Source organism: Megascapheus bottae, chromosome 6 (genome assembly GCF_031878675.1).
Source record: "Megascapheus bottae isolate mThoBot1 chromosome 6, mThoBot2.hap1, whole genome shotgun sequence".
Lineage (NCBI taxonomy): Eukaryota > Metazoa > Chordata > Mammalia > Rodentia > Geomyidae > Megascapheus > Megascapheus bottae.
Genome location: NC_143514.1, coordinates 74,051,867 through 74,192,081, shown reverse-complemented (window position 1 = coordinate 74,192,081; position 140,215 = coordinate 74,051,867). Strand labels below are relative to the sequence as shown.

Here is a 140,215-nt window from a genome sequence, read left to right as displayed (position 1 = left end):
TGAGCTCAGGGCCTGAGCACTGTCCTTGGACTTTCTCAAGGCTAGAGCTCTACCACTTGAGCCTCAGCACCATTTCTGGCTTTTACTATATATGTGGTACTGAGGAATTGAACCCGGGTCTTTGTGCATGCTAGGCAAGCACTGTACCACTAGGCCAAACTCTGGCCCTGTTTTTTTGTTTTTTTTTTTTTTTTTTTTTTTTTTTTGGTACTGGGATTTAAACTTTAAGTCTCAGGCTCACTTAGCTTGTTTACCCAGATTGCATTCTGCCTCATGAGCCATGCTCCTAGCCTTGCTTTTTGCTGGCTATTATAGAGATGGAGTCTCAGCCTTTTCTACTTGGGCTGGCTTTGATCTGTGATCTTCCAGATCTCATTCTCCTGAGTGGGGAAGATTACAATTGTGAGTCTCCAGGCCCCAGTCCTTGCTTGTTTTGTTTTTAAGAGGTTTTATTTTGTGGTTCAGGCTGGTCTGGAACACACACTCCTACAGCCTTAGTCTCTAAGTGCTGGGATTTCAGATTTGTAAAAGCTTCATCTTTTTTTTTTTTTTTTTTTTTGCCAGGCCTGGGCTTGGACTCAGGGCTTGAGCTCTGTCCTTGGACTTTCTCAAGGCTAGCACTCTACCACTTGAGCCTCAGCACCACTTCCAGCTTTTTGCTATGTATGTGAGGTACCGAGAAATCAAACCTGGGTCTTCGTGCATGCTAGGCAAGCACTCTACCACTAGGCCAAACCCCTGGCCCAAGCTTCATCTTTTTTTTTTTTTTTAACTTTTCCTTTAACATCATGGACCAGTGACCTGTGCTCACTGCTCCTCTCAAATAAATTTAAGGGATTTCTGTCTCAGACAACTGAATTCTTGATTCAGGATGGAGTCCTCAGTGGAAATTTCCTTCTCCAGGAAGCCTCTCTGGAATGCCCAGTTTGCTCAGGTGTTTTCCATCATTTTTGTGCAGTGATATTCTCCTTTTCATAAACAACCCCGTAGCAGGAGCCTCTCGGGACATAGATGAGGTTCACTGTTAAAACTCCCCCTCCCCCTGCCTGGCCAGGTGAAGCTTGGTCTGGGTTAGCCAGAGTCCTCTTGGTTCTTCTCACTGCCCCAGCAGAGGGCACCCCAGCACCATGTTTCTGTCTCCATGTTTCTGTCACCATGGTCCTGTCTCCAGGGAAGGGGAAGCTAGCCCTCCCCCGGGGAGGCCCTGGACAAAGATGGCCTCCTCTGCTCTTCTAGACCCAGTGAGTACCCCAGACTTGAACCCAGAGACCAGAGCACTCAGTTGTGTGATCTTACACATGGCACCTTTCCTTCTGATCTTTGTGTTTTCTTCTGAGGAGTTTGTGAACTTTTAACACAGTGACAGAGGAAGTACTTTAATGCAAAACCTGGTCAGGAGCAAGGGTATACTCACTACTTGCTAGCCTGGTGACTGCCCTGTGCCTCAGTTTACTCCCCTGTAAAGTGGTGATGATTTCTACTACCTTCCAGCACTGTGGTAAGAAGCAATATAAGCAAAGTTAGTGACTCATGTCTGTAATCCTGGCTACTCAGGAGGCTGAGATCTGAGGATCTCAAAGACAGCCAGGCCAGGAAAGTCCATGAGACTCTTATCTCCAATTAATCACCAAAAATCCGGAAATGGAGCTGTGGCTTAATTGCCACAGTGTTAGATTTGAGCAGAAATGCATAGAGACAGTATTTAGTCCCTAAATTCAAGCCCCACTACTGCCACAATGAAAAAGGAAAATAAAAAATAATTCAGTTTTGTGCCTATGGGGCCAGTGGGAGGCCCAATGCTGGGTGGGGCGGGCCTGGATTTCATGTCCTTTACTATATCACTCATGGACAATGCTGGTGACGAGTTCTTTCCACTCTTCCCCTGTCACAGGGCGGCTGCTGGCCACTCTGGATGAGTCCTTGGTACGCTGGTGCCCAGAACTATTGTTCCTGGTGGGTTGTGGTCAGCGGACAGCTTTCTTCACCCCAAGCCAGATGGTGGCTGGGACCTGGCTCCTGAACACAGTGAGCGGTCAGGGTGTCCTTGACTCTCCCCACACATGCCAGATGGTCATATGAGCTGACCCTAGGCCCAGGGGTGAGGGAAGAGAGGAGTTGGGCCAGCCTACTGCCAAACTGGGAATGATGGAGGGGAGATTGGGTGGATTGAGAAACAACTACTTCTTGCCTTCCACCGTGGGGCCTGTGATGAGAGATGGCAGAGCCATGGCCCCATCCAGTGGGAATTAAAGCATGAGTGGCAGCCGGACCACTGGCTTTGTCCCTGGCTTCCCCTCCTGCAGGCTGTGCCATACTGGACAAATGACACCAGTCTCTGAAGCTGTTTCCTCACACGATGCTGGAGAATTGGAAATGAAACGTGTTTCTGCACGTGCTTGTGTGTTTGACTCTGTGCTTGTTATTAATTAATCCTAGCAACCATGTGGGTTTCGGTGTCCTCTTCACTTGTCACAAGATTATATTATCCAAGGCCACTCGAGCTTCAGACTTCTTAATGGCCCTGTTCCTTTCTCTACAGAGGCAGAGCCAGTGTCTCATTCTGAACCAGAGAGAAAGCTGCTCAGGGACACTGTGGGTGACTTGCCCTTGTTTTAGAGAGGGGGAAGGGGAAGGGGGAGGGGGAGGGAGAGGAAGGGGGAGAGGGAGAGGGAGGGGGAGAGGGAGGGGGAGAGGGAGAGGGAGAGAGAGAGAGAGGGAGAGGGCTAGGGAGAAAGAGAGAGGGAGAGAGAGAGAGAGAGAGAGAGAGAGAGAGAGAGAGAGAGAGAGAGAGAGAGAGAGAGAGAGAGAGAGAGAGAGAGGGGGAGGGAGATTTTGGTCCTGGCTTGAACTCAGGGACTGGGCACTTGTCCCTCAGCTCTTCTGCTCAAAGCTAGTGCTCTGCCACTTGAGTCACAGCTCCACTTCTGGCCTTTTTGGGGGGGTAGTTCATTGGAAATGAGTGTCATAACTGGGTAGTGGTGGCTCAAGCCTGTAGTCCTAGCTACTCAAGAGGCTGAATTCTGAGGATCGCGGTTTAAAGCCAACCCAGGCACAGAATGTCTGTGAAACTCTTATTTTTAACCACCAGAAAAACCAGAAGTGGCAATGTAGCTCAAGTAGAATGCTAGCCTTGGGCTGAGGAGCTCCCCTGAGCTCCAGGCCCAGAGTTCAAGCCCCACAATGGACAAAAAAGTAAAAGAAAAAAAAAAGTGCTTCATAGACTTTTCCTATCCAGGCTGGCTTTAAATTGCAACCCTCAGATCTCAGCCCCTGAGTAGCTAGGATGACATGTGTGAGCCACCAGTGCCCAGCTGACACCTACCCTTTTCTCATGAGATGTCCTATATTCCTTCTAGCTATGGCTACAGGCTGGGTCCTGCTCCCAGGAAGGAAACCGAGGCTCTAGGAGGGTGAACAGCTTGTTCAATGTCTCCTCCTGTAGCCAGGTGTGGTGATCCACACCTCTTATGCCCCTCATTCTGGCTCTTGGGTGGAACTTGGCATTCTGGAATCCTGTTAGAGCTGTGTCTCCAGCTGTGTCTCTTGGTGACGAGCAGAGGGCCGCTGACTCCCCGCAGCTGTAGCAAAGGGAGCTGAGTGCCCAGACACAGGTGGCTTCCACAGCCCAGCTGGGGAGTCTCAAAGGGCTCTGGCTGTGCCACATTGTGAGGCTCCCCACAAATACCACAACGAGGCGTTGATGCCTCTTCCTGTGTCTCCCTAGTTGTACCCCACAGGGGACTGGAACGGAGTGGGGATGGTGTGGATGGTTGAATGCTGTCAGGAAAATACCAGGTCCCAATCTATAAAAAATGGATAGACAGCCTGGGGCCCCAGCCCTTGACCCCTTGGCTGGGCAGTGTGGCTCCATGTTAGATTTAGGCGGCCATGGGGTGCAAGCGCACCAGAGGCCTGTGAGCCAGGAGAAAGGCAGTGGCCCCAAGCCACCTGCGAAAGCAGCAGTGCCCCCTGGAAATGAGGATGGACTGAGTCCTTCGGGCACCTCTGTTCCAGGGGATTGATCACAGGATCCTCAACTCCGGCCCTCAGATGGGAAGCTGATACCAGGCGGCTCTCTGAAGCTCCCGCCTGCCTTCCCCGGATTGCACACATGGGACCAGTCCATGCTGGGGTTCCCGGGAGCCTGTCCCTTCTTCTTTGCCTCCCTAGCACTCAGCCCATGGCTACCACCTCTACCCCTGCTTTCCAGCCACTTTTCCTAGCCCAGCTCCCCTACCCATAGGCCCTGCCTGCCCCCAGGGAGCAAGGGCTTCTGGGGACATCCCTGGCTGGCTGCCATTTGTCTGGAGAGTGGGGGCTGGGCTGTTGTCATGGCAATAGAAAACAGTGATGTTTGAAGAAATGCCCCTCTTCCCAGATTGGTGCTCCTGAGGTGCTTCCAAACAGGAAGTCTTTGTAGGCGCTGCAGTCACTGGAAAGCACAGCCTGTCCGGTCCTCCATGGCCCCATAGACTGCACCGCACTGGAGGGCATAGCAAGAGGGCTTGGGGAAGGGTCTGTTTCTCAGAAAATCTGCCTCCTTGCTGGCTGAGCACCACACCCTAGGCCATGCACCCCCTATGCACAGGGCTGCCTCCATTTCCCTGTCCCGGACTCTGCTACCCTGACTCACAAGAGGAAAAGCTCATATTTTTCCTTTCTAGTCCCAGGAAGCTACAGAGACTCCAAGTTGTTGCATCATCAGCCCCCCGCCCCACCCCTTCTGACACTCACCACGATCCAGATGAGATCCTGCTGAGACCCCCAGCACCCAGGCTGGGATGGAGCTCTGATGGGTGGATGCCTCCCCCACCCCATCCAGAGAGAACAGAAGCTTCTAATCTGCTCTTGTCTTTTTTCTCTGTGTGTTCACCAGCAAACATGATATTATCTCTCTGAGCCTCATTTTCCTCATCGAAACAAGGAGCAACATTTTTTAAATCGATGATAAATGCGTGGCGGTGAGTCTTGGAGGCAGGGGGTGGGGTGGGGCAGGTGCAGGGAAATGGCAGCTGTTACATTGTCCTCCTCCAGACTGCTATCCTGGAGGGTTCCCAGCCTCTCTCCCCCACCTCTGCCCCAGGACCCCTGCCCCTCGACTCAGTAGGGTCCGGTGAACACAGCACACAGAGAGAGTCTGATCCTGACTGCAATTTATTTTTTTGTTTTGTATTGTTCTTTTTGTTTATTTGCTTTTGTTTTTCCAGTACTGAGCTCAGATTCAAGGCCTCACATATGCTAGGCGAGTGACCACTGAAGTAGCCCTAGGCATCTCTCCTACACTTTCTAGTTTTTCTTTTCACTATGTAATCCAGGCTGGCGCAGGACTTCCGACACTCAGGGTTGGGATGACAGATTTATGCCACCACCTCTGCCATCACGCCCAGTTTCTCTTTCTTTCTTTCTTTCTTTTCTTTCTTTCTTTCTTTCTTTCTTTGTTCCTTCCTTCCTTCCTTCTCTCCTTTCTTCCTTCCTTCCCTCCTTTCTTTCTTTCTTTCTTTCTTTCTTTCTTTCTTTCTTTCTTTCTTTCTTTCTTTCTTTCTTTCTTTCTTTCTTTTTTCTTGCCAGTCCTGGGGTTGGACTCAGGGCCTGAGCACTGTCCTTGGTCTTTTTCTCAAGGTTAGAGCTCTACCACTTGAGCTTCAGCATCATTTCTGGCTTTTTTCTATGTATGTGGTACTGAGGAATGGAACCCGGGTCTTCATGCATGCTAGGCAAGCACTCTAGGCCAAACTCCCGGCCCCCATCACGCCCAGTTTCCTTTGCACATGTTTGATAAACAGGCTTGGCATAGCAAAAGAGTCAAATGACAGGTGACGTGGGCTCGGGAGGTTGAGATCTGAGGGTCACAGTTTCATGTCAGCCTGGGCAGAAAAGCCTAGGAGACTCATCACCAACAAATCAGCAGAGATGTTGGGAGTAGAGGTGTGGCTCAAGTGGTAGAGAGCTAGGCTCGAGGGAGAAAAGTTAGCAAGAGCAAGGGGCCCAGTACTAGCCCCCAACAAACAAGAAGAATCATTTGCTATTAGCTTGCCTTTAGGAACAGAAACCTCGCCTTCATTCACAATGACTTTCTCAGCTCAGGCGCACACATTTATTTGTTCAGTGTTTATTAGCTGTCTGCATGTGTGCGGAGTACTGGGTTTGGCAGTGGAAACTCCAGGCTTGCAGGCGCTGTAATGGAGTTCAGGGCCCACAGATGCAATCTAAGCAAATGCCCAGATAGGCTACATAATTACAAATTGCAACAAATGCTTTGCAGGGAACACACTAATTTGCTTGTTAGAAACTGTTAAATGATAAAAACTCAGTCCTCAGCCTCCTGTCTGCAGGTTTTTCTGGGACAAGAGAAGAAGAGATGAACCCATTCCCCACCCCCAACCCCCATCCTCCCAGAGTGAAGGGTGGGCGGAGACTGCGTCTCTAGCGCTTTTATGTGAATGAGTCCATTGACTCTTTTATAAGAGTCTTCTCAGTTCAGAGTCTTCAGAACCATTTTATAGATGGGTATATGGAGGCTAAGGGGTCAAATGGTTTGTCTGGGGTCACATAGCTTTCAATGAAGCTGGATTCAAACTTGGGTTTGTTTGATGCATCTCAGGGGTAATTACAGACAGAGCTGACGACTGAACTCAGGGCCTTGCACTTGTCAGGCAAGTGCTCTTCCACTGAGCTAAATCCCCAGCCCCTTTTACAGACCTTCTGGGTCCTTGCCACCATATTTATCAAACTGCAGGGTTGGAGAGAGACAGAGAGCTGACATGGAGGCCTTCCCTAGTGGAGCAGGAGGAGGGGACAGCCCGACCCAGAGCCTTGGCTGGTCCAGTCCTGCTGCCTGCCCTGTGGTAAATGGGACCCGAGCATCTGTCTCGAAGACACACTGGCAGGCTGCCCGGAAAAAGGCCTCTGGCCTCATCTTGTATTTGCCAAAGCTGGGGAAGCTGATGGGGTGGGGGTGGGATACCCACAGCACCCATGCAGCACCCATCTGGCCTGGCATGCTCGCAGATGGGGCTCTGTACACACTCAAGGCTGAGAGCAGGTGGCTTAGGAGCTTGAGGGCCCATTGGAAGAACTCTGGCTGAGAACTGGGACTCCCTGCCCCATACCACCTGCAGCTGACAACTCTGTGTGTGCGCGCGCACCAGTGCTGAGGCTTGAACTCAGAGCCTGGGTGCTCTCCCTTAGCTTTTCCACTCAAGTCTAATGCTATACCACTTGAACCATAGCTCCACTTCCGGCTTTTGTTGGTTTGTTGGAAGGTCTCACAGACTTCCCTTCCCTGGGCTGGCTTTGAGCTGCCACCCTCAAATCTCAGCCTCCTGAGTGGCTAGGATTACAGGTGTGAGTCATGGGTGCTCGGTGGATCGGTGGCCTTCGTCCTGTTCTTTCCATGAGATTGAGATTTAAAGAGCTAGAGTTGAAACCAGCTCTGCTGCATACAAGGGATGTGGCTTTTGGCAGTTTACTTAATCTCTCAGATACTCAGTTTCCCCCACCTCCCAAAGGGCCATCCAGCTGTCTCCCAGGCTGTTGGGGGGTTGATGGTCTTGTGTGGGAGGAGTGGGCTGCGTTCTGATAACTGGGGGCTCTGCTGGCGGCAGGGAAGGCAATCCCATTCTTTCAGGAGCTCAGGGAGTTGGCCGGCTCTCCCCTGCTGACTTGGCCAGGCTTCAAGACTGAGCTGGCAGCCCACAGACCTCTGTTTTGTTCTTACCACGAGAATGCTCACCCACGTGAGAGGTCCTCGTCCCTTCCTGGGCACCTTGTGGAGGCTCTGCAATTCCCCCGAGGCGGCCCATCTGACCCATGAGCTCCTGGAACTTTTGGAAGTGTTGTCAGAGCCTAAGCTCACACGTGCTCTGAGGACAGGGGTAGGATTTGGCATTAGGGAGGGGTCTCTAGGCACCAGGACTGCTGACTTTGGGTTTGAACTGGGTAGACTGACAAGGAGAAATGAAAATAAAAGACTGCATCAAGGATCTGGAGGCATGGCTCAAGTAGTAGAGCATCAGACCTGCTTGAAAACGCTGAGTGGAGCAGGGCACAGTGGCTCATGCCCGACATCCCAGCTACTCAGGAGGCAGAGATCTGAGGATCACGGTTCAAACCCAGCCCGGGCAGGAAAGTCCATAAGACACTTATTTCCAATTAACCGCCAGAAGATTGGAAGTAGAGTTGTGATTCAAAGTGGTAGAGCGTTAGCCTTGAGTAAAAGCGCTCAGGGACAGCACCCAGGCCCTCAGTTCAAGCCCATGACTGACAAAGAGAAAAAGCAAGAACATGAAGTTTTGAGTTCAAGCCTTGGTTTCTCTCTCTCTCTCTCTCTCTCTCTCTCTCTCTCTCTCTCTCTCTCTCTCTCTCTCTGTACACACACACATACACACACACAAATGGCATAAAAAACATTTCCTGCCACCGAGGGCCAAGGCTTTACCTTACACAGACTGAATATTGATGTGCAGATGATTCTGTTATTGAGAAAGCGAGACTTGAGTTATCAAGATTTGGGCCCAGGTGGGGACTGTGGCCTGCTCATAGAGTGCTTGCTAACATGCATGAAGCCCTGGGTTCAATTCCTCGGTACTACATACACAGAAAATGCTGGGAATGGTGGTATGGATCAAGTGGTAGAGCTCTAGACTTGAGAAAGCTCAAGGAAGGTGCCAAGTCCTGAGTTCAAGCCCCAGGACTGGCAAAAAAAAAATAGATTTGGTCCAGGGGTCACAGCAGGTTCTATCCATTGCAAGGGACAGGGCACTGACTTAGGGCGGGGCCAAAGAGATGCCAGGGGCTTCCAGGTGTCGTGGGGGCCCAAGGGCAGTTCCATCCTCAGGAAAAGCAGAACCAGGAACTGGACGAGGTTGGCCCTGCCTGCCTGCCTACCTCTGTGTTAAAAAAATTATAGCAACATATACATAATGTTTATTACTGCAGTCATCTCTTCGAGACAGGATCTCACTAAGTAGCCCAGGCTGACCTCAAATTTACTATGTAGCCAATGTTGACCTCCAACTTGTGGTCTTCCTGTGTCAGCCTCTGGAATGCTGAGATTGCAGATGTAATCCATATCTAGGTATTATAGCAACTGGTTGTGTGTGTGTGTATGGGTATGTTGGTACTGGTGCTTGAACTCAGGGCTTGGGTGCTGTCCATTAGCTTTTTCACTCAAGGCTGGCCCTCTACTACTTGAGGCTCTTCCAGCTTTGTCTGTGGCTCATTGGCGATAAGAGTCTCATAGACTTACCTGCCTAGACTGGCCTTGAACCATGAAGCTCAGCTCTTAGCTTCCTGAGTAGCTAGGATCAGAGGCGGGAGCCACTGATGCCTGGTTGATTTTCGTCAGGCCAGGCCTGCTGCTGAGCGTAGGGCCTTGTGGTCCCAGAGAGGAGTCCTGTGACCTGAGCCACCACCCTGGTCCCCACTCCCTTCCTCCACGGCCTCAGTTCTCTTGTCAGGTGGAAATAATCACTATTGCTGCAGCTTAATAAGCTGATAACGGAGGCTCAGAGACCCCAGATCACCTGCAGGAAAGCACACAGCGGCCCTAGGAAGGATTTAAATGTAGCTCTTTCCTTTCACAAAACAAAAATGAATTTTGTTTGTGCCTATCCTGGGGCTTGAACTCAGGACTTAGACTAAGGACTTTGTTTTTTTTTCTCTAGGTTGGTGTTCTACCACTGGAGCCCCAACTCTACTTCTGGCTTATTTTTTAAAAGTAATTTATTTTTTGCTGGCTATTTAGAGATAAGAGTCTTATGGACTTTCCTGCCTGCCTTTGCTTGCTTTGAACCATGATCATTGGAGCTCAGCTTTCTGATTTGCTAGGATTACAGGCATGAGCTACCAGCGACCGGCTAAAACTTGGATCTTTGCAAGTGCAATGGCGACCCAGACTCCTGGCCTTCTTGCCTTCTTGCCTTCTCCTGTATCCTGAGCCCCATTCTGGCCAGTGGGCACTGGGTATCTCTGCTGCTCAGCATTCACTTTAGAATCCCGCCTTCATCCATGCTTTCCCTCTCCACCTTGGCCTGCTTTCTGACTGATGGCTGAGTCCAGCCTGGCCCCACTGGGCCTGACTCAGTCTTGGCTTCCTCATGGCAGCCAGGGCCCCCTCCTATCCTCCAGCTTCCCGCCCTCTGCCTGCTAGGCAGGTCTGGCCAGTGAGTGACTCACAAACCTGAGTCTTTGTACACCTGGCCCAGCCCGGCAGGGAGCCAGAATATCGACTCTGGGCTCCTGCCCGCCTCTGCCAGCTGCTCTGCTCTAGAGGACCCTTGCTGCCACTGGTGGGACCGGGTCCCCCGACCTGTGTCTCCCCCTTTCCCGAGGACTGCCATCAGACTGCAAATCAAATTCAGAAGCCAGGTCAGGTGTCTTTTGTTGTTGTTTTAAACCCTTTCTGTCCCAGCTGTGTTGCAGGAAGATCTTTTGGTCCTCAATGGTGGTGGTGGCAGGGTCTCTGTGGTATTGGTATCCTTGGGGACTGGGCCAGGTGTATGTGTGTGTTGGGGGGGGGAACCCTGCTCCCTTGTGTGACTCTGGGACTCCCTGGCTAGGCTAGCTAGTGGGGTGGGTCAGAGCAGCATGGGCAGAAGGAGGCAGAGGGGCCTGGAGGGGCACAGGTGTGGTAGAGAATTGCTTATTTTTTTCTTATGGTCATAGAGTTGGGGGAGGGGTGGATATGGCTTGATAGAGTCGGTAGGATTGTACAACTGGGAAAAACGAGGTTCTGAAGACTGCGAGTCTCTCAAGGTCATTAGGGGTGAGTTGATGGCAGAATGGGGGACTGGAAACCAACCGGTGGGTATGCTAACCTGCTCCACACTCCTACCTTGCTCCTCTGCTTCTGCAGTTTGGTGGCTCACAATTGGTTGGCTTGTGTTTGTGTGTGTTGGTGTTTGTACTTGACTTGAACTTAGGGCCTCATGCTCTTGCTTGGCTTTTTCCTCTCAAGTGTGGCATTCTACCACTTGCGCCATACGTCTGGGTTTTTGGTAGTTAACTGGAGATTAAGCATCTCACAGACTTTCCTGTCCAGACCGGCTTTGAACTGTGGTTCTCACATCTCAGCTTCCAGAATAGCTAGGATTACTAATATTCAGTATCGGATGGCATTTTAAAGGTGGCTCAGGTCCCGGGTGTGAGTCCTGACAGGTGGTTACAAGCCACAGCTTTCGCCCCTCCTCTGACAGCTAGCTCAGTACCTTTGGAGGCAGCGTTTTCCATTTTTGTGACAGACACTCAGTGGATGAGATTTAGTATTTGCTGGGCTCTTACACTGGGTTAAGCATTTTTTTTTTTTTTTTGCTAAGAAAGCATAGTATGTGGAGGAACTTAGTCCCCTGACACCTCCATAAAATATTGTTTAGATTATTCTTATTTTGTAGCAGAGGAAACAGGCACAGACAGATTGACTTGCTCAAGATTTCACATCTTAGAAAGAAACAACAATTAGTTTGAAGAGTTGAACAATCTGAGACCACCTGGGTTTCACTGGGCGAGAGAGACAGAGACAGAGACAGAGACAGAGATGCATTTCACAGTTTAAGAAAGTAGATTGAGAACTGTAATTCAAAGCCAACTGGGAAAAGAAAGTCTGTAAGACGTTTATTTCCAGTTAATCACCAAAAAAGCTGACAGTGGTAGGGCACCAGCCTTGAGAAAAAAAAAAAAAAAGAAAGAAAAAAGAAGAGCTCAGGGACAGTGTGCAAGCCCTGAGGTTACAGCCTAGTAAGCACACACACACACACACACACACACACACACACACACACACACACACAGCAGAGCTGGGATTTCTTACTTTTATTTTTGCCAGTCCTGAGGCTTGAACTCAGGGCACTGTCCCTGAACTTCTTTTGCTCAAAGGCTAGCTACTCTACCACTTGAGCCACATCACCTCTTCCAGATTTTTCTGTGTCTGTGGTCCTGAGGAATCAAACCCAGGGCTTCATGCAAACGAGGCAAACACTCTACCACTAGGCCATTCCAGCCCAGGAGCTGGGATCTGATTGCAGGCAGACCTGCATCTAGGACCTGAATAGCCTCTGTCCCCATGAACCTGCAGCTGGCAGAGCCTGGGCAGGAGACTAGGGCTGGGCTGGTGGGCCAAGGGTTGAGGGAAAGTGGAAGACAGTGGCCTTGGGGTCTCATGCATGCTGTCAGGGTTTCAAGAGTCCCTTGGGCACAGAAGGTGGGGAAGTAGGGTGTGATGACTCTACCTTTCTTTTTTTTTTTTTTTGCCAGTCCTGGGCTTGAGCTCAGGGCCTGAGCACTGTCCTTGGACTTTCTCAAGGCTAGAGCTCTACCACTTGAGCCTCAGCACCACTTCTGGCTTTTTTCTATATGTGGTACCGAGGAATCGAACCTGGGTCTTCATGCATGCTAGGCAAGCACTTTAACCACTAGGCCAAACTCCCGGCCCCTGACTCTACCTTTCTCTACCCATCTATGAAGGCTACTGGTGACCCTTGTGGCCAGGGCTTCATCACTTTACAGTTTACAAAGCAGGCCAATTGGCTGTCCTGGGGAGCTGGACAGGGCAGGAGCGGCCATGCCTAAAGCTCTCTGCCTGAGGCCACACGGCTGGGAGGGGGCATGGAGTCAGACCATCCTCCTGGCTCCTCCTCCGGGTTGAGGCAGCGGGAAGAGTCTGGAGCCCCTAGACCGGGGTCTCCTGAGGCAGGCTGGGGGCCACTACTGGTGAGCTTATTCCTCTGAGCAGGATTCTGCAGGCTGGGTCTCTTCAGTGGGGGGATGTAGGGATTTTCGAGGGATGGCTGGTCTGGCCCTGCTCACATCCTTGCAGCTGGGAGGTAGCAGAGCCCCCCACTCCTCTGCAGGACAGTGGTGGGCAGGAGGGGTCTGGGGTGGGCCTGATGTCCCCTCTCAGCCATAGTGCATTCACTGTAACACAGCAACAACAGCATTCTGAGATGGTGGGCCAGCCCCGCCGCTGAGGCCTGCTTTCCATTTCCTGGCATCCCCATATACCATGAGTGGGGCCTTCAATCTTCCCAACAACTCCCTTTTCACCAATGAGGAAGATGAGGCCCAGAGAGGCTACGGCTCTTATCCAGGGTCACACAGCTGGCTGGCAACACTGGAGTCATCGGTCAGGAAGGTGAAAGCTTCCCTGCCCAAGGTCACCACTCAAGGTCATGTTCACAACCAAGACCAAGGTCCCAGCTTATTTACTTACATTTTTGTTTGTTTATTTAACAAGCCCAGCACTAGGGCTTAAACTCAGGGCCTGAGCACCGTTCCTTAGGTTTCATTTTTGCTCAAGACTAGTGCTCTACCCCTTGTGCCAGGGCTCTACTTCTGGCCAGTCTGGGCTGTCTTTGAATGGCAATCCTCCAATCTCAGCCTCCTGAGTGGCTAGGGTTACCGATGTGAGCCATGGGTGTGTAGGTTTAACTTCTGAGTTACTCGGCGCTTCTGGGCTCATCTATGCTGTGGTGGCAGGGGAGAAGCCGTGTTCTGATCTTGTTTCTGCCACTCTACTTGGAATCTGGGCAGGCTGCTTAGCTTTCTGGGGCCTCCTACTCCCCTCACCCTCCTCCCCCATTGGGCAGGAGCTGGGGTCTGAGTGCTGAGGATGTTGTGTGCCACTTGTATGGGGGGAGCTGGTCCCCCAGGCCCTTGGGTCCTCAGACATGTGTGCCCGTGGTCTAAAACCTGTCACCATGGGAACACAGGCTGGGCCAGTGCAGGGGAGGCAGAGACTGAACTCAGTCAAGGTCACAGGGCCAGAATGTGGAAGTAGGGTATTCACGCTGATCTGCTGGCCTCCCAGGGTCAAGGCCCCAGTACAATGAAGCCTCACCAGGGAGCTGAGGACCTGCAGCCCTGGTATTCTGGGATGCCAGACTCGGGAACAGGTGGATTTGAGGCAGGTGTCTTGGCACAGCCAACGAGAGTCCTGGGCTTGCTGCCCAGACTCCTCCCTCTTTATCCTTTAACTGATTGGGGGGAGCCCCCTCCCCTCATCCTTCCTCCTCTCAGGAACAGGCTAGCCCTTGTTCCCAGGGGATCAGAAACACAGGGCGCTCTGCTTGTGTTACACGGATCGCTGTCCTCCGCCTGTCCCTCCTTCTGTTCCCCCCCTGTGGCCGCCCCCTTGGCTTAGTCCAGCACAGCTGAGCCTTGTGCTAGGGCATGCAACTCCCCACTGGAGGGAGGGAGGCACTGGGGCCAGAGAGCTCCTGTGTGTCCCTTTCTACCGTCATACCCTGGCGTGTCTGTCCCCCAGATAAATCAGATCTGATAAGCATTTGTTCTAGCTGATAAAAAGAATTTCTAACATCATGACATTTTGGGGGTAAAGCTGCAGTGTGGGGTGGGGGGAACCAGGGCCTCTAGCCAGGCATCTGGCTCTGCTCCCTGTCCCACTCTTCTTGACTCTTATGACCTTGAACAAATCCTGCTGGCTCCTCAGAGGCCTCAGTTTCCCCTTCTGAGAAAGGAAGGGATTGGCTGGGATGGGGCCGAGGGGCCCATTCCAGCTCTTCAGTGGTTGGGTGCCCTTTGGCACCCTGCCAGCTCCCCCTTGCATGGCCATAAAATCCAGGAAGGAGAGAATTGGACTTCTAGTTGGCCAGGGACGGGCCAACACTGGAGTCGTTAGCTCATCAGCTGCTTCAAGTCTGCCAAGTTTAGGAACAGAGCCAGATGCCAGCCTGTGGGGGAGGAGGCCTCCCAAGCCCTTCCTGCCTTGTCTGTGCAAAGAAAGGATGGACATTGTGGTCGGGTCTGGGTTCAAGTCCCGGCTCCATGACTTCAGCTGTGTGAACTGGGGGAGTCACTTGTCTCTGTTGAGGCACTGCAGGGGAAGTGATGGCTTTGGCCACTGAGCCTGCCACGTAGGAAGTTTCTAGAAAAACCTGGGCATGCTGCAGCCCCAGTGCCCACTCTGTGCCCTGTTTCTGGACAAGGGGCAACGTCAGGATGGCAGGTCACAGAATAGTGCTGTCATGGCTCGTTAGTGATTGGACAGGTGGACAGGCGGACAGGTGGCTATTGCTAAGGAGGTAGGGACGTCATGGTACTTTGTAGTCTTTGTGTGCGTGTGTGTACACTCATGCACATGTATGTCCACGTGTATACTGAACTCAGGGCTTCTCACTGTGGCTTAGCTTCCCAGCTCAGAGCAGGCGCTCTACCACTCCAGCCTCCCATCCCCACACATCTGACCTTTTGGTGATTAATTAGAGATAGAGTCTTACTGGACATTTCTGCCTGGGCTGGCTTTGAACTGAGATCCTCAGATCTCAGCCTCCTGAGTAGTGAGGATTAGAAGCGTGAACCACCGACGCCCATACTTTCCAGTCTTTTCTTTTTCCTCTCTTTCTTAAACTTGTTCTGGAGACTCTGAACTCAGTGCCTGCTCTTCTGTGCCTGCCATGTGTGTCACTCCTAGCTCTTGTCTCATCCACAGGAAACTGGAACATTCTGGCCTGCTTGGGGATGGGTGACAGAGCCCATTTCATACATACACAACCAGAATCCTAGCAGGGTGCCAAAGCCACAGCTGAGAATTCATGGAGGACTTGGGGGTTAGTGGAGGAACCCTCCCAGGGTGCTCTAGGGGCCAGAAAGCCAAATCCCCAGCCTTAACCAAATCCCCAGTTCTGTGCCCACAGTTGGCATGGAGCATGGGTTTGAACCAATAAAGTCCTGGGCAAAGTGGGGGTATATGGAAGAAGAAAGATGCTGAATCAGACTCTATGTGCTCTCCTCTCATCCAGTTGTCTTCAAGATCCTCACCTACAGGGTGCTTTTTTGTCATCTTGTTCCTAGAAAACTAGCATACTTCCCTCTGCCTTCTCTGGAGTAAGGGGCTTTTGCACTCAGAAGGGATGATCCAGACTCTTCCTTCTTTACCAGGAGTAAAATGTGGGAGCTTCAGTGTGTGTGTGTGTGTGTGTGTGTGTGTGTGTGTGTGTGTGTGTGTGTGGTGGGGGCTACAACCTACTGGATCTTCTCTTTCAATGCTATTCATTCACCTACAATCCTTCTTTCTGTCTACTCTTCCTTCCATCCATCTTCCACTCATCTATCTATCGTCTATTATCCAGGTTTCATCTACCTACTCGGTCATCTTCTACATACCTATCCCTCCTTCCCTCCCTCCTCCTCCCATCGTCCTTCCATCCACCTGTCTCCTGTCCATCCACCTAACCATCTATCCATGCATGCATGCATCCATGAATGCATGCATGTTTTCTGTGGCTGTTTTGTGCAAATCACTATATCCTGCAGGCAGGACTGTGAAACACAGTCAGAATCCTGCCCTCAGAGCACCACGGGGTCTTAGCTAATGAAGCAGATAACTACAGTCAGTCCCCTACACCGTGGCCTCTTCACCTGCAGCAAGGGATGACCTTAGCCCCTACCTCTTGAGGTTGCTGTGAGTGGATGCAATAATAGTGCAGGAAAGGGTTAATGTGGTGCCTGACCTATGGCAAATGCTTGGCATGTGTTGGCAAGGAGGAAGAGGGGGAAGTGGAGGAAGAAAGAGGAGTGGAGGAGGAGGAGAATAGGGAGGAGGAGCAGGAGCAGGGATTGACTCTAAGTAACCAGTACACGAGTTGCCCTGAATGGCTGCTTGTCCTTGGCAGAGACAGAGATAGATAATAGGGCAGTGACAGGACAGGCCCCAAGCCAGCTTCTCAGGGTGGAGCTCTTATGAGCAGATCGTCTCCTCAAAGGGTGCTGCCTCAGCCAGTGGCTGGGGCGTGTGGGTCTCATGGCTGCCGATAGCTACACCAACACTGATGTGTGTTTGCCAGTCAGGAGAAGAGGTGTTTTAGGGCTTTGAGGAATCATGAGGTGGGACCCGCCGATAGACATTTTTTCCTTCTTGTTTTTGGTATTTTGACCACAGTCTTGCCCTGTAGTCTAGGCTGGCCTCAAACTCATCTTCCTGTCTCTGACTCTCAAGAGCTGGACTTACACGCATGCACCAGCACATCTGGCTTCTTGCTGTATGTGCAGGCCCTAGGCGGGACATCAGAAGGCTCCCAGAAGTCAAAGGGAGACAGTATGCAGGGCAAGGCTATGGATGGAACTCTATGGGGAGCAGACAGAGGGCCAGGATGTCCCTGGGGGCCCCTCCAAGATAAGTGGGGCGTGTGTGTGTGTGTGTGTGTCTGTGTCTGTGTCCTAGTAATGGGGCTTGGACCCAGGGCCTAGGTGCTCTGTCTTAGCTTTTCTGCTCAAGGCTGGTGCTCTACCACTTGAGACACACTTCCACTTCTGACTTTTTTTTTTGCCAGTCCTGGGGCTTGAACTCAGGGCCTGAGCACTGTCCTGGGGCTTTCTTCAAGACTAGTACTCTACCACTTGAGCCCCAGCACTGCTTCTGGCTTATTCTGTGTATGTGGTAAGGAAGAATTGAGCCTAGGGCTTCAAGCATGCTAGGCAAGCACTCTACTACTAGGCCAAATTCCCGGCCCTCCACTTCTGACTTTTGTTGTTGTTGTTGTTGTTTTGTTTTTGCCAGTCATGGGGCTTGAACTCAGGGCCTGAGCACTGTTCTTGGTCTTTTCTCAAGGCTAGAGCTCTACCACTTGAACCACTGCACCACTTCCAGCTTTTTTCTACGCATTTGGTACTGAGGAATCAAACCTGGGCCTTTGTGCATGCTAGGCAAGCACTCTACCACTAGGCCAAACTCCCGGCCCCTCTACTTCTGACTTTTTGATGGTTAACTGAAGATAGGAGTCTCACAGACTTTCCTGTTTAAGGTGGCTTCCAGCTGTTCTCCTTAGATCTCAGGCTCCTAAGTAGCTAGGATTACACGTGTGAGCCACTGGTGTCCAGCAAACATGCCAGGCTTTTGCACGGCTGTACTTCTAGTCCTAGGAGGGTACTGAGCACTCTACACACCTGAGCAGTCACTTAAGTATGCAGGTATGGACGGGAGGTTGGGTTTTCTTGCTGTCTTACCTGGGAAGGAGGAAGTAGATTCACCCCAGGCACCCGACTCACCAGCTACTCAGTACTGATGCTGAGGGCTGCTGGGTATGTGGAGAAGGTGAGGACTTCAATTGTAGAAGTTTCCATTGAAGAATGACTGCGGCATCTCACACCTGTAACCCCAGCGCCTCAGGAGGCTGAGATCCGAGGATCATGGTTCAAAGTCAGCCTGGAAAGGGAAGTGCACGAGGCTCTTATTTTCAATGAACTACAAAAAGTCAGAAGTGGCAGGGAGGCACAAGTAGTAGCACACCAACCAGCCTGAAGTAAAAAAGCTCAGTGTGAGACCCTAAGTTCCAGCCCCAGCCCTGGCATACACATAGAGAAAATGACACTGGGGGTTTCGACCTAGGCCTGGGGGCTGGTGGAGTGCCAGGCAAACCTCACACTGTGATAGACCTGGATCTTGTGGCTTACTTGCTGTGTGGCTTGAGGCAGGCTCCATCCTGGTCTCAGCCCTATTTCCTTGTACGGGGAGGGGGGGGAGGGTCTCAGAAATGATGGTTCTACAGGGTTTTTACAAGAGGAAATGGGATTGGGCATGGACAGCATAGGGCAGAAGGGTCTGGCAGTGGGAGACCAGCACGTTTTGTTGCTGTTTCTCTTTGGTGACATTGGGGGTTGGGCTCCAGGCCTTGAGCTTGGCAAGTGTTTTACTGCTGGAGCCACGCCCCTTAGTCCCAGGGCGGCTGACCTTGGGGCTTTGTGGGGTGAGGTGGGGTGAGGGGAGTGTGTGAATATGAGGACCAGTGTGGGGCATTCTGCTTCATCAAGGGGAAGTAGGGCCACCTTTCTGAAGAGACCACCCCCAGAGGTCACCACCTGATGACTATTCTGCTCATCAGATGGTAGCTCTGAGGTCACAGAGGTAGCCATTTCCAAAAGCTTTCCCTCTGTGTTCCACAGGGAAACTCTAGGTTCACCTTAGCCAGAGGCTTGTATATTTGCTGTGTGACCTTGGGCTAGTCACCTAACCTCACTGGACCTGTACTTCTTTATTCCTAGAGCAAGATGTAGGCAGGGCTGCCTGGGGTCCTCCCACAGTGGGCCTCTGTCACTGGGAGGCTGCTGAGCAGAGAAAAGATGTTAATGAGCGCTGGGGCTGGTCCAAAGCGCCAGTGTGTAACCTCCTGCCCCCAGCTTCGGCAGGGCCCCAGATGGGAGTCTATGCAAAGGACACAGCCACAGAAGGGCCTATTGTGCCCATTGGGGATGGTTTCATGACTCTTAGAAAGCTTCTTTCATCTGGGAACGGGGAGCCCTGGGCGGTGAAACCCAGGGACCATGGAGGTTTCTGGGGTTTGTGCCAGGCCATCCTGCTACAGCCCCAGCAGGCAAGGAGGGGGAGGGGAGGGCAGATCCCTCCCCTCCCACTATCACTGGGCTGGCAGCTGTGGGGTCATCTTCCTCAGCCCGGGCCTTTCCCTTTTGGAGACTTGTCCAGCTCCCATCCTCTGCCTGACCAGCTGGGCAAGGCTGGTCACTCACTGTGACCCCAGGCTCCAGCCCCCCCTTGTCTGTTTCAGCAGCCAATGCCACCTCCTCTCCATCACTGGGCAACTTTGAGAACAGGCCCAGGGCTGTGTCTGTGGTCAGCTGACTCGTGGCTCTCATGCTGGGGAGGGGAGCCTGGACTCTGAGCTCTGAGTCTGGGCAGTAACCTGATGCCAGGAAGCAGAGACCTTGTCTCCCATCCTTCCTGGCTCTAGGCCCAGGCCCAGGCTGGGTAATCCAACTTCTGGGCTCAGCAAACACCCTTGTATTTTGTTTCTTTATGGCTAGGAACCACAGATGCCTCTTTTGGGGTGTGTATGTGTATGTGTATACACGTGTACTGTGCCGAACTCAGGGCCTGGGTATTGTCCTTGAACGTGGTCGGTCCACTCTAGCACTCTGTCACTTGAGCCATCTCTCAATTTCTGGCTCTTTGCTAGTTATTTGGAGAGAAGAGTCTTTCAGACTTATTTTCCCTGGCTGGCTTTGAATCATGATCCTTAGATCTCAGCCCCCTGAGTAGCTAGGATTATGGCATACAGCCTCAGCTTTGTCTTGACATTTGTGGCCTAGATGTGGTGGAGGGATACTCAGTGTCACGTGACCGGCTTTGGACTCCATGATGATGTGTCTGGGGTGAGCACATGGCGACGTCATTCTCAGGTCTCCTGGCCATGCCTGAGGCTCATCCTCTGCACTGTGGGCATGTTCTCTGCTGTGGGGTTGCTTTTCCCTGCTTTGTGGTAAATCTGCAACTTTTTGCTTTGCTTTTTCGTGGGTCATGGGGCTTGAACTCAGCCTGGGTGCTGTCCCTAAGCTCTTCAGTTCAAGGCTACTGCCCTACCCTTGAGCCAAACCCCACTTCCCCTCTTCTAGAGATTAATTGGAGATAAGAGTCTCAGGTCCTTTTGTGCTGGAACTGGCTTGGAACTTTGAGCCTCAGATCTCAGCTTCCTGAGTAGCTAGGATAATAGGCGTGAGCCACTGTGCCCTGCTGAATCTGCATTTTTGTGGCATTTGAGATGATGTCATCAGTGGCTCCTTACCTTTCTTTTACTTGCAGTGTCCTGCTATAGCCAGTGGGACATACACTGTGAAGCTGTGATTTATTCTGATGTTCAAATTGTCCTTGGAGGACATTTGCTAGCGGGAGCCTGTCTGAGTTGGCTTCTGTGTCTCCATGACTCTGAGCAGATGGAAACTTCTGGCACAAGATGTTTTAGGCTGAACTTGGCCTTCCCTAGGAATCAGCCACTTCCCCACAGAGCCCTGGTTCCATTCCATGGAGAATGGTACTTAGAAACCTCAACTGCTGTTGGGTGTCCCTGCTGTGACCCCTCTTGGTAGCCTGAGCTAGAAGCTCGGGTAAATATGTCCAGCCCCACAGGGGTTGGTCTGGTTTCCTGTCTCATCCCTGTCTGCAATGCCCTTCCCCAAAGTACGACAGATCCCAGACTTAATCACTGCTATAGGAAGTTGCTTCTTATAAATAATAGTTATGATTGTTTGACAATACAGTAACAAATAATGTGCTTATTTAATTTGCCAAGGAGATGTTGAACAACAGGTGATCCAGGAAAGGCAAGCGTGCTTCCTTGCCTCAGTCCACAGGGCAGGTCACCTGTGACCACACCCACCGAAGACCACACCCACAAGCAAACCACGCCCACCCACACCCATGCTTTAGACAGCAACTCCCTTCCCATAAAGCCTGTAACTGCAGGTCCTGGGCTGAGAAGAACCTGGGGTCTAGGGCTGCTCAGTGCCTCTCAGTTCCCCTCAAAATTCCTGTCCCTCTGGACAGGGCAGGGGGATTCTGGGATGGGGGATGGTTTCATCTTGGTCAGATAGACTCATAGCTAGCAATCAAAATGAGACCCAGCCTCTTTAAAAAATGCCTGTATAAGGGTAGTCTCTAGGCTTAGGAGGTCTCTTCTACTGTCTACGCACTATCCTTGATCAGGCTGGACTCAGATTTCCTCCCTAAAAGTGCTGAGATTACAGGTATATACTGTCATGGGTATATACCTAGCTTACCCATTTCCTTTTTATTTTGCACATGGATGGCCAGTTTCCCTTTTTGGTCTACTGTAGGGCTGGCCTGATAGGCAGGAATCAGAACAGGAGGCAGAAGTGGGAGCTGGGTTCCCTGAACAACCTCAGGGCAAGTCACTCAGCCAGCTCTGGTCAATGAAAACCTCCAGCCTTGCTCTTGTTCCTGCCTCTTTCAGACTCAGTGGTGGAGAGGTCTGGGCTGGCTTTAAACTCCAGTTTGATAATAGATTTCTGAGTCCCATCCACAGGGGTTACATCACTCATGATGATGCTTCCACAATAAATCCTGCTTTCTCCAGAGTGCTCAGCCAGCAGGCAATTCTGGTTCATTGAATGTTCTGGAACATGGATACATTCCCAGAAATCCCATCCCTTTCATTCCTTTTGTGGCTATTGAAGCCCATAAACACATCTGCCTATTCAATTCTGTAGATATTTGTTTCCACTGAGGCAGGTGTGTGTGTGTGTGTGAGAGAGAGAGAGCACGTGCGTATACTTCATGCTTTGGGGCTTGAACTCAGGACCTAGGCTCTGAGCTTTTGCTTTTTAATGGTTAAATGGGGATAAAAGTCTTAAGGACTATCCTGCCTGGGCTGGCTTTGAACTTCAGTCCTCAGATCTTAGCCTCCTTGGTAGCTAGCTAGGATTATAGACATAAGCCATTGGCACCTGGCTGGGATAGGATTCTTTATTGCAAAAGCAGAGAGCAGAGGGGAGCAAGGAAAATACAAGCCAGTGGAGGAGTCTTAAGTCAGGGGTGGGAGGAAATGTGACAGTGGAGGGCACATTGGTGCCAAAGGCATCCCTGGGCCTGGGGATCGTGCGCCTAGCATTACCAGAGAGCCAGCAGTCAGGCTTTTTATGGGCAAAGTCACAGTGATCAAACACTGGAGACTAATGAACAAGGACAAAGCTACTAAAGAGAATGCGTTTGTAGGCTGTTTATGAGTTGGTGGTTTCTTTCCTAACCCAGAGAGTTCTACAGATGAGGGATTGAGGGAGTTTGCTCAGAGTTCATTATGATTCTCTAGTCTTGGCATCTCTACCTCTGGGATGGCCTCTAGGGAACACTGGGGGAGTCTGGGTATGACCCCTAACCTCAAGCTTGGATCACAGCTACACAAACATGTAGAGCAGCTGGACGCTAGCGGGGAAGACTGAAGTGTGAAGCCAGCCCAGGCTAAAGAGAAGATTCCCTCTCCAATTAAGCAGCAAAAAGTCAGACTAGAGGCATGACTCGAGTGGTAAAGAACCAGCTGAGCAAGTAAACTGAGCAGAACGAAAGGTTCTGAATCGAAACAAGCAAACACAACAAGTTATAGAGCCTATAAGAACAGAGGCCACGGGTCGGGAGTTTGGCCTAGTGGTTAAAGTGCTTGCCTAGCATGCATGAAGACCCGGGTTCGATTCCCCGGTACCACATACATAGATAAAAGCCAGAAGTGGTGCTGACGCTCAAGTGGTAGAGCTCTAGCCTTGAGAAAGTCCAAGGACAGTGCTCAAGCCCTAAGCTCAAGCCCAGGACTGGCAAAAAAAAAAAAAAAAAAAAAAGAACAGAGGCCACGGCCAGGAGTTTGGCCTAGTGGTTAAAGTGCTTGCCTAGCATGCACGAAGACCCGGGTTCAATTCCTCCAAACCACATCCTCCAAACCACATACATAGAAAAAAGCCAGAAATGGTGCTGAGGCTCAAGCGGTAGAGCTCTAGCCTTGAGAAAGTCCAAGGACAGTGCTCAGGCCCTGAGCTCAAGCCCAGGACTGGCAAAAAAAAAAAAAAAAAAAAAGAACAGAGGCCACATAGAATGGCTTCCTGGGGCCCTTGGGCCTCAAGATAGTTCTGAGAAGGGAAGAAAAGTTGTGGCACAATCTAGGGAAAATGTGGACAATCCCAGGCTGCAAGACTGAAGAGGGTTCAGGCCCAAGAGGGAATAAGATGACCGAAGAGGAGGCTGGAGCAGACTCTGAAAGACTGTAATGCAGGGTGGAGACTTGTCCTCCCCACAAACCTACTATCTGGCTGAAAACTGGTGGAAGTCTTTCCGGCTTTCTCAGCTTTTCTCTCTCCCTCTCTTGGGCACTGTATATTCACCCTGGTGTGGAAGCTGTGCCTGGGGAGGGCCAGTTCTAGGAAGTACTTAACAAGCACTCCCTCCCTCCCCACTGCCAGTTGTGCCTAGGCCTGGGGCTTGGCACAACTCTTAGGACAGGATCTCTAGTGCTTATGTTCTTGTGTAGACAATAAACTTTTAGCTTAGTAAAAGTGACTGATTTGCATTCAGTAGATAAAGGTGCTTAAACCCAAGAAATCAATGAATAAGATGATTTTAGAGAGTGGAGGCTGTGCATTGCTGCTCTCTCTGGTCTATGTGTTTGCATCAACTCCTAGCCTAAGAGCCAGGCGTGTAGGGCCGGGGGGCTGGCTCTCCCTTGTTTTTTTTTTTTTGTTTGTTTTTGTCTTTTGAATTCGTATAGCTGGGGCCTGACAAGGAGGAGGGATGGGCGGGGGAGGGAGAGAGAGCGCCAGTGCCAGTTGTAGGACTTGAACTCAGGGCCTGGGCACTATCTCTGAGCTTCTTTTACTCAAAGTTAGGACTTGAGCTATAGCTCTACTCCTGGCTTTTTGGTGATTACTTAGAAATAAGAGTTTCAGACTCTACTGCTGACTTTGAACCACGATCGTCACATTTCAGTCTCCAGTGTGGCTAAGTTTGCAAGGTGTGAGCCACTGGTGCCAGGCTGGGAGTAATTTTTTTTTTGCCAGTCTTGGGGCACGAACTCAGGGCCTGAACACTGTTCTGGGGCTTTTTTCCTTAAGGCTAGTGCTCTACCATTTGAGCCACAGTACCAACTTCCTCGCTTTTCTATGTATGTGGTACTGAGGACTTGAACCCAGGTCTTTGTGCATGCTGGGCAACCGTTCCACCATTAGGTCAAACTTCTGGCCCAGGCTGGGAGTGGTTTTAAAACAACTTTTTGCTGGTGGTATCCAAATGAGCCTACTCAGACCAACTGATTTCAATTTAGATATACCTGAACCCTCCCCAAGCTGCAAAGCTCTTTAGAATCTGCCCATGAGTAAAAGCGCCAAAGGCGGGATGTGAATTTCCCTGCACACAGAGATGAAGCCGGGGAATATTTAATAACAACAGGGATAATCTTAATTAGTGACCTGATAAGTGTAATTAATTGCATCATATCCAGAGGCCCCTTTGGAGTTCCCGGCAGGGGTGGGTGGAGAGAGCTAGGTTTTTCAGCTTTGCGGCTGGAAGAAAGGGTGCCAGGAGCTGACTTTCCTTGCTCGGGGGAGGGGGCAGTGGTTGGCAAAATGATTCCCAGCCTTGGGCCTCAGTCTACCCACTGGAAAGAATGGGAACTGTCCTCAGGGTTGTGGCTAGTTTACTGCTTCGCAAGCTTGGGGTGCTGAGATGTGGGCTGTCTGGGAGACCCCGAGTGGAGAGGAACACACGTGTGGGTCTGCCCTGGGCAGGGGAGACGCGGGCGGGGTCCCCCCATGGCTCAGCAGGCCTCGCGGGGCCCAGCCCTCCACGGCGCCCAGTGTCGGGGAGATGTGGGTGGGAGAAGCCGGTTAGGGGTGGCCCCGGACCCGCTCCCCGCCCGAGCGGGCCTCAGTTTCCCCGCGCCGGTGGGCGGGCTGGCGGGCGGGCTGGAGCCCCGCCCCTCGGTGGGGCCGCGGAGTGGGGGAGCGGGGAGGGGGCGCGGCGGCGCGGCCCGGCCACCAGGGGTTAAGCGGTGACCTCAGCCGCGGCGCCCCGGGACCGGGCGGGTGGGGGCGGCGCCGAGCGCGCGGTGCGCGGCGGCGGCTGCGGATGGGACCAGGCCGCTCCGGGCGCGGGGCGCGGCGGACCGGCGCCTCCCGGGCCATGGGCGCCCGCGGCGGCCGGCGGAGCGGGCGGCGGGGCGGCGGCGGCGGCGGCCACCCGGCGCCTTTGTGAGCCGCGCGGAGGACGGAGCGGCCCGCGGCGGCGGCGGCGGACGGTCGGTGAGTCCGGGCCCGGCTCCGCCCGGCTTTGTGCGCCCGGGGCCTCGGGAGTCGGTGGCCCCGTGCGCGGTGGCGGCCGCCGGGTGTCTCCGCGCCTCCCGCGGCCCCTCGGCGCGGTCCCCTCTGGTGTCGCCCCCTGTCCCCTCCCTGAGGTCCCCGGCGTCCCCCTGCCTCGCGGCCTTTGTGCCCGGGCCTCCCCCCCCTCCCTCCTCCCCTCCTTCCCTCGCCCTGTGCGCGCCCGCGACCTCCAGCCCTGCTCGGGGACCGTGTGGCAATCTCCGTCCCACCCCGAGCCTCACCGACCCCCGGCGTCGCTGTCCCCCCCTTGGGTGGGAGGGCTCCGGGGCCGCGGGGGTCCGGGCCGGCTCCCCCGCCGACCTTACCGAGCGCGCACGGAGCTGCTCGGGGTCAGCGCCCTCCGTCGCCCCGGGTGGGTCACGGGGTGGAGGGACCCGCCGAGGACTCGGGGCGCCGGGCTGGCCTCCCCGGGGAGGGGCTCGGGTCTGGACTCTTTCCTGGGCCTCCCAGGCGGGAGGCAGTGCGGGGGTCCCCGGCTCCCAGGGCTCCCGGTGGGGGAGCCGAGCCCGGCCCCCCGCCCGGGCCCCATCTGCCGCCCCTGCGAGCCGGGGGAGGGCGGGCTGCTGGGCTCGTTGATATGCAAGCCGCCCCTGCCCCTCCGCGTCCAGGCCTCCACCACACGGAGGAGGAGGAGGAGGAGGAAGGGGCCACCGTCCAAGCTCACTGCCCTCCTGGTACCCCAAGTCCTGGAGGCTCCCTGCTCTCATCCCTCCATCAGAAACCCTCGGCCCTCGTCCAGAAGTGGGTTCCATCCTTTACGCCTTTCTGATCTCCTGTTCTCCCTAGGGCCCCAGAGAGGGGTGTTGGGGGGTCTGACACCTCCTCTTGGAAAGCTCGGCGGGCTCCTGAGTGGTGGCATCAGGCAGACAGTGGCCCCATTACATCTCTCTGTAGACCGTATGCCCTTGGTCTCCAGGCCACCAGTGCTCCACACTTGGATGCTCAGTTAGTATTGGTGAGAACTGGTGGTTCCTGAATCCTACTGTGTCAGCCTTAGCCTGGGTAGAAGTTCAGATTACCGCAAAGGGAACACCCAAGCCAGGCGCTAGTGGCTCATGCCTGTAAATCTTAGCTACTCAGGAGGCCGAGATCAGAGAATCTCAAATGGAAGCCAGCCTAGAGAGGGAGGTATATGGGATTCAGAACTCTCTTTAACCAGACATGGAGATGTGGCTCGAGCTTAGGTAAAGGACCAACCTTGAGCGGAACAAGTTAAGAGCTAACACCAAGGCCCTGAGTTCAAACCCCAATCCTGGCACGAAATGTGTTCATTAACAGACACTGGTAGTACCTATTGGGGCCAGAAGCTGCCTGGTGCTGCACTGACCCAACATTAAACGGGACAAGAATGTGCAGAGTAGGAAGAATCTAATCTCCTTTGATAGCTTTCAAAAGATAAAGTGGTGATAGGTGCTGTGATGTTTATACATACCTGATGATAATAGTTTATATTCCCCATTGCTATCTCTATTTGAACAACCTTGATAATTGAGAATTTGTGTGCGTGCACGTGTGCTCGAGAGCGTGTGCACCTATACTGAGGCTTGAACTAAGGGCCCAGGTGTTGTCCCTTAGCTTTTACACTACCACTTGAGTTACAGCTCCACTTCTGTCCTTTTGCTGGTTAATTGCAGATAAGGGTCTCTGCCTTGGTTAGCTTCAAAGTGAGGTGTTCAGATCTCCACCTCCAGGGTAGTTAGGATGACAGGAATGAGCCACTGATGACCAGCTCAGGCTCATTTTAAAAAGGAAGAGAATCCCTGAATGAGAGACTGCCTGAGGCCCCAGCTGGCCAGTGAGGATCTGGACTCGCTTGGGTCTCTCCAGAGGCTCCCTCCTCCCTGGTTTCTGCATTTGTGTCCAGTCCCTCTGGGCCAGGGCCTGAGCCACACTGGCTGAAGGTCCAAAGTCCACACAGTCAAAATCACAAACAGGGCCTTGTGCTGAAGTCCTTTCTCTTCCTTCCTTTTTTTTTTTTTTTTTTTTTGCCAGTCCTGGGGCTTGAACTCAGGGCCTGAGCACTGTCCTTGGCTTTTTCCTCAAGGCTAGCACTCTACCACTTGAGCCACAGCACCACTTCTGGCTTTTTTTTTTTTTTTTTTTTTTTGCCAGTTATGGGCTTGAACTCAGGGCCTGAGCACTGTCCTTGGACTTTCTCAAGGTTAGAGCTCTACCACTTGAGCCTCAGCACCACTTCAAGCTTTTTTCTATGTATGTGGTACCGAGGAATTGAACCTGGGTCTTTGTGCATGCTAGGCAAGCACTCTACCACTAGGCCAAACTCCCGGCCCCCACTTCTGGCTTTTTTCTATGTGTGTAGTACCGAGGAATCAAGCCTGGGTCTTCATGCATACTAGGCAAACACTCTACCACTAGGCCAAACTTCTGGCCTCCTGAAGTCCTTTTTCTACTCCACCACCCCCCTGGGGTTCAGCTCACTCCTGTCCTCTGGTCCTTATGTGCCTGTGCAAAGGTCTGGGCTGAAAGTAGGGGTGGGCATTAGTTTTTCTTGATCCAGGTACCTTCAGAACCCAGTATTGAATTTTAGGAATTTTTTTTAAAGGTGGCTGTTATGTTGGTCATTATGATTATTTTATTTATTTATTTATTTATTTATTTATTCATGTTTTGTTCATTGTGGGACTTGAACTCCGGGCTGGGCAGCTCAAGGCTATTGCCCTACCCCTTGAGCCACAGTGCCACTTCTGGTTTTCTGGTGGTTAATTGGAGTGTCTCATGGATTTTCGTGCCCAGCCTGGTTTTAAATCTCGATCCTCAGATCTCAGTTTCCTGAGTAGCTAGGACTATAGGGGTGAGTCACTGGTGCCCAGCTTAAACACCGTCATTAAAAAAATTAGCATGATACAAATTTATAATTAAATGAATTATACTAAAAACAAAGGTAAAAAGTACAACCATTTCCTAATTATATTTTACTTTATTCTGTTTTCCTAGTAGGTATGCATTTGTTGCAGGTGACTTTGTGTGACCATGTATATTTATTGTGTGTGTGTGTGAGTGCACACTTGTTTTTTGTTGTTGTTGGTCATGGGGCTTGAACTCTGGGACTGGGCACTGTCCCTGAGCTCTTCAGCTACCGCCCTACCCCTGGAGGCACAGCTCCACTTCCGGTTTTCTAGTGATTAACTGGAGATAAGATTCTCAAGGCGACTTCAGTGCCCGGGCTGGCTTTGAACCACAAGCTCAGATGTCAGCCTCCTGAGTAGCTAGGATTACAGGTGTGAGCCACTGCACTGAGCAGTGCACATTTCTTTCCAGTTTAATTCAGAGATGCTACGTTGGCAGCTTGGAACTGGCTGGAACTGGCTGAAGTGAGAGTGGTCGCACCACAGGAATTGGGAGGCACTGTCCCTTAGCTTTTTAACTCAAGGCTGGTTCTCCACTAGTTGAACCTCAGTTCCACTTCCGACCTTTTGCTGGGCAATTGGAGATAAGAGGTTTTTGGATTTATCTGCCGCAGGAATTTGCTAGCTGCTGGACTGGGCCCACTGTACTGGAGGTGTAGATACGTTATGTCATCCCAGATCAAAGGAGCTTTCACTGCAGCAAGAAGAAGGGAAAGGGGTGGGGAAGAGACTCCAGGTGTCATGCCGTGGTTCGAACTCAGGGCCTTGTGCTCCTTCAGCTGATGCCCTACCACTTGAACTACATTTTCAGCCCTGCTTTTTACTGATGATTTTGGAGATGCTAACTTGACTTTTCTGCCCTGCTTGGCCTCAAGATACAATCCTCTGGATCTCAGCCTCCTGAGTGGCTGGGGTTACAGGCGTGAGCTACTGCCAACTAGCAACACTTGGTTTAGCGAGAGCAGCTTTGCCACCTAGTAAAGCACCATATATCGAGGGCCCCAGCATCTGGAGACTGGGGGTGGGTGGTGGTGTCTGAGGACAGATTGGAGACTTGTGGAGTCGGTGTTCAGGATATGTGTGTGTGTGTGTGTGTGTGTGTGTGTGTGTGTGTGTGTGTGTGTGTGTGTGTGTTTGGAACTGTCTGGGGTGGCCCATCAGGTAGATTCAGGACCCTGTGACAGGAGAAAGAGAGAGAGGCTGTTCATGTAAAGCCTACATGTGGGACAGGTCCTGACAGGGTCTACCCTGGGTGCTGGGCTGTGGCCGAGGGGATCAAGCAGTACTGACATACAAAAACTGTTAAGTCTTAGGAACTTTGCACACTGCCTGTGAAACACAGCCATCCTAAAAGCATGGACGTGGCACAGTTGGCCACAGTTAGAGGCAGGTGCAGGAGGAACGGCCCATGCAAAGGCTTAGCAGCACAAGCTGCAGCCTGAGCAGGTGAGTGCCCTGCCATCAGGAGAACTGGAGTCTGCCCGACTGAGGCAGAGATGGGAAATGACGGCTGGCTCTTCCTCACGTCAGTGAATCCCGCCAGTCAGGGCTTTGTGTCATTCGGGTCATCTGTTTCCTAGCTGTTGTTGACGTTTCTTGGCTCCTGCTCTTCCAGCTCCTGGGTTTGTGGCTCGTGGTTTAGCATCAACTCAACACAACAGAGTTGGGAATCTCTAATACTGGGAAGCTGATGTGATTTCTGCTTCTCTGGTATGCATTTAGGCAGATAATTGGAGAACTTATATCTTGTCTTAGACATGAGAAAGCTGAATCGCTGAATCTGTGTGTGTGTGTGTGGTTCTGTCACTTGAACTCAGGGCCTTGCACTCCTTTTTGCCCCCAGTCCTGGGGCTTGAACTCTGTGCCTGGGTATCATCTCTATTTTTTGTTCAAGGTTAATGCTCTACCATTTGAGTCAAAGCACCATTTTTGGCCTTTTTAGTAACTGGAGATGAGTGTCATGGATTTTCTTGCGTGGGCTGGCTTTAAACGATGATCTTCAGCTCTCAGTCTCTTGAGTAGCTAGGATTACAGGCATGACCCATCTGTGCCCAGCTGAAAACTGAGTCTACTTGGCACAGTGATTCACTCAGTGCTGCGGTGTTGCAAGTGACAGGATGCTTGCTAACCACCTGGTCTCCTCCTTTATTTTGGGGGGTCTTTCTGCCTTGAGGAGGGAGGGGAAGAGAAGAATCATCCAATGTCTGTGGTTACAGCTCACTGCCATTCTTAGTCTGAAATGGATGACTGTCTGCTCACCCAGTGTTGGCAAGTTCCTGCTGGTCATAGCTGGCTTGTCAGACCGTAGCTCAAGGTCAAGACTGGGAATGGAATCCCAGGGCCCACAAAGGCCCTCTAGGCTATGTGCCAGGAAGGAGTACAGGAAGGGATAGAATCAGTGCCACTGGCTGGTGTTTGTGGAGTGGCAGACAGCACGCACCATGAGGATGTGTCTAAGTTCTCACCTCTCTGCTTGGAGGTAGGTACGTTATTTCTACTTCATGGTAAAGGCCAGAGACCTGGGGCTTTACATTGCCCGTAGCCCTGCCTCTTTCATTCTTTTTCTCTCTCTTTGGTACCAGTATTAGGGGTTGAACTTGGGGCTTGGGCCCTGTCGCAGATTTTTACTTGAGGCTGGTGCTCTACTACTTGAGCCAGTTCTGTGTCTGGCTTTTTGGTGACTAATTAGGGATAAGAGTCTTGTAAACTTTCTTGCCTGGGCTGGCTTTGAATCATGATCTTCAGATCTCCCCTTAGTAATTAACCTTACAGCATGCCTCACCAGTGCCTGCTTACAGCCCTGCCTTTGACCTGTGTCCCAGAGCATTGCCTGCCTTTCCAGGCCTGCTCTGCTCTGCTTCTGACAGCCCTCGCAGTGCCTGGATGGGAGGATGGGATGGGCCACGGAACAGAGGGCCACAGTGGTGGGGGGGGGGGTGAGAGATGGTCTCCAGCCAGTCCTCTACCTTCTTCTAGCTACACTCTCAGCATAGCACATGCCCACGATAGGCTGGGACTAGGTGAGGTGGCGTTCTGTTTCTAATCCCCAATCTCTGCACACCACTAGAGCCGGCCCCATCCTGGCTCATTGGTATTCAGCCCTGCATTCTAGCCATTAGCACACAAGGCCAGCCTCCCTACCACCTCCTCTTCATTGTCTGAAGTGGGCAGACTAGCTGAGCCTCAGCTAGAAATGTGGCTTTTTATTCAATTTCCCTAGGAAAACAATGGTTAATTTAAGTAGGAAAATAACAGTCTCTGGAAATGGAAGAAAAATTTCCCTGTACTTAGATGCTATCCAGGACGTTTGAACTTCCCCCTTAAGGGGTTTATTTTGCCTTAAATTACACATGTATCACATGGCCATTGGAGAAAACTTGGCAAGTTTAGAAACATGGCTTCATGTCCTTCATTTTCCTTCCCACTGACAACCCCTCTCAACAGTGTGCAGTGTGGCATTCCTTTAGTTTGAGAAGCTGTTGCTTTTTGGAAAGTACCCTGCAAGACCCAGAAAGGGTAAGCCTGCTGGGCTCTGGGAAAGACAACTCCTTTGTGCCTTGGTTTCCCTGTGAAAGTAGGGAATACTAATAACCAGGTCTTCCTCTGTGAGGCTCTGACAAGAAAGCACAAGTGGGGCTTAATAGACGGTGCCTGGGCCTGTGCATGAGTTTAGCCATGTTGGGGGCTCTGCAGAAACGGACTGGATGGTGTGATGCACACATTTGTACACACACATACACATATTTATTTTTCTTTTTTTGGGGGGGAGGGGTGGGCTAGAACTTGAACTCAGGGCCTGGGTGTTGTCCTTTAACTTTTCTTCCTCAAGGCTCAGCCAGAATTTTACTTCTTTTTGTTGGTTGCTTGTAGGTAAGACTCTCATGAGGTTTTTTTTTTGTTTCTTTGTTGGTTGTAGGGCTTAGACTCTGGGCCTGGGTGCTTTCCCTGAGCTCATCAGCTCAAGGCTACCACCCTCCCTCTTTTGAGCCTCAGCACCTCCACTTTTGGTTTTCTAGTGGTTAATTGGAGAGGAGAGTCTCACGGTCTTTAGTGCCTGGGCTGGCTTTGATCTGTGATCCTCAGATCTCAGCTTCCTGAGTAGTTAGGATTACAAGCGTGAGCCACTACTCCCGGCTGACTCTCAGGAGTTTTAGCTCAGTAGCTGCAATTACAGCTGTGAGTCATTAGTACTTGGCTTTGGATGTTGTGTCACCCATTCTGCCACCCAGTGAAGGAGACACACAGAGGTCACAGGAATGCTAAGCAGGTCAGGGAGTCAGGTATCTACAAAATGGTTGAGGCACAATGAATATGTAGGCAAAGTTGGGAATCCTGGGTAGCTATAAATTCTAGTAAATTCTAGATTGAACTCCTGAACACACTACTGCTGGGCTTCTGCCATTTGTTTACATATTTTCCCATCTTCTTGTCTATCCTGGCTTCCATACATCCATTTCTATCCATTCATCCTTCCATACATCCCCTCCCATGAATCATCCATCAATTGATTCAACCACGCCACCATCCCATCATCTAACCACCCATGCTCCCATTAATTCATGCATCAGTTGAGCAATTGATGATCCATCAGGCCACCTATGCCTCCTTTCATCCATCCATCCATCCATCCTCCCATGATCAATCAATTGATGATCTACCTATCCACTTACCTACTCCTCTTCCTATTTCCTATCTTCCCATCCATCCATCCATCCATCCATCCATCCATCCATCCATCCATCATGTCTGGACTCTTGCTGTGGGAACTGGAGAGACAGGAGTAGAAGGCATAATCTCTGTCATCAAGGAACTCACAGTCTAGGGGACAGTGGGGTCAGAAAACAAAGCCAATGAGTCAGTCTGGCTTATTAGGGCAGGGGAGGGTGAGTGACCTACTGTCCTCAAGGGCCAGCTTGGGTAGAGTGTCCCAGGTGATGAAGTAAGGGACCGAGAAAGGGTCTTGCCCATGAAGGAGACAGGTTATTATGGCTCGGGTTGTAGGGGGGTGCTTTCTCTTCTTTCCTTTTTTTGTAGGTCATGGGGCTTGAACTCAGCCTGGGTGTTGTCCCTGAGCTCTTCAGCTCAAAGATACCACCCTACCTTTGAGCCATACCCCAATTCTCATTTTCTAGAGGTTAATTGGAGGAAAGAGGCTCAGGTCCTTTTGTGCCTGGGCTGGCTTTGAACCTTGACCCTCAGATCTCAGCCTCCTGAGTAGCTAGGAGGCTGCACCTGGCTTCTCTTTTGTCTTTCACGTGTCCCCTTGAGGCCTGGCCTACAGAAGATTCCCAGCAAAATGGTGGAGGTCAGTGGGTGGACAGAGGAGGTGTGATCAGTAAGAAGGTATCTTGTAAGCTGTGTGGAAGAGATTGTGGCTCTGCAGAGCCATGGATGGGAGGCAGGGGCAAGTGACACATAATGAGGTGGTGTGGTTCCTGTGGTTGTGTAGGGAGAAACTGAAGGAGCCGTGGCTCTTGCCCCTCCCCTTGGTCCTCGAGCCTCTCCTCATGTAGATCCGAGCTTTTCATTCATGAGAGCTCAGTGGGTCCAGCCTTCCCCACCTTGCATTTCCACCCACAGACCCTGCTTGTTGCTTTTTAGGGCCCTGGGGTGTGGGGGAGCAGCGTGGTGTGGGGAGTCGCATTCTAGATTCTCCCTTCCGCCACTCATCCAATGTGTATCCTGGCTAAGTGTTTCAACTTCTCAGTCCAGGGTTAAGCATATAGCCCAAGCCTGTGCAGTTTGGAACAAGTAAAGAGAGTTGTAGTAAAAGCCCACTAGAGCAGGTCCTGGAGCAGGCGCAGTGAGCATGGATGAGTCGAGGCAGAAGTGGGAGGTTTGCAGGCTGCTGTGCTGTGGCAGAGAAGGCTGGGTTTGAGGCCTAGCTCTGCCTAGGATTAAATACGAGGACCGGCTTGGGCTTGGCTGTCTTGTCTGTTCCTGGGATCTACACCTCAGGGCACTGCTGGCAGGAGTCACCCACATCCCTTCTCTAAACTGGTCTAAGCAGGAGGTGAGCGGGGTATGGCTGAACCCCGCGCTCCAGCGGCTGGGGGACAGGGCTGGGTCTGCAGGGCCTCTCCTCTGGCAGGCCTCCCTGGCTGTCTCAGGCCCTGTGGAGATGACCCTGTGGAGAAGGGGTGGGGTGGGGTGGCGTGGTTTTAGGATCGGTAGGGCTCTGTGGTGCTGGGGTGCGGGGCTGGCCATGGGCTGATTAGTCTCCCTGGAGTTTCTGACGTGACCCTGGGCCCAGCGCCCTGTCCCTCCCTCCTTGGATTCCTGCTTGGTTCCAGTTCCCAGGGCTGGGTGACTCAGGCATGCCCGATGCCTTACAAGATCTGGGCACGGCAAGCAAATATCAACCCACTCATCTAGCTCCCATCACAAACCTGTCGGGACTGGCTGCCTGGGACTGGGGGTTCTGACCCCACGGTGGAGCATAGGAAGCAGGGGGACTGGAAGGCAGCTGCTCCAGCAGTGTGGGGAGGTAGGGGCTAGCCTGGTCGTGCTTCACGAGTCTCCCTGGTCTCCTTGCTATTTGGGTCTTGAAGGATGCCATGTCTTGAGATGTGCTTTCTGGTTCCTCTTTGCGAGATGGGGGTCTGGGCTAGGCTGGCTGGGGGTCCCTGGTAGCAGGCATTGGCTCAGGATCCCTGAATGCTGTGTGCTATGGATGGGTTCTCCTGAGGCCTGACCAGGGGCTGGGGCGGGATTCAGGCCTACAACCACTGACTCCTCTGGAAGATCATGCAGGAAGCACAGTGGGGACCCTAGGGCTGAGCTTCCTTCCTGTTCTGTGGGATCAGTGGATGAACAAGAGCATACCACTGGGCCTGAGTTCGAATCCTGGGTCTTGTGAGCTGTGTGAACATAGCCATGTACCTTTGCCTTGCTCAATGCCAGAGGGTCTGAAAGGCGGGGATTTCGAGAGTTAGTTCACAGACTGGCAGTGGCCAGTCTGTGGGTCTGAATCAGTGAGCCACTTCTCCAGTGACTGCTGGAGATGGGCTGTCGGTGCCCCCTGGGGGATGGGAGAGAACAAGCTTGACTGGGGAAGCGGGGTGCTGGCTTGGCCCCTCAGCCTGCAGTCGGGAGTGGGCCCTCTGGCCTGTGAAGTTCCCAAAGTGTCCACTCTGCTGCCATCTCAGAGCTCGGCTCAGAGCCTGGAGGGGGGAGTAAGAACCCAGTGCTGGTGGGAGCAGGTGGCAGAGCCTGGGACAGGCCAGGATCCCTGGCCTCTCTAGCTGCCAGTCTGGAAATATTCTGGAGTATATGACTTAGGGCTGGCCTTGCCTCTCCCAGGGCCCTCTGTCCATTTCTTTCCCCCTATTTTGGCCTTGCTGCAGCTGTCACCTCACCTTTCTTGGGGGCTGGAGGGTGGTGATTTGTGCCCCAGGGAAGCCCTGAAGGTGGCTGTGGACTCCAGGGGAGAAGGCAGCGGTGGCTGCACAGCCATGCGGTGTGGCTAGGCCAGTCTGCTTCCTAGCTGTGTGACCCTGCTCAAGTCACTTGGCCACTCTAAGCTTTGCTTTTCTATTTTTTTTTTTAAATCAGTCCTGGGCTTGGACTCAGGGCTTGAGCACTGTCCTTGGACTTTCTCCAAGGCTAGCACTCTGCCACTTGAGCCTCAGCACCACTTCTGGCTTTTTGCTATGTATATGGAGTACGGAGGAATTGAACCCGGGTCTTCATGCATGCTAGGCAAGCACTCTACCACTAGGCCAAACTCCTGGCCCCTAAGCTTTGCTTTTCTTATTCAACATTTATCCTGGAAGGTGCCAGGTGTGGTAGTGGCCAGGGTGGCCAGAGACTCAGGGCTGTCCTGGGGGGGAGGGAACTGGGGGTTGAGGGAGCGTGGTGGGGGAAGGGGCTCAGTCTCCTCCTGCAGTTTTGTCATGAGGGTGGTATGGCATTGACCCACAAAGCACCATGACAAAGTTTTATAACTGGGTCCTGAGTGAGCAGATTCACACCCTGAGCGGGACTGGCAGATGCTGGCCAGGGTGGACATGCTGAAGTGGACTTAGCCAGCAATGCTCTCACCCATGCCCGATCTTCCCCAGGGGCAAGTATAGGCCCAGCTTGGCATCCTAGCCCTCGGCACAGTGGGTGCCAGGAAGGGTCAAGGCAGTCTGGGACCCCTGGGGGTACGGTGGGAGCCTGGGAAGGACAGGGCAGCTGGAACACAGCCTCCTCGGAACCAGACTTATAAGGGGTGGGGAGGGGGAGCCGCAGCATGTGGCACACAGGTGGCAGGCAGCAGCTTTGGGGACAGACTTGGCCAAGGTAAGGGAAGATGCAGGGAAGGGTGGGGTCGCAGGGGGCGGGGCCGTGCAGGAGGGAGGAGTCTAGTCCTGAGAGTCTTCTCCCAGGGGACATAGCGCCTCCAGTGGCAGCATCCTCACAGTGCAGGTGGGGGAAGAGGAGCAAAGGCAGTGGGAGAACTCTCACTGAAGGCCCGGGCCTTGCCTGGCCAGTATGCTATAACCACACAGGGGGCCGGTCCTTAGCAGACAATGGTTTCTCATGGGTCAAGTTCAAGATCAGTGGCCAGCAGATGGGTCTGACAGGGCCTCGTTAGAAGGCACCTCCTTGTCACATCTTCCTATGGCAAAAGGTGCCAGGTGTCCCTCTAGTCTCATTCACAGGGCCTTGCCCTCATGACTTGTCATCTCCCAAAGCTCCCTGACACTCTACCACATGAGCCACAGCTCCAGTCTGGTTTTATTTTCTTGGTCATGGGGCTCAAATTCAGGGCCTGGGCATTATCCCTGAGATTTTTTTTTTGCTCTACCACCTTGAACCACAGCTCTACTTTTGGTTTTCTGATTGTTAATTGGAGATGAGTCTCACAGATTTTCCCACCCAGGCTGGCTGCGAACGCTGATCCTCAGATCTCAGCTTCCTGAGCGGTTAGGATTACAGGTGTGAGAAACCGGCACTTGAGCCAGTCTAGTATTCTGCTGGTTATTTTAGGGATGGATTCTTACAGACTTTTCTACCTGGCTTGGCTTGTTCTGCTCTGTATCTCGGCCTCCTAGGTAGCCAGGATTACAGGTATGAACCTGTACTTGGCAGCGGCTTACGTCTGAAGTGCCAGGGTATGGATGCACAGGCCTGATCCTGGTGGATCTTTTCGGCTACAGTGGATTTTGGAATCAGACAGGCCTTGGGTCTCATCATGGTTTTGCCACTGGTTGGTTTCTTGACTTTGCATGGCTGGTGATCTGAGTCTCAGCTTCCTCTTCTGTACCATGAGGCAGATTCTGCCCTCTCCAGAGCCAGCAGGACGGCTAGAGGGCGGTCCTGGGTGGATCCTGGTTTGACATAGGGTGAGAAGGCACTGGGGTCACACCTCCCTCTGGGGCTGCCGAGAACAGCTGGAAGGAGTACAGACTCTGTGAAGGACGGTGTGCCCAGGGACAGAGATCTGAGAGGGGACTCTGTGAAGGACGGTGTGCCCAGGGACAGAGATCTGAGAGGGGACTCTGTGAAGGACGGTGTGCCCAGGGACAGAGATCTGAGAGGGGACTCTGTGAAGGACGGTGTGCCCAGGGACAGAGATCTGAGAGGGGACTCTGCTGATGGCTCAGCAAGAGCCCTTCTGGGCCCACTGGCTGAGGACCCCTTGGCTCCCTGCCCTGGGGTTTCTGTGCCCGGCTCTTGCTTTGGGAGTCAGCTGGCCATCTCACCCTACCTTGGTTGAGTGGGCTCAGCCCATTTTAGCGCTGAGTTCGAAGGCTAAACTCCCATGTGGAGCAGAATCAACATCCCTATCCCTGACATATGCAGAGACCAAGGCTAGGTGGGCCCTGTGGACTTTCAGAGCACTTCGCCCCCCTTTTCTCCTTGGCCTGCCAGCCCTGAACTCAGCCCTGTGCCCTGTGCCCAGCCTTGCTCCTTTTCTGGAGAGCTCTGATTATACCAGGGTCCCTATCTGCCTGTGTGCCCATCTGCCTGACTGTGGCCACTGCCATGGCTGCTTTCTGTGCCCGGGCCCTGGCCCCTTGTGGGCCACATGCTTCTGACTCACCAGAGGAAGAATGTGGTTTTTTGGGAGTGAGTTTTTAAAAATAGCCCAAATCCTCCCTCCACCCTGCCGCACCCCTCTCCTCAGAGCGCTCCCTGGCTCTGGCACCCGGCCTCCTCCTACACTGGTTTTGGGAGCAGCCTCTGGTGCAGTCCAGTGGGCGGGGATCGCCAAGGTCACCTGGGAGGAGCTTCCCTGGTGGTTGGAATGATAGGGGAGGGGGAGAGGAAAGACGGATGGAGAAATGGTATGCCCAGGCTGCCTTCTCCCTAGGGGGTGACATGGGACCATTTGGCCAGCATGCCTTGAAGACCGCTGGGTGCCAGGCTGTGCCCAGGGCTGTGGACAGAACCCTGCCTTGGTGGAGCCCCTTGTGGGAGAAAAGTGGCAGGAACTGATGTGTATGGTAGATCAAGGGTCTTAGGTACTGGGAGGATGGGGGAAGAGGGTTGGGATGGAGCATGAGGCCCTGAGGTTGGAGAATACTGGAGGTGTTTTAGGGACTGCATAGTGGTTCTTCCTGGAAAGGAGTCAGCCGTGGGAGACGTCAGGGAGGTGACTGATCAGAGCCCAGAGCTCAGAAGACCAGAAGAGGTGATGTTTATGTTGTGTGCATGTGTCTGTGTGTGCATATGCACATGTGCATGTGCTGGTCCTGAGCTTGAGTTCAGGGCTTAGGTACTTTTCCTTCCTTTTTCCTCTCAAGGCTTGCATTCTACCACTTGAGCCACAGGCTTTGGTTTTTTGTTTTTTGTTTTCTTTTGTTTTTCTGGTTAATTGGAGATAAGACTTGCATGGACTTTCCTGCCCAGGCTCTCAGATCTCAGCCTCCTGAGTAGCTAGGATTACAGGCGTGAGCCACCGGCAGCAGCTCTCACGAGTGTTTTCCATCCGTGGCTGCCATGGTTGGCCTCTGGGTGGGCTTTGAGGCCCAGGCAGCAGGGTTTGGGAGGGGTAGAGCAGGGTAGGACATGGGTGTGTGAGGATAGGTGTTGGGGAGCCTTCCAGGTGGAAACGGCTGGTGGTGGTGGGGAATGTAGTCGGCTGGGGGAGTGAGCAGGAGCTGGGGGGTAGATTTGATGAGATCCAAGAGGGTGCATGGGCGGAGGTCGGGCCAAGCATCACTGCACAGAGAAGGGCGTCACACAAGCCAGTGCCTCACATGGAGGTGCTCAGAGCTGGGAGGGGAGGCAGGAAGAGAATAAGGGGCAGTCCTCAGAACCCGTGGTGTGTGGCTGCTGGTGGCTGCAGATGGCTAGGCCAGAGGTAGAATCCATCCACGGAACCTTTTGTAAAGAAAGAAGAGGCGTGGGGGTAATGGGGCGGGGGGACGTGGCTGTGGTATCCCAGAGGTTTCTGTGTATTTGTGGGGGATGATCCAGGAGAGACGAGGCAAGGTATCCACTGGTGGGCTCAGCCTCTGCCTGCAGCCATTTTTATTCTATGACAAATGCCCTCCTTCCTCCTGTTACCCCAGTTTCCATCCCCTTGGCATCCACACAGAGGCCAGGTAAGGAGCAGTGCCTCAAATTGTCCCATCAGAAGGGCACTAGTGCTCATGCCTGTAACCCTAGCTACCCACGAGGCTGCGGTATGAGATCTCAGTTCAAAGTCAGCCTACGCAGAAACATCCATGAAACGCTTGCTTTCTGCTAGTTAATTGGAAGTCAGAAGTGGAGCTGTGGCTAAAGTGGTAGAGTGCTAGCCTTGAGCACAAAAGCTTAAGGGCAGTGCCTCAGGCCCTGAGTTCATGCCCTCGTACTGGCACACAAAGAAACAAGAAAACAAAGAGAAAGGAAGGAAGAGAAAGCAAGGACCCGTTAAGCATGCTGTAATAGGCCAGACCAGATTCAGCCCCTTGCTGTCTGGAGGTGTGAGGGGCAGACAGGGTCACCTGGGCGGCACCTCTGAAGTCCTCCTGTGCAGAACCATCTCCTGGACCAAGCCTGACTTCTGCGCTTGCAGAGACCAGCCCATGGAATCTACAGGCTCAGCAGGAGCCAGGGGCCCCCACGGGAAGGTTCACTGCAGGAGGGGGATGCATGAGTGGCCCCGGGGGCAGGGCCGGTGTGGAGGAAGGAGTTGAGCCCGCCTGTGTGCCTGCTGTGTCAGGAGCTCCTGCCAGGTTCTAGGTCAAGTTTATTACCATATTCACTCATCCCCACCTTGGTAGCCCAGCCCCTCCACCTCTGGCACATGCACAGGCCTATTTTACCCACACATCAGACAGGTACGTATAAGCATGCATGTGTAGAGTGAGGCTTTCCTGCATGCTTGACCCACAGAGTCTGAACACCATCCTCACCGTGGAGCCTGTACCTGCCAGCCTCTGGGAACAGGAACTTGGGCCCTCTTGTTTCTTAATCTCTGGCCCCTGTCCCTGTCAGGCAGTATGTAGAGCTCAAGGAGAGGCCTATTGGATGGCTAGAGCTGCAGCAGTAACCTTGAGGTCAGGGAGGGTGTCCAGGGAGTCACAGAGAAACTCCAAAGTTGTGGCCTGAGCTCACTGCTCTAGCTCACTCACGGACCTTCCATGTTCCCCCGGGTTTGGGCTGAAGCAATAAAGAAGAGAGTGGAACTGTCCAGCGGTGGACCTCAGACAGCCAGAGGTTTTCCCTATACATTCCAGCTTCTCACTGCCTGCTGGGTCCTGGAGATGAAGGGGTTAGTGGGTCTGGAACTGGGAGGGGCGGGGCCTGAGACCCTTGCCTGGTGGCCTTCAGCTCCCCTCACATGCTGAGTCCAGCAGCTTCTTGATGGGGCTAGCTCTGGTTTCCCAGGCAACAGCCCCCAAGGCCCTCTCTGCCTGACAACGGGGTGGCCCCTTCCCATAGAGGCCTCCTAAGGGGCTGCCCTTCTCTTTCTCCTGAGGACTATTGACCAGGCACTGGCCTGGGGATGAGGGTTGGGGGGGGGGGTTGCCTACTCTGGGCCCAGGACAAGAGCCCTCATTGTCTGAAGCTCTGGCCATTGACTAAGCTTGCCCACTCGCTGGGGAGGGCTCCCCACCATTTTCCTGCAAGAAAGAAATGAAGTTAGAGCTGTCCCCACCATTCCCAACTTGGGAAGCCCCCCAAGTGGCCCTGTGCTTGGGGCCCAGGGCAGGAGGTAGGCCCCCTCCCAGAAGCCAGCCCCGCTGGGATGAGGTGTGGCTGTCTCACGGGCATGGTGGGCCAGGCCAGGCATTGTGTAGGTGCTAGAGCTTCCGCTCTCCCAGAAGAAGCTGGCCTGGGCTTGGACTAGCAGGCCAAAAAATAGAACAGCACTGGCCGTACTCAAGGGGCAGCTGAGACAATCGTTAAAGAACTGTGGCTCGTGACACCAGCTGCTCAGCAGGCTGAGATCTGAGCATCTCTGTTCAAAGTCAGCTGAGGCACAGAAAAATCTGAGAGACTCTCATCTCCAGTTAACTAGCAATAAGCCAGAAGTGGAGATGTGGCTCGAATGGTAGAGCTGTAGCCTTGCGTAGAAAAAGCTGAGTAAGATTATAAGGCCCTGAGTTCAAGCCTGACTACTCTCTCTCTCTCTCTCTCTCTCTCTCTCTCTCTCTCTCTCTCTCTGTCACACACACACACACACACACACACACACACACACACAGACACTTAGCATGGTCCAGTGCCACCCTATTGGCCTCTGTCACTTCCCATGCACTGCTCAGCTCTCTTGCTACACCTTTACCTGAACTCCACCCACTGGGACACCTGTATCTGGCTGTTTCTGAGGTTCTCTGGCCTCCCCCTCACCTTTTGCTCACTCGTCCATCATTCGCTGAGAGCTTGCTGATGGACCTGAACCTTAGGCAGACTCTAGGAACATACTTCTGATCAAATTTCTAAAGGTACGATAAGGGATTATTAATAATAAGCATGATAAGATAGAGCAGTGAACACAGTACACTAATAAAATACAATTGTGGCCCATCCCTGCCTCTCCAAATACCTCACGGTGCCATGTGTCCCCTGCTTGTGGCTTCTCTGCCATGTGGAGAAGTGTGTGGTGGATGTCCAGGGCACTGCAGGGAGCTCCATGGGGCTGAGATAGGGCTGAGATGTCAGCGGTTGGCTGAGGGCAACGGAAACTTGGTGAGCAAGGAGGGGGAGGGGTCAACTGTACCCAGATATGCGTGCTGGTAAACACTGGATGGTTCTGGAAGGATTCTTAAGAAACCAGTAACCGTGATCATTTCTGGGGTAGAAGGAAGGGTTTCTTTTTTTTTCTTCTTTCTTCCCAGTCCTGGGGACTGAACTCAGGGCCTAAGCACTGTCCTTGGGCTTTCCTCTAGTCTAGTGTTCTACCGCTTGAGTTACAGCGCCACTTTTGCCTTTTCTTTCTTTCTTTTTTTTTTTTTTTGCCAGTCCTGGGCTTGGGCTCAGGGCTTGAGCACTGTCCTTGGATTTTCTCAAGGCTAGAGCTCTACCACTTGAGCCTCAGCACCACTTCCGGCTTTTTGCTATGTATGTGGTACCAAGGAATCGAACCCGAGTCTTCATGCATGCTAGGCAAGCACTCTACCACTAGGCCAAACTCCCGGCCTACCACTTTTGCCTTTTCTATGTATGTGGTACCGAGGAATTGAAACCGGGTCTTTGTTTTGAGGGTTTTCTTTTCTTTTTTTTAGCCAGTCCTGGTGCTTGAACTCAGGGCCTGAGCATTGTCCTTGGGTTTTCTCAAGGCTAGAGCTCTACCACTTGAGTCACAGCACTACTTCTGACTTTTTCTATGTATGTGGTACCAAGGAATTGAACCTGGGTCTTTGTGCATGCTAGGCAAGCACTCTACCACTAGGCCAAACTCCCTGCCCCAGGAGGATTTCTATGTAGTGTATATTATTTGAGTTTTGAGAGGCCCTGGCCTACAAGGAGAACTCAGTAGGCACAGCCTCAGACTTGTGGGTTCCAATATTGCCTCTTCCTAGCTGTGTGCTCTTAGATAAGTGACTGCCAGTCTGGGCCTTGTTTACTCATGGATCATTTAGATTCATGTTCATTCATCTCTGTGAAGTCCTTTAGAATATTGTGGAAGTAAAATCACTATCCAAGCTGGGCACTGGTGGCTCAGGCCTGTAATTCTAGCGGCTCAGGAAACAAATCTGAGGATCATAGTCTGAAGCCAGAAGAACAGGAAAAACCATGTAACCCTTATATTCAATTAGGCACTCAAATGCCAGATGTGGAGCTGTGGTTCAAATGGTAGAGCACTAGCCTTGAGCACAACAAGCTCAGGGACAGCACCCGAGCCCTGAGTTCAAGCCCCAATATTGACACACATGCACATCCACACAAATTGCCATCTGCCTTCCTTCAGGTTTTATTTGGTAAGCCAGGCAGCACAAATAAAGGCTTTAGGAGTGGAAATGAACAGAACTGTGTAGGTGGCTGGTGGCAGGGGCAGGCTGCTCCATCTGCACAGGGAGGTGTGGATTGATGCGCAGCTGCAGGCGGAAGTGGCAGTAGGTCCCCTGGAAAGGCTGCTTCTGGACACAGGCAGCCCCTAAGGGTCGGGCTTGCTGTTCCTGGGCCACACGGGGGTGGGGTGGCGGGTGTCACCTGGGCTACCTGGGGTCAGGGCAACCTCCTTAGCTCAGGACACTGCATTCTGCCCTATTTACTCTACCTCTGTGACCCTTTCCTTTGTACTCGTGTGTGCCACTCCTTGTCAGCTGGTGCCAGCCCTGTGGGGTAGGATAAGAGACAAAGAGAGAGTGGCTTCCTAGCAGGGCCAAAGGGACCCGCTGGAATCTGGGGTGACCAGGACCCTAGGAGGAAGTGTACAGCTGTGTTCAGGATCCAGCTTCTAGGTCATCAGCGGTGGGGACCCGAGGTTGACTCCCAAGCAGGAGGCTCTGGAGGGGGCAAGGACAGCCCTGGCTAGACCTAGGCTCCTGTCGGCCTTTTGGACAGTGTGCGAAGGCAGGGTCTGACAGAAATGCATTCTAGGAAGAAGAGGGCTTGGGCCCCACAGCTGCAGGCTTTTTGATGGGTTAATGATTGATACTGGGTGCAGGCTGGATCTTTTCAGGGGCTGTCCCGCACCCTGGGACTTCTGGGAAGCATGTGAGAGCACCCGGGCCAGGCGCCCAGGCCCCTCTGTGGCTGCACTTTGACCGGAAGTCTCATTAACTCTTTTTCTGGCCTTGTTTCCACAGGCGAGTGGCAGCGACGCGCTGGTCTGAGCTGTACTTTGTTGTCTGATGGCTTCCTTCAAGCCGCCTCCACAGCCTGCCATAGGTACTGTACCCCAGCTCTCCCACCTTCCACCCTGCTGGCCCTTCTCATAGTAGTGGGGGGGGGCTTGTTCCTTGTGGAAAAACAGGAATAACTTCCTCCTCTCCGGCAAGCACCTGGCAAGCCCAGCGTCCTTTACCTCTCCCCTGCACCTGTCAGCCTGAACAGAGTGACAGTTTGGGGTGTGAAGTTTGTAAATTAAGGGAGGGAGTGAAGTTGAGGGGGAAGGGTTGGGCCATCAGGCAGTCCCAGGGTGAGAAAAGAAAAAAAAAAAAAGACAGATTAAAACCATACTTGCCAGGCATGGTGGCTCACGCCTGTAATCCTAGCTACTCAGGAGGCTGAGATCTGAGGATCAAGGTTCAAAGCCAGCCTGAGCACAAAAGGACCTGAGATTCTTATCTCCAATTAACCTCTAAAAATGGGAAGTGGGGCTTGGCTCAAGGGTAGGGCAGTAGCCTTGAGCTGACGAGCTCAGGGACAGCGCCCAGGCCCAGTTCAAGCCCCATAACCCACAAAAAAAATACTTATACTAACAAAATTATTCATTGTTTATCAGAAATCTAATCCAGCACCCTGTATTTTGTTTGGAAACCATAACCTCAGACTTTGGAGGTGACATCCTGGCTCTGCCTGTGGGGGAGGGAAGGGGTGGGGAGAGTGGGCAGAGCTGCACCTGGGGGAGGGGGCAGCTCCAGCCCCCCCTGGAGAGGAGTCAGGCCAGTTGAGCCAGGGCTATGTCACCGCCCAACCTGACATGGATCCCGGCCACTTACTCGTGCACTTATGTAAGGGACTGAGTGTTTCCATGGTCTGGCCTCACCATGGATAATGTGAGTGTGGTAATAGCAACCTGTCCCTGTTGTCACAAGGCTGTGTCAACCAGTGAAGGAGATGGTGCATGCCTCGTGGGGTACGATCCCTGAGCTCTGGTAGAGAGAGACGCTCCCTTCTGAAGTGTGTGGGGGGCCCCTCGGCAGGCCCCTTTTGCCCTGGTGTGGGGCGGCCTCGCAGCACTCCTCTCCTGAGGACAGGATGTGTCCAGAATCTTCAAAGGTGGGAGTATCGGGCTCCATTCAGTCCAGGGGGTGAGGAAGGGCCAGTTCCCAATTATCCTGGGCTAGGCCTCCTGATCTTTCCTTCTGATAGGAATCCAGGTCTGGTTGCCTGATGGGAGGCCAACCAGCTGATTGCGGGGAGGAGTTGATCAGGGACAAAAAGGACATTTCCTGTCAGGTCACACCCAGGTTCTGGGATAGCCCTTTTTGCCCTTGTTGCTGTGGGGGATGGGGGTGCCCTGCCCCCATTTCTCTTCCCCTCCAAGAGGGCCAATGTGGGAAGGCAGGAAGCAAGCAAACTATGGATGGGGCTTTCCTCCAGCGAGGTTTAGCTTTGCTGGCTGAGGTCACCTGACTAGACCAGGTCCTTTGGCTATCTCCTGATCCCATGAGACCTCCTAGTGTCTTGCCAGGTCCTTGGGGGAGCAGAGACGTCCCCTTCCCCAGCCCCTCACAAAGTTGTCTCAGGGTTGCAGCTTTGATTTCTTCCCTGGCCCACGGTGAGCTCCTGGATACCCTAGGGCCATGGATGCCTCACTTTCCCTGGGACCCCCTGGTTCAGGGGCTGCAGCTACTGGTCAGTAGGCTTGTGGGTGATGTGGATGGAGCAGCTTAAGTGATATGTGTAGTCTTACCCAGCTCTGTCTGGGAGGGGCAGGGTGGGCTGGAGCTGGCTCGGGAATGGGGTAGGGTGGAGCCCAGGCTTCAGCCAGGCTGTGGTAACAATAATGAGAACCCAGCCAGATGATGGATGACAGTGGCAACAGTAATCGGGGCAGTGCTGTCCAACAGTGGGCAGGCACTGCCTGTCCTTCCTCCCTGCAGCCCTGGGAGGTGGTCACTGCTGTTGTCATCACCTCTGAGTCCCCCTGGGTGATGCTGGGGTTTCTGTGGAGCCCAGGTGCCCTGCCCTTAGTCATTGTGGTAATACCAGCTGTTTGTGCAGGGATTCCGTTCCCTCTCTCCCCCTCCTCTGCCTAGTAGAGTCATCACAAGGGCCAGGATGGAAGGCCCCCAAGGGCCAGGACAGCCCTGATGGGTGTGTCTCATACCCCTAAAGTAGTGTCACTGATCCCGGTACTTAAGAGAGCCTGTGTCAGGCTGGGTGTAGTGGCTCATGCCTGTCATCCCAGCCTGGTGCCCAGGGAGACACCAGTGGGAGTCTTATGGTCCAGGTTGGTCCAGGCAAACAAGCAGAAACAAGCAAACAAAACCCTCACAAAGCCTCCCACAAAAATGTGAGACTCTTAAATAAACAAGCAAACAACTTAGTCCCAAAGAATTGGGAGTGTGGCCCAATTGGTAGAATGTTTTTCTGCGAAGCTTGAGGCCATGAGTTTAAACCATAATGCTGAAAAAAAAAATAAAGAAAGCAAGCAAGTGCCAGACTCCACTGGCTCATACCTGTAATCCTAGCTACTTAAGAGACTGAGATCTGAGGGTCTCAGTTCAAGGTCAGCCCAGGCAGGGACATCTGTAAGACTCTTTATCTCCAGGTAAATACTATAAAGCTGGAAGTAGAGGGGATGCTCAAGTGGTAGAGACTGGCTTTGAATAAAAAAGCCAAGGCCCTGAGTTTAAGCCCACATGCAACACACACACATCCCACAAACATACACACGCACACATGCACATGCGTGCACGCAAAGGAAGGAGGGAGGGAAGAAAGAAGAAAGGAAGGAAAAGGAAAGCTGGGCTCTGGTGGCTCACACCTATAATCCTAGCTACTCAGGAGGCTGAGATCTAAGGATCATGATTCAAAGCCAGCCCGGGCAGGAAACTAGTGATTGAGTAGAGGGACAAAGGGAACAGCAGGAGTTCTGTGTACCCGCACACATAGGTGTGAACCCACATGCAGCGTGTATGTAACTGACACAATAGTGCCAAAAACAATAGCAAAGTTGTGATAGTATAAATATTATTACACAACATTTGCTGTGTAATTATATATATTATAATTATATGCAGTCTATGCCTGTGTGCTAGTACAGTGGCTTGAACTCAGGACCTTCTGTTCTCATTCAGCTTGGTTGCCCTGCCGGTACTCTTCTGCTTGAGCCATGCCTTCAGCCTAGATTTTTTTGCTGGTAATTTTAGAACTCAAATCTCATAACAATTTCTGCCAGACTGGCTTCATACCTTGATCCTCAGACCTTAGCCTCTTGAATGAGTACAATTACAGGTATGAGCCACGGGTTTATTACACAATATTTTTAAATATTTGAAGCAAGGGGTTGGGAGTTTAGCATAGTGATAGAGTGCTTGCCTAGCATGCACGAAAACTCAGGTTAGATTCGTCAGTACCACATATATAAAAAAAAGCTGGAAGTGGTGTTGTGGCTCAAGTGATAGAGCTCTAGCCTTGAGAAAGCCCAAGGACAGTGCTCAGGCCCGGAGTTCAAGCCAAGACTGGCAAAAAAAAAATTGAAGCAAATGATTTTTCTTTCAAACCTATTTTTTTTTTTTTGAGACAGGGTCTTACTGTATGACCCAAGCTGGCCTTGAATTGATCATCTTCCCATCTCACCTCCTCTTTCTTCCTCCTCCTCCTCCTCCCCCCTTCTCTTCTTTTTTCTTTCTTTCTTTCTTTCTTCTTCTTATTTTTTTTTTTTTTGTGGTCACGGGGCTTAAACTCTGGGCCTGGGACTTGTCCCTGAGCTCTTCAGCCAAGTACCACTTTGAGTCAAGTACCACTTTCAGTTTTCTGGTGATTAATTGGAGATAAGAGTCTCAAAGACTTTCATGCCCAGGCTGGCTTTGAACCTTGACCCTCAGATCTCAACCTCCTGAGTAGCTAAGATTACTGGTGTGAGCCACCCATACTTGGCTTGCCTCACCCTCTTGAGTGCTGGAATTGAGGGTGCATGCTACCATACCCAACCAGCCTGAAGCAAGCAATTCAAACAAACTCTCAAATGCTGCGGGAACCTCTGGTTGATTTTGTGAGCCTCCAGTGGGTTTGTAATTCGAACATGGTATATCTGACTTCCTTTTCCCTCTATTTCCTTTGCCAACTCATCACCACTGAGTGTCAAAGCTCAAGTCACTTCCTGAAGCTCATAGCATTAGTGCCCAAGGGAGTAAATGAAGGAAAGAAGGGGCTGGACAGGAGGGGAGGCACATTGTTCCTGTGCTGGGGGTCGACAGGACTGTGAAGGGTGAGGAGGGGCACAGGGGACACATTACGGAGGGGATCCCCAAGAGGGAGCAGAGAGATCAAGGCTATGGGGAAATCTATTGGTACTAGGAGGTCAGGCTCAGGCAGTCCTGTCCTGGTATCTGCCCAGGGTTTATCTCCAAGCCCCAGGCATTCCCAGGCAGCTGAGTTTCAAGCTATCGTATCTGCCAGAGTGCACATGCAGGATGTGTGTTCATTTGCACAGCAACACATTAGTACACAAGCATCTGTGAAGGTGTGTACCACTTGTTATGGCCGGATGCTGGTGGCTCACGTCTATAATTCCAGATGCTCTGGAGGCTGAGATGGGAAGATCCATGTGTGAAGCCAGCCTGAGCAAGAAAGTCTTCTCTCCATTTAATCAACAAAAAGCCAGATCTGAAGTTGTGGCTGGAGTGATAAAGTGCCAGCCTACCAAGAATGCAAGGCTCTGAGTTTAGGTTCCAGTAGGGGAACCGAACAGAACAGAATAGAAAGCAAAATGCTTCTTGCTCACAAAACCAGAGTCTGAAAATAAGAGTTGGAAAGGCATCAGTTCAAATCCTGTACTCGCACAGCCTGGGACCTTGCTCTCTCCCCATCCTCCCCTGCCACCTACTCAGAGATCTAACCCAGACCCCTGGACAACAGGGCTGCCTGGCTTGAGCAGATTTAACCTCAGCCCTGAGAAGGGCTCTGTCTCTGTCCTTAGACCCACCACCCCTGGCCCCTGCCTTCCCTGGCTGCTCCTCTCCCTTGCCCATATGCTGACCCTTACTTTCCGCTCCTCTAGGAGATCCCCTGGGACCTGGAAACGCAGGCCCCTCCCCTGAGGCAGAAGATTCTGGGGAGGCCTTTGAATTCGATGACAGTGATGAAGAGGACGCCAGCCTTGCCCCCGTGGGGAACACGGACCTTCCACTGATCAGCTTTGACCCTGACTCTGGCACGGGTGAGGGTGTTTCGTTTTATTTTATTTTTTTCAGTTTCAACCAGTGAGCTGGGGGAAGAGCAGGCTCCAGGGGGAGGGCTGGTGGCTCCTCCGCTGTCCCCAGGAAGCCGGACTGGACCGCATTCCATGCTTCCCCTGGGAATGGGATTTCTGAAATTCCTGCAACAACATCTGGCGCCTGCACATTGTAAGTGGAAGAGTGTGGCCCGGGTTTTGCTGTGGAAACCCTTTCTGGCCAGATCTATGTCTCGGCCATCTTCCTGGCCGCTACCCAGAACCCCCCAGCCAGAGGGGTACCCTCTCCTGGGATTTCCTGCCCACTCTCCCTCCTCGTCCCTAAGGCGTGGAAGGGCCCTGATGAATCTGGTGGTTGGTCCATGGCAGCTGCTGGGCTCTTCTATTCTGTCATGTAGGAGAGACTCTGGGGACCAGACTAGCCGGAACTTCCTGCAGGCTGGGGACAGCGACTCCTCCGCAGGGAGCTGGGAATGGGGGAGTCCTGGCAGGCAGGACGGGCAGGCAGGCAGGGATATGGGCCCTAGGGGTGGGGTGGCACAGGCCTGACAGGTAGGATGGCTTAGTCAGGAGCAGGGCTTCGCAAAGGGCAGGAGCCCAGCAGTCACCCTGGTTGGCCTGGCCTGGGCCCAGCCGCCCCCAGGAGGTGGAGAAGTGGGCGGGAATAGGCTAAATTGAGGGGCCCAGCCCCTTAGTCTGACAAGCTCTTCCTCTCTGCCCTTCTTCACAGACCAGGCTGCTGCACCACCACCCCAGACAGAGTAAGTGACCTTGTTACTTTGCTTTGATGGTGGGAGAAAAGGGGAGGGGGGCAGGGTGGAGCTGTGGAACCCCCATGGGCTTTCTGTGAGGAGAATAGGAGACCCTTTGCTCTGGGAAACTTCTATGGCCCCTTGCTGTCTTCGTCCGGGAAACCTGCCACGCCCCCTTGCTAGCTGTGTGTCCGTGGAGCAGTCATAGACCCAGCTCTGGTGCCCATCTGTCCCTGAGGACGATGGAGTCACAACAGACCACTCCTAGGCACTGCCATATGGGAGCCGATGGCTGCCTGGCCCACTTCTGCCAGTACCCTCCCAGTTCATTCCTGGCACTGCTGGCGGTGAGGGAAGGCAGTCTAATTGCTAAGGGCTCCAGTGCTGGGTGTCTGAGTCTTAACCCTGGCCTCAGCCGTAACTACAGGCCTTGCGAGAGTCAAAGGCTTTCTGGATCTCAGTTTTCTCATCTGTAAAATGGAGCACTGGAGGAGGGCAGGCACTCTGATCCTAGCGCCTCTGAGCTCGGGGCTGGAAGCTGAGGCCTTCCATGCTGGGGCTCTCTGCTTCTGAGCATGGGAGGACGGGTGGGGTTCAGCTAGTGGCCCAGGGGCATGATGAGTGGGAATTCTTGCAGGTCTCACTGAAGAAGCTCACCGGAGGCAGTCTCTGCAGGGGTGAGACAGGATGGTTTCAGCCTGGCCAGTGCTGGGCGATCAGGTTCAGCGTGTGCAACCAGTGGCTTGTCATTTCCTCCTTGATTAAGCAGCTGGATTGAATCAGCTGCCCCCGGCCTTGCAGGTTACCATGGCTGGGGTCTCCTAAAGGCTTGGGGCCCTCCTGAGCGTGCCAGGAGGCACATGGAGAAACTGAGTCTGGTAGGAAAGGCCTGGACCACTAGCCAAAGGTGCTGCATAGGGGAGTCTGGCTGAACCACTGGCATCGTAGGCAAAGGTCCAGGGAGCCCCTGAGCAGAGGTGAGGGCTGAGGAGCTGTGGGCCAAGTGCAAGGATGCCTGCCCTGGAGCTGGCTTTGCATGCTGTCCAGCCACCCTTCTAGAGACCCAGCCACCCCAGAATCAGAGTCAGGACTATGACAGCCGCACTCTTCCCTGCCAACCTTTCTTCTGCGCTTATGGCTTGGTGTCCTGTGGGTGTCTGGGGACACTGATCTTGAGCCTGGCCTCATGATGGCAGCCAGATCAGGCGGTGTTATGTCAGGCCCCCATGGGGTACCATACTGAGTCCAGGTGACCCGGTGACCCTCAGAGCTGGGGTGGACCTGTGAGGGTTGAGATCCTCTGAGAGCCAGGCTGCAGTGTGGCTGTCTGCTCCAAGCTTGCCCGGAGCTGCCCTCACTCCCTTCACCCCATGTCCTAGGGGACTCCCCATCTAGCTCTCACTTGCTGTGTGGCTTGGGGCTGCATGGGGGCCCCTCTGACCTGCGGGTTTCCTGTCTGAGTTCTCTCACCTGGAAGCCTGGGGCATCACAACTCAGGCCTCTCGTCCCTTCGACTTGGGGGAGGCAAGCATGCCAGGGCCACCCACAGCATTGCATGTCCCTCTGTTTGTCACCGGACCATCCACAGAACATGCTTCCTGCCTAAGGAATGGCTATGAGAGACACCTAAGGGGCCCTTTAATTTTTCACACAGCAGGGTGACGTGGTGCCTTGAGATGCAGGTGCCTGGACTCCTGATCCAGTGCTCTCTGTATCTCTCAGCTTCCTTCCTTCCCAGGTCCTGCTACTTGTCTGGGTAGTGATTTTCCCCGCTGAAGTCCCCTGGGAAAGCCCTCGATGGTCACTCTCCTCAGTTTTCCAGGAGAAAAAGGAACCAAAACTTGATTTTCCTTAAACAAACAACAAATCCAAACAAAACCCTAACTTCCCCAGAGGTGGTCACTAAGCAAACCCTGTTTTGAAAAACAAAGCCTGATTTCAGGTTTCAGTGTGAGGACATTTCAGCTGTCCTCCGCTTCCCTGCTGGAAGGTTTGGACATGGCCTTGCTGACCTGGCCTCCAGCTTTGGGTCTCCAAGCCTCTGATTAGAAAAGCTATGGGCTCCACTGAGCTTTACTTGCAAACTTCCTTCACCCCTGGAACACAAGGCCAGATACAAACAAGGTAAACGAGGAAGGATTTATTTTGGCTCCTGAGTCTGGATGGCTCAGAAGTTCACGTAGGCTGGACCCACTGCCTGGTGTTTGAGTAGAGGCAGACATCATGGCATTAGCTTGGGGTAGACGCAGTTCACCCTTCGTGGTGACCATGGGGCAGAGACAGACACTAGTAGAGGACCAGATCCGGCTTTCCAGGACCTGCCCCAGTGACCTACTTCCTCCAGCTAGGCCCCGCCTCAGGCTCCCCTCCACCTCCCTTGAATCAACCCAGCCATGGATTAATCTGTTGATTAAGTCAGGGCCCTCAGGACCCATGCATCTCTCCAGTGACCCCAATAATAATCCTTCAGGGGACGTTGCAGGGTCAAACTCCAACAGTGATCTTTTCCCTTCTGACCATTACCGCAAGATGTGGGAGTGGGAGGGGCGGGGCTCAGGGCAGCCATGTGGCCCGCTGGAGGCGCATGCTCGGGGTGGAGCTGCCTTGAAGTCTGGGTCCTAGGAATTAATACAAATTGCTTGCTTTTTCCAAACTTAGACCTGTTTTTTTTGTTTTGTTTTGTTTTGTTTTGTTTTGAGATAGAGTCTTACTACTTTTGTCTGGGCTGGCCTCTACCTGTGATCCTCCTACCTCTGTCTCCTGAGCAGCTGTACTCATACTTTTCTGCAGTAAAATGAGGACTACAAGCTCTCTTTCTCGGGGCAATGAGTGTGTATCTAGCTGGCTATAGCAGCTGCTCCAGATGCCTTCCCTGCTGTGATTGGGCCTTTGGGTTGAGTCTGGCTCCATCTTATGCATAGCTGTGGGAGCTGCCAGCCTTCCCCCGCCTCAAGTCTCTGTCCTCCACCTTCACAGTGCCTGGGAATGTTATAAACACACAGGCAGTGGGTGGTCACCGTTGGGATGAAGGAATGGGGCTGTGGTAGCCTTCACTGGAGCCTGTGGCTTGGAGGCAGGCAGGCTGCTCTGAGGTGAACAGGGCTGTAGGTGCCGCTGGTGTGGGTGGTGGTGGAGGCCTGTGGGTGACTGATGGGCTTGGCCATCATGCTCAGCAGTCTCAGGACCAGAAGTGCGCCTGTCTGGGTGCTGTGACAAGCCTGCTTCCAGGTGCCCCACGCACTGGTGGTGAGTTCTCTGTCCTCGGTGGGGCTGACTGTGGTTGCATCCTAGCAATGGTGGCATCAGAACAGATGGTGATGGTGGCAGCCAGGTTTCCCAGAGACCTGGAGTGTGATGGGGGCTGGGACTCCGGGTCTCTAGGAAGGAGACTTGGCCACTCCCCGGGGAAGGGAGGTACTGGGGCCAAGGTGATACAGATGGCCCATGGGCATTTGAGAATACAGGCTGGGTACCATCCGGGATCTCCTGTCCCCTGGAAACACAGACATCAGTGCTCGACACAGTCCCAGGCACCCAGGATGAGGGGAAACGTTGATGGCATTATCTCCAGTGAAGGATGGTGAGGTGGCAGGACCTGGGGTTCTGCAAGGCCACTTGCAGGGTATCCACGGAAACGAGAAGCAAACAAACTTCCCAGCAAAAGAATGTCTCAGGCTGGATTCTGATTCTGGCAGCTCATAGGAGCCAGGCCAGAGGCCACAGGGAAGGCGAGGGAAGGCTCAGAGTAGTCGAGTGGCCTGAGGTTGCACGATGCTGAGTGTGTGAGGGTACATTGCCCTATCTATCATTCCGTCTCTGTCCTGGGAGATGGGCAACTCTGGTTACGCGCATTTTACAGGTGAAGAAACGGAGGTTTGGAGAACTGAAATAAGCCACTTAAGGCTCATCTAGCAAGCAAGTGCCAACTCTAGCATTGTGTCTCTTTGACTGCCAGCCCACAGCAGAAGACTGTGCCCTTAACCTGTCCTGGTAGACTTTGGGACATTTGTACTTCTAAACCTCTGGCTCTCTCTGAGGGAATCTTGACCAATGGACTGGTTTTGTGCCAGGAAGGGGGAACATGAGCCCATGTATCACTGTGTTTCTCCTGGATGCCTGCCTGCCTCACCCCCCTCAAGGCACAGAGCCTCTGGACTCTGGCCCCTTCTGGAGTTCTTTGCTTTCCTGCCTGGTTTTGCCTCTGCCCCAAAGGCCCCCTGTGGCCCTTGTGGTACAGAGTTTTGGGCTCCTGGCCCAGCCATGGGGGCTGTAATTGGCTCTCTATGGGTCCCTGTCCTCCCCCTCCTTCATTCACCTGGATCAGGTGCGCTATGCTGGGGCCTGCAGCCTGAGATAGGAATGGAGGAGGTATGCCTGAGCTGTCCAGGCGCCTGAGGAGCTGAGGATCAAACTGAAAGGAGAAGAGGCTGCTATTCAGGTCTGGAGTCCCAGGCTGTAGCTTCCGTGTAGACTCTAAACTAAAAGCATCTCTCTCTCTCTCTCTCTCTCTCTCTCTCTCTCTCTCTCTCTCTCTCTCTCTCTCTCTCTCTCTCTCTCTCTCTCTCTCTCTCTCTCTCTCTTTCTATAGGTCACTGGGGCTTGAACTCTGGGCCTGGGTGCTGTTCCTGAGCTCTTTAGCTCAGGGCTACTGCCTTACCCTTGAGCCACAGCCCCATTTCGCGTTTTCTGGTGGTTAATAAGAGTCTCTCGGACTTTAGTGGCTGGGCTGGCTTTGAACCACGATCCTTGGATCTCAGCCTCCTGAATAGGATTATAGGCATGAGCCACCACACTGGGATGAGAAGCGCATTTGTTTTTTCGCTCCTTCTTAGTCCCTGATTATGAAGTATTCTATATAGGAGTCAGGAGCTTTGCATACCAGACCCTTCAGGGACCCAGTACAAAAACCTGCAGCCTCTCCCCTGAGAATCCCCCATCCTCTGAACCCCCTCAGGTCCTCCCGGCCCTTCACAAAGAGGCTGTTGGTACTAAGTTGGTCGCTGATGGCTCATGCCTGAGATCCTAGCTACAAATCTAGCCCTCACAGCAGCGAACGTAGGCAGAATAACAGCTTGTTCCAAAGATGGCCATATCCAAGCCACTCCAATACACTGCCTGGCATGGCCACATGACTGCAGAGGGCAGAATGTCCTGGATTCTTGGGCCAGCCTTATAAGGGGGAGGCAGGAGGTCAGACTCACAGAGGGATGGAAAGACAGATGCCTTGCTGCAGCTGGCTTATAAGATGGAGGGACTGAGAGGTATGGAGGGCAGACAGTTTCTAGAGTCTGGGAAAGGGAACAATGGGCTTCCAGCTTCCAGACGGAGCCACTGTGGTCTTTTTTTTATTTATTTATTTATTTATTTATTTATTTATTTATTTATTTATTTATTTTTGTGCTGGTACTGGGGCTTAAACTCTGGGCCTCACATTAATTAACTTAATCACTCAAGGCTGGTGCCCTGCCACTTAAGCCACATCTCTTTTCTGGCTTTTTGTTGGTTAGTCGGAAATAAGAATCCCTGTAGTTTTTGTCTGCCTGGACTGGCTTTGAACTGTGATTCTAAGATATCAGCCTCCTGAATAGCTAGGATTACAAGGTGTGAGCCACTGGTGCCAGCCAGTGAGGTCTTTTGATCTCTACAACGCGGGGATGGGGGTGGGAAGGATCAAGATTCTCCTGTCTCAGTCTCCTGAGTTCTGGGATTATAGGCATATGCCACCATTCCTGGCTAAATGTCTGTCTTCAGTCTCTATTCCTATAATCTGTCGCAGCAGTAATAGGAGATGGTCCCACAAAGGGGGAAATTACCATGGCGCCATTTTGCAGCTCCAGATTGATGGGGAGGGGAGTTCCTTGCCCACGGTGCTAGGAAGGTGCTGTGCTAGGCTCTGCTTCCCCTCCAACCCTCTGCGTGTCTGGGACCTGCTCGGCACCCTGGACTCCTAACTCTGCTGAACGCTGGGACTCCTGCTCCCTGCCACTGTCCTTCTCTCAGCACACGGGGTGTCTAGGCCTGGGGCTGACATTCCGGGCCCCATGCTTTGGTTTTGATGTGTGCGAGTGCATGTCTGGGCTCTGTAGGCTCTGCTGATCAGGCTGGTGCTAAGGGCATTACTGACTGTGCACAGATCCTCAGGACACTCAGAGGGCAGGCACCGTTCCACCCCTCTGGACAGGTGCAGCCTCAGCCTCTATAGAGTGGGGTCATCTGAGCCACTGGGAGGGTGATTGTAAAGGTCCAGGGTCTAGTAGGGAGCTGTTAGCTTTCACTGTCCCCAAAGCATGCAGGTCAGTCCAGGGCACAAGGGACTCCATGCTCATAAATTATACCTGCCAGGTGTGGTGGCTCATGTCTGTAATCTTAGCTAGCCAGGAGGCTGACACCTGAGGATTATGGTTCAAAGCCAGCCTGGGCACTAAGGACTGATTCTCTTATCTCCAATTAACCACTAGAAAACCGGAAGTGGGGCTGTGGCTCGAGGGGTAGGGCCCAGAGTTCAAGCCCCATAAAAAAAAATTATACCAAAGTTTGAACTCAGGACCTGAAGTTTGTTTGGCTTGCTTGCTTGCTTGGCTATTGTTTTATCGCTTGGACCACGTCTCTTTGCTGTTTAATTGGAGATGGGGTGTCACAGTTCTGCCTAGGCTGGCTTTGAACTATGATCTTCTTGGTCTCCGTTCTGAGTCGTTAGGATTATAAGTAACCAGCACTTGATTAATTGTGTGTGTGTATGCACACACCGATACTGGGGCTTGAACTCAGGGCTTTGTGCTCTCCCTTGGCCTTTTTGTTCAGGCTGGCACTCTATCACTTGAGCCACTTCTGGCTTTGTTTTCTGGAAAATTGGAGTAAGTCTCACGGACTTTCCTGCCTGGGCTGGCTTCAAATCTTGATCCTCGGATCTCAGCCTCCTGAGTAGATGCTGTTATAGAGAACTTGCTCTGTGAGGTGTAGAGAAGCCACACTTTTAGAGGTCGAACCGAGAGTCTTTATTAGAAAGCCAACTACTGCAAGTGGACACATGTCCCCTCCAAACTTACCGCCCTGGTTGTTGTTAGCATGAGGCTTCTAAAGGCAAAAACCGCAACAAGGCAGTTGATGCATGGCATGGGGGTTAGTGAAGCGTGTTCACAGAAGCAACACATGCCAGCTATGAATTAACCAAGGAGGGTAGTTAGAGATTAACTCAGGGAACAACCAGGGGTAGAGATTTACTGGGATCCAACAGGGGTAGTGGTTTCTATAACATAGCTGCAGTTATAGGAATGGCCTATGTCCCATCTATAGTTCCCAGCATTGAGTGAATTGTCCCTGTTAACTATTCAAGCATTAAGATGGCTGTGGACAGGAGGGTGGAGCAAGATGACCTTGCTTAGGTCCAGTATCTGTATTTCACTACAATTACAGGTGTGAGCCACCAGCACCTGGCTAATTTTTTGTTTTTCCTTTTTTTTTTTTTTTTTGGTCAGTTGTGAGACTAGAACTCTGAGCCTGGGCACTGTCCCTGAGCTCTTCAGCTCAAGGCTACCACCTTACCTCTTGAGCCACAGCACCACTTACCATTTTCTGGTGGTTAATTGGAGATAAGAGTCTCATGGACTTTAGTGCCCAGGCTGGCTTTGAACCTTGATCTTCAGATCTCAGCCTTCTGAGTAGCTAGGATTACAGGCATGAGCACCCAGCTTGGTTGTTGTTCTTATGATTCTGGAGATCGAACACGGAACCTCTCACACATGCTGAGCACTGATTTTACCATTGTGTCCCACCCAGTCCTTGGCCAAGAGAACCTTCAAGCATTGTTCCCTCGCTCTGTGTCTTTGTCTTTATAAAAGCCATGCTTATTGTAGAAAGACTGGGAAGCCCAGAAAATGGGGGGCTGAGAGCAGTCTTGACCGCTGTGTGTGTGTACTTTCCTGCTGCACGCACACCAGAGTGTGTGTGTGTGAAAGCTTTTGTAGTGCCGTGGTTTTATTACACATGCCGTTTGGCGGTACACTAATTTTCCCTCTTAATTACAAGGCGGACCATTTTCCCACGGGAATCTGTATTCTCAGCTCCCATGTGCTTCTTGCTTAGTTCTTGCTGAGGCTGTCCAGGGTCTGATCTTCAGGCTTGGTGCCCCTGGAGCCAGAAGGTAGATTGGTGCACACACGTAGAGGAGGAGCCCCGGGGCACCTGTCTATGTGGGTGCTGGGGGGTGCAAGGCAGGGTTCCCACAGATGTGTGGTTCCACCCCTTCCACGTCCTCAGAAAGTGGATGTGTGGCTGTGAGGAGCATGGCCTAGAGGAAGAGTAGAGGGAAGAATAGGGGAGCTGAGCGCTGACTTGAGTTGTTAAGGACACCTCCTACCATTTTCCCCAGCTTTTCCCTAGCACCGCAAGAGACAGCAGTCACTGCCCATTTCAAAGACATGGAAACAGAGGCCCAAAGGAGTGCCATGTACATTATCTCACTAGAAACCATTATTATTATTATTATTATTATTATTATTATTATTTGTACCGGTCCTAAGGCTTAAACTCAAGGTCTGGGTGTGGTCCTTAGCTGTTTGGCTTAAGGCTGATGCTCTACCACTTGAGCCATACCTCTACTTGTGACTTTTTTTTTAAATTAATTGGAGATACGAGTCTCACAGATGAGTCTGCCTGAACTAGTTTTGAACCTCGATCCTCAGATCCCAGCCTGGTGAGCAGTTGGGATTACAGGTGTGAGCCATGGCTGCCTGGCTAGAAGTAATGATTGCATGGCTCCATATTTCATGATTGGTCCTGGTGCACGCAGCCTTAGCTGAGCCAAGGTTTCAACCAGATGTGTTGGCTGTAGTATGTAGATGTGTGTGTTCACATCTACCTGTGCCCACTTCCACCTGTGCCCTGAGTCTCGGTGCACAGTGAAGCCAGTGCAGGCCCCTCCCTGAGCCTGTGCAGGCCTCTCCCTGAACCATTGCAGGCCCCTGGTCTGTGCCTTTTAGTTGTGCAGCTGGCTTTGATACCTCGGGTCCTTTCTGCACCAACCGAATGTTGTGCTCAAGCCTTCTCCTCATTCCCACCTGCATCTTCTGGCATTTTCTGCCCACAGAAGCTCACGGAGAGTGTGGAGATGGGAAGGGTGGGCTTCTCTGTGCTCTGAGGTGTGTGTGAGGGTGGAGGTATGAGGCTTTAGCTAGGGAACCAGTGTTCCTAATTGTCACTATGTACCAGGGGCCACAGACGTGAGGCAGCTCCTGTGGCATAGGTCCCAGGAAGAATGAGTGGGACACTCAGGCTTTGTCGGGGTGGGCCAGCGACACACCCTTCTGGCGTACTGAGCTGTGATGGGCTGACAGCAGGGCTGGCCTCCCAGGGGTCTCTGCCAGCCTATTTCTAGTCGAGCTTCGGCTCCCTCTGCACATCCTTGGCCCCATCTGGCAAACCCCACTGGGTAACCTGAGTGCCCATCCTGCTTCCCTGTGCCAGCTGCAAGGTACAGGAAGCTGAGATAAAGCTGTGGTAATTGGCCTCTCAATACTGCTTATGGCTTCTATTACCTGGAGTTCTGAGAAGGCTCTGGGAGTGTTTGCTCACAGGGCATCCATGGAGGAGGCCAGGCTGGGTGGGGCTGCAGGAACCCCAGCCTCATGTCTCCTCATGGTCCCCTGCAGGCTCACCTTGAGCACCCTTCTCCTCCCATGAACTCTGATCCCTTGCCTGGGGATGTTGTCTGTCGCTCCAGTCTGGGGATGGGACAAGCAGAACCGACCTTGAGAGGAAGGCCCATTTGGCATGCGTTCCATCCTCTCCCTACCCCCTTCCCGGTCTCCTCTGCCTTGCTCTGGTTTCCCACCCCTTGAGGAAGGGCTCAGGTGTCTGGATGGCCCACTCCATCCCTTGGCTAATGGTGACCATTGGCCTGGGTGATCTAAAGCCCCTTTCTACCCCTAGGTTGGCATGAGTAATCTTCAATTCTGAGCTTAGACTTAAAAAAAAAAGGTGTCCCAGGCGGTTCTTGAATGTGGAGACTGGTGAGGGCCAGTGATGGTTTAGGGTGTTTCCAATCTGGGTCTGTCTGGAATTCTTACCGCCAATCTGGGGCTGTAGGGCCCCTGAGCCAGGGTTCCCTGCCCACACAGCATACCCAGGACCCCTCTGGACCTGTTTGCCCAGTCCACTTGGTCCAGGTAGCTGTGGCCAAGATTCTCTGCTCTTTCCTGGGTGCTTATCTGGTTTTCTCAAGTGGTGCCAGCTTGCTGGTGTCTGGCCTGTCCTCAAGTGTGTGGGGGTTCAGGTCTCCCTCCTGTGGATGCACTGTGTCCTGCATCAGGCAAGGGTGCCCCAGCCCAGCTCACTTGTGGGTCTGCCTGGAAGGGTGGGGAGGAGATGTGGTTCTTGACAAGGACTTGGTGAGTAGCACTGTGATCTCAGCACCTCTTATTCTCTCATTCTGAGCCTGCTAAAGAGGAGGAACCGGCCGGGTGCTAGTGGTCATGCCTGTAATCCCAGCTACTCAGGAGGCTGAGGTCTGAGGATCAAAGTCAGCCTGGGCAGGAAAGGCTATGTGACTCTTACCTCCAGTCCACTTGTAAAAAATTGCAAGAGGGGTTGTAGCTCGTGACACTGTGTTCAAGCGTGCACGCACACACACACACACACACACACACACACACACTCTCACACACTCACAGAGGAGGAACGGAAGGGATCCATGCTGGCTGTGGGCCTCTCCCCAGTATTCTGACCCTATGTGGTCCTTGCTCCAGGCGGCCTAGTGGTGTCCTCTCTCTTGCCTGCAGGGGCCCTGCTGTTCTGAGCAATGGCGTTGCTGTGGATGCAGCTTTCTCTGGGGTCCGCCACACCAGTTGGAAGAGGAAGAGCTCTCGCCGCAGTAAGTCCTCCTCACCCCCTGCCCACCACACCCCTTGGGCAGAGCCTCCTCTAAGCTGAGAGATGGTGTGGGATCTTCAGAGCCCAGGGGACAGCCTCATGGCAGGGGCTGCCATGGCCTGGTGGCCACTTAGTGGTGGACTGCCCAGTACCCACAAGAGCAGTGATCTGGAAGTGGCCAGGGCTGTCGCCATCATAGGTTCCTCAAACCAGGGATTCAGATAGGCCCAGCTGGGGCAGCTGACAGGGCCGAGGTCCCTGTGGGGAAGAAAGGCGAGCAAGCCCCATGCAGTCAGGAAAGAGCACTGCAAATGGTGCACAAGCTGTGGACTGAGGTGTCACCCTCATACTCGGGGGAGCAGCAGGTGATGGGTGCAGAGGGCAAGGAGGGGCTGCCATTTCCCCATTCCTTCCACAGAAGGCAAGGGATGTGGGCACATTTCAGAGCCTCACTGGGGTGACAAGTTGGAAGGAGCTGGAGGGGGCTGCCACCCCCCATCCAGGAGAGGACAGGAAAGTCTGTGAGACTCATACCTTTAATTAACCAGCAAAAAACAAAACAAAACAAAGCCCGAAAAGGAGCTGTGTTCAAGTGGTAGAGCATTAGCCTTGAGTGAAGAGGCTAAAGGACAGTGCTAGGTCTATGGTTCAAGCCCCAGTACCGGTATGAAAACAAAACAAAACAAACAAAAAAAAGAAAGCAACACAAAAAGCTGAGTTACTGATGGATCTGGAGCTGTTTGGAGAGGCACATGTCATGGTAGGAGGATGAGAGGGATCAGAGCGACTCTGGTGACTCTTGGGGGGCTGCAGGCTGGAGGAAAGGACCCACTAGGGCAGCGGGGCACCTTGACTTATCACCAGAAACCCCAAGTTATGGGGTTCTGAAACCCAGCAGGGAGGAGCTGGCCCCGGACACAGGTGTGTGGCTGTCTCATGCCCCAGGCCGGTACCACAGCCTGGGCTCAGGCCTGCGGTATGCCTGGAGGCCACTTTGGAGAGGCTGGAGGCCAGAAGACCTGGGGAACAGCGTGGTGGCTCCGGGCTGTGTCCCTGTGGAGGCGGAGGCTCAGGATGGGGCTCCGGAAGCCACAGCTGGTCCCAGCCCCTGCGGTCCTCTTTCTCTCTCTCCCCTTGCTTCCTGCTAGTCGATCGCTTCACTTTCCCGGCCCTGGAAGAGGATGTGATTTATGACGACGTTCCTTGCGAGAGCCCAGATGCCCATCAGCCCGGTATGGCTCCACCATGCTCCCCGCCCCTGAGGTGGTGCGGGGTGGGATCCCATTCCCCACCCAGCCCAGTGCTCCCTTCTTGCCTCACGTGCCCCCGTGGTCATCCCCTTGGAGTCTGGATGCAGGCTCAGGCACGGGCTGGGCAGGGTAAGGTCCTGGTTAGGACAGTGCCTCATCCATTGAACCCTAAGGAGGGGACAGTCACCTCTCCTCCTGCAAGAAGAGGTGCTGCCCAGGCTTCCAGAGCCACTGAGGAAGAGGACACAGGGGAGAGTCTGTGCTCCGCCCCAGGCTAAGCACAAAGTAGGGTCGGAGAGGCTGGAGGTGTGGTTATGGAGAGGACTGGGGGGGGGAGGGTGGTTGGTGAACACTGTTGATCCCAGAGAAGAGGAATGAGGGGTGTTACCAGGTGTCAGAGAGGTCAGCTGGCCCTGGTTAGATCAGGTGCCCCTCATCACATACCTATGCACGTGTGTGCGTAGGTTTTTTTTTTGGTCTATCATAGGCCTTGAACTCAGAGGAACTCAGAACCTAGGCTCTGTCCCTTTCTGTCCCTGAGCTGTCTTTGCTGAAAGCTAGTGTTCTATCACTTTGAGCCACAGCACCACTTCTGGTTTTCTGGTGGTTAATGAGTTAAGAGACCTTCCTGTCCAGACTGGCTTTGAACCATGATCCTTAGATCTCAGTCTCCTGAATAGCTAGGATTCTAGGGGTTAGTCACCTGAGGCTTGCTTGCTTGTTTTTGTTTTTGTTTTTGCTAGTTAATTGGAAAGAAGAGTCTCATGGACTGTTCTGCTGGGGCTAGCTTCAAATCCTCCTCCTCACAGCTCAGTCTCCGGGGTAGCTAGGATTATGGACATGAGCCACCATTGCCTGTCCTGTCCTTGAACTCTTGCTTCTCCTGGACCTTAGGGGCTGAGTTCTGGGATTACAGGTGTGTGCCACCTGTCATATGCTGAGCCATGCAATCTACTTTAAAACATCACATTGGGGTGTCAGGGCCTCATTATCCAAACTAGGAAATGAGGGAACGCTGGCCCTGCTCCCTGGTCCCTGTGGCCAACCCATGTCTCCTCTGGGCCTTGTTTTCCCACTTGCTTCACAGGAGGGGTGACCTTGCGGCAGCTTGTCTCTGAGCTGGGAGTGGGGGGAGGTGTTGTACTGCAGGTGGAGGGGTCCCCTGGGCCGTGGGTTTCTACCTCATGCATGGGCCATCTCCAAGATCTGGACTCCGCTTTTCACTCATGACTCACGCCCGCCCCCACCCCCACCCCCACTCTAGAAGTGAGATAGCGAGTCTAATGTGCTTTTTCTTTTTTTACCGTTTGAAGGGATTGAACCTAGGGCCTCACACTTGCCAGGCACGCGAGCACTCTCCCACTCGAGCCCTACCCCCAGCTTTTGAAAGGTCACAGCCTGTGTGCCAGCATGGCTTCGTCTCTGCAGACATTAGTCACTATTATCTTTGCTTCATTAAAAATAGCCTCTAGGTCCCCTCTGGAGACTGTCCTCACCCCGCCCCACGGGGGACCACATGTGACTGGCCACTCTTGCTGGACCCTGGCCGTGGGTCAGGCTCGTTTGTAGCGCCTTTGCATCTGTATCTCATTTTCATGCCTCTCTCCCAGCACCCCTAGTCCCCCTTCTTCTCCCACTCACACAGCCAGCCCTTGGTGCTCCCTAGCAGTGCTCCCCAGAGGAGGTGTGCCCCCTTTCCTTGGTGCTGACACAAACTTTCTGTCTTCAGGCTCCCTTTCTAGACTGTGGCTCCTCTCCAGAGCACAGGAGGGTTGATGTTGGGGTGCTGAGTGGCATGGCACCAGCTTTCCTGTGCTGAACCAACACAGGCTGGAACTCTGTCCACTGGACCATCTCTCCCACCTGACTTCACAAGCACCCCAAGAATGCTCTGGCTGGCTCTTTCCCTCCTGGGTGGGGGGATCCTTAGCTATTTGTGCTCATAGTTTCTGCCCCAGGCTTGCCCAGAGGGGCTTTGGAAGAATAAGGACTGCTCCTGGACTCTCTGGGCCAGGTGCACCCCCCCTACTGGGCCCTGCCTGGGTCACAGGGGCGCTTAGGTTGGGGATGAGGGACCCTGTGGAGTGGCATGGCTGGATAGCCAGCTCTTTCTTTGCCATCTCAAGGATGCCTCACCAATCACCATGACAACCTGAGGATGCCAAGGTCTCCAGCCTGGGCTTGACCCACAGGGGCCTGAGGGAGTGATTGCTGGATCCTGAGGGTGAAGGAAATGATTGGACTCAAGTTTTGGGGCTTTCTCCCGTTTTCTTCCACTTTCCCATCACCCTGGAGGGTGTACTGACATGGCCTCTGTTTTTATCGAACTGAGTTTCAGAGCCAGGGCCCCACTTGCTGGCCACATCCTTGCTTCCTTCCTCCTCTTCCCACATATTCCCAACTTGGTCCCAGAGCTCACCAGACTGTCCCTGGCCGGCAGGGGCAGAGAGGAGTCTGCTGTATGAGGACGTGCACCGTGACGGGGTGGCTCGGGAGCCTGAGGACCTAGGCTGGAGCTCCAGTGAGTTTGAGAGCTACAGCGAGGACTCGGGGGAGGAGGCCAAACCCGAGGCAGAGCCAGCCAAGCACCGGGGCTCCTTCCAGCCCAAGGTAAGGGAGCCAAGAGCATCTCTCAAGGTCTGGACACGTTTGGGGCCAGCAACTGGGAGTGGGTTCCAGCAGTGTGTGGCAAGAGAGGAATAGGTGATCCCAGTCAATCCCCCAAATCAGGTAGTGACCCTGTAGTCAGTGCCTGGCTCTCCCATTGCTATGCAAACGCCATTACTGGCTTATGATGTTCATGGTTGAGGTTGGACCCCAGAATCACCTTCACACTCCAGGGAGTCCAGCCGTGAGCTATGTTTGTCTGCCCCAAGGGAGCATGTTCTCAGACCAATCCTCAGACCACAGGGGGCCATCTTGTCCTGGACAGGAAACAGGCCGCATCAGAGCTGCCGCCTCCCAGCGTTTTTCAAAGTGGCACCTGTGCCTTTGGTATTCCTGGTGTTTCTGCCTGGAATGGAGCTCCTCCTGTGTGTGCCCTCAAGTGCCATATGAGCCTGGGTAGCCCTCTGGTTCCTCCTCCCTGATGACAGCCTGGCTCCTCCCCCAGAAAGTCTTCGAAGCACTTAGCGCCCTACTGTGTGCTGAAGCACTTAGGACCCTACCATGTGCCAGGGTCATGCCTCAGGTAGGAATGGAGATTCATAAGACCGGATACCCTGTCCTGGGCTTAGCTGACCTCTATGGTATGCAGCTTCACAGGGATGGGGAACCTTTTTTCTGCCAAGGGCCATTTAGACATTTATTTATAACCTCATTCGCTGAAAAAAGCACCTAGATTGGTTGAATTTCAAGTCCTGCCTACAATTAGTAGCCTTAGCAGGGGCCAGACCAAATGAGTTTGAGGGCCTTATATGGCCCGAAGGCCAGATGGTTCCCACCTACCTCTGGGAGGGGGGATGTAGAAAATAGACTTCTGTGAGCACAGCCAGTCTGACCACATGGCAGCCAGGGGTCAGGGCTCTCCCATACAGCCTGAGGAGAGGGCTGGGTCAGGTGAGTCAGGGCTGGACTCCAGAGTCAGAGAGGTTGTCCAGGTGTGGGGGGCTGGAGGACACGCTGGGCACAAGCCAGGGCAGGGCCCTGCCTTGGGAAGGGCCACTAAGGTGATATGGCCCTTTAGCCCCCACCATCACCTCTGCACATGGAGCAGTGACCAGGGGATTCTTGAATCCTAGGCCTGATTTCTCAACTTCCACTGGTCCCTCCTCTTCTCTTATGATGGCTACCGGGCCCTGACTTTCTGCTGGGGACCAGGAGGGAATCCTGAGGGTCAAAGAATGGAGATTCATGGGGCATCAGGATCTGGTAGAGGATGAGCTGAAGTCACAGACTCCTGAGCTCTCATCTTGGCTACCTACCGTTTAATCCACTTTCTGCCTCCAGGGGGCGCAAGAGGCCCACAGAATCTGGGGACCACTCCTCCCCTTGCCTCCCACTGGAGCTCTGGCTTTGGCCTCTTCCTCTTAGCAGATAAACCAGGTTCTTGGAATTACTAACACAAGGATTTTTTTTAAATCTGTTCACTGCTAACACCTACCTGCTTCCTGAGCAGCAAGCTCCCAGGGAGCCAGGATGGTACCCAAGGGTCTTTTCCTCTGCTGCCCACATCTGCCCGGGACCCTGCTGAGCGCTGCCTGGGAACTTTGTCCTTCTGGGCCACTCAGGTCTCCTGCTCTGTGGTCTGGCATTGCTGAAGCTGCATGCTTAGCCACTGCTGCTTGGCTATGTGTGTGTTGTATGTTTTGTGTGTTATGGGCCACCAGGCAACTAGGGGGAGTGCTGTGTCCTGTCTGTTGAGTCTGGACTATGGTCCTGACTCCTACCCAGTGGTGAGACAGCTAATGGAGCCTCTCCCTCAGGGGCCCAGAAGGCCCAGCTCTGGGTGGGTGAGTTCTAGCCAGAAAGTGATTGGCAGCTCTGCAGAGGGACTGTCTTAAAAGCACCTGATGCATGTAATATAAATACTGCCAAGTCCTATTGGTCCTTAGGTGGTCTTGCTGTTAGGCACTCAGGTCAGTGGGAGATTGTTCCCAGGTGTGGGGTGGGCTGCAGTGAATCCCTCTGCTCTCTGCTCGGTGGCTTCTTCATAACCAAGGTCATTGACTGGGGGCAAGAGCTGGGGTGGTGCTCCTTATAGAAATGCCTGCATTGGTCTCTGCCACAGTCTGGCTGGCTCAGCAAATGACCTGTGGCCCTAATGTTTCCTTGTACTTCTAGTGTTGAGAGAAGCTAAGATCTTTATGGTTAATTTTGTCGAGCTATCCGTGGCAGAACAGACCTCACTTCCTCTTTACCCAAGGTCTACTTATTCTCAGGACCCCATCCAGCACCACTCTTTACCCAACAAAGAATCTGATTCATTTCCAATACCTGAGCGTGGTCTGTGTTAATGACAGGCACGGAGCTTCTTATTTTATTGATCAGGAACTGATGAGAAAAGATCAGAGAGGTCAAATTGTGTGATTGGGATTACGTGGCCAGTATATGGTAGTGTCAGAACTGAACATCACATATTGACTAAAACATACATAATCTATCTGCCCATCTATCCATTTATCACCCATTTACCAACCTATCCATTCATCTAACATCCATCCAATTCATAAATCGGAGTACCTGTAACTTAAAAAGGCAGTACAGTAATTGCTTCCTTTCTTTGAGGACTTACTAAGCTCTGAGTTTTATATGTAGCATCTACTCAGTTTGCTCAGCATCCCTATGAAGTCACTCTTCTTTCAGCCACTTTATACCAGCAAAGAAGCTGTGCCTCAGAGAGAGAAAGAGAATTTTCCACGTGCCGGGAACTGTGACTTGATTGCATGGCTCAAATTCTTGATCACTTTCCTTGTCAGTGTCTTGAACAGTGGTACTTAGTTTAGTCGTCTGGGTGGCGTTCCGCACACAACATATGCATGTAAACGTTTGTCTTTCCTTGTGTCCATCCACACTCCCGAGAGTCTGTAAGCCATCTATCCTTCCATACAACCACCTTCATTAGTTCACCCCCTCAGTGGTGCACTGGAGCCAGCTCATGTTAGCTCCCAAGCACTCAGCAACCAGCTAAGTACAGGTCCATGCTCAGAGATGGCACTCTGGTAGTTTGACATTGTCCCAGGTGGGGGTGGAGGACTTCTAGCACGAAATACACAAAGCAGCCTCCTATTCCTGGGGAGCTAGGTGTTAACTATTTGCCTGTGAATATTCATCCATCCATCACCCGTACACTTATCTATTTATCCATCCACTCACCCATTCACCCATCCATCCACCTGTCTACCCACCCATCTACCTATCTATCTACCCATCTACCTATCTATCTACCCATCCCATCCATCCATCCACCCACCCACCCACCCATTTACTCAGCCACCCATTTAACCACCCACCCATCTATTCACCTATCCATCCATCACCTACCCACCAATCCACCCATCCACCCATCTATCCACCTATACATTTACCCACCCCACTATCATCCATCCATCCAGCCAGCCAGCCAGCCAGCCAGCCAGCCATTTTATCCATCCATCCATCCATCCATCCATCCATTAATTCACTGCCAGCCTTCTATCTCACAAGTACACCAAGAACCTCTTATTGCAAGTTTGATGCTGGGCTGGGATGAGAAAACATGATCCTTAACTTCAGAGCATTGTTTCCTTTCCCCAGAGCAAGGAGCCCCATGCTCTACCTCCTTCCCACTCTGTTCCTTAGCAACTGTGATTCTCAGTGGCAGAGGCCCAACCCATGGCTGCCTGGCCCACTGGGGTGGAACTGCTGGAGTTCATTCCAGCCGGACCTATGCTGACTGCTGCGTGGGCCCAGGATGCCACATCCTGCTTGCCCGATTATCCGTCTGCCACTTGACCTGAGTGTCCTTTTTCCCCTGTTGTCTGTGTTTTGTTTCCTCCCTGCCCTGGCTGCTCCTCTCACCTGCTCTCCTTCTGCCTGGCCGCTTGGGGGCTCCAGCTTTCTCCAGACCTGACTAGGCTAAAGGAGAGATGCGCCCGAACTAAGAGAGACATCTTGGCTTTAAGAGTTGGGGGGAGAGACATGCAGGAGTTGAAGCACAAGTGCGACTGTAAGGTACTGTCCGTCGGCTCCCACCCCTTCCTGTCCCCAGGGGGCCTTGCCGCTGTGCTGGGTGCAGAGGGTGGGCACCTATCTCCAGGCCCAGCCCTGAACCCAGCCACACTGCACATCTGTACTGCAGCAGGAGTGCTACCTTATTTAGGCCAGCAGTTTCTGCTTGGGCCTCCCATCCTGCCACAGAAATTCTAGTGGTCTAGGAGGATTCCTGGGTGGAGAAGGGGGTATGTTTAAATCTTTAGGACCCCCCCCCTCAGAATTACCCAGGGTCCTTGTTAAAAATGGAAGTTCCCAGCTGTGTATGGCTTGGTAGTACGTGCCTAGAACCCAGCATTGGGCAGGCTGAGGCAGGAGGATTGCAAATTTGAGGCCAGCCTGAGCAAAGCAGTGAAACCCTGCCTCAGAAAGAAACCCAACCCAACCAAGGCCTGTGAGGTACTTGGGCCCTGTGCTTGGCTGGAAGAGCTCAGTGGAGAGTGACCACTGTTATTCTCTCGTGGCTGGTTGGTTCCCATGGCGCCCTGGAGACAGCTGTCTTTCTACCATTATTTAGCACCAGGAGCATGGCCTGCTGGCTGCTGGTCACTGATGGTTAGCAGTTGGAACTGAGGCTCCAGCCTAGGCAGGTTAGTGGGGTCCATCCTACAGCCTGGTCCTTGTGGCCAAGCCTGAGTCCCTAGAAGGAGGAGGGGGGATGTCTAGATAGCTCATGGCACCTGAGATCTGCCAAGGCTCATAGAGGTCCCCAGGGACAGTGGAGGACAGGACCTAAGAGCAGGCTGCAGCCCCCGGCCTGGCACATGCCATGAGGATGAATACACATGCCAGGTGGACACACAGAACTTTCTGGTCTAGCCACCAGATGCTCTTTTTGGCTTGGGGAAAATGCCCAGTGTAGGGCTTCAGACGACCTGCCAAATAATAAATCAACCCTGCAGATGGATTTCTATCAGGGAGAGGAATTGGGCCCAGGAACAAAAGTTTCCTGCCTGGTATGTGCCCCACCTGAAAATGATGCACCCCAGGAGATAAAGGCATCGTGGTGTCATTTCTGCACTTGCCATCTGCTCCCACCTAGACTCTCAAATGTAATGCCCCTCCTGAGAAGAAGCCAAGAGCCCCAGGAATAGCTGTAAGCTGGGAGGAACGGGGCCTTCTTCCCTTTCTGCCCATGGTGGCTTCCAGAAAGCTGCCCTTGTTCCTGAAAAGCCTCCGCCCTGGACGGCCTCTGCAGCCACAGCCTCCTGAGCCTTTGCATCCAGCCTTCCTCTTCTAGACGCCCCCAGAAGTTCATGGCCCTGCAGCTGAGGACCAAGGGGCTGGAAGAGGAGGACAGAGCCGCACTCCCCCTGGATAGGCCCTCTGCCTTCAGACAGAGCGGCTCCTGAGTGCCATTAGCACCTTGTGATGAAAACAGGACACAGGCAGGAGTTTGGGCCTCCATCCCTGCACATAGCCCAGCGCAGGGCTGGGGAGTCCATGTGGTGACCTATGGAATGATAGGATCTCACTGGTGCCTCATTCTGGCTACGTGCAGAGAAGGCGCTCAGCCTGGGGCTGGGAATGAGAGGTGAAGAGGACAGGGAAATGACAGGACAGTGGTCGTCCCCTTAGCGCCCAGGGTGCCTGCTCCTGGGCATGCCACCACCTCCTGCTTTGTGTCCTGCTTGGCTTGCTACGTCAGCACCATGAGGAGCGTGCGTCTTGTGTGCTTTGCAAACTCAGCTCTTCCTTCTGCCTGGCGGCTGCTCAGAAAGGAACCTGGCTTTGGGATAGCAAGGGACAGGACTACTGACGTGTGCTGAGCAGCAGACGGATGAGGCGGGGTGTACCTCCTGTTAGTAGCCTGTGAAACCAGTTCTAGCCTTGTGCCCAGCAGGCTTTCCTGGAACCAGCCCCACAGGCCCTTTCAGGGCAGGTTGTACTGTTCCTTCACTTTGCCGGGGGAAATTGAGGCAGAGTGACTTGTCCATTTGCTGGAAGACTGACAGGATTTGAACCCAAGCTTAGGCATCCATCTCTTAATTGGGTGCCTGGGCACCTAGATTGTCCTGGAGAAAAGGAGTGAGGACCACCTGTGCCCACAGAGCATCCTCAGGCCATGACTGCATCTGCCCCCGCCCCTCCCCCGTCCTTCCTGGCCTCTGCTGTTCGTGCGCCATGGGGCAGGCATGGGCTGGTGGCTCTGCCGTGTGATGCGGCAGCCGGGCTGTGGCTCCTCCCTGAGTCTCCCTGACATCCCTCTCCTTTGCTCAGATGACCCAGCTCATGAAGGCCGCCAAGAGCGGGACCAGGGACGGGCTGGAGAAGACACGGATGGCTGTCATGCGCAAAGTCTCCTTCCTGCACCGGAAAGATGTCCTTGGTGAGATGCTACCCTGCCCGGCCCTGGAGGGCACCGTGCTCTGCTCTCTGCCGGGAGCGAGGGGCCCATCTTTGCCACCCTCTGAGGTCATACAGGGCGGGGTGTCACTGGGCTGGGTGGCCAGCCTCTTTTGGCGATGGGGGTTGGGGACGGAACCTCAGATGTCCCAATCGGCCTTGGCGTGGCAGGCGTGGCGCCCTTCCCTGACTCCAGTGTCCTGGCTGCCCTGGCTGTCTGTAGCCTGGCTTAGTGGATCTCATCTTGACGATTTCTCTTCCTCTCTGTATCTGCCACCCATCTCTTCAACCAGCTAGGGTTTTCTGAATACCTGCTAAGCCCCATGCCCCAAGCTGTGTGCAGGACATCGAGATCAATTCCACAGTGTTTCCTCTAGAGGCCCTGGTGCCCTGTGGGTGCAGGGGGAGGCGTCCATGGAGAGGACAGGTCAGCAAGCGGTTCAGTGTGTTACCTGTGGGGAGGTGTGGAGGAAGTGGGTATAGACAGGGGTGAAGGGAGATGGGAGGAGGAGATTATCAGGTCATTAGGCAGAGGAGAACAGTGCTCCAGGAAGAGGATAGAGCATGTGCAAAAAACCAGAGGTGGCCAAGGTAGAAGATGTCCAAGAAACAGTCTTCTCAATGGTCAGTGTTGATTGACATGTCCCCACTCTTCTGAGAGATCAGTGTGTGGATCATCCCTAAATCATTCCCTAAATGCAGAATGAGGCGGGAGGGGGGAGGGGGACAGCATATTCCCAGATGCCGATGTGGGGACAGGCACAGAGGGGTCAGGGACACACACACACACACAGACCTGGAAGGGGAGGAGGTCAAAGCAGGGTACCAAGGCTCTATGGGCCTTGCTGGACATTGGAAGGTTATTAAGGTTTTAGACAAATTTGATCAACCACTTCGTGTTACCATTCATTTAATATGCTTTTTTTTTCCAGGCCTGGGGCTTGAACTCTTGGCCTGGGTGCTATCCCTAAACTCTACCACTTGAGCTGCAGCTTCACTGCTGGCTTTTTCTGTTTCAGTGGACTGGCCAGGTGTTGGTGGCTTACGCCTGTAATTCTAGCTACTCAGGAGACTGAGATCTGAAGATCAAGGTTCAAAGCCAACCCAGGCACTAAAGTCTGTGAGACTCTTCTCTCCAATTAACCACCAGGAAACTGAAAGTGGCCCTGTGGTTCAAAGGGTAGAATGTTAGCCTTGAGCTGAAGAGCTCAGGGACAGTGTTCAGCCTAGAGTTCTAGCCCCATGATCAACAACAACAAAAAAGAGTATCACAGACTAGGCTGGCTGTACACCGTGGTCCTCGGATCTCAGCCTCCTGAGTGGCTAGGATTACAGGCCGAGTCACTGGCACCCAGCTCCCTCAGGCTCTTGAGCTGGATGGTGGGATCCCAGTGGCACTATCTCCCAGGCCACGAAAAGGGCAGCTGATGAGGCCATGTGTGGGAAGAGGCTGTGTGGCTGGTGTTACCCTTAGGACTGAGGCGGGGCTCAGCTAGCCCTACGTGCAGTGTTTGGAGCTAGGCTGTCATACTGACCTGTGTCCCTTCTGGGTCCTGGCCTGCTGGCTGTGACCTGGCCTAGTCCTTCCGCTGTAGGAGTGATTAGAACCCCCACCTAGTGTTTTGGGGGAGAGGGTGGGGACATGGCTACTGCCTTTGGGGAGTGCCAGCCTCCAGAGAAAGGAACCGGCCAGGCGTCTGGGGACTGTTTCTGGGACACCCTCCCCCACCCCCTGACCTGGGCCTTTCCTAAAGTGACCCTCCCACATGGCGTTATTAATAGCTGGGCCGGGCTCAGATCCCAGGCTAAGAATGTTACCCAGCAGTACGTGGGGGAAGAGGAAGCCTCGGGGCCGGCCGCTGGGGTGGGTGCACGGAGATGTCCTGGGCGTCATGGGGGCCAGGCAGGAGGGCCCCGGCCACCCTCCCCCCTACCCCTATGCCGTCATCCGCTACCCCTCTTCCTCCTCCATCTCCTGCTCAGGTAAGGGGCCGCCCGGGAGGCCTGCTCCCTTGGCCGCCTCAGGGCTGCTGGCACTTCTTCTTTTTTCCACCCTCCCCCACCTCCAGCACCCACTTACTGCTCCCTGTAATGGCCATGGTGCCAGGTTCCAGCTCCTCTGTGTGTGTGGGGGGGGCAGGGGACTTGGGTCCTAAAAGGATAGGCCTGGACTCCCTTTCTCTCTCAGAGGCCTGGGCTTCCCTTTGTCCCCCTCTGTCACTGTCTGGGACCAACCTATTCTGACTCAGGCCCAGGGCCCTCAATCAGATTCTCAGGGCCTCTGCATTGAAATAAAGAAATCGAGAGTGAAGAGTGGAACTGTTCTTCTTGGGGCTTATTTCCCTTCCTGTTTGAGTGTCTAGAAGACACCTATTTTTAGGGCAAGGGACAGGGGTATGGTGGCTGGCCTTGGCCGGGATGGCGCGGGCAAGTCAGAGCGGGGAATTCAGGCAGAGCTGGTCCTGAGATCAAGGCTGCCTTCTGTTCCTGCCCTGCCCCTCATTCCCTCTCCTCTGCGGCATGTGAGTGCTTTGGGTAATTCCAGGCCTGGTGGGCAGCTGTGAAATAGCCATGGGGAGCTAAGAAATGGCTATGGCCCCACAGGGCCCAGGCCTGGTCTGGGTGGCTCTCAGTTCCCTGGGGCCTGAGCAGGAGGCACTGCCCTCACCTTAGTTGCTGTCATCAGCCCATCTGACTTCCCAGGTGACTCGGAAGAGGAGGACATGGGCCTCCTGGAGGTCAGCGTGACGGACATCAAGCCCCCTGCCCCGGAGCTGGGCCCCATGCCTGATGGCCTGAGTCCTCAGCAGGTGTGTGTGTGGGGGGGGGGGCGCTGGAGCGGGAGGAGAGTCTGTGTGTGTGTGGTGGGGGAGGGCACACAGTTCTACTTCTGGCTGGTTAATTGGAGATGAGTCTCATGGATTTAACTACCTGGGCTGGCTTAGAACGGTAGCCTCAGATCTCAGCCTCCTGAGGAGTTGGGGAGACAGTTATGAACTTGGCTCCTGAGGAAGGGTTTTTGGCACCTGAAGACTGGCCTGTAGAAGAGGGGGTACTACAGGCATTCCCTACCATCTGAGATGGAAGTGGCTGTGTGTCCCTTGGGAGGAGAGCTGGTGACTTCCTGAGTATATGCAAGGAAGCCAGCAGGATCTGCCGTCCTTCCTTCCCTGGGTCCTCAGCCTGGGTAGCCTGGTGTTTCTCCCAGGGGCTCCACGAGTGGCCCTGAGCTGGCAGAATGTTCCTGTGTGGCTGTGGCCCTGCACTGACAGCATGTCCCTGTGTGACTGTGCTCTGCCCACCAGGTGGTGCGGCGGCATATCCTGAGCTCCATCGTGCAGAGCGAGGGCAGCTACGTGGAGTCACTGAAGCGGATACTGCAGGTGCCTTCTCCGGAGTCTTGGGGTCTCTGGGGTTAGGGGAGGATGGGTGGGAAGGAGGACTCTTTATAAGGAGCATTTGGGAAGGGCCCTGAGCCAGCCTTGTTTAGGGGGGATAGCAGGAACCCCCACTGGGGAGTGTGCAGGAAGGCTTTCCCAGGTCTGGGCTTTCCATGCACGTGGTGGTTCTGTGCAATGAAATTGGGATTCTCCCACATGAGAGTGGAGGCTGCGCTGGCCTCTTTTGTGCCTGGAAAGTGCTGTGACTTATGGGACACTCTGGGAACCCATGGGGCTCCCCAAGGCAGGGGTGTGGTAAGAGGCTCCCCCTTTCTTACACTGGGATGGCTAAGCTGATGGTTGTGCCATGTGGCCTGGGGGTGACTCTTACGGCTGCCAGTATGAAGTCACCCCTCTGAGTTTGGGTCCTCTGGGAGGGTGGACTTCCCTTGGACAGACGCTCTGGGTGTCCCCAGCTAGCCAGTCCTTCCCTTGGGTCTGTCTCTGTAGCACAACCAACCCAGTTTAGTGCAGAAGTCCTAGGGGTTGTGGTGGGCAGAGAGGGGGGGGCAGGGGCATGGCATTCATGGAGAGCCTTCTGGAAGGACGGGTGAGGAGAGAGGGCATCTCTCCACCAGCAGGAGGGTGTTGGGGGGGGTGTCTGCTGAGTTCTCGGCCTGGTGGGGGGCGCACAGCCTGGCTCCTGACGACCCTGGGCTCCCTGCAGGATTACCGCAACCCTCTCATGGAGATGGAGCCAAAGGCGCTGAGCGTGCGCAAGTGCCAGGTGGTGTTTCTCCGGGTGCGGGAGATCCTGCACCTGCACTCCATGTTCCAGATCGCCCTGTCCTCGCGTGTGGCTGAGTGGGACTCCACGGAGAAGATCGGGGACCTCTTCGTGGCCTCCGTAGGTGTCCTCAAACATGTCCCACGCCCCACCTCAGCAAAACCACAGCCGGCCTGGCCACAGAGGTCACGTGACCCAGCTTCCCTCCTCTGCCTAGCCACTTGCTGGAGCTCGTGAGGCCAGGGGGCTGCCAGGGCCCCTGAGTCTATGTGGCCTATGCTGGGGGTGGATGTGGCCCCTTGGAGTGCTGAGGATGTCCTTGGAAAGGTCCTCCAGGCCGAGCCCAGCCACCACCAGATGCGGAACCCCCAGGAGACCAGTAGCCTCCAGCCACTTGGCTGGTCCTAGGCCGCCCTCACCCTGCCCTCGAGGAGTGACCAGTTACTGGAGGACAAGGCTGGCTCAGGCAGTGCTTGAGGCTCCTGGCATGCTGAAAAAGGAGACTGGATGGTGGCCTCGGAGGTGTAGTCTGGTCTCCTGAGGTCCCAGCCGGGGTTTGCCGTCTCAGACAGGTCTAGGGTCCCCTCCAGGCTCTGTTCCCCACCTTGGAGTGCTTAGTTTCCACTTTTCAATCTGAAATGCAGGGGGCCTGAGATGGAGGATGTGGGGAGGGCTGAGCCTGTGGCATGGTACACTGACCTCCCTGGGGTCCCTGAGATCTGCTAAAAGAAGAAAAAGAAAATTAGTCAGGCACCGGTGGTTCATACTAGCTACTCAGGAGCCCGAGCTGAAGATTGCAGTTCAAAGCTAGTCCAGACAGGAGAGTCCATGAGACTCATCGTCAATGAACCTCCCAAAAGTTGGAAGTGGAGCTGTGGCCCAAGTGGTAGAGCGCTGGCCTTGAGCACACACGCACACCAAAAAATGTTGCAGGACAGTGCCTGTGATCTGGGGGTGTTTTCTGCTTCTTCAAGCTCAGATTTCCTCCGCAACCGGGGCAGCAGGTCAGCTGGCCCCCGGGATTGTGGAGGTGCAGGCGTGCTGCCCGCCCTGCAGTGATGGTGCCTGCCCCTGCCTGCTCCTTTGCAGTTTTCCAAGTCCATGGTGCTGGATGTGTACAGTGACTACGTGAACAACTTCACCAACGCGATGTGCATCATCAAGAAGGCCTGCCTCACTAAGCCAGCCTTCCTCGAGTTCCTCAAGGTGGCCCCGGGCTGTCCAGGCCCCTGAGCAGGGCTGGGCTGGGGGAGGCTGAGCACAAGGGAGGTACACGTTGAGCCTGGAACTCAGTGTCACAGCTGTGTCCTGGATCCTCTGGGGGACACCTCAGTTCTGTGGGGGAAGAAACTCCTTCCTGATCCCTGGAAAGGAGCAAGGAAGAGCCGGTGGCTCCGTGGGGGAGGAGGGGGAGGGCTCCATGGGGGGTGAGGGAGCTGTGCGGTGGGGGGGGGTGGGATGGGGTGGGGGTGGAGAAGGCCTTTCGATGCCCCGTAGCTGGAGTGTGGCCTCTGCCTTGCAGTTCGGGCAGAGCCTGTGTTTAAGCCCCAAGACTGGCACTACAGATTGGGGCTACAGCCGGGGCTTGGGGTTCCTTGTTTGAAAATGAGGGTGTCCCCCAGGTCCTAGGTGTTGGTTATTGGGGAGGATGGAGGCTCAGGGCTATGGGTAGCTTTGGGGGTCTATGAGTGACCAGGTTCCCGGGCTCTGAGGGAGAGCAGGTGAGGAGAGCTGCAAGGACCTGGCATCCATGGAGTACGTGGGTGGGTGGGTACTGGGGGCTCAGCAGGGGCCCTGGGGGATGACTTGCTCTGGGTGCTGGGGGCTCGGCGGGGGCCCTGGGGGCTGACTGGCCCTGGGTGCTGGGGGCTCGGCGGCGGCCCTGGGGGCTGACTGGCCCTGGGTGCTGGGGGCTCAGCGGGGGCCCTGGGGGCTGACTGGCCCTGGGTGCTGGGGGCTCGGCGGGGGCCCTGGGGGCTGACTGGCCCTGGGTGCTGGGGGCTCGGCGGGGGCCCTGGGGGCTGGGGGCTCGGCGGGAGCCCTGGGGGCTGACTTGCCCTCATTCTCCACAGCGGCGGCAGGTGTGCAGCCCGGATCGTGTTACCCTCTATGGGCTGATGGTGAAGCCCATCCAGAGGTTTCCCCAGTTCATCCTTCTGCTTCAGGTACGACCAGGGGTTCCGGCCTCCAGCCGGCCTCTGGTGGGGGTGGGCACGGGTGACGAAGGCCTCCCTTGGGGACTGGTGGCTAGTGTCTTGCCGACCCCCATTGTGGGGCTCTGGCCTCATCTTCCTCCTGCGCTGGAGCTTGTCACATTGGATGGCATGTTCTCTCTGCCCAGAGCAGGCAGGGAATGACGGTCACAGGGCCCCAGGCCCAAGGGCTCCCCCTTAGCTGTGGCATCCTGGCCTCTGTCTGCAGAGTGGCCAGGCTGCTCATCCGTGAGTGGTCATCAGCGAACCAGCACCAAGACGCACCTTTCCTTATTTTTCACCACCATCTTCATGCATGCAGCCCTTACCTCCGCCTCCACCAGCTTTCCTCTGTGTCAAGCCCCACCCCAATGCCCACCCCTCCCTGTCTGGCAGCCCCCTCCCCTGCACCAACCCCAGGGATCTGACTACTCTAGCAGCTGCCTGCTCGTGGAATCTCAGCACTTGTTTTTTTGTGAGGACTTCATGTCCCCAGGCTCATTGGTGTTGAAGTGATGTCGGAATTTCTTTCCTTTTAATTATTATTATTTTAATTTGTGCTTGTACTGAGACTTGAACTCAGGGCCTTGTGTTTGTTCTCTCTTGGCTTTTTAAAATGTTTTGCTCAAGGCTATTGATCTAACACTTGAGCCACAGCTCTATTTTTGGCATTTTTATTTGTTTATTTTTTTGCTGGTTCATTGGAGATAAGGGTCTCATGTTCTTTCGTGCTAGGTTAGTGCTAGGGCTGGCTTTGAACGGTGATCCTCAGATCTCAGCCTCCTGAGTAGCTAGGATGACAGGTGTGGGCCACCCTCTCTTTCCCCTGTGGAGACCTGAGTGTGTTTGAGTGGAGAGGCCACGTTTTACCCGCCTCTCCTCCCCCCCCCTTGCTTTCACTCAGTGGCCCCTTTGTTTTGGCCTCTGTAAATCACTGCTGTGGGGGGTTTGGTGGACAGCATATCTCTAAGAATCTTTGTGATTTTGGTGCTTTTGGGCAAATACCCCGTGAGGCACATAAGTACTCTATTCTCTTCCTTAGCAGCTCCTCGAGGTCTTATTCTATGCCCAGTACCAAGCTGTACCCTTACACATGGTGTGTGTGTGGGGGGGGGGTGGCACAGCTTGGCCCCCAGGCCAGGGAAGGCTATGTGTATGTGCTTGGGGGTAGGGTGGGGGGTAGAGGCCACAGTGTCCCAGTCTTTGTTCATCCCCGGTTGGCAGGACATGCTGAAGAACACCCCCAGGGGCCACCCAGACAGGCTCTCCCTGCAGCTGGCTCTCACAGAGCTGGAGACACTGGCTGAGAAGCTGAATGAACAGAAGCGGCTGGCTGACCAGGTGGCTGAGATCCAGCAGCTGACCAAGAGTGTCAGTGACCGCAGCAGCCTCAACAAGGTGAGCACAGCAGCCCCCCGCCCCGCCCCGTGCCTCCCCCCCGCTGTGCCACCTTCCTCACCTGCTGCTGCAGCCGATCCCGCTAGGTTCCAAGGTTCTCAGAGGCAGCAGAATCCTTGCTTCTCCAAGCCCACCGCTCAGGTTCTAGCCTTGGAGCCTACAGGTATCACTGCACATGTTTAGGAAGTAAACAGATTTTAGTGAAAACAAGAGGCCCTAGGTTTAAAAATTCAGATCCCACCTCACTCTGGTGACTACTGTGTGACATCAGGGGACAACCTCAACCTCTCTGAACCTCACTTGCATCCTCTGATAGCAGAATTCAGTAGCATCTGACAGCCATGGCTGCCTGGAGATGCAGCCCCTGCCAAGAACCCTTAGCAGAGGAAGGAAGGAAGTACGGAAGCCATGTTTTGCTGTGGGATTGACATACATTGGTATATTTTAGGATAAACCAACAAAACAAAACCCCTTAAAATGTGCTGATGATTATACAGAGAGCCCTAGTTTTAGAACACGGGTTACCTCACCCGAGTCAGCCAATTGTACACCATGGATGGTGTTTGCCTCTGACTCTGCCCCAGGCCTGCAGGTCTGGGCCTCCTTCCCTCCCCCACCTCTGCTCATCCACCGGGCGTGGGTGAGGGAAGACACATTCCTCAGCCTAGGGGAAGGCTGTCTTTGGAGAAAGGACATTGGGCTGGCCTGTAGGACGTTTTCATGTTTTCTGGGAATGGGGGAACCCAGGAGCTCTCCCCTTAGCTACAAGGCCTTAGCTCAGGGCCTCCTGCTCTCCCTGGGCTTTTTTTGCTTCAGGTTGGTGCTGTACTGCAGAAGCCACACCCTCAGTCTAGCTTTTATGCTGGTTTACTGGGGACAGACTCTCTCAGGTTTGCCTGCCCTGTTTGGCTTCAAACCATGATCCTCAGATCTCAGCCTCCTGAGCAGCTGGGATTACAGGCGTGAGCCTCAGGCACCTTTCTGTAGGGTCCTAGGGCTATTCCGGGGACAAACAGGGAAACGTGTTGCAGTGCCCGAGAGGAGAACTGGCAACTCTTCTCTGCCATATCACAGTCACCAGTGCCCAGAGCTCTGTGGCTGGTACTGCCAGGCTTGCGGGCCCACGGGGCAGGGCTGGGTTCAAGCCTTTGGGGTCCCTGCTGTTCTGAGATGCAGGTACCCCCTCTTCTCAGATCCCTTTCAGGCTGTAGATGGACTATGGGCTGCACACAGAATTCCTAAGAAAAGGGAAGTAGTTGGCAACCCTTAAGAACGGAAAGCTTTGCCACAAGATCCTGCCTGACAAGTGTGTAGGGCTCACCTGTGAGGGACTGCCCACATCCCTCCAGGTCCTCTCCCCCACTTGCGCCATCTGCTGGTTGGAAGCCATTTGGGTTTGCCCTCTTTCTATTCCAGGAGCCCAGAGCTCGGGGAGAAGCCAGGCGCACTCGTGTGTGTGCGTGTGTGTGTGTGTGTGTGTGTGTGTGTGTGTGTGTGTGTGCATGGGTATGCGCGCGCACCTGTCCCGCCACTCAGCATGTAGCCCACTTCTCCATTCTGTTCTGAAAGTCCGCAGGTTTGGACTGTCTCTGGAGAGCAGAATTGAGCTCACAGTGGCCACCTGTGCCATGCTTCATGCCTGGGAGGTTTTCCTTTCGCTCACCCCCAGCTCCCTGTGTGGTAACTAGTGGTTTTCTCCTCCCTGGCTCATATACACCTGTGCACTACAGTGAGCCAAGAATACCCAGGGGAAGGAGATCAAAAGACACATTCTGGGTTCTGCTCCCTAGAGACCCAGTGTTGGCATGTGGTGGCCCCTGGCTGGAAGCTGGGGACACCTGGTTACTGCTGGGCAAGGCTCTGCATGCCCTGTGCCTCAGTTTTCACCTCTAGCAAGGGAGAGCTGAGCCTGGACAGGGGTGAGATACTGTTGTGGTGGTGGTCCCATGCTGTGTGCCCCTTTGAGCTCTCCTGGGACAGTCCTGACCCGTTTGTCATTCTCCCTCCATCACTCAGAGAAGCAGAAATGAAACTGGGTGTAGCCCGAATGGGAATCTTGCCTCTATGTCAAAAGAGCTGACTCAGGAGCCCATGGAGGGATGGTTTGGGCAATATCCGGCTTTTCCTATTCTCGTCTTTTCAAAGAAGTCTGTGTGAGCAAGAAGAGGACACTTGCCAGATGCCCGTGGCACCCCTGTCAGCCTCTGGCGGAAACCTGCTGTTCACAGGACCTCAGTTGCGTTTTCATGTGCCAGCACCCTGCTTAATTGTGCAAGCAGGAGGGTGAGCCAGGCCTTAGCAGCTGTGGGCCAGCCTGGGTCCTGTTGTGCAATCTCCCCGGCTCCTGTCATGCCATGCCCTGGCCTCCCTGCAGGGGGCAGCACCCACAGCTTGTCACTTTACACGGGAATCCCAGGCTCCTCGTCTGGGAAGTGGGGAGGATTGATGGATTAGAGAGAAATGGAGCAGTGCTTGGCACGTAGCCATACCCTGTGCCACTTGGACCTTTGACTGCGTGGTAACCTTTGGTTGATAGATGTGAGTCTCCAGGAGGACAGAGCATTCTTTTCTGGGGAGGCTTTGGGTGGCCTTTCCTTTCCCATCTGGCAGGAGAAGGAAGGAAGGAAGGAAGGAGAGAAGAATGAAAGAAAGGAAGGAAGGGAAACAACATCTGTTAGAGTCATGGCTTTGGCAATTCATTTGTCTAGATCCCGTCATCCCTCTGCTCCCCAATCCTGGTAGGTTGGTGGGCTTGGTGTTAGCAGGTGGGGTGGAGTTGGGGCTCAGAGCCTGTGTCTGTCTGTGAGTCCAGACCTTATGTCTTTGGTGAAGGCAATCTATACAGTCACTGCAGGAAGGGGCTGGCAAGTGGCTAGACACCAGTGGGGTTTGGCGTCTAGCCTGAGATCGACCAACATATTCTCAAATGCTTTGGGCCTGGAAGTTGCTGACATCCATGGAGAGAGTGTTACCGATGGACAGGTCAGCTGCTGTTCCTTCAGGAGGGCCATCCAAGAGCAAAGCAGGCCGAGGCCATTTAGTAGGTCAGGATGCAGTCGTGGGTCTCTTCCAGTCCTTGGGTCCCTCCCTTCCAGGCCCTGGTCTCTGCAGAGCCCTTGCCACATCATAGCAAAACCATCACAAACAGCCATCCCAGGCTGAGGCCAGGGGAAAGTGCTGCGTGCCCCATGCGTGCTGGCTCTGCAGGCCTCCGTGGCCTTCCTGGGCTGAGCTCAGACGGATCCTGTTCCAGACATAATGTGTTGCTGGTGGTGTCTTGAAATTCGTAACTACTTTTGAACCCAGGCTTGTGCTTTATTAAGAGACTAGAGACGTCCCTCATTTGCCAGTTGAGTGACGGAAGCCGCAGAGGTCAGGCTCTACCTCTGCAGCTGAGGAAACTGAGGCTCAGGCAGGCAAATGGTCCCAATAAGGGGTACCAAGTTTGTCAAATACTTGGACTCCCCTGAACAGAGACCCTTGCAGGTAGCCTGTGGCTTCATTGCACAGACGTTTTTGTTACCCCCAAGACTGCATCGTAACTTCAGCTTCTTCTCTGCCTCTCTCAGCCTCACTCTCCCTCTTCCTGTGGGTTCTCTGGTGAGGTAACTCTGTGTAGCTGTCTAGGCCCTGACCTAATGTGGTCTTTCCCTGCCCCTTCTCCAGCTGTTAACCTCTGGCCAGCGGCAGCTGCTCCTATGTGAGACTCTGACTGAGACAGTGTATGGAGACCGAGGGCAGCTGCTCAAGTCCAAGGAGCGCAGGGTCTTTCTGCTCAACGACATGCTGGTCTGTGCCAACATCAACTTCAAGTAAGGGGCGGGCTGGGCTGGGGCAGTGCGGGCCGGGGGCAGTGTGGGCCTGGGCCTGGCCTGGCCTGGGATAGCCTGAAACAGCCTGGGCCTAGCCTGGACTAGGATAACCTGGGGCAGCGTGGGCCTGGGCCAGGGCATAAGATAGCCTGGGGCAGCGTGGGCCTGGACAGCATGGCCCCTGGTCCCACGTGAGTTAGGTTTAGGTGTTAGCTATTCTGACTTTTCTCTCCTCTCCTTCATGGCCTGCTCTGTCATCTGACCTCAGGATAGATGTGGAGAGGCCCCAGGGACGGTCCCCGGTGGGGCCAGCCAGCCGTGCCCTGCACAAAGCCGTGTGTTCTGATTCTGTACCTGGTAGCTGGGGCTTCCTGGGCCTTGACCACTTGGACATTCAGAAGGGCCCTACATTTTCTAAATCTCCCTGCTGTAACACTGGGTTCCTCTGCCTGGACTTCAGGACTGCCTGGTGCCCCCACAGTGCAGTGGCTCCTGCCATGGGCAGAGCGAGGCTGGATGTCCAGCCTCGGATGTGGGAACCGGGCTGGGGCCAGGGGCTTCTTTCATTAGCCTTAGACTTGGCTCACACAGGGTTTGCACAGGGGTGGAGACACTGGTCTTCCTTTGAATATTGGGGAGACCCTAGACTTCCTTTGAATTTTGGGGAGACCTAGCAGGCTATATTCACATGGCTCCTGGCCACAGAGGCCTGGAACTGGGTCTCATGCCCAGCCATTCCTCAGTGTCACTGTCTGGCCAGTTTACTTGTGTGTGCATCTGTAGGTATCTGGGATTCTGGGGTCCCTGATGCACCCCAGAGCTCCAATTGTGACCCCAACCACCCAGAAGGCTCTTGAGTGCTTTAAACATTTCCGAAAGAGCACAATGGCAGCAATAGCTGAGATTCCTTAGCCTTGCTGGGTGCAGGGCTGAGGGGGGAAGGGGTGGACTGGAGCTCACGCACCCCACACACCACCACAGAGCAGATTTACGGGCCACTTGGCATCAGGTCACAGGTCCTGGCTGGGGAGCAAGCTGGGAGGGCGGACACTTCATCCACTCACCCAGAAGCACATGTCTCGGTTCCCCTGTGTGTCCTTGGCTCTTGTGCTGGCCGGGATTGGGTGTGGTATGTAAAATGGGGTGCTAGGGACCCCAACTTGGGAAACTGGTTGGAGGGATTAGGGCCAAGTCACTTAATCTGGCTGAATAGGGCTGTGTGGAGAGATAAAAGCAGGCCCAGTCCAGGGAGATGGCCCCTGAGTGCTCTGTCCATCCACACCTGGTCCCACGGCCACATCTACTCCCCTCAATATCCCTCCCTCCTGATGTACAGCCCAGGGTCGCCCCTGCCACCCCCTGAAGTTGCTCTGCCCCAATAACCACGTTCCTTCTTGTCTCTTCCCCAGGCCCGCCAACCACAGGTAGGTGGTTTGGGGCTCAGGTGCTTGGAGCATGTGGTTCTGTATCTGGGGCAGAAGCCTGTCTCCCGGGTGCACGGCGAGGGTCCCTGGGCCTCCCCGGCTTGGTTCTAGCCTGAGGCCTTGTGCTTGGACTGTGCTGAGCCTGCTGGAGCTGGGGCGCTGGGCGCTGGACTGCCATGATGCAGGGCACGGCATGGGCCCAGGGCATGGCAGGCACTCAGGACGGTGTGCTCTGTCCCGGCAGAGGCCAACTGGAGATCAGCAGCCTGGTACCCCTGGGGCCCAAGTACGTGGTGAAGTGGAACACGGCGCTGCCCCAGGTGCAGGTGGTGGAGGTGGGCCAGGACGGTGGCGCCTGTGACAAGGACAACGTCCTCATCCAGCATGCGGGGGCCAAGAAGGCTTCGCCCGCCAGCCAGCCCCACAGTGAGTCACCCTACCAGCTCTCCCTGCCCCTCCCCTGCCTACCCCCAACCCACAAACTGATTGATCCCGGAGGCTTCTCAGGCAGGTGCCCAGGGTGACACCCTACACCGTGTCCCTCTTGAGCCTTCAGGGACCCCCCAGCCGCTGCCTGCGCCTCCTGGGTCCCCTCAGACCCCTGGACCAGGGGAGTGTCATGCAGGGCTGCTTAGTGGGCAGTGCCTGACCCTCTGCTCTCTGCCTCTTCATGGCTGCCCAGGACCCTGCAGCAGCCTCCTGGCTCCTTTCCCTCCATCCCTTTGTCCCCTCCATCCCTGTGTCCCCTCCTTGTCCTTCTACCACACAGGCATCAAACCTGTGTGCATTTCCCGCCACTCTGGGGCCTCCCCTGGCTCTTGGAATAGAGACCCCTGTGCCCACCTTGAATGCTCCTTCCTCTTCCCTTCCCTCCCACTCTCCTTCTTCCTCCCCTCTCTCTCTTGTGGCTTCTGGGGTCCTGGGTGGCACCTGCCTCCTCTGAGGCCTGGCCACCGCTAACCTGTGCCTTTTGCCAGTGTGCCCTCCTGTCCTCACCCTTCTGCACCAGGTCCCCTCTCTCGTCTTCCTCAGTGCGGCCTTCCTGATGGCTCCAGGCTCAAGGTTGTGTTTTTCCTGTGACTAGCTGTGATTATAACCTCACTTGGAGCCTAGGGTGCCAGGAGGCTAAACTGCAGGGCTGACAGGGCGGTGGTGGGGGGGCAGAGGCAGAGTGTGGGGCCCGAGACGCCGCCACAGGACGAGAGAGCACTTGCATTTATCTTCTGCTCTCCCACTTGCTGGCTGACCCTGGGGCTGGGTGGCCCCATGGGCCACTGCGATTCTGGGGACTCACAGGGAGGGCTTGGGCCACCTGCTCTGGCCCTGGTGCCTACTTCCAGATTTGGGAGGCAGGAAAGGGGTGGGGTTCCCTACAGCATCACCTCCCGCTCTGGCTCCACTCCCTACCCTCTCAGCCCATTGCTCCAACTGGGACTTTCTGCAGCCAGAGCCCCATGTACTTCTAGAACCCCCAAGGTAGAGACATCTTTGTGTTGAACCCCAGTAGATTTCGGATGGATTTTTATTATATCATTATTCAAATAGATACAAATAGAAGGCTTAAAGTAATCAGCTCCATGTGCCCAGAACCCTTAAACAACTATAAAACCCAAACAGAATCACAGATTAAACACCAAGTGACAAGACAGTAAAATTCCCATTAACGACATTCGTTTAGTGCAATGGCTGATGGAGTTTCACAGATACTGAATTGCTCACATCACTGGTGCGGTGCTGTCACAGTGCAGGGTCCCCATTGTCCCTCTCTCTGTCCCAGCGGGTGCACTAGGGCAGCTGCATCCACTGTGGTCCCTCACATGGTCCTGGAGCCCTTCCTCACCCTCTCCTCTGCTGAGTGTCCTTTCGTCTGCTGTCCCCTGTGGATGTCCAGGTAGCCCCACACAGTTCCAAAGAACTGTGATGGGGCTTCCTAGACATTAACTTGAGATACTGTGCCACTCTCGTTCCCCCTTGCCCCACCAAGAAAACATTCCAGATTTTGTGTGTATGTGTGTGTGTGTGTGTGTGTGTGTGTGTGTGTTTCTGGTCCTGGGGCTTGAACTCAGGGCCTGGGTGCTGTCCCTGAGCCTCTCTGTGCTCAAGGCTAGCTCTACCGCTTGAGCTACAGTGCCACTTGCAGATTTTCTGAGTAGTTTATTGGCCATAAGAGTCTCAAGGACTTCTGCCCAGGTTGGCTTCGAACCATGGTCCTCAGATCTCAGCCTCTTGAGGAGCTGGGATTACAGGCTTGAGTCACCGGCCCCTGGCTGATGGCCCAGATTTGTATCGTGGTATGCATGTGTCTCTTACTGGCCATCACCATGTGGCCATACTCCCGTCATGGTCATCAGAGATCTGAGGCCACTCACATTCCCCCTCCTTCCAATGGCCCATCCCCCAGTATCTTTCTCCCAGCACCTGGTTATTAATTGGCTGTGTCTGCCTTCTCTGCATCCCCCCCGCCCCGCCTCCCCCCCTGCTCCCCTTCTGCTGTAAACTCCATAAGAGATTCCACATGTCAGGCTTACAGATGACCCTGCCCCTCCTGGTGGACAGCCTACACACAGGGGGAACACTGGTCCTAGGGCTTGAACTCAGGGCCTAGATGCTGTCTGTCTTTCTTTCTTTCTTTCTTTCTTTCTTTCTTTCTTTCTTTCTTTCTTTCTTTCTTTCTTTCCTTCCTTCCTTCCTTCTTATTTATTTACCTAAGGCTGGTGCTCTACCACTTAAACCACAGCTCTGTGTCTGGCTTTTGATAGGTAAGTGGAGCTAAGAGTCTCACAGACTTCCTTTCCCAAGCTGGCTTTGAACCACAATCCTCCCATCCCAGCCTCCACAAGGAGCCAGATTTACAGGCATGAGTTACTGAACCCCGGCTCCAGTATGTCTTTTGAACAGTGTGCTGTTGGTGAGATTCCTTGAGCCGCAGGTGCTCGCCACCTCCTGGCCCCATGTGGGCATCTTAACTCTTATAGGTATAGTTAGTTCTCTGCCTTATGACGACAAGACCTTTACAAACCCACTGTGACACACTGTGTTAGACTTTACCCAGGAACAATGTCTCCCGAGCCTTGTTATGTTCCCTTCCAAGTTTCCGTTGCTGCTTCTCCAGGGCCACAGTTGGTAGTTTTCCCTTATGGGGCACCTTCCCCAGCCTGGAAGCTGACTTGGGTCTCTTCTCTGCCAGACAAGGTGTACCTGGGGCCCCCCCGCCTCTTCCAGGAGCTGCAGGACCTGCAGAAGGACCTGGCTGTGGTGGAACAGATCACGCTGCTCATTAGCACACTGCATGGCACCTACCAGGTAGGCGGCAGGCGGGCAGGGCTGTGCTGGGCGCCCTGGGTCTGACCGTCACAGGCAGCGGTACAGGCGGGCTCTGCAGCCCTGCAGGCCTCTCTCTAACTCCAGTTGCCTGCAGGATGGTCTTGGGCTTCTCCAGTGGTCCATTTTCCTTGCAGCTCTGCCCTGGCCCCTGGCCCAGGCTGCAGGGAAAGCCAGGCAGGAAGGTGGCTCCCCCGGAGGCAATTCAGGGGTCTGCTATGGGTTTGGGGGAGCTCACGGTGTGTCATGACCCCCATGGCCTCTTCAACCCTAGAACTTGAACATGACGGTGGCTCAAGACTGGTGCCTGGCCCTGCAGAGGCTGATGCGGGTGAAGGAGGAAGAGATCCACTCGGCCAACAAGTGCCGCCTTCGGCTGCTGCTTCCTGGAAAGCCAGACAAGTGAGCTGGCATCTGAGGGGCGGGCATACTCGGGGCATCCTGTTTGCTGGCACCACCTGGGATGGGAGAAGGTGCTTGCTCGTGATAGGCCACGCCTGAGACAGCACTGGTACCTAGCTAGCTCGTGGTCATGAAAAGGTAGTCAAGTGAGCCAGGAGTTTGGCCTAGTGGTAGAGTGCTTGCCTAGCATGCACAAAGACCTGGGTTCAATTCCTTGGTACCACATATATAGAAAAAGCCAGAAGTGGTGCTGAGGCTCAAGTGGTAGAGCTCTAGCCGTGAGAAAGTCCAAGGTTAGTGCTCAGGCCCTGAATTTAAGCCCCAGGACTGGCAAAAAAAAAAAAAAAAAAAAAAAAAAGATAGTCAAGTGAATACATGAATAGATGAATGATTGGATAGAAGTGGAGATGAATGAGTGAATGAGGGATGCGTGGTTAGATGCATAGGTCAAGGGATAGATAGATGAATGGATGAACTAATGAAGGAGGGAATAAGTGAATATAGATGGACAAGTGAATGATTGAATGGATGAATGAACGGATGGTTGGCTGCATGGATGGAAGGAATGATAATTCAGTGGCCTGTGAGTCCCTGGGTCAGCCTGCCTTGGTTAGGCTCTGTGGACACTGCCATCTGCTGTTCCATTTGTGTAGTGCCCCTTCTGCTCACATCAACTGTGGCACTTCCAGATGCTCCCCACACACCCAGCCTCCCCTCAACACTGCCCTGTTCCCAGAGTGCCCCCCACAGCCGCCTGCACAGAGTAGGACCCCACTCTGTGCAGAACGGATGCTGGAGCCAGCTACCCACCTGGGCCATGGGGAAAGGTCCAGCTGGTCCTTGCGTGGCTCTTCGGGGCAGGTCACACTGCCCTCTACAGAGGAAGATGAGGCCAAGAGTTGGGCACAAGGCCTGGGGCCCATAGTACAGGGATGGGGTTGACTCTGGAGCCCAGTGGTGCAGTGAAGACAAGGAAGGAGGGTGGGGAGGGGAGATGGAGCCTCGAGGTCTTGGTAGGGCACAGGACTTGCGTGTGGATCTGTGGCCGTGAACTCTAACCAGCGTTTACTGCTTTCCCATGGAGTTGCTCTGCCCCACTCCTGACCTCTCTTTGCACCCCATTCTGCTCAGCATCCTAGAGGGTCCCATCCCCCAGGGCTGGCCCACTGTGGTGAGCAGGCCCTGAGGTCTCTAAGGTCTCCAGAGGAGCCCCTGCTGCCATAAGGAGAGAGGCAGCCAGTGACCTCTGTTTATCGTCTCTCTCTCCCTTCCTCTATCCCTCCCTCTCTTCCTCCCTCCCTCCTGCCCTCCATGGGTCCACTGGGCAGACATTCCAGCAGCAGCTGCTCTGGCCTAGATGTGGGCATGGGCCATGTGGGGTCCCTCCTTTCTAGTGAGGCCCAGGAAGGCTTCTCTGGCCCTGCAGCCTGCAGGGACCATGCAAGGCAGGGTCAGGAGACTCGGGGCCCTAATGCCTCCTGCCCTCACCCTTCTCCCCGCAGATCCGGCCGCCCCATCAGCTTCATGGTGGTCTTCATCACCCCCAACCCCCTGAGCAAGATTTCTTGGGTCAATCGGTTGCACCTGGCCAAGATCGGACTCCGTGAGTACTCTCCTGGATGATGGGGTCGGGGTGGGGTCAGAGGTGGACTGCAGGGAGTGTTCAGCTCAGGGCTCCGTGAGCAGTGGGGGAAGATTCTTAGCTGGGGGAGAAGCAACTGGGCCAAGAGCACTGGGTCCTGAGGCTCTGCTGGTGCCAATGGCGAGGTCACTTGCTTTCTTTAAGCCGGTGTCTCTGCCTGGTTGGACTTGACAGAAGTGAATAGGTTTCCAGGGCTGGGCAGTGGGGTTGGGGAGGAGAGGGGCTGCTGGGGGTTTCCTGCTGGGTGATAAGGATGTTTCTAAAATCGGTGGTGACGGCTGCCACCCCCCCCCAAATAAAGCAGCGGGGAGTATATATTTATGGTCACCTTAATTGTATCTCAATAAATCTGTTACTCCCCAAAGGATAAGGCTGAACACAGATGATTCTCAAACAAAGACTTCTTTTTATTTTATTTTATTTTACTATACATTCACTAATACCAATACAGGGACATATATGGATATTTATTTACCAGGGCTCTGCTAGATCGAGTATTTCCTAAATGTTTCCTTCCTTCCTTCCTTCCTTTGCTTTCTTTCTTTCTTCCTTTCTTTCTCTCCCTTTTTTTTTTTGCCAGTCATGGGGATTGAACTCAGGGCCTGAGCACTGTCCTTGGGCTTTCTCAAGGCTAGAACTCTACCACTTGAGCCACAGCACCACTTCCAGCTTTTTGCTATGTATGTGGTACCCAGGAATCGAACCCTGGTCTTTATGCATGCTAGGCAAGCACTTTTACCACTAGGCCAAATTCCTGGTCCTCTCTCCTTCTTTTTTGCTGGTCCGAGGGCTTGAACTCTGGGCCTGGGTGCTGTCTCTGAGTTTCTTTCACTCCAGTCTAGTTCTGCTCTACCACTTGAGCCACTTCTGACTCTGTGGTTTATTGGAGATGAGAGCCTCGAGGATTTTTCTGCCTGGGCTGGCTTTGATCCACCACCCTCAGATCTCAGCCTCCTGAGTAGTGAGGGTGACAGGGTGGGCTCTGGCACCTGGCACATTTTGAATCCAGAAGGTCTGTCACGACCCTCAGTTTTCACCACTGAGGACTGTGAGATGAGTTGTGTGCAATCACACAACGGGGCCTGGGCAGTGACCCCTCTGCCCCAGCTCCCGTGGGGCTGGGGGCAGAGGGAGGCCCTGTCCAACCGTATTCATGTCATTGTAATTACTTCCTTTGTCAGCTTCTGAGTTCAGTCATAGGTGAGGGCAATAAGCTCCCATTCAATGATCCTACTCAATACTTTCCTTTTCTTTTGGTTTGCTGGTTCTGGGGCTTGAACTCAGGGCCTGGGCACTGTTCCTGAGCTTCTTTTGCTCAAGGCTAGCATGCTACCACTTGAGCCACAGTGCCACATCTGGCTTTTTCTGTGTATGTGGTACTGAAGAATTGAACCTGGGTCTTTATGCATGCTAGGCAAGCACTCTACCACTAGGCCAAACTCCCAGCCCCTTTCTTTCCTTTCTGTTTTTGATTTGAGACGGGTCTTTTACTTATAGTCAAATAACTATCTCTAATAGTTTTTTCCCCATTCCTGGGCTTGAACTCAGGGCCTGGTCACTGTCCTTGAGCTTTCTCAAGGCTAGCACTTGAGCCACAGCACCAGTTCCAGTTTTTCTGTGTTGTGGTACCAAGGAATCAAACTCAGGGCTTTATGCATGCTAGGCAAGCACTCTATCACGAGGTCACACTCCTGGCCCCTAATAGGTTTTAAAACCTCTCTGGCATGAAGTCAGGTCTCGTTCTTACTGGCTTTCATGAATTCAAAGCCTTATGATCACTGGACATGGTTGTCTCCCCGTAGTCTCAGCTACTCAGGAGGCTGAGATCTGGAGGACTGCAGAGCTAGCTCAGGCAGAAAATGGCCTTGAGACTCTGTCTTCAATTAATTGGATAAAAACCTGGACTGGAGGCATGGTAAAGTGCCAGCTAAGCCTGAACGATGCCCATACTGTAAAATCCCCACCCTGAAAAAAAAATAAAGACAAACCTATTGGTTGTGTCTGTGCAATAATTTTAGGCATGGAGGAGAGCAAAGATGAAAGCCAGAAAGGTTTCTGTTCCTAAGGAACTTGAGAACTTTATAAGGGGCAGCTGGATACTGACTGGGATACAGGTCAGGGGAACCTGTGCTCTGGTGAGTGGAGCTGGGCCATGTGGCTGTCACTGAACTTGTCAGGAAGAAGCTGTTGTGGGGGGTGGAGTGGGGGGCTTTGAGAGGTTGACGTCAGACACCAAGCAGATCTGAGCAAAGTGATCCAGGGATGCACACTGCAAGTACAAAGGTCCTGAGGCAGGGATAAGCCAGAGACCAGAGCTGGTGAATGAGAGGGAGAGAAGCGGGTGAGTGGATCCGAGGTGGCAGGTTTCATCACAGCAAGAGAGGAGCGGGTGGTGGGTGGCAGCTGGGGACATGGAGTGGGAGCTCGTGGCTCTGGAGAAATGGGGGCCATGTCGCTCTACACAGCCAGATCCCTTGCATCTGGAGCTGACATTGTTTGGGGCTCTCTGGGTGGCTGAGAATCCTCTACAACGTGGGGAAGGACTCTTATGCAAAGCTGCCAGGTCCTGGCAGAGGCCTTGGAAATTTGGCCCTGAGAAAGGCTCAGGTGGCACCCTGCAGGGCCAGGGTCACCTGTGTCATCCATAAATCTCCTGGGATGCCAGATGCTGTGCTGAGGGGGCCAGGCCCGGGGGCCAGGAGTGTCTGCAGTCTAATCTGTGTACACTGTTTCACTGCAGCAGAAGTTTTAATGGGAAGGAGACTCATTTGAAATCTTATTTGAATGCCTGGGTCCCCCTGGGGCTTGAATAATTTGTTCTTTTTATTTTGTTACTGTGTGTGTGTGTGTGTGTGTGTGTGTGTGTGTGTGTGTGAAATCTGCAGTGCCTGTGGGAGGGGGAGAATAATATGAGCCTGTTAATAGAAGAATATGTTAAGAACATTTGTTCACCAAGGATGGTACTCCTTTATTGTGTTTTTTTAAAAATTATTATTATTCCTTTTTTTTTTTTGGTACCTTTTCTTCCTGACTATAATGCAATCCATTGCAGATGGAGGAAGGAGAGGGCCGGGAGGGGATTTGTGGGGTGATTCAGGGAATCTGCACAAACCCAGCATGGCCGGGTACTCGTCTCCCCAGCTGGGGTTGGCTGGGATCTCAAATCGTCTGGTACCCCTCATCACAGTGCTGGATGGGGGTGGCTGGGATTGTGCATTAGGAAGTGGGGACCATGCCCAGGCCTGTGCGGGGCTCTTGAGTGGCTCACACATCAGAGCTGGGAGGATGGGGCATCTGTAGCCCCCAGTGGGACTTGAGGAGCCCACGGCCACATGTGAAGCCATGTGCCCACCCTTGTTCTCTGCCTCTTAAGCTGTGCTTGAAAAGGCAGGTGTAGAAAAAGGGTGCAGAGGAAAGCTCCCAAGAAAGAAGGGGGAGTTGAGGCTCCTGGGGCCCATTTGCTACACCCCAGCTAGCAAATCTTTCCACCCCAGCCTTTCCCCATGAGCTCCCAGGCCTCTCTCACCCTCGTAGAGGATCTGGCTGCCTCCATGCTCAGGAGGCCCCTGTGGGACAGAGGAGGTGGCCTGCGGTGGGGGCTCCCCTACATGCTTTTCTTCAAGCCCACATCTCAGCCACTGACCATGCCAGCCTCCTGAACACAGCCCCGGGCAATGAGCCAAGCTTGTCTCAGGCCTCAAAACCATTCCATAGACGGCTGCGACGGCTGCAGGGCTCTGTCTGCATCCCGGCTGGATGTAGTGGCTCTTGTACTCTGGGGATGGCTGGGGCCAAGAGCACAAAGCTTGACTCTGACTTTACCCTAGCGGGGAGACCCGGCCTTCCCTGGGCCCTGGGCAGCACTGTGACCTTCAGGATGGAACAGAGGACAGAAAGGATGGAGAGGCCCCGCCCTGCTTTGCTCTCAGGGCTGTCACCAGAGCATCTCTGTGACATGGGGACGAGAGGGATGGCCTTGGGCTTGGGGATTTTAAGAAGAGCTGTGTCCCCTAGTAGCTGTGATAGTGAATGCACTGCACTAGAACTGAGCAAGGGCTTGGAACATAGAGGCCTATGTTCCAGATGCACGCATCTGGGTGTGTCAATATATCAATCAACATAAAAAGTGTGTGTGTGTGTGTGTGTGGTGATGAGGCTTGAGCTTAGGGCCTGAGCACTGTCCTTGAGCTTTCTCAAGGTTATTGCTCTACCACTTAAGCCACAGCACCCCTTCTGGCTTTTTCTATGTATGTGGTACTGAGGAATTGAACCCAGGGCTTCGTGCATGCTAGGCAAGCACTCTACCACTAGGCCAAACTCCCGGCCCTACCTCCAGCTTTTTGCTGGCTAATTGGAGATAAGAGTCTCATGGATTTGTATGCCTGGATTGTCTTTGAACCATGTTCTTCAGATCTTGGCTCCCTGAGAAGCTAGGATTACAGGCACGACCACTGGGCTCCAGCTTCCATCAATACAGTAGTAACAGCCTGCTTCTCTAGGGCATGTGTTCGTAACAGTTGTTTTTTTTTCCCTAGATAAGCATCAGGCTCAGAGGGGTGAGGATGTGTCTGGAACCTTTCTAGGAAATCAGAGAGAGAATGGCTCTGAGGCTGGAGTGGGTAGGCCTGTGTCCTGGTGTTAGAACTCTGCTCCTCGGGGGAGGGTGGAAGTGTGCTGGGCTTTGTAGTTCCCCTGTGCTTCCCTCAGAGCCGTGTCCTAGTTTGGCCTGGGCCTGTCAGGAGTCATGGTGGCCGCAGCTGTAGCAACAGCTCTGTTGTTTTATTTTAACATCCCCACTTGCAGGCAGGGGAGGAGCCACCTGAAAGGAACAGGTCAGATGATTGAAAAAATACGTATGATAATAAAATGCCAGCACTCCATGGGCTGTGTGCACGCTGCTAGGCTGTCTGCTCAGAGAGGCTCTGCCTGGGGCTGAGTCCCTCAGGACAGGCACAGCTCTCACACCATGCTGCTTTCTTGGTGGCCCAGGGAGCTTGTTCAAGGGTCAAGAGTTGGCACAAAGGCTCAGAACCTGTGGATGGGGTCACTGCTCAAAGCCCTCAATGGCTTCAGGCCCCTGCACCTGGGCCTGCCTCAGCCTCTACTTCTCCCATGGTGATGAGGATAGGAACGGGGGTCCCCACTTCTTGTGGGGTCCAGAATGGAAAGAGGTGATTTGTAAACTGTGTGTTGTGTGTGTGGCATGGGGGTGGAGGGGGCGGGGAGTGTCCACTTGCGGTAGAAGTCTTTTCCCTTTGGCAGGGGCCTCGGTTTATGGGTTGGTTTTCAGGGCCCGGCGGGTTGGGGGGGATGTGGGCCCCTGTTAAGATGTTTCCCACGCCGCTCAGCCAGGGGTGGGACCGGTTAGAACTATCCACACCAGCCTCTTGTTCTCTCCCTTGCTGGCTGAGACCCAGGCGGCCACCACACCATCTTTGTCTGGTGGCAGCGGCCTCTTCCAGGTGATGGTCACGTGTCAGGTTCAGGGCTATCTGCCAAGTGACCCTCCCCACACGTGTGTAGCCTGTGTCTGTCTGACCAGTGCTGGTCTTCAGTGAAAGCAAGCGTAGCCCGTGCCAGCAGCTAATGACTGTAATCCTAGGGACTCAGGAGGCTGAGAGTTGAGGATCATGTTTCGAAGCCAGCTGGGGCAGGAAAGTCTGTGAGACTCTTATTTCTAATTAACTACCAGAAAACCAGAAGTGGAGCTGTGGCACAATGTGGTAGAATATTAGCTTCGAGCACAAAAGCTCAGGGACAGAGTCCCAGACCAGGAGAGGCAGGGTGGGGGGGTGGGGCGGGAGGGGGAGCAAGTCATTGCCTGGCGCCCATAGCCCCAAGCAGAAGGGCTTGAGTAAAAAAGCTCAGGGACAGCACCCAGGCCGGAAGTTCAAGTCCTAGGACTGGCATACAGGCACACGCAAGTGCATGCACACACACACACACACACATGCCAGAATGCCTGCAGTGCACGGGCACTCTTCCGTCGTGGTGGGGTCTGGTCTGCAAGGCCTGCAGCCGTTTTCCAGGGCTGCTCCCTGCCTGGCTGGCTCCTCGCTTCAGCACCGCGTCCCTCACCTCCTTCCTCTTGTCGTAGGGGAGGAGAACCAGCCCGGCTGGCTGTGTCCGGATGAGGACAGGAAGAGCAAAGCCCCTTTCTGGTGCCCAATCCTGGCCTGCTGTGTTCCTGCCTTCTCTTCCCGGGCCCTCAGCCTGCAGGTGAGTGGGTCAGGAGAAGGGAAAATGGCATTATTTTGAGATCACAAATAGCAGTGATCTCATGAGTGGATTGGTGGGACTCCAGAAAGTACCTGGGTAGCTGGGTTGGACTCTTGGTTAATGCCACTGGGCCAGAGCTGGTACAATCACACTCACAGCCATCACCCTGCCTGCTGGGTACAGGGCGGCGAGCTAATCCAGTGCCTGATCACCATATCACAAGCCCTTGAATGGCGAGAAGACTCTGTGTAGGTCTGGTGGACTAGGAGATGAAGGCTCAGATGGGTGATGTCATTTATCCAGCAAGGGACTGACTGGTCCAACACCTCAAGTCTCACTCCTCCTGATTCTGATCCCCTGTGCTTCCTCGCTGCCCATATGCTCAGCCCAGACCATCTTGTGCCTCCTGTGTCCTGGCAACACCCATGCCTCCACCCGGAGCCCCCGCTCACCCTTGAGGGGATGGTGGGGTAGGGACTGGGGTTCTAAACTGCTCAGAGTACCCCCTCAAGATGTGAGCACAGAGACTCTTGAGCACCTACTGTGTGCAGGCTCCTGGGAAAGCGCACAGTATTCATTCTAGTTGAGAGGACAGGTAACAGAAGGGCACTGAGGGCAGTAAATGCGTGCCACCAAGATTATCAAGCCAAGCAGGATTCCAGTGGCTCATGCCTGTAGCCACTGAGTAGCTCCTGAGCTACTCAGGAGGCTGAGGTCTGAGGTTGGAGGTTTGAAGTCAGCCGAGGCAGGAAAGTCCACGAGACTCTTAGCTCCAATGAACCACCAGAAGATTGGAAGTAGAGCGGTGGCTTGTGGCAGCCAGCCTTGGAGAAGGTAACATTCGAATTGAGACTCAAATGGCCAGAAGGACTTGCGGGACACTTTTCTAGAACAAACAGATCAAAACAGAAGGCCAAGATGGCTTCAGTCAGACAGCAGGTTCAGTTGCCTCTTGGGCTGCACTGGAAGTGTCTCTTAGTCTGTGTGTCCTGCTGTTGTAGCAGCTTCCCTGAGGCTGGGTGGCTTACAAACAACCCCAAGTATTCTGCTCACATTGGGAGGCTGAAAAGGCCCTCATGTAGGGCCTCTGCTGGGGGAAGGTGGAAGGGCAGGTGTGTGTGTGTACCAGAGGAAATAGGAAAATCTAGTTTTCATCAGAAACCCATTGCCATATAATAGCATTAAGCCATTTACCAGCACAGAATCATGGTGGCCTAATTTTCTCTTAATGGTCCTCATCTCTTAATCCTTTTACAATGGCAATGAGGGGTAAGTTGGGGACGGAAGCAGGGGGCAGTGGGGTGGCAGCTTCCCAGTCCTGCAGGATGGAATTCTTGCTGTGGTGAGAAGCTGGATGGACCCAGGCCTGGGACCCACGCCATCTCACTCATATTTTTGAACCCTTTTGAATCCTCTTGTGTGTGTATAAGAATGGTGAGAGGGTGAGGGGGCTAATGAGAGGGACAGGGAGTGTGCTTAGGGTAGGGAGAGTGGATGTTGGGGGGATGGTGGGGGGGCCTGGGGAAGCGGAGTCAGGGAGCTTGGGGCTGGGGCTGGGGAAAGGGAAGAGGGGCGAGCTGCTTCTGCAGCTTAAAACAGGCACCCAAACCACCACCACCAACAACAAAAAACTCAACCATTAAGATAAATAATAACTGATTGCAACACTTCATAAAGAGAAAAGATCCCCTTGTCTGTGGTTCGGTTGTTGTTTTAGTGAGGAAAGGCCAGGATCAGCAGTGATTTTAGAAATCTGACCCAAGTGGGCAGGGAAGGAGCTCACCCCTTAGGGTGCATAGAGCCTGGACCCCCAGATCCTGTGTTGCATATGTCTCCCCCAAAATTCACCTTGAAATATTTTTCTAACGACTGGGGTTTTGAGTATCCCTCTTAAGTTTTACACCTGTGCCCTCAGGCTGTCCTGAGGCTGGAGCAGTGAGGTCTATGAGGCCTAATGGGGTCCTCTGTGGCCTGCGCCCACTGGGTGGGGGACATTAGGGTCTCCCTTGACTTTGTTGGAGGGGACTGAAGTCTTCCATCTGCTCCAGGATTTGGGGTCTCCCAGGAACACAGACCATACCTGTAACCCTGACAAGTGGGATTAGGTTAAGTGGAGTCACAGATAGGTCTCCTCTGCCTCCTGGGAAGACACCCCATGTACTGCCTGGAGCCATCTCATCTCTCTATGTAGTGCACCCCCAGCACCCCTGCTCGTGTCTCCCTGGAGTCCTGCTGGCTGAGGGAGCCATGCATGCATTTCTGTGAGTAATGGGGCTGCGAGAGTCCCAGGGGAGGCACCGCAGAGCCCACACGGCCCCTTTGCTGGGCCCTGAGACGCTCATCCTGCTCTGCTTTGCCACCTCCCTCCTAGACCAGGCAGCTCCATGCCGCCAGCCGGATGAATTAGGGGTTTGGAGTGCCAGGGCCTGTCCAATTACCGCGGGAACAGATGCGAGCTTGTGGTCCCCTCCCTGGCCACTGCCGGCACCTGAGCCCGCTAATGAGAGCCAGAACCCGGGCCTGTGTCTTGGGGGGAGGTTCATGCAGGATGGGCCTGGTCTCAGCAGGACGAGGTGTGTGCTGGTTCTGTTCTCAAGGGAATGGGGTGTGGGTTGCTTCTCTGCTGACCCAGCCATGCATGTACCAGGGCTCGCTGGGCCCCACAGGGGACCGGCATGTTGGCACTGTCAGGAGCTGCCCTGTTCTAGTTGAGTTGTGCTCATCTTGTCCCATCCCGGAGGACCTCAGGAACTTGTTCCAGCTGTTAGGTCACCACTGTGTGACATGGTGCACACATCCGTCTCGCCCTTCATCCTCCTCGACTGGGTCACAGTGACCTGCCAGGGTCTTGGTGACAATTTGATGGTGGGATTATGGTCACATGTGGAGCCAGGAAGAGGAGACCCCTGGGATGTCTTGGGAGATTCCAAGGCCTGACTTCTAGGTGATGGAGGCGGCTCCTTCCTCCCTCTCCAGGGGGCTTGATCTTGGGGAGCTGGGGGAGGGCATGGCACAAACCTATCCCCACTGGGCTGAGGTCAGTCTGAAGGATACCTGGTAACCAGCGGTGGACAGGGACAGGTTACTGCCCACTCCGAGGTGCTTTAATCCCTCAGTGGGCTCAGGGGACCCAGCCCTGCCTAGGTAGAACTCTACTAGGTAGAACTGGTCTGTATCTGGTCATTTTCTGTTGCTCTAAGCAAGTACTTGAAGCTGGGTCCTTTATAAGAAAAGGAAAGGAAGGTTATTTATGAAGCTCAGGGTTTCAGAAGCTAAGAGTCTAGGGTCAGGTGATCCACCTCTAGTGAGGTCTTGGCATGACGTCATTCTAATAGCCTTCGTATGATGTCATCCTAGCAGTCTTAGCTTGATGAATGGTCTTAGTGTACATCACCTGGTGAGTCTGGAAGCCAGGAGGATTGAGATATCAGGTGGGATCCTTTTATAATAATCCACCCTTGGGGGAGCCAACTGGTGTCCCCTAAGAAGGACATTAATTCTGAGTGCCATATCCCCAGCAACCTCATCACTTTCTACGAGGCCCCACCCCTTCAAGGGCCCATCCCTCTGTCTGCACTGCTACCCTGGGGACCCCTCTATCTGCACGTGATACTCCCGGGGGAGACTCAAGCTGTACCTGAATTGCCCACTTACTTTGTAGATACCCACGGGGGGCTCAGTGCTGCACATTCGGCCTTCCCTGGCCTCAGGGACACACCCCAAAGAGAAGTGGAATCCCTTCTTACATGTGAGAACCCCAAGAAGGAGCACTACGTGGGGGTTGGAGCCCAGGCTGCTGCACCTGAGGCCTGCTGCTTCCCTTCTGCAGCTTTTCCCCTCCTCTGCTCGCCAGGCGCCCTGATTTTTGGAAATCTGTATCTACAATGGAATGGGTGAGCAGAAGCCCAGGCCTTGAACAGCCAAGGCACTACTTGAGCTGCTGCCATCTTGGACCCAGCTCTGTTGGTCAGCTAGCAACAGTCCTTAGAGTTGCCGTGGAGAAGTCTGAGCCCGGGGTAGAACCACTCCTGCAGGCCTCTGCGGGGAGAGGAGCTGCAGGCTGGCAGCATAGGTCCCTGGTTGTTGGGAGCCACTAAGATGCGAAGCAGACAGGAGTCTGGGGTTCAGGAAGCCTTCTGCTCAGGATTTGGTGTGTGTGTGTGGGGTGTCTGTATTCCGTGTTGGGCAGAAGTGGGATTCCAGAGTGCCAGTGTCTGCTCTGGCTCCTGGCCTTCTGGGTAGAATCTTGACACCGTCTCTGATTGATTCCATAGCTTTAAGTTAGTCACACCCCAGCCCCCTCACCCCCAGCTTTAAGTGGCCAGTTGCTACATGAAGAGCTTGGATGAGGAAATTGGAAATTGTGTAAGGCTATTAGAATATCTTGACAGAGCACTGACTGGCTGGAAACTTCAGTACCAGCAGAGGGCAGCACTTGCCTAGAAAAGGCACTGCCCACCCCCCCAACTCTACCTCCTTCAGCTCAGACTTGGCCAGAGGTGACTGGCTGGGTTGGGTCCCGAAGCTGGCCTCAGTGACCAGTCAGAATGGAGCTTTGGAGAGCAGACAGTAGAAGGAGCACAGGGAGCTGGTGGCTCCTGATAGGACACACGCCTGGCTCTGTGTGCCACTTGTCCAAGCTACCCAGTCCTGGGCCTGGTTAATTCTTCAGTCCTGATGTGGAGGTGGGTAGAGCCCAAGCAGTCTCGCTGTGGTCCTGGGAAGAATTCAGGAGGAGGGAGGAGCAGGTGCAGGCAGGCCCTGGCCCTTTCCCTGCGGCCTGGCGCAGCCCTCTGGTTTCTGTGGACTTTATTTCTCCATCTTCAACATAGAGGAGCGGGCCTTAATGGTTCTCCACAAACTTTGGAAGCTGCCTACTTTTCAAGACTGGGAAAATTCAGAGCATTGTGCAAGTCCCTTCTGACCAGAAAGTTCTAGAGAGAGAGTGGTCAGTATGCAGACCTTATGACACATGCCGTTTTCCAGTCTCTAGCCCCGGAGATTTTCGTTGAGGGATTGGGTGGCCCCTCGGCCCTTGACTGACTGACCTCACCTCTGCTGTCTCTCTCTCCCTCTGCAGCTTGGGGCCCTGGTCCACAGTCCTGTGAACTGTCCCCTGCTGGGCTTCTCGGCCGTCAGTACTTCCCTTCCACAGGGCTACCTCTGGGTGAGTAGAGGGGAATAAGGAGGGGCTGTGGTCACAACGCTGTCCATACAGGACTTCCTGGGAAAGGAATCAGAGCTGTGCAGAGGCCCGGGGCCAGAGGCAGGCTGGGCGGCACCCCACTTCATGCGGGGTTTCTGTCTCCTCCCCCCTGCCCCTTGGGGTGCTGAAAGCACCCCTCCATGGCTAAGGCTCCAGCCTGGCCATTCCCAGCCTCCCAACTCCTTCTGCCCATTCCTGTTTCCAGACACCTAGACAGCACAACTGTGGTTACCTTTCACATGCCAGCCAAGCTCTGTGGGAGGTTTGTGGACTCCTCACTCTCCATTTCTTAGCATGTGGTGTATCTGTCCATTGTTGGAGGCCAGTGTCCACCACGCTGCCCATCCGTCCATCCACCCATCCATATCCGCCGCTGAGTGTATGCATGTGCCCATCCATCTACCCACTCATCCACCCACCATCCATCCATGAGTCCATTTGTCCATTCAACCACCACCCCCCATCCAACCACCCATCATGAATGTACACATGTACCCATCCATCTATTCACTCACCATCCATCCATGAATGCATGCATGTACTCATCCATCTACCCACTTACCACCCACCCATGCATGCAGCCATCCAACCATCTATTTACTCACCATCCATCCATGAATGCATGCATGTACTCATCCATCTACCCACTTACCACCCACCCATGCATGCAGCCATCCAACCATCTATTTACTCACCATCCATCCATGAATGCATGCATGTACTCATCCATCTACCCACTTACCACCCACCCATGCATGCAGCCATCTATCCATCTATCTAGCCAGGCCATCCATCCATCCATCCATCCATCCATCCATCCATCCATCCATCAGTATATACATGAACACATCTGGCCATACATCATTCCATGTTCATCCCCTCCATTATCTACCTATCTATCCACCCACTTATCCATGTATGCATGCATACATGCATTAATTTATCCATCCACCTGTCCATCCATGCATTCACTATCTACCCAGATATCCATCCATGTTCATCCATTCAGTATCTACCCACCCATCCACTTACCCATCCGTTCATTCACCTACCCACCTATCCACCCACCCATCCATCCATCCATCCATCCATCCATCCATCCACCCATCCATCCAGTGCATGTCACATGTTGGACACAGGGTAAGCAAGATCATGATCGGTTAATATGCCCCCACAGAGGAGGAGATAGACAGCTGACTGGGTATTTATCGACATTAGCTTCTACCTAGTGTCCTTTTGTCCCTGAGGCTAACATGTTGACATGCAACAAGTAATGTGCACTTGTGTACACAGGAAGTGTGCTGCCATATGCAACCGCAGTGGTGAGGAGGGGCTTGGGATGGGTTCTGTAGCTGTCCCCATGGCACTCACCTGACTGGCCTCTTGGTCTCTGCTCCCAGGTTGGAGGTGGGCAGGAGGGCGCCGGGGGCCAGGTGGAGATTTTCTCTCTGAACCGGCCCTCCCCACGTACGGTCAAGTCCTTCTCACTGGCAGCCCCTGTGCTCTGCATGGAGTACATTCCAGAGCCGGAGGAGGAGGCAGAGGGCTCAGAGGAGAGCCGGGCCACCACAGACCCCTCGGCCACTGTGCACCCCACCATCTGCCTTGGGCTCCAGGATGGCAGGTGAGGGTGAGGGGAGGGGGGGCGTGTCATCAACACTCTCTCCAGCTTCTCACAGACTTTACCTGCCTCTGGTTGGGGCCCAAGACAGCAGTGTGACACTCAAATGCCAGGGGCAGCTTTGTTCTGGCCCACTGCCCCCTCTCAGGCAGCGTGCCAGTAATCAAGCCACAGTAGCTTTGAATTTGAGTCTTGGTCCCATGGCGTGTGGATCCTCAGACGCCATTTGGCCCCTGGAGCCTTGGCTTCCAGGTACCTGTAGTCAGGGCCAATGGGAGGCCTCTGAGATGGGACATGTGGGGCTTTCTTTTCACTTAGCCTTCCCCCACGGTGGCCTCCCTGCCTGCTGCTGGGTGGACAGAAGGATTTTTGAGGTTCTGAAGTCCCTGCAGCTGGCATGTGGGGGAGGGAGCTAGGCAGAGCTGGGAGGAACCCAGTAAACACACCTTGCTGTTGTTCTGTGTGTACGAGCACTGGGGCTTGAATTCAGGGCCTCATTCAGCCTTTTCAATCAAGGCTGGCACTCTACCACTTGAGCCATGCTTCCAGTTCTGGCTTTGTAAGCACTGCTGGTTCCAGAACATTCTCATTACCTCCCAAAGAAGTCTCATGGCCATCTCTCAAGTACACTACAAATGACATCTCAGCACCTTTATGGACCCTCTGGAGACCTTAAAATTGCCCCTGTGAGGAGCCGGGTTGGGGGGCACCAGTCCTCAAACACCAGCCATGGAGTCTGGGCTCTGGAGAGGGGTCATTTGGCAGGTGCAGCAGGCTGATGGGTGCTTCCCCTCTCCCCGCAGCATCCTGCTCTACGGCAGCGTGGATACAGGTACCCAGTGCCTGGCGACCTGCAGAAGCCCCGGCCCGCAGCCAGTGCTGTGCCTGCGGTACAGCCCCTTCTTCCTGCTCGCTGGCCTGCAGGATGGGACCCTCGCCGCCTACCCCAGGACCAGTGGTAAGGGCCATGGTGAGGCAGGGGTCTCAGCCAGGAACTGCAGGAAGCAAGCAAAGGGGCTAGCTCAGAATCAGGGTGGGAGGCAGGAAGGGAGCCATGGGTTGCCAGTGCCCCTCCCCCCATGGTCAGGATTGGTGGGTACAGAGTGGCTGGGCTCACGGTCCTGGCCTCAGAGAGGTAACACACGGGCTGGGGTTGTAGTGCCCAGGAAAGGGGAGTTTGGTCTACCATTGTACAAGCTGATCACTGCCACGTCACTGAGTCTGAGGGGCTGGGCTAGCTGTTCAGGGCCCAACACAAAGGAACCAGGTCGAGAATTCCATCCTGAGTCTCCCTGGACCTGCGTGGCAGATTGAGATGCTGAGGCTGCATGTGTGCTCGTGTGTGTGTGTGTGTGTGTGTGTGTGTGTGTGTGTGTGTGTGTGTTCATCCATCTGGGTGGTACAACTTCTCCACAGTCCTGCAGTCCTGTGGGGGGCTGTGCTCTGTGCCCTGTGAGGTGGCAGGTGAGGCTGTCCCCAGGTGACTCCAAGGATGGGGTGAACCTGAGGTCTGCTGTTCTCAGCTTTGTCTCCTCCCCGTCCCCTCTTATATGACTCAGATCCTGTTGCAGGGGGTTATAGGTAAATATTTGCACAGGACTTTTTAAAAAATTCTTTTTTGCTACTTGGCACTGTGTTGGTATTTTTAATTAGCTTTTGATAAGGCATTTATAGTTTTTAATTAAAGGGGGAAGAAGGAGGGAAAAATCCCTCTTGCTGTTAGACAGAGCGTGCCTGTGAATGTAAATACGGGCTCAGATGTGTAGAGCTTCAGAAGGGGCTCTAAGGGGGCCACCCTCCCTCCGGCACCCACCGCTTGTGAGCCTCAACTTCCCCTGTTGGCCCCTGACTCCAGTGTGCTCTGGTCACCTTTGGCCCTTTGCCTCTTGGCTCCTTGGTTTGGGCCCTGGGTGGGGAGGGCTCTGGTGGGGAGGGCCGTGGCTTCGCTAGCTGTGTCTTTCCACCACCATGGAGGTGGCGTCGAAGATGGAAATGTCAGTGGCCTGCCTCCCCCCTTTCAGGCCGGCCGTGTTCCTGGGGGCTAGGGCATCCACATCACAGATTGGGGGGACACAGTTCCCTCCATGGTGGGTAGGGTTGAGTCTGATGACCGGCTTCCAGCCTGGAACTAGAGTCTGGCAGTTTGTCAGAACAGAGAGATGCCAGGGATCTTTGGACTCCCAGATCTTATTTTCCAGCTGCAAAGAGACTATGGAGTAATCTGCTCACGGCCCCACTGGCCTTCCTTTCTTCTTCACTTCCATAGTCAGTCGAGGCAGTGTATAAGGTGGGGATAGATCAGGCCCCAGTCCCTCCATGAGAGCCTGACTGCAGGGTAGCTGGGGTCATAGCCGAGGCCTGAAATGAAAAAGACATCAGGTGAGCACTGAGCTGGGGGAGTGGTGCTGTGGGCGGAGTGAACTAGAGAGGGGGCTGTGGTGTCAGGTGGGTGCTGGGGGAAGGTGGCCCTAGCCAGAGTCTGGGGACAGATGGCTGGTCATGGGTTTGTCTCTGTGCTGTGAGCAGGGAAGAGCTTTGCAGATGGCTGGGTGCTCTTCCTCTCTGGCTGGTGGCTAGGTGAGCATGGGTGCCATAGCCTGGGGCCTTGGAGAGAGGTCTTGCCTTTCCTGGCACCCCATCCTAACCAGTAGTGTCCTTCAGAGGTGGCCGGGCAGGACGTGGGTCTCTGAGGATCTGTCCCATTCTTTTGACCTGCGCATTGGCTGGGGCTAGACCTCTGGGCCCAACTGATGGCTCCATACATCCCAGCAGCAGATGCCACGTTCCACCTGGCCCCTGCCCAGCCTCTGACTGCCCAGAGTGCACCTTGGGTGCCCCCAGCTGGTCACAAGTGCCGGGCATTGGCACCTGCTGCCCCAGGGAGCTGGTATAGTGCTGGATGAGGCGTTTGCAGATGAGTGTGATGACAGGTTTACAGCCTTGCCCGGGTACAGCCGAGACCGAGACCCGATGGAAGTGGCCTCCTGGCACCGAGCTGAGGGAGGGAGGGCACCCATGAAACAGGACAGCCAGACACCATACGAGGCACTTAGCTTCATCTCGGAGATCCCCAGGGAACGCAGACCACAGATAACTGGGAGACGGAGGGCCTCCTCTACCTGACAGCCCAGGAGCAGAACCGCAGAGCAGCCGATGAGGCCTCTGCTTAGCTGACAGCCCAGGAGCAGAACCGCAGAGCAGCCGATGAGGCCTCTGCTTAGCTGACAGCCCAGGAGCAGAACCGCAGAGCAGCCGATGAGGCCTCTGCTTAGCTGTGGTCATTCATTCATTCTTCCAGTCATCATTCAGGTGTGTGCGGCCTGTGAGGTACTGGGCACTGAGCAGAGTGTGGCCAAGCCAGGGGGCCATGGCTCCTGCCCTGTATTCGCCAGTGTTTAAACGCAGTCACTTGGACCCCTGTCCCTTCGAGGGATCCCCACCTCTGAGCTAGCACAGGCACCGCTGGGTCTCCTATGGGGTGTAGGGTCTGTTTAGTCTTGGTCTGGTGGTGAGGCCCTGGAGAACACAGGCCCAGCCCCTGTGGTACTTCTGGCAAGTCAAGTCTTAGCGGCTCAGCCTCTTGTCCAAGGTGACACCGCAGGCCGTGATGGGGCCTCCTGTCCAGCATCCTTTCTGACACAAATTCACAAAGTGTGACCGGTTTCTCCTTGAGTCCTGGAGTTGGGACAGCACAGACAATTTCTGGGGACAGCACACGGGGGGCAGGGTAGTCAGCATACGTATGACCCACCCCAGGGCTGTGGCCCTACCCAGGGTGGCATGTTGTAGGGGTCCCAGTGGGGTTCCCCACTTCCCAGTTCCTGGGCATTGTCCCAGCATGCCTAGAAGCTATTTCCCACCCTGGTCACAGCCGCAGAGGCTCCAGCTTCTGGCCATAACCAGTGCACACACTCAGCCACTGGGGGGCGCTCAAAGCCCCGTGTTTCCACCTCTGCTGTGAGGTCCTGGTGAGGGCAGGAACCTTGGGGTCACTCACCTCCACTCCCCTATAACTTGGGTTCTAGCCACGTTGCTGGTAGAAGGGAGAGGAGAAGAAGAAAGAGAAGGAGAAGCAGGAGGTGGAGGAGGAAACTCAACTAGAGTCAGAGCTGAGTTCTAATGCTTGGTGGCTGCCATCCCTTCTCAGCTGTGGGTTTCTGGGGAGCCAGGATCTGCTTCTACACAAAGCACGGGGAGTCAGCGAGCAGGGGTGGTCATGGGGTGCAGTCAGGAGCTGGACTGCCGTGGTCGTAGCCAGGGTGAAGGATCACGTCCATAGGTGACTCGTCCTCAGCCTGCCCCACATATTCTCAGGGTTGGGGCCTGAAGGACTGGACTGGGGATCTGAGGGTGTCCCACTTACCCAGTGTGTTCGCAGGGCACGAGGATCGCTGGAAGGTTCCAGGGAAAGGGAGAAGAAGGGTAAAGCAACCCCCACCCCCTGTTCCTCATAACCCCATTGCCTTCCAGCTCTGCAGACAGCTGCACCTCACCTCACCAGCTGAGGGTACATGTGACGCACTGGGTAGCAACTGGCCCAGCTGGAGCTGTCTCTGTCCCACAGAGTCTCCTGGAGAGCAGGCCTTTGTCTACTGTACCTAGTACCTAGCACCCAGTGTCTATCACTTAGCACCGAGCACCTAGTTGGACTTGGAGTAGGTGGGAGGCAGGGAGGGAAGAGAAGTGAGGCCTGGCAGGGAGTAGGAGTGGGGAGAGAAGGGTCTGTGGGTCCCCTGGCTGTGGACTGTAAATGGCTGGCTGCAGAAGTCATGGGAAAGCCCCCCCACCAGCTGGAATGAGGACTGGCAGCCTGGAGAGGGAAGGGCTGCTGGTGACGGTGTCTTCCTCTCCCGCAGGAGGAGTCCCGTGGGACCTGGAGAGTCCCCCGACGTGTCTGACCATAGGGCCGGGCCCCATCCGCACGCTGCTCAGCCTGGAGGACGCGGTGTGGGCCAGCTGTGGACAGAGGGTCACCGTCCTGGACTGTGCCACCCTGCAGACTCAGGTACACTCTTGCCCTGTGGCCAGGGGACACCTACCCAGCAACCTCAGGCAGGGGCCACCTGAGGGAGGGGCCACCTGAGGAAGGGGCCCGTGGGCCTGGCTGGAGTGGTTCCCATGTGGGGACTAGACCCGGGGCTTGTGCGTGGGCTCAGCCATCTTGGGGGTGGGGCTCTAAGTGCCACAGTGGGGCACCTGTCCCCCTCCCCCACCGCCCTGTTGTGTGGCACAACCTGGGTCTCTTGCTCTGTTGAGGGCCCAGTCCCAGGGCTCGGGTGGCTTCTAGGCAGGTAGTGGGCTGCTTTTGGGGGGTGGTCTCCAGTGTCATCTCCTAGACAGCTTTAAGCTGATACTGGACAGCCAAGCAAGGGTCAGAATCCTTGCTTGACAGAGGGAGAATCTGACACTAGGGGGTGGGTCTCAGGGCCTGGCATACTGCCAGGGAAACGGCCACCAGGGAGCCTCTGGCCAGGGCGCTCAGAGGTGCGAGAGTTTAAGCGTGTGCTGTGTCAGATAAATGAACTCACATTCTTATGAAGGCCGAGTTCCTCTTGCAGCCTGAGGCTCAGAAGAGCTGACAGTCATAACACACAGACTTGAGAGCCAGCAGTGTGGGCCCAAAGCTGGCGGGCCCAGACCCAGGGCCTGATCCTGACAGTAGGGGAGACCTGCTGTCCCAGCCCAGAGGCTGGGGAGCCGGCTGCCGTCCTTGCCTGCACTGGCCTGGGCTTGGCACTCAGGGGGTTCCATCACCTATTCATCTGGGGTTTTTCCTCAGGAAACCCCAACCTGAGGTTTCCCATGAGTCTTCTGGGCCAGGAATCACCCCAGGTTCGCATTTGTCTCCCTGATGTCTGGCTTGGATGGCAGGAGCAGGTGCTCAGCCATGACCCCCCCAATAAGGCACTTAGGGAGCAGGTGAATGTGTGTCATGGCCCCTGTTCTTTGGGGAGCCTCTAGTCCATGTGCAGAGAGATTAGGACTGTGTGCTTCAGCTGGGTGAGGAGACTGGGCAGGAGAAAGCACCATCCTCAAGTCCAGGCCAGGGACAGCTTCTTGGGGTGGGGGGAGGAAGGGGTCCTGAACTGGGGACTGTCCCTCTGGGCCTGTCTGGCCCTGCCCCATGTACCTTGCCCAGCTTTGCCTTGCCCCTGTCATGCTGTATCTTGCCGAACTTGTGCACATGCGCGCGCGCATACACACACACACACACACACACACACACACACACACACACACACACACACACACACGCACGCATACTTTGACACTTACCTACCAACAGCTTGTTTGACTCCTTGATCCCCAAGGAGGACAGAGCTGGTCCTGTTAATAACATAGCTTGCTGGGCCTGTGTCAACATGGCATCCTTGAGCCTCCTTATCAAGATGGCCACCTTCAAAATGGAGTTCATTTCCTGTGATCGCTGGAGGGGAAGCCGGCTGCGGGATGATGGTTACATCTTAATACACACACACACACACACACACACACACACACACACACACACACACACACACACACACACACACACACACACACACACACACACACACACACACACACACACACACACACACACACACACACACACACACACACACACACACACACACACACACACACACACACACACACACACACACACCCCTATGGAGGACAGGCCGGCAGTGTGGGCCTCAGGCTCCACTGAGCTCCAATGGCGCAGGGCTGGGAAGGGCCTTTCCTGACATCAGTGGCCTGGGGCAGAGAGGAGGCTGGGGCCAGAGCTGGGGCTATTGACGCCCATCCTGTCCCTGCAATGCTGCCGAGTGACCAGCCAGACTCAGTGTTCAGATGGACAGTGGACTGGGGCCAGTCCTATCTCCTAGTCCACATTCTGCTGGCTCTGCTGCTGACCTGGGGATATGCCCCGCATCTCCCCCGCCAGGCCTTTGTCTATCCCTCCCTCACTGGCTCAGCCTGAAATCTCAGGTCACAGCTCTGCTGCCACCTGCCCAAGGAGGACCTCCTGGTCCGTAGCACCTGGCTTAAAACGTCCCCAGGCTTCACAGCCATGCAAGACATTTCCCAGACGGCAGTTTTCCCCACTTCTGCCTCATTCTCCCCTGTAGCCAGGCTGCATGGCCGGTGCAGGTGGTGCTTGTATGGTGCTTGTGTGGCTCCAGCTCCCTGTAGTTCTGTCTCTGTGGGACTGGCCCAGGTTGTTCTTGTCCTTCAGGATAGAAAATTGACAGTCTAGGCTGGGAGAGGCCTGGCCTGCCCAGGCTGGCTGAAGTGTCCCAGAAGGAGGTGGGGTGTGGTGGGAGAAATGGAGGTGTGTGTGTGTATGGGGGGGGCGGGATCGGGAATCGGATCTTGCCTCTGCACTGGCTGCCTCTGCTCTAGGACACGCATGCTCCACACGTGACCCGGATGTGTGAGATCCCGGGATGGCAATGGAGGGGACAGCTATGCCACTCGGGAGCTGGGGTCCCATGACGGGACCATGACAGCCTTGTCCCCGGGGCCATGCCTAGTACAGCTGGAGCCCACCTGGGGGCTGCAGAGCTCAGCCCTGCCATCCCTGCTCCTGGCCCTGCCTGGAACTCTCTGGAGCTCAGGGCAGGAGGGCTTGGAGTAAGGCTGGGCTCCTACAGATGAGGCTGGGCATGGGGGGGGCAAGATTGAGGCAGGCCTTCTGCACTGCCCAGCCCAGGAGCCACCTGTCTGGATCGCCTGACTACTCTGTGAGCTCTGTGACTGCACTGGAGCTCCCGTGGGCCTTGACACTAGGGGACTAATTATGGAGGCTCTGCCTGGCAGGGCAGGGCAGGGGTGGGGAGGGCTAGGCCTAATTTGGCTCTCATTGCCCTGCAGAGGCCACAGTGGCTTGTTCTCCATGGGCAGGGCCCTGCAGATGTGCTGGCCCAGAGCTTGACTTCCACCAGCTTTACGGAGGCAGAGGGGCTCCCAGGGCCTGTGCTCAGTCCCCGCTGGACCTGCAGTCCAGCACTCACATGTGTTGTCACTCAGCACAGCAGCAAAGAAACTTCTCTGCCTTCCTGGTCACTCCCAGTCCCCCTCCCCCCACACTTCCCCGCTGCACACCTCCACGTATGCCCAGCTTACCCACCCTTAATTTTCACGTTTAGCGCCCAATCTTAGTTTGCATGTATTAGCTGCCGTAAATCCATCTGGGCCCTGTGACTCGCCATGAATAATGCATCTCTGGGCTGTATTAGTTTTCTGTCTCCCTTCTTATTTATGACACGGAAACGGGTGGGAATTTGCAAAAGCAAAAGCTGGGTGCGTGCAAGGCTTCTTGGGTAATGGTATGCAAATTGATGAGAGTCTGGAAAGATTTACCAAGTCCTCCAGCGCTGGGTGGAAGCACCCCACATTCAGGCCATAGGACAAGCAGGGGTCGGGTTATGCCATTCCCTGGAGGCAGCTCTGTTCAGTAGTTTGGTGTGTGTGTGTGGGGGGGGGGTCACATTGGAACTCACCCTAGGCAAAAAGGCCATCGAATGCAGGCAGCTTGTGGGTTGTGCAGGGTAGGAAGTTGCACAGGTGGGCACCTGTGCCATCTCATCTTGCTCACAGGATTGCGGGGGGTGGGGTGGGGCATGAAGCCACAGCATCACCCCCTTCTACCTGTGGGGTGCCATGTGCCCCAGTGCATCCTGTGGGCTTGTGGCCTGTGCCATCCAACCTTGGTGGGGCCCAGCTCTTACCTGGGTCACTTGCTTATGGTGTTTTCCTGGGCACAAGGCTGTGCTGGAGACTGAGCAGAGGCAAAGACAGGGCTCCTGACTCCCAGTGAAGGACGGCTTGGTGCAATCGGAGGCCTGGTCAGTAGCTGGCATGGCCCCAGAGTGCCAAAGGAGGTGATCAGGACAAGGGGCTAGTTGATCTCTGGGTGCACATGGGCCAACTGTGGGGCAGACAGACACCTGCCACCAGCCGGGGGAGGAGCCCAGCTGCAGCAGGTGACCAGGCTTGGGGAAGCCCCCTTGGGGAGTGGGAGCTGATGCCTGGCGCACAGGGCCTGTAGCTAGGAGTGGATGGGCCCCATGGATCTGGGGGAGCCTGGAAACCACAGCCCCTCCTCTCTTCTCTCTCCACGCCCCCTGACTGGTGCTGGCTCCTGGCTTGGTCGTCCTGATGGAGGGGGTAGGGAGGGGTGGGCACGGGCCACAGTGACCAGGGAATGGGAAATGAGAGCTTTGCTTATTAAGCTGCAACTGTATGCAGGGCTCCAGTGGGAGCTCATTTTCTTTTTTCTCTCTGCTATGTGGAGGTCAAAGGCACCCTGAGAAACGGCTCCCACCCGTCCCTCCCCCACGCACGTGTGTTCTTCAGTCTCCCCACCAATTCTCTCCTACTCAGGGGTGCTGGGCAGCCCCACAGGGCCCCGGCCCAGCCCTCCCTCCTCAGGCAGGAGTCGATGATGGAGAGGAAACGCTAGGCTGGCTTTGGTAATTGCAGAAAAGGAGCGGAAATTAAATCGACTCTTTAGGGGAGCAGATGGGTGGCCCACACCTCATCCCGGAGAGCCTGGAGCCTGTGGATTTGTTTGGTTCTGAGCCCCGAGTGCAGTGACCCAGCCTCGGCACGGTGGCTGGCTTGCACCTGGCTCTGAGCCGTCCTGGGGGTGACAGGAGAGGGTCAGCTCTATCACCTGTGTCTGCTTAATGAGCAAACCTGGCAGGAGCTGTTAAACTTTTGTGTGAGATAATTCACAGACTAGAGATGTTCACAAGAAACTCTTTGCTATGTTTCTAAAAAAAAAAATGCACCCAAGACACCAGACTTAGCAGTCTTTGCCAGAATGGACGGTTGAAGGAAAGCTGGGATTGGTGGGGGCTATTTGTCTGTCTTCCCCTTCTGGGCTCACATGACGTTGAGGGGTGTGTGTGTGTGTGTGTGTGTGTGTGTGTGTGTGTGTGTGTGTGTGTTGGGAGGATCTTTCAGACTGGAGAAACATGGCTCCCACTTTGCTGGTGAGTGAGGGGTACTGAGCCATGTGCCCTGCCCACTGGTGGTTGGTGGAGGTATGCCCCACTCTATGTCCCTCAAGGAGGTGTCTGTGCACTGAGGTTCTGCATCCTGGGCCTCTTCCAGAACATTCCCTGGGGCCACAGGATGCTGGCCCAGGCTCTGAGGTAAAAGGCGTAAGCTGGCATCCCATTCCAGTGAACAGCTGTTTGGTTTGCCCAGGACTGAGGAGTTCCCGGGGTCCTAGCAGTCCCCTGCTATGACCTGGGCAGGCCTGGGTGGGCTGAGACAAGCCTGTTTCCCGGGCTTATCCGGATTGTGTTTAGCATTTCAGTCTATGTCCTGGGCTGTGAAGTGTTGATAAGAATGTGGTGGATAAAGCCTGGGAAGGGGGTTTGTGCTGATTGCTTTTCTTAGCTGCTTCTTCTGCACAGCACGGCAGCCACTCCAAGTGGGGCTGGGACCCGGTGGGTCTCAGGGACTGGGGGACCTCACACCTCTTCCTTCAGGCTTTCCTGGCCCCGTGTGTTGGATGGGGAGGAAGGTGGCGGCCGTCTCCTAGGTAACCCTGGGGGATCAGGGTGATGGTGAGATGCAGGCCAGCTGGCACTTGTTGGACCAGCTCCAGTATAGGCTTCTCAGCAGTGTTGTGTGTGTGTATATTCACATGTGCGCTCCAGTACTAGGGCTTGAACTCACCACAGAGGTGCTATCCCTTTGCTTTTCTCCCGCCAGGCGGGTGCTCTACCACTTGAGCTGCACTTCCACTGCCAGCTTTTGAATAGTTAAATGGAGATGAGTCTCACAGACCCCTCTGCTCAGGCTGGCTTTGAACTGCCATCCTGAGTAGCTAGGACTGAACCACCAGCGCCCCGCGCAGAGCAGCACTGATGGTGACCAGGAAGCTCACGGTACAGTTGCCAGGAGCCACTCGGTGCTCAGCCTTGACTGAATGCAGCCCTGGACAGAGCTGGTGAGCTGGAGTCTGGAGGAGAGGCCTGGCCCCACTCTGGCCTGGCCTGGCCCCCTGGGCTCCTTCTCCTTTCAGAATGCCCATCGGCAAGTACTGTGTTTGTGCCAGATGCCCACTCTGCACCCAGTAGGTGTGCACTCCCCTCCCCCTGCCCCGCAGCCTCCTGCCCTTTTCTGGGTCGCTCCCCACGCCCTATGGTCCTCCGGGGGCCTTGGCGTCTTCTCACTAACGACACCCTGGGAATTTATGGAATCGGAGCACAGCCCGCGTCACCTGGAGGCATATAAATATTGTAGGATGGACGCCCGGGCTGTGTCAGCACAACTTGAAACGGGCTCACTCACCTGGAGCAGTAGTGCAGGCATCTACAGCTGGATCGTTGCAGGCTGCAGAGATGGGGTGCTGTGGGAGGAGATGTACCCCTCATCACCCTTCCAGGTAGCTTGCATGCAAGGTGTTCTTGGCCTCCCAAAAGGCAGGCTCTCTTAGGAGCTCTGTGTTGAGCCCTGAGTTTGACCAGGGTTCTGCCCTCCAGCATTCTGCTTCATTTATGAATTTTTAAAAACTAACTTTGTCTTTTTTTTTTTTCTGTAACTGATCCCACCATGAGCTACACCAGGCCACCCATATCCCCAGAGAGGATTCTTAGGTATCAACTCCACCCAGGCCCCAGTCCGGGCCTGCCCTGCTTTCAGATCCCTTTAGTTTCCTTTCCTTCTGGAATAATCCCTCCTGTTCAAAAGAAAAAAAGAAAAAGAAATCATGATACTGACTTCTTTCTGGGCTGGGTTTTCACTATGTATCCCACACTGGCCTCAGGCTCTCAGTCCTCCTATCTCAGCCTCCCTGGTGCTGGGATTACAGATATGCTCAACCAGCGGAGTTGATGATGAGCTTTTCTGTTCGTTTGTTTTTTGGGAGGTCCAACACCAGAGTGTTATAGATGGCCCGAAACTTACAAGTGTCCTTGTCTCCTTCCTACATGGCCCCATGTGCCATGTGGGGAAGCCGAGCTCTCCTGTGACCCTTCCACCCTTGCTCGTGTGGTGAGGTGGGGTCTGCCAGGTCTTCCTGTTGCCAAAACCCTGCATCCGCTTCCCGTGCTGGGTTGCCTGTTGGTGATTCTTGGTGTCCCGCGAGTGTTTCTGCCTCTCATCACAGCCCAGGCGTTAGCTCCCACTGCTGGCCCCTGGTGCTGGCCCACTGTGCTCTGCGCCAACCAGTTGTCATCATTGTTAGTCCTGTCCCTGCTCTACCTCCTCCCGTCTCTTCCGATCGCTATTAACTGAGATTCTTTATGAAGCTCTGTGCTGTAGTCCCGCATGGTAGTGGTTATTTTGATACTTGTGCCATCTTGAATTTGCCCATTGGGGGAGGCGAGGGGTCACTTCCCCTCATTCCTTTCCATCCCACCAGGGGCTCTGAGCACTGTGCCCTGCTGCCTGCTCTCTGCAGCCCTTCAGTGCGTGCGTGCGTGCGTGCGTGCTGGTACCAGGGTTTGGTACTGCCCCTTGGCTTGTTCACTCCAGACTAGCTTTCTACCACTTGAGCCACAGCTCACTTGCAGCTTTTTCATTGGAGGTAAGAGTTTCAAAGACTTTCCTTCCCAGATGGCTTCAAACCGTGACCCTCAGATCCCAGCCTCCTGAGTAGCTAAGATTACAGGTTGAGCCACTGCTGTTCGGTTTGTACTTTCTTGTTGAGCTGTGTCTGGTCCCTTTACCCAGGATGTCCTGGAAGTGGTCGTCTTCCTGCCTCTGTCTTCTGAGGAGCTGGAATTACAGGCGTGTGCCACCATGCCCTGATGATCAGCTAGTCTGGTGTAGAATACTTGTGGGCAGTTTCTGGGTGTGCAACCCCCAGGCAGTAGCTATAACTGGATTCTAGGGGCCTGAGGACAGGAAGCACTGGCCTTCTGGAGTCCCAGGGTGGGGTGGGGTAGGATAGGAGGCATGGCTTTCTTCAAGGGTGAGGGGGTGAAAGGGCTTCCCAAAGATTAGGCAACCCCATCCCTGGCCCTCCAAGCCTGACCAGGGATGAGAAGGGGAGCCTCAACCTGGCAATGGCGGTCAGCGGGGTAGGGGGGGCAGCCTTTCCATAGCGTGTGGGTGGAAGTTGAGCAGAGGTGGGTCAGTGGATTCTTAAGTTTCCTCCATGACAGCATACACCTCATGGGGAAAAGAAAATGAGTTTGGCAGTGACTGAGGGCGGGGCCTGTCTGCTGCCTGACCTCAGGGGATTCGAGGACTGTCTCCTCTGAGCAATGCTGATGCCATGTCCCCTTGGTGGCACCTCCTCCCTGCCCTGTGGTGCAGCTGGGAATCCAAGATCTGACTCCCGAGCTCCTGGCTCAGGGTGGGGGGTGAGCGGGGATCATCTGAAGGCCCAGGATGAGATGGCAGAGCCAGGCTGGAGACCCTCAGTTTCTCCTTGTCACCCCTGCCTCTCACATGCCTCACCCCTGTGGGCTGGCAGGTTCCCACAGGCCTTCTGCAGCACTCTGAGACTGAGCAGATATGTTAGGTGCTAGAGAGAGAAGCCTGGATTTCCACTGCCGCCTTCTTTTTTAATTAGATCCCGGCAGCAGCAGGGTGGGCTCGCTGGCTGCAAATGCAGGTTGCCACAAGCGGTGGTCCTGGGCTTTACAATTCCAGGGCATTTGGTTTTTTCTGAGGCAAGAAGTACGTCTGCCCTTTCTGTGGGAGGCTGGCTGCGCTCAGACACATCTGTTGGTGTGCACCGTGTACGCCTGTGTCTCACCTGCCAGGATGTTGTGCTTACTATTTTCATGCACACTGGGTCCTCCCCAGACTGCCTCTCATCTGAGCCCCTGTGCTTAGAGTGGGGCAGACAAAGGGAGGCTGAGGAAAGAGGAAGTATCTCATCTATATCCCGGGAGCCCAGGGAAAGGATGAACAGAGGAGTGATAGCTCAGCCTCACCCGTCCAGAGGGGAGCCTCGGTTTTCAGGTCCTTGCCCTGCCCTAAGCCCTGGCAACACAGATCTCGGCGGTCAGGGACTGGTTCACAGCAAGCAGTGTGATTGGACCTTTACATCAGGGCCTCCCTGGGCCTGGATTCTGACCCTGACAGAATCCCATGGGAACTGCCCTCCTCCCTCCACCCCCGGAGTGGGGGACCTGCCACTCCCAGGCTCCAAAGTGGACTGGGGCAGCGGCTGCAGTGGGAGCTGCCATCTGGGACTCTGCTCCCTAAGCCCACATGAGGTGTCCTAAGCTGGACCAGAATCCTGCCACACGGTTGTCGGTCCGTCCCCCCTTAACAGTAAGCCTGGTCGTGTCACTGTTCAACCCTGCCGCCTGGAAACGGAATGGAGATTCTTTTTCTCTGCGGATGCAGAGGCAGCTGGGTGTGATCTGGTCCCCGCCTGCCTTTCCCACCAGTGCTGTTACAGCCCCGATCCTCACACTACGCCTCTCTCTGGCTTTCATTCCTGCCTCAGGGCCTTGGCATTTGGCTTTTCCCATCATCCCGTGGGCTGTAGTTCTGCCTTGTCTTTAAAATCCTTCCTCCCCTGAGAGGCTCTCTGGGACTATCCTGTGCAGCGATGTGGTTATCTTGCTTGCTTACTCCTGGTCCCTGGGCTCCTTTTTGTATTTCAGAGTCTTCAGGCATAACTTCAGGTAGAGCTGGGCTGCGTGGAGGGGCCTAGATCACCACTGTCAGCCATTCCTGGGTATGCCTGAGCCATCTGTGCTCCGGCAACTGGAGAGCGCTGTAGATGATGTTCGTGTCCACTTCTTCCTTCTCTGATGGTCTCCACTGTGGGTCTGGGCCTGGCCTGGCCTCCCCTGGGGAGACACTGAAGCCCGAGGCTCTGTCCCTGTCTTCCGTGTCCAGTGTGGGAGTGTCAGATGTGACAAAGCTGCTCCTCTAGGATAAGCAATGTTCAGGAGCCAAGGTGAATTATGAGCCAAGGCTCAGGATTTCAGAGGTTTCAGTCTGAGGTTGCTTGCTCTGTTGTTTGGGGCCTGCTGCGGCACTGCACAGCATGGCGGGAGCACATGGCAGCAGCATGTGGCAGCTGAGGTAGTCACCTCATGGGGGCTAGGAAGCCAGAGAGTGAGAGGAAGGGGTGGGATCTCCTTGTCCCATTCATAGCCCGCCCCCAGTGACTTCACTTCCGCCTGCCGCCCAAAGTGCCCAGTTCCCACTGGCTGGGAAGTAGGCCTTTTGCAGGGGGACTCCAACCCTAGCAAGGAGGCAGCTGGGCGGAGCCACAGAGTGATCCAGCCGCCCCACACTGGCCAGGGGAAGGTGCCAGTTGGTAGGACATGGCTGTTCTCTGGGTGGTTGATTGTCTTCTCAAAGGGTGTCTGCAGTGCTGAAGGACACCGGTGGAGCCTGCTGTGACCAGACGTGGCCAGGGTAGAGGTGTCGTGCACCGAGTGTCCTGAAAGGACTGGGAAGAGGGGCAGAAACCTAGGCCTCCAGTACCAAGTTCAGAAACCTGGCTGTCCGCTGTGGGCAGACACAGGAAGCCCAGCCAATCGTATCTTCTAAAAAAAAAAAAAATCTGCCTGAAAGGGAGAAATCAAATAGCCTGGAGTGGATTCTCCTGTCCTTCCTGGGCTAGAAAAGACTCTTCTCCCATGCAGCCTTTAACCTGCCAGGCTTCCATCCCAGCTGTTCCCCACCCCCCCTCCTCCTCTGTCTCAGTTCAACACATTATCAGTTGGCCACCTACTGTGAAAGCTGAGGATTTGGCCTGGTGTGCCCACTCCCCCTTCTCCAGCAGCTCTGAGGGGTGTCATTGTCACTTTAAATAATGTCCACAGATGGCTTCTCTTCCTGCTGTGAGCCCAGCCAGGCCTCACCTCCCTCCACCAGGAGAACTCAGCACCTCCTCCACCTTGTCTGTCCTCAGCATTTACAGCAGGATAAGCAGATGCCCCCAGCTTAGCCGCTCCTGGCCTCTCAGGGTTCCTTTCAGCCCTCACTGTTCAGGCAGAGCCTGGGTTTCTGTGTGCTCTTATTTATTTACTTATTTGTTTATTTATCTCTGTTAGTTCTGGAGCTTGAACTCTGGGCCTGGGTGGTGTCCTTGAACTTCTTTTGCTCAAGGCTTTACCACTTGAGAGCCACCATATCACTTCTGACTCTTTTGAGTAGATTATTGGAGTCTCATGGGGACTCTTTTCCTCTCGGCTGGCTTTGAATCAGGATCCTTAGATCTCAGCCTCCTGAACAGCTAGGATTATAGATGTGAGCCACCTGTGCCTGGGTATTTTTATCTATCTATCTATCTATCTATCTATCTATCTATCTTTATGGGTCGTAGGGCTTGAACTCTGGGCCTGGGCATTGTCCTTGAGCTCTTCAGCTCAAGGCTACTGCCTACTCCTTGAGCCACAGCCCCACTTCCTGTTTTCTAGAGGTTAATTGGAGATAAGAGTCTCATGGTCTTTAGGGTCTTCAGTGCCTGGGCTGGCTTTGACCCATGATCCTCCGATCTCAGCCTCCTGAGTAGCTAGGATGACAGGTGTGAGCACTAGGGAAGGTGCCCCACCACTGAAGCCAGAGCCCCACCTGTGTTTGCTTGACTTACTTTCAGAGAGTCTTCTCAGCGAGCCTTGTTTGTTGAGTCTCCGATGGTGACTGCTACGTGGCTGGGACTGAAGTCACGAACGACCATGCCTGACTGACTTGTTGAGATGCAGTCTCGCTAGCGTTTTTTGTCCTGGCTGGCCTTGAGCCATGATCCCCGTAGCCAAGATGACTTGGTGTGGGCCGCGCACAGTGCCTGCCTTACCTGGTGCTCATAACACAGCGCGCGAGCAGCCCACGTGCGAGGAGGAGGGGTGGGAGCTGGTGGGAGGGCTTGGCCGGCAGCCCCAGCCCGGCCCTGACACCGGATTCCCCATGCAGCAGAGCTTTGAGGCGCACCAGGACGAGGCGGTGAGCGTGACCCACATGGTGAAGGCGGGCAGTGGCGTCTGGATGGCCTTCTCCTCCGGCTCCTCCATCCGCCTGTTCCACACAGAGACCCTGGAGCACCTGCAGGAGATCAACATTGCCACCAGGACCACCTTCCTCCTGCCAGGTGCGTCGCCAGGAGCTGGGGGAGGAGTGTGGGCCCCCCACACCCCCACTGCCCTGGCGGTGTGCCCTGGGTAGCCTGGCTCCCAGCAGCCTGGGCTCAGCCTGGCCAAACAGGGCCCCAAGCCAAGGCAGGAAGTGGCAGGGGTGGATTTGCACCCAAGCCCAGCCTTACTCTGAGCCCCATTCCCGCCGCCCATGCCTGGAGGACTCCTCTGAGGCGAGGGCTGTTATAGAAAAGATAAGGGGGTGATGGGGCGTCTCTGATGTGCCCCAGATCAGGGAGCCAAAGGGAAGGCCACTCTTGCTTTCTTGGAGGGTGCTCTAAGGAAGAGACCCAGGAGACTGGGGATGATCTGGTGGCACCATGGGGGCATGGGGTGGGGGTTAAACAGGGGAGGGATTAAACAGTGCCCCTGCCCCTGTCCTTGTCCTCTGGGGCATCTGAGCAGCTGACTTTGACCTTCAGATCTCCTGTCCAGCTGCAGGGTGGGGCTGGGCCTGGGCCTGAGACAGACACCTGTTTCAGCTCATTCTTTGGGTCACCTCTCCCCCAAGGGTTTTCCCCTCCTCTGTACAGCTTTGTCCAGACGGACAGATCCTGGCTGCTCCAGAATGCTCAGGGCTGGCCTCACTGGCCAGGAGAGTGCTAGAGCCCTGCGGTTAGGGAAACAGAGCCTCTGGGTGACCGGGTCCCTGGGACCTGCCAGGTGCCCATAGCAAGGCTGCCGGGGGACTCTCGTGGATCACAAGACCTGGCCAACCCTATTGGCTTTCATCCTCAAGTCTGAGGTGGTCACCTCAGCTCAGACCCACTGGGGCGAGGTCCTGAGCAGGAGTGGCAATAGTTAGGGCCGTGCCTAGCGCCACCTCTTTAGCCAGGCACTGGTGGCTCACGCCCGTCACCCTAGCTACTCAGGAGGCTGCGATCTGAGGATTGTAGTGCAGAGCCAGCCAGGGCAGGAAAGTCTATGAGAATCTTATCTCTGATTAAATCACCAATAAGGCAGAAGTAGAGCTGTGGCTTAAAGTGGCAGAGTGCTAGCCTAGTGCTGGGGCCCTGAGTTCAAGCCCCATGACCTCACCATCCCCAACTAAATGAGTTTCCACTGTGCTGTGAACTCTGTGCTGAGAGGCTTCTGGTTCTTCTCCTGAGCTTCAGCTTGTCCTCGTGTTACAGAGGAGGACAGATCTTCTTGATGGTCATGTGTTGGTATGTGGTCCTCCCTGGCTCCACAGGACTCCTGCTGTGTGTGGGGAGGGGGTTGGGAGCATCCTGGCTGGCGCACAGGGGCTCTGGGGCAAGTTGTCATATCCCGAGAAGCCCCCTCGTCCCTCTGCGCTGTGGTTCCTGGCTGGGGCTGTTCTGAGGGTCAAGTCTCCAGGGCCTGGGAGGCCTCTGGTCCTCCCTGAGCTAGGCAGGAGCTCAGGGAGGGCTCTTCCCTGCCATTTCCTGGGATGCTGAGGCCTGGGGGGGGGGTCTCCCTCCTAATCTCCCTCCCTCCCTCTCTCCCTCCCTCCTTCCCTTCCTTAGTTCCACTGTATTTCTCAGAGGTAAGGACCAGTTTCAATCTTTATACCACTTCCATCCATTTCAATCACAGTAAGAATTCCCCGATAACCACAGAAAGACACCCATATTCCTACTGATAGCTAAATTATTTCAAGTTAATGGAACAATGGAAAAATGGATCATCTTATGAGCCTTTTAGAGTCTGCGGAATCTTACGAATGGAGGTGGGGAGGGCAGGGGAGAGTGAGTCCTGCTTCAGTGTGAGGCATCTCTGTGGGTGGACAGCAACCATGATGAATCCACTGTGAGACTGACCTCATGGGGTCCCCAGGGGAAGGGCGGCTGACTTGGTGGCTCTCTGTAGCCACCCGCTAAGGAAGGACGTTAAGCATTTCTGTGATGATCCAAGTGTTGGAGCGAGGCTTTGAGCTCTCCCTCCAGCCTCCCTAGCAGTCCAAGCCTCAGATTCCCCATCAGAGCCATGAAGGGCAGAGACAGGAGTCAGTGCTTGGCTGGGTCGTGTAGGCCAAGACACAAACTTGGAGTCAAATTCCCATTCATGCTTGGATGGAGATTCAAATCCAGCCTGGACAGGAAAGTCCAGGAGACTCTTATCTCTTCTTTTCCCCTCCTCACCAAGTTGCAAGTGTAAATATGACTAAAGTAGTAGAGTACCAACCTGGAGAGAAACAACTCAGGAACCGTACTCAGTCTCACATGTGTTGCCTGTGCGCGCACACACACACACACGTGTAGAGAGCCTGTGTGAGTCCCCTGAGAATGCATGGACAGTGTCTCCATGGACTGACTCATTTCAGTCCCTGGCCCCCACACTAGCTTTCAGGATACTGCTGTCCAGACCTGTCCCAGAGCTGTAGGCCTGTGCCCTCTCCGCAGCCCAGAGGCCTCAGCACGGACCCCATGGCCTCCTGCAAGTGAGCACTGACTCCTGGAGGGGTCCTAGGGTATGTGGATACAGGCTGAGCTTCCCGGAACCATTCACCCCCACCCCCGACCTAACCCCCGACCTATCCCAACCAGCATCTGTAGGAGGCCTGTGCCTGGTGTCCCAACACTCGGGCCTTGCCAGGAACCCTCAGAGTTGAGAGGGGCTCCCTGAATCCCGGGCAGTCAGAGCCAGCCCGGCCTGAGCAGGTAGAAGCAGAGGGCAGAGAGGGCAGTTTTTAACCTCAGACTTGTGCCCCATGGAAGTACCACAAAACAGTATTCTTAAATGCTTTATTAGACATATTTTAAACAGGCTTTTAAGTATTTTCCTTCCCCCACACCACCAAATGAAATAATTGCATAATTAGTAATAGATTTGTTCTTTCTCTAAGTGTAGATTTTTTTTTTTAGGCGTGTTAAAAATTTATCACGCTGCTTTCCCCTGACCCTTCCTTCTGTTCAAGTACCCGGCTGATATGAATGCATTTTTTTTTAAACTTAAACTCCCTCCTCCTTTTAACTAGACAGGTCATTAATAAAATGTTCTCTGAGAGCCTGAGCTTTTTAAAGTTGTATATCTCCAGCTAGATGGCCGGGGTGAGCTGCACACCGCTGTATTAAGTCTCTACGATGAAATATTTATTCACCATTACAATTTTTTTTCTTTTGGACTGTGTGTGAGGTGTCTTGCTCTTCTCCTCAAGGCAAATGTGTGGAGAAGGAGGTCAGGACATGAACTTATCCCTCACTTCTACCATTTCTTTGGATCTCTAGCTTTTATTTTTCCTCCTCCTCCTCCTCCCTCCTCCTCTTCCTCTTCCTCCCTCCTCCTCCTCCACTTCCTCCTCCTCCTCCTCTTCCTTCTCCTCCTCCTTCTCCCCTCCCTCCTCCTCCTCCTCCTTCCTCCTCCTCCACTTCCTCCTCTTCCTCCTCTTCCTTCTCCTCTTCCTCCTCCTCCTCCTTCTTCCTCCTCCACTTCCTCCTCTTCCTCCTCTTCCTTCTCCTCCTCCTTCTCCCCCTCCCTCCTCCTCCTCCTCCTTCCTCCTCCTCCTCCTCTTCCTTCTCCTCCTCTTTCTCCCCTCCCTCCTCCTCCTCCTCCTTCCTCCTCCTCCACTTCCTCCTCTTCCTCCTCTTCCTTCTCCTCTTCCTCCTCCTCCTCCTTCTTCCTCCTCCACTTCCTCCTCTTCCTCCTCTTCCTTCTCCTCTTCCTCCTCCTCCACTTCCTCCTCTTCTTCTTTTTCCTTCTCCTCCTCCTTCTCCCCCTCCCTCCTCCTCCTCCTCCTCTCCCCTCCTCCTCCTCCTTTCTTCCTTCTTTCTTCTTCCTTTTGCCAGTACTGGGGCTTGAGCTGTGGGCCTAGGTGCTGTCCCTGAGCTCCTTTTTGCTCAAGGCCGGCACTCTACCACCTGAGCCACGACTCCCCTTCTGGCCTTTTCTGTGATTATTTGGAGATAGGAGTCTCCCAGACTTTCCTATCCAGGCTGACTTTGAGAGCCTCAGATGTGACTACTGCTGTCTAGCTTTCTGTTCTTTCCTTCCTTCTTCCTTTTTTTCCCAGTTGGAGTTTCTGTACTCAGGGGTATGGAGGGACCATCTCCTGATGCTCTCAGTGGCTCAGGCTGTGGAAAGGGGGTGAGGGATTTGACGAGACAACTTGGCTACAGCCCTCCCTCCCTCCCTCCCTCCCTCCCTCTCTCTCTCTCCCCCCTCTCTCCCTCCCTCCCTCTCTCTCTCCCTCTCTCTCTCCCCCCCTCCCCCTCCCTCCCCCTCCCTCCCTCCCTCCTTCTCTCTCTCTCTCTCTCTCTCTCTCTCTGCCTTACTATTTTTATAGGTCTATGTCTTCAGTGGAGCTGATTTTAAGATTAGTGTAGGTCCTTTTCATAATCACAAACATTATTCTAATCACCATTTATTGCTTGCATTCTGTGGGCTCAGAGCTGTGCTCAGCTCTGTGTGTGTATGTACGCATTCGTATGTATGCGCAGATATGTGCTTTTAACATTTCTAAGCATCATAAAGGCAAGCAAGGGAGCTTTGTAACCATCAATCAAGGAGGGAAAGCAACTTGTCCAAACTCATATAGCTAGTAATAGACCTTTGTTTCTTCAACTTCATCTACATTTAGCACCTGTCCACCCACTGTCTGTTCACCCATTTTCCATCATCCATCCAGCCTTCCATCCATTCACTCACCTATCTTCTATCCATTCCTCCACCTACCCATCCATACATTATCCACCCACCAATTCATCCATCTGTCCGTCCATCCATCCGTCCATCCATCCTTCATCCATCTTCCGTTCTTGATCCATCCCAACCACCCACGCACGCACGCATCCATCCAGCCCTCTCTCCATTTATCTATTCCCTCCGCTCACTTACACATGGGCCGCTTTTGGAGGTCAGCAGCAATGCAAGGATACTCAGCCAGCGGTGGGGGCTTGGCTGTGAGGACACAGCTGAGCTGCTGCTTACACGAGGGGAGGCAGACAGTGAATACACAGGGGAAAGCAGGGCAGTGGCAGATTTGGTGGATACAAAGAACAGAAGGCAGCTGAGAGGACCAGGTCTTGCTGTGCAGTCTGTGGCGCTGGCCAGTTCTGCAAGGCCTAGGCCCTTTGCTGGGTTGGAGGCCACCCACGTGCTTCCCAGCCATCTCCTCCTTAGTGGGTACCAGGATGGGAAATAGCCCCGTGCCCACTCTGTGCCCCTGCCCCTGCCCCTGGGAAGCAGCCCCTCTGTCAAGTCCTGAGTCCTTCCCAGGCTGCTTCGCGTCTGCCTGTACGGGACCCCGTGACTGTGTCTTTTTTTTGCATCCACATCATCTCCCCTTCTGCCTGCCAATGGCTGCACTTGGCCGTTGATGTGTATCACAGCCATTTGCCAGCTCCAGTCTTCATCTGCCTTGCCTTCTCTTCTCCGGCTCAAGCAGGGGACTGCCATGCACCGGCTGCTTGAGATGGAAAACCTCAGTGTCGCCCTTGACCCCCATCCTGTCTCCGCTTGCTCTCATGTGTCAGCAGCTCTGTCAGTCTGCTACAAAACACATCTTGACTGAGCTGGCTTTTCACAGCCCCCTGTCACCATTGTCCTCACTGCCGCCATCCCTGCCTTGGCGGCTGTGTGAGTCCTTGCAGGTCTCCTTGTTCCATCAGCTCCACTCACAACCATGGCAGCTAGGGTCTCCTGCTGCCCTTGGCTGCATTACTTCCCAGCTTGGGACTCTTTCTGCCTCTTGAAGTCAGAACCAAGTCACAGTCCTTATCTGGTCTGTCCATCCTTTTGTCATCTTGAGGCCACCTCCACCTCGTCCATTCCTAAGCTGCATCCATTCACACTGCTCCACTGACTGGCTAAGCTGATTCTGTCACAGGACCTTTGCACGTGCTGTCTCCTGGCCCTGGGCTGGGCTGTTGGCGCTGCCACCTTCCTCCTCATTATCAGGTCTCAGCCTCACCCTGGCCTCCTCCTTCTCCTAGGAATGCAGAGAGGCGTGAGAGCCCGAGAACCCTCCCATCTGCTCTGCCTGACACATCTTACTCCTCTGCCTAGCATTTATGTTAATTGCTTGTTTTCATTTCCCATTTACCCCACTAGGACAGGGCCATCTGCTAGGATAGCCATGTTTAAAATCAAATAAAATTCAGTCCTACAGAATTCTGTACCCACACGTGGCTCACAGCTATTGAGTCAGACAGCCCAGGAGGGAATATTTTCATTATGGTGGAAGGTTCTAGAGTACTGGCTCTTCCAGGGCAGAGACTCGTGCTCCCGGCTGTGCCATTAACACCCAGTATAGCGCCTAGCCTTCAGCAGGCATCTAGGCATTCCTGGGTGCGGGGTGAAGGGGTGGCACTCGGTGGGGTGATGCTGGCCACGGTGGTGGACTCGCACCATTTGTCCCCCAGTATGCAGGGAATGGAAGCCATATCTGCTCGGGAGCCAGGCAACAGGCGCAGGGAGCTGTGCACCCCTGCACAGTATTCTCATCTAGAAAATGGGGGGGGGGATAACTGTGTCCTGAGCGCATCTCAGCGGCTGCACGTGAGAGCAGGTGTGAAAGTGCTTTAGAAACTCCAACCTGGTGTTTATTCAAGGGCAGTCTGAAGGCCTACAGGATAGAGGTTACCTGGAACTTTCTAGAATACAGCCTGTGCTCTGGGAGTGGCCAGTCTCTGTTTCTTCAAGCTTTTCCGGTGGAATAGATAATGACATACAGATGGCACTGTCTGGGGGACACTTGTGCTGGGGGCTAATTGTCTCACTGGATTCACTAAAATTACATGACCGTGTTACTGTATATTGATCCCTCTCCCTTCTCAAGCCAGGAAACTGAGGCACAGAGGGGCCTGGCCATGTAGTTGGAAGTTGGCAGCACCCAGTACTGAGCTGCAGAACTCTGCCAGACCCAGGGCTGGGCTACCATGTCGCACATACACCTCCCCTGTAGCCGTGAGGATGACTGGAGGGCATGAGGGGGAGCAGCATGTATAATTTTACCTCTGCACCGAAGGTCTGCAGTCCACGGTGTGCCCCTGCCTGTGCATGGGCACGGGCCAATGCACGGTCAAGCATACAGTGTCAACCCCCCCCACCACACACCTCTTATCCAGGCCCTTTCTGTGTGTTCTGCAAGTGCCAACGTGTGGGTGTGGCAAACCTCTCCCAGATCTCAGGGAGTGGCCTACAGTTGTAGGAAACTGGGACCAGAAGCCAGACTCTAGTGGGTGCCCAGACCCTAACCGCAACACCATCCAGCCTCTTGCTCCTGTTAAGGCTGGCGCTGGGCGTGCCACGCTCTTGCTGGGGAGCCCCGGAGCCACTGCTCACCCCACTTCCCCTGCCTTTCCCCGCAGGCCAGAAACACCTGTGCATCACGAGCCTCCTCATCTGCCAGGGTCTGCTCTGGGTGGGCACCGACCAGGGGGTCATTGTACTGCTGCCCGTGCCCCGGCTAGAAGGCATCCCCAAAATCACAGGTGAGGGTCTGGGGCTCCAGGGGAGGACCGGAAGGGCCTCAGCTGTCAGGAAGGTGGGGAGGGAGGTATCCTGTGCCCAGATGTCTGCAGTTCCGCTTACCCCAAGGTCATTCATTCCCAGAGGACGGCGGTCCCTCTGGGGCACGCATGGGGCAGAGACCCTGTCCTTCAACCATGTCTGGGGGCAGTGGTGGTCCAGGAGGCGGGTTCGGGTGAGGGTGCCCTGGGGTCAAGAGATGGTAAACAGCTTTTCAGGGGTGAGCACAAGAGGCGCCACGGGTGGACAGGAAAAGCTTTCCAGGCAGAGCCAAGGGGAGGAACTTCTCAGCCAGGGACTTTTACACTGATGTTGCCCATGTTGACTGAAGCTGTGACCCTCTGCCCCCGCTCCCCTACTGCACCTAACCCACCCGGAAAGTTCCCCTGGAGAGACGGGGCACCTTCCCTCATGCTCTCACCCTCCCCACAGGGAAGGGCATGGTCTCCCTCAATGGTCACTGCGGCCCCGTGGCCTTCCTGGCGGTGGCCACCAGCATCCTGGCCCCCGACGTCCTGCGGAGCGACCAGGAGGAGGCGGAGGAGGACAAGCCCGACGGGCAGGCTCAAGAGCCGGTGCCCGGCCCGGACAGCCACGTGGGGCGGGAGCTGACCCGCAAGAAGGGCATCCTGCTGCAGTACCGGCTGCGCTCCACCGCGCACCTGCCGGGCCCGCTGCTCTCCGTGCGGGAGCCGGCGCCCGCCGACGGCTCGGGGCCCGCCGCCGCGCTGGAGCACAGCGAGGAGGACGGCTCCATCTACGAGATGGCCGACGACCCCGACGTGTGGGTGCGCAGCCGGCCCTGCGCCCGGGACGCCCACCGCAAGGAGATCTGCTCCGTGGCCATCATCTCAGGCGGACAGGGCTACCGCAACTTCGGCGGGGGCAGCGGGCGGCCCGCCCCGTGCGGGGAGACGGACAGCACGCTGCTCATCTGGCAGGTGCCCTTGACGCTATAGCCACGCCCACCGGGAAGGCCACGCCCGCCGGGAGGCCACGCCCAACGACAGGCCACGCCCACCGCAGACACTCCCTCCGCGAGCGGCCACGCCCACCGGGAGGGGACGCCCAACGGCAGGCCACGCCCATCGCAGACACTCCCTCCGCGAGCGGCCACGCCCACCGGGAGGACACGCCCACCACCGCCACGCCCTCCCGCGGGCGGCCACGCCCATCAAAGGGGACATGCCCACCGGGATGGGCGGGGCCAGCTGCCCTGCCCAGTCTCCGTTATCAGGCCTGTGCCTTCTCTTTCTATCCCGCAACACTGGGTGACTTTGCCCTGGCTTGGGTCCCCCGTGCCACTGGCCTGGATATTCTAGTAACTGCCTCGGCAAATCAGAGAGAAAAAAAGAAAACATTTTTTTAACTCGAGTGTTTGGGGGAGGTATTTTAAAAGTGTGGGGAGAGTGAAGACACGGGGAGAAAATGGCCTTTTTTAAGAAAGCAAAAAAAAAAAAAAATCCAAACACAAAACCTCACAACTGCCTTCCCAGCTCAGTACTACTTATTGGAGCTGACCAGGGCTTCCAGTAGCCACGTGCCCCTCCTGTAAGGGTGTGTGTGAGCCAGTGTGTGTGTGCGGGCTGGTGTGTGAATATATATATATATATATATATATAAATACGTATATATGGTGTATATTATATGTATAAATACAGTCTGTACATATTGGAGCACTGGGAGAAGCTGGAATAAAGGGCAAGCGGTACACCTGGATTGAAGGGTTTTTTATTATTTTTGTTTTTTAATTGAGTGAAAGGATAGAGAAGTAGTCTGTGCTAGAGGATGTGGGGACCAAAGCTCACATGTGGCTAGCTAATTTCCAAATTAATTAAAACCAAATCATAGGCAAAATTCAGTCCCTTAGCCACATTTCAGGTAGGGCTTGAAGCTCCCCAAGGGGTGGGGATGGCAAGTTGGATAAGTCAGATAGGATTTTTTTTTTTTTTATCAATGAAGGAAGTTTTTATTCAGAGAGATTTTGGGGGAGTTTCTTTGCTGAGTGTCAGAAAAGCTGGCCAGCCCAGCTCTGGGGAAGTGGGAGGCTTGGAGATGGGTAGCTCCAGTGCCTGACACTGGAAGCCAGAGAGAGAAGGGAAACCAAAGGACTCCTTAGTGGCTGACTGCTCCATGTAGGCCCGGGTCTTGGAGCAAGGGTGGTTTCCACGGCAACAGGACAGAGGAGTGGGGAAGAGACGAGGCTGCCCTTTCCCAGGTGCATTCCAGGTGAGCCTGGGGAAGCAGGAGCTGAGCCCAGGCTGGGACTCACGAGCCAGCTGCTCTTGTCCTGAGGATTGGCTTTGGCAGCTGCTTCTCCTTCTGCAGAAGCTTTGCTGGCACCTAGTCCTTCCTCTAGGCTGGACACGGGGATGACTGATCGGCCTGTGAACCCCCAGTGTGAGCAGTGCCAAGCAGAAGAGACTTGGTGGCAAGCAATGAGAGAGAGAGAGAGAGAGAGAGAGGGAGGGAGGGAGGGAGAAAGAGAGAGAGAGAGTGTGTTGATGGTACTGGGGCTTGAAATCAGAACCTCACATTCTCACTTATCTCACTCGACGGTGGTGATCTACCATTTGAGCCACAGCTCCGCTTCCAACTTTTTTGATAGTAATTGGAGATGAGACTCGTGGATTTTTCTGCTGGAGCTGGTTTCGAATCTCAAAATATCACATTTGTGTCTATAAAAGGTTGCTGGTACTGGGCGCCAGTGGCCCACACCTGTCATCCTAGCTACTCAGGAGGCTGAGATCTGAGGATCAAGGTTCAAAGCCAGCCGTGGCAGGAAAGTCCATGAGACTCTTATCTCCAATGAACCCCAGAAAACCAGAACTGGTGCCGTGGCTCAATGGTAGAATGCTAGCCTTGAGCTGAAGAGCTTAGGGACAATGCCCAGGCCCAGAGTTCAAGCCCCATGACTGAAAACAACCCCACAGTCGTTGGTTTTAGTTTATACTTGTCCTGGTCAGCTTGGGCTGGTGACTGAGGGAATACAAACGATCGGGTCACATGACACCTTCCTGTAGTGTGTGCATGCCCACATATACCCCTCGCATGTATCTACAGTGCACCCAAGTGTGTGACCCACATAAAGAACACACGTATAACCCAGACACATGGGTGCACACAAAAGCACACGCATGCACTAACGGGTATTGCTTCAGTGAAGAAGGGGGCTGGGGAGATGTCAGCATTTATAGGGGATGAAAGTCAACCCAGGATTTGGGTTTCAAACAAATGCTCCCCCTTCACAGATGAACACTTTTGCTCTGCCTGACATGGTGCCATGGCTGCTAGGCTGTAAGATTAGCCCTGTCTTCATGGTGCGGTGTCCAATGGGAGGACAGTGGTACTGAGGAGAGCAAACCAAGAAAGGCTTCCTGGAGGCGGTGACGTATGGCCTTACAGATAAAGGCTTTGCAGTCACTCAGAGATGGGTTTGCAGATCGGCTTTGTGGTTGAGATGACTCTGTAGACTTTGACAAGTGACAGCCTTCTGAGCTCCCTAGTTCCTTGGCTGAACAAGGGACAGCAAGGCCTGCTCCACAAGCAGCTGAGTGCTGTGAGTGCAGTGTAGGTGCCAGATGTGAGCTACGATGCATGGCCTTTATCTCACCTGTGCCTACAAGCGTGGCAGTTGAGCGTGGATAACCACAGGGGGGTAGGGGAGTGAAGTGGACACAGGATGTAGACAGTCTGGGGTCAATGAGCCAGGGCTGGGGGCCAGTGGTCCGAGGCCACTAAAGCCACCTGGCCTGTCCCAAACCCTGAGATCAGGAGGAGGTTCTGTTCCTCCCTGGCCAGAGCCCTGCCAGTGCTGCCCTCTGGTTTCTTGTTGGGAAGTCCTAGCTGAGGAGTCTGGGCAAGTCTGCCTCTGGGGCCCAAGGTCTGATTTCTTCCCACTGGAAAGCCTGTGGCTGTGTGTATGGTGGGCAGGGGCAGGTCATGCTGGGGCTATGGCCACCAAGCAGGACAGCATCAGAGTCCTAAGGTTTGGGTGGGCTTTGGGAGCCATGGAGCTGGAGTGCTGCCACCGTGATGGGGCAGACCTCTTGTGTTTGCAGGATCACCCCGTCTGACAGCAGTCAGCCCAATGAGAAGCCACCAGGCCTGAGGAGCCGAGGTGCCACGCTGGAGACTCCAGTCTGATGGAGGAAGATCCATCTCTTGTCCCCAGAAGACTCCAGTTGGGTGGTGGAGGTCCCCCCCGAGCTGAGGGAGGACCCAGATCCCTTGTTCTTGGGGAGCTGCAGTCTGGGGGTGTATGAGGGGGGCAGGAGCCTCACTCTTGGAGGAGACCTGATAATAAGACACACACAGAAGTGTTTCAGCTACGCGGCTCTAATCTCAGCCCTGTCAGGCAAACGGCTCTGAACACCTCATTTACACGTTCTGGGTAAGAATGGTAAGTAGCAAGAATGTGTAAATTGAGGAAAATTAATATAATTACTGGAGCTAGTTCTTGGCAGCTTTTCCTATCAACAGAGGCCACTGCCATGAGAGCCATGGCCACTGGCTCTCCCTGTCTTCCCCTGTGGTGGGCAGCTGACCCCTCCTACACAGGACAGGACCTTGCAGCGAGCAGGGATGAGTTCAGAGACTCCCGCTGGTATGAGCCAGGCCCTGCTGTGGTGTGGGGGCGGGCCCTCACAGCAGGGAGAGCTGGGCTTGGGAATTGGCTCTGTTGTCAATTCGTGATGTGAACCACGAACACCTGAATCTGTGCAAACCCCCAGGTCACATCTAATAGCCAGTCCAGATGTGCAGAAATCCCACTGGGCCCAGGCACTATGCTAAGAGAACCCTTGTGATCAGAATCCATCACAGTCATGTCAGTGGCCAGAAGGCCGCAGTACCCTTCCAGGGCCAACGCCTGTAGCTGTGCCCTGTGCTACCCAATCCCCAGTTGCAAATCCCCGGTCCACATTATAGCTGCTGCTTCTCCTCTTACTGGCCTGGGGACTGCAGGTGAGGATGGGTGTCCAGGGGCCACCACAGCCTGTGCACAGCCTGGGGCGGTCCATTCACGTGGAGGGGTGGGCTGCCTTGAGGATGAGCTGGGCCGCCGTGGAAGCATCAGCCTGATCGTCGCTGTTTCCTGCAGATATGGGCCAAGGTTCCCACAATGCTCCTCTCTAAAGCGTGAAGCGCTCAGAGCCTGAGAGCACACAGCTCCCTGCCATGCAGCTTTGGAGGGGCCTACAGTTTGTGTAGAAACTGCTGTTCATTCTGCACATGTGCACACATCTGCACCTCTGCATTTTATCATGTTTAAGCAAGTGGGTCTCAACAGAGAGGGTTGTTTCTTTTTTTAATGAGCAGCCATCCAAGGCTGTCTCCTGTGTGTCAGACTCTGTCCAGGACAGAGAAAGGAGTGGACAGAGCCCCTCCTCTTGGAGCTGAGCCTGCAGCCACATAGGAGACGTGGGTTTGAAAAGAGGCGATCTGAAGGGTTGGAAAGAGGATGCTGGTTTGGAGGCTCCCCTCCTGGTGTAGGGAGGCCCTCACAGGCCTCAGTTTCCCTCTCTGTGCTTTCTTAGATTGTTCTCAGCATTGTATGTAAAGTGCTGGTCCCAAGGCCTGGCCCAGGAAGGTGCTTGGTTGGCGTTCACTATTTTGAGTAGTGTCAGTACTGGTGTTGTGCCCAGAGGAGGGGTCCCCCAAAGAAGACCACCGAGATCGAGGTGTCCGAAATGCAACAGCAAGGTTTTATTGCGGGATACGAGCCAGGCAAGGAACTCTTCCACAGGCACTCAGCAGCGAGGCTGGGAGGAGTTGACCGTCAGGTTTTACACAGTGTATTTAAAGGCAGAAATCATAAACAGTTGCTAGGCAAGTTGGGGGGGGGGCATTCTACAGTTGCGAAAACCACAAACAACTGTTAATTATGGTCCAGAGGTTCCTTTCAGATAAGGTGACTTATTAACTGCTCTTTCCTGTTTATGTATCCTCTGAGTTCGAAACTCTTATCTTTGAGTCAAGCTGAGTTTCTATTCTGCCTAGTGGAAGGGAAATAATTTTGAGTCTGGGGGTAATTATTTCTCATCCCTGCACTGGGTGTGATCTGTTGTGAGTTTATGGCTGCATGTGTAGCTTGGCCCGCGAGCAGCCACCTCTGGAGTTGAGCACAGCCTCTGTGAGGACGATCTGGGAGAGGCAAGTGCTCAGCTGCTTGAGCAAGCGCTTGCGAGCACCATGAGGTCGGACTGTTTGCAAAGCCAGGCCCTGGGACTCTTGGCTCAGGTGGTCAGAACTCCCCTCCCCCCCACCTTCCCACCTTCCCACCCCAGCACATTCCAGAAGGTGTTGAGTTCTTTCTGGCCTGAACCCAATTCAGGGACAGACACAGACTTCTTTCTCTAAATTAGGTGACAAGGCTTTTTTTTTTTTAAATTTTTTCCTTTTGGCAAATCCAGGGACATGCATTTACAGGCTGTTTTGCATAAATCAGGATTTCATTTACATTCATTTGCATGTGTCTCTGAGTGTGAGGCTCCAAAAGCCCAAATTTGATGTGTATAGAAAATAAAGTTAAATTGTTGAAACACCCTTCTGAACTGGCCAGAGCCTTTATACCTGGGCAGAAGGTGTCCGTGCGGACTTGGTTGGGGGAATTCTGAGGCCAGTTTTCTACCTAGACTTTTCGTTTTCATGAGGTAACGGTGTCCCTTTCCCATCAGTAGTTTCAGTTCTTTCTGTCTATTGAATTGCTGGGATCTGCCTCATGCCAACTTCCTTTCTTGGCTAAATAGCACAGAGTGCTGCTTTTAGGTTCAGGGGCTCACTCCCCGAGGAAAGGCAAGCATGTGTGTTCTGCGCAGGGCCTGGGTACCTCAAAACCCCACCTCCACCTCTTTCCCTTCCTCACCTCCTGCAGCCATCTTCCATGGAGCTGGCTCTCCTTCACCTGGAAAGCTGGAGGAGGGCCCAGGCCCAAAGTGGGGTCCCCTCTCTCCACATGACAGTGAGGTTCTCCTGTCTCTACCTGGCAGCTTTGCTCTGCAACACAGTGAGGCAGAAACTGAAGGTGGAGGGAGGGAGGGGGATGAGGAGGGAATCCCATTAATTTTTTCCTGTCCTAAATCAATTTAATGTCAGCCTCCGATGACTCTGATTTGATTTTCTTTTTTTCTTTTTTTAATTCTCAGTATTACAAAGATCAGACTGGCGTTATCAGCAGCTCAAGCCTGGAATGGGGATGCCACGATGGAGGCTGTCAAAAAGGGAATAGTACTAGATTACACCAATTATCGAGTATTTTGCTAATTAGACACCCCGTGCATTCCTCTGGTTGGCAGGGAGGGGAAGATGTGTGGCACTGGCGCTGTTATATGCTTGGCTGAGTGGGGTGGTCACGTGCCACCTCTGTTCTGAAGTTCGACATCTCTAGGAGACCGGCGGTTTTGGGGATCCCCATGAGATTGCCTGATGTCTCCCCTCTGTCCTCCTTGCTTTTCTCTAGGGGATTTCTCATGCAGGATTTGTGGTGGAAAAAAAAAGTCACATACCTCTAAAATTGATACGTCAGGTGGTCCAGGAAAAGATCCATAAAAGAATCTAATCATTGGGATCGGGAGTTTGGCCTAGTGGTAGAGTGCTTGCCTAGCATGCACGAAGACCAGGGTTCGATTCCTAGGTACCACATACATAGCAAACAGCCGGAAGTGGTGCTGAGGCTCTAGTGGTAGAGCTCTAGCCTTGAGAAAGCCCAAGGACAGGGCTCAGGCCCTGAGCTCAAGCCCAGGACTGGCCAAAAAAAAAAAAAAAAAAAGAATCTAATCATGAACATGTTGAGAGTGGTCTTTCCCCTTGGGAAACTGAGGCTGGGTGAGGGATATGTCTTGGCTGTGGGTCTCTAGGTCTCTCTCTCTCATTCAAGAGTCTTTCTGTTACCTATCTGCTGGTTGGGCTTCTTTTGCTCTAACCACCCAGGAATCAGACAGGCAAGGAATGGCTCCTCTAGTGTTGGAGGTCTGTCTGGGCATTCGAGTTACCACAGGCCTGGAGGGGGCCAGGCGGGTGGGACCTAGAGGCTTATAGTTTCAAGCCCTGTGAGCTGGGGGCCTGTTGCCCCAGGCTTTGACAGCTGAGACCTGTGACTCTAGGCACGGAAATTGGAGGCTTTGTGCTTTAGGCTTTCAGTTTTAGTGGCCCTGGCACTGAGTTTTCAGTCACAGCAGACAGCAGCAGTTGCAGCAGTTACTAGCACTAGAGATCTGAAACCGGTTGTGAGTGCTAGCTAGTCCCGAACTCTTGACTTCAGGAAGGAGAAAGTTCCTCTTCCTAGCCTCTTCCCAGCCTTCCATTGTTCCTCAGCCTCTAGCCTTCTCTCCATCCCTGCTACCCCTACTTATTCAGACCCTGCCACCTTCCTATCGCTGCTTCTGCTGCCAAAGCCTCCACCACTATATGACTCTCCTGATTTCCCTTCTTGTTCCCTGCTTAGGCTGCTTTACTACTGATAAAGAAAAAAAGTAGGCAAGGAAGGGCCAGAAGTTTGGCCTAGTGACTTACTTAGCATAAACAAAGCCCTGGATTCCATTCCTAGGTCTCACATACTCAGAAAAAGCCAAACGTGGTACTGTTGCTCAAGTGGTAGAGCACTAGCCTTGAGAAAGCTCAAGGACAGTACCCAGGCCCTGAGTTTAAGCTACAAGACTGGAAGAAAAAAAAAAAAAAGGTAAGGAAAGCCACCTGGGAGAAGCCTATTTATTGGGACTGTTGTGGGAGAAGCCTATTTATTGGGACTGTTGTTACAACACAGCTGCCTGGGAAAGTGAACCAATCAGCTTTCTTAGGTAGCCAGAGAGAGGGCGTGGTAATTGGGCTTGCACCAATCACAGCTGACCTTCATGTAAATGAAGGACTGTGTTAGCACCAATCATGGCACAGGACTCACAAGCAAAAATGAAGTCTATTTGTAGCAATCAAAATAGATATTCAAGGAAATGAAGGATTTGGTTTGCTCCAATCCCAGGCCTGGTACTGGGCCATCAGGGAAAGTGTTCTTCTTCTGGCTCTGGTTAAAATGGCTAGATTGGCTGCTTGCCTAATAGTCCTTCACTGGAGAAAACTAGGGTACCAGGGAAGGGCCTAATAGGGTCAATTAGGGAGTCAAATGACCCTGGTCCCCAACACCTTATCTTACTTAAAATACTAAAGCAAACATCAAAAGGGGCATCAACCAAAAAGCTCATCAGTAACGTTTACAGTGGTTGAACATTATGAACGGTGCTTCAACGGTGCTTAACTGCCTAGCGCACTTTCATTCCCACCCTTTGAGGTGAACTCAGGACTCTTTGCCCCCCTCCCTCCGCCACTAGCCGTTGAACTTGGTGAGCCACAACCTGGACTTTTCAAAAACGTGCAGGCCTAGGTCTTCCCACCCACCCGAGGACTCCCACATCGGGATGGCTGCTCTTCAGGATGTGGATGGGCTTTCCTTTGGGGTCAGAGGATTGCTTAAATCCCACAACCAGCAAGCCACCAGGCATCTGGGAAGTGCCTTCAGGCATTATCTCATGGGGTCGGGGGAGACAGGCTTGTCAGCTGACAATTCATTTTCCATCTGAGTGAATTGAAGATCTTGGATATGTGAGGACTGGACACCATTGGCCTGTAGCAAAACTTGTTTTTAGAGGACAAGATGGGTTCTCTGGGTCCCTCAGCCTCTAGAGAATGCAACACTCCTAGATAGGGGTGGGGAGAGAGAGCTAGAAACATGGCCCCAAGCCCTTCGCCTCTCTCCCAGTCCCCACTGCGCAGGCCTTGGGTCAGCTACTCTTGGAAATACAAGCAGCTCTGCTCTGCTGAGTTTTATTATCTTTATCAAATTAATTTACGCCAGCCAGTGTGGTCACCTAATTAAGACATTTCCCAGGGCCCTGTGCCTGCTGCTTAATGAGGCAGCTGGACTCAGGTTCCCTGTGTCCTGGGGTGAGGAGGGAAGAGGAGGCATCAGAGCCTGACTGCCCTGCTGTGGGATTCCCGCTTACCACTGTCCAGGGATGCACGTGACCACTGCCAACCGCTTCCTCGATCTCTGCTCCCCCGCCCCCCCCCCACACACAGGCTGCGCTTCAGCGCTTTAAGTCATCGTGGGAAGGAAGCGTGAGGGGGCACAGGAGCCCTTCCACAAGTGACAGAGATAAGACTGCCGACAGGCAACTCGGCCCTGCGGCAGGATGCCTTCAATTTGGCTAATGAACTTCCTTTCCTTCAGTAAAAGAGGACAGGCAGTCTGATATTGCCAGCGGCTTTGAAGGTAAGTGAGGGAACTGATGGATAGAGAGTCAGGGACTCTCTGCTTGGGAAATTAGATGGAGAATGGTTTGTTTGCCCAGCCAACTACCCACCCCATCCATCCACCCATCCACCCACCTACCATCCATCTGTCCATCTAGCTACCCATCACCCACATATCCATCCATCCATCCATCCATCCATCCATCCATCCATTCACACATCCACATGTCTATGCATCTTTCTACATGTCCATTACCATCCATTATTCATTCATCCATCCATCCATCTACCATCCATGCATTCTTGTATCCATCCATCCACTTGTCTGTCCATCTAACATAGACATACATACATATTCACATGTAAACTGCTCACCTTTGATGTGATAGGCCCTGGGTAACTGGTAATGGAAATAAGACCTGAGACAAACAGACTAGGTCTGTTTTCACATAGCTAGCAGTCTAGTTAGAACACTGTTTCCTACTAGCATGTAGAATTATAAACTGAGTCTAGGTGCACCCAGTCTTACAATCAGACAGTCTTTGCTATTTTTTTTTAATTAACTTGCATTAGGCAAGGGCTGATTTTATCCAGTGGCTCATTCAAGCCTTGCCAGCTCCCTGTGACATGGTGTTTCCCCTGGTTCAATTTGCCACTGATGTCTTAAAGGTCTCCAAGGATGGCCATGTTCATAGCCCTATCAGACGCTTCTCTCCTCCTTGGCTGTGTCCTCCCCTCCTCGGCTCCCCTCCAGCACGCATGCCCCAGCATCCTAGCATCGCAGGGGACCATCCTTCCCATGCTGTAGAATCTTCCAGGCATCTTGGAATGTAGCTGTGTGGCCCTGGCCTCATACCAAACTCAGTCTGTCCTTGACCCAACAGCCTTGCAGTCTTCTCTTCCCCGTCCACTCCTTTCCTACTGCTCAAGGCTCTGTGTCCTGCTACCTGGTGGCTTCTCTTGTGTCAGCGAGATTGCTGGAGCCCCTCACGCCCCGCCCCAGCCTGCATCCCTGCTACCCTCCTGCCATACGACCATTTCCAATAATTGCAGGAAGAGAATCACTTTACACACACAGCAACCATTTGCCTCTGTGTGTATGTGTACATGCACATGTACATGTGTGCATGGGTGCTTGTGTATCAGTTTACTGGGGCTTGAACGCAGGGCCTGGGTGTTGTCCTTTAGCTTTTTTTTTTTTTTGCTAAAGATTGGTCTTATACCACTTGCCTCACAACTCCACTTCTAGCTTTTGGCTGGTTGATTGTAGATAAGAGTCCCAAGGCCTTTCCTCTCTAGGCTGGCTTTGAAACACAGTCCTCAGAGCTCATCCTCCAGAGTAGCTAGGATTACAGGTGTGACTGCAGCGCTGGGCAGGATTCCCTTTTCACAGGCTGGGTTTCCCCTCTGCAGTGAAGTTCCAGGTGGCCAGAGGCTGCATCTTGGGGTCCCGTGTGGCGTCCCCTGTTCATGCCAGAGGCAGGGACTTTCTTCCTACCGAGGTGTGCAATGAGTGTATGGCCCAGTTCTACCTGAGTACTTCACACCAAATGAGTCCATGGAACAGGAACCATTTTCCATGGTGCCACAGCACCCCTTTGATCTGTGCTGGCCTCACCATTCTCACCATTGCAGTGGGCTGCCTCCATCTATTTTCCAGGATCCCGCCCAGAACTCAGGCCCTGTCCACCTTTCAATTTTATGACTTTGTTTACACAACTCAAGGGCAGTCCCTGTACTGAGGACTGCACACCCCCTGAACCCTTGTGTCTCCTGCATGTGGACAAGAGAGGGGCTGTGTGTGTAGGTGGGAGGTGGCAGGCAGGGCATGCTGGCTCTCAGCATCACTTGTGCCTCTTCCAGTCCTCCCTGCATTTGACTCCCCCACTGCACTCTTGATGATCTTATGCACTCCAGAAGTTCACCGCACTGGCACAGCACCCCCAAATGTGGGCCCTGCATGGCCTGGAGAAAGGTGAGCAGACAGATGCTTTGCTGGTGACTATGGGTACCGTTCAGGAGAATGGAGCTGGGGGGGGGGGGGGAAGAGCATGCACAGGGCAGGGAGCTGCTGTGATTTCAGCCAGCAGGAGCCAAGTGCATCTTCAGGCAAAGCCTGACATGGCAGGCCACCCTGCAGTTCCAGTGACCTTGAATTAGTCCTAGGTCAGAGACCTGTCAATCATCAGTCAGGTGTGTGGGGTAGGGAGGATCCAGCGGCCCCAGGGCAGGTTTGGGAGAAGAGAGGTGCGTGGCCTTG

General features: G+C 54.1%; 1 protein-coding gene across 4 annotated transcripts; it reads left to right on the top strand.

Annotated features, from left to right (window-relative positions):
* The first annotated feature begins 25,467 nt into the window (after positions 1–25,467).
* Positions 25,468–128,848, top strand: Arhgef10l (Rho guanine nucleotide exchange factor 10 like). 4 transcript variants are annotated; one of them, XM_090335716.1, is made up of 29 exons: positions 25,468–25,533; positions 44,657–44,738; positions 49,744–49,908; positions 50,648–50,678; positions 61,445–61,536; positions 62,684–62,767; positions 65,226–65,395; positions 69,320–69,436; positions 71,696–71,804; positions 74,525–74,631; positions 75,127–75,204; positions 75,929–76,108; positions 77,078–77,194; positions 78,061–78,153; positions 79,405–79,578; positions 83,245–83,390; positions 84,800–84,814; positions 85,059–85,240; positions 88,002–88,117; positions 88,410–88,537; positions 90,040–90,140; positions 96,277–96,398; positions 101,479–101,565; positions 103,005–103,228; positions 104,029–104,183; positions 108,082–108,230; positions 120,068–120,242; positions 127,554–127,676; positions 128,146–128,848. In XM_090335716.1, the coding sequence occupies exons 2-29, from the start codon at positions 44,702–44,704 to the stop codon at positions 128,670–128,672; spliced, it is 3,804 nt and encodes a 1,267-aa protein (XP_090191842.1). In that variant the 5' UTR covers positions 25,468–25,533; positions 44,657–44,701; the 3' UTR covers positions 128,673–128,848. The 4 variants fall into 4 exon arrangements, with proteins under 4 accessions (XP_090191842.1, XP_090191841.1, XP_090191843.1 ...); XM_090335715.1 differs by lacking the exons at positions 25,468–25,533; positions 44,657–44,738; positions 49,744–49,908; ... (2 more) ...; positions 62,684–62,767; positions 65,226–65,395 and having other exon boundaries at positions 69,326–69,436; positions 120,071–120,242; XM_090335717.1 differs by lacking the exons at positions 25,468–25,533; positions 44,657–44,738; positions 49,744–49,908; ... (4 more) ...; positions 69,320–69,436; positions 71,696–71,804 and adding an exon at positions 73,633–73,804.
* The last annotated feature ends 11,367 nt before the right edge of the window (positions 128,849–140,215 follow it).

Excerpts from the sequence above, each read along its gene's own strand:
- Arhgef10l (XM_090335716.1), top strand. The coding sequence starts at position 44,702 with ATGGCTTCCTTCAAGCCGCCTCCACAGCCTGCCATAG. Across the intron at positions 78,154-79,404 it reads AGTTCATCCTTCTGCTTCAG|GACATGCTGAAGAACACCCC; the intron begins GTACGACCAGGG and ends CCCGGTTGGCAG. Across the intron at positions 88,118-88,409 it reads CACTGCATGGCACCTACCAG|AACTTGAACATGACGGTGGC; the intron begins GTAGGCGGCAGG and ends CTTCAACCCTAG.